The sequence below is a fragment of the Haliotis rufescens genome, unplaced genomic scaffold (genome assembly GCF_023055435.1).
Source record: "Haliotis rufescens isolate VD_foot unplaced genomic scaffold, xgHalRufe1.0.p SCAF_9, whole genome shotgun sequence".
NCBI lineage: Eukaryota > Metazoa > Mollusca > Gastropoda > Lepetellida > Haliotidae > Haliotis > Haliotis rufescens.
The window spans coordinates 35,214,491-35,323,850 of NW_025964383.1; the positions used below are offsets into that span (position 1 = coordinate 35,214,491).

The following is a 109,360-nucleotide window of genomic DNA, read 5'->3' on the forward strand; positions in this document are numbered from 1 at the left end:
GTACCTTCCTGTATACACCCACGTACACCAGGTACCTTCCTGTATACACCCACGTACACCTGGTACCTTCCTGTATACACCCATGTACACCAGGTACCTTCCTGAGAACAGAAATACACATGGACATATCTGTATACACACACGTACACCAGGTACCTCCCTGTATACACCCACGTACACCAGGTACCTTCCTGTATACACCCACATACACCAGGTACCTTCCTGAGAACAGAAATACACATGGACATATCTGTATACACACACGTACACCAGGTACCTTCCTGAGAACAGAAATACACATGGACATATCTGTATACACACACGTACACCAGGTACCTTCCTGAGAACAGAAATACACATGGACATATCTGTATACACACACGTACACCAGGTACCTTCCTGTATACACCCACGTACACCTGGTACCTTCCTGTATACACCCACGTACACCAGGTACCTTCCTGTATACACCCACGTACACCTAGTACCTTCCTGTATACACCCACGTACACCAGGTACCTTCCTGAGAACAGAAATACACATGGACATATCTGTATACACCCACGTACACCAGGTACCTCCCTGTATACACCCACGTACACCAGGTACCTTCCTGAGAACAGAAATACACATGGACATATCTGTATACACCCACATACACCAGGTACCTTCCTGAGAACAGAAATACACATGGACATATCTGTATACACACACGTACACCAGGTACCTTCCTGAGAACAGAAATACACATGGTCATATCTGTATACACACACGTACACCAGGTACCTTCCTGTATACACCCACGTACACCTGGTACCTTCCTGTATACACCCACGTACACCAGGTACCTTCCTGAGAACAGAAATACACATGGACATATCTGTATACACACACGTACACCAGGTACCTTCCTGAGAACAGAAATACACATGGACATATCTGTATACACACACGTACACCAGGTACCTTCCTGAGAACAGAAATACACATGGACATATCTGTATACACACACGTACACCAAGTACCTTCCTGTATACACACACGTACACCAGGTACCTTCCTGAGAACAGAAATACACATGGACATATCTGTATACACACACGTACACCAGGTACCTTCCTGAGAACAGATATACACATGGACATATCTGTATACACACACATACACCAGGTACCTTCCTGAGAACAGAAATACACATGGACATATCTGTATACACACACGTACACCAGGTACCTTCCTGAGAACAGAAATACACATGGACATTTCTGTAGTACCTGTGGCTACAACCCTAACAGCATCGGTTTCATTGAAGTAGTTATGTGTATAGTCACATAGACAGATGATGATGATGATATACCTCAGTTAAATGTGCATGTGTGATGTTCTGAAAGTATTCTGTTTGAATAGAACAAATTTCAAGATTTATGATCTTTTTGACGCAAATATTTGTGTGAAATTGGGAATTTGTCTTTGATTATCAGGAAAATATTTAGATTTTAGACAGTTTATTGGAATGATGAAACAAAATGTAGAGAACATATTTGTGGTTATTGAGTAATGTATTGTTTAAATAAGTTTAATCAAGTAAATACATGGTTAGATTAAAACCATTTTGAACAGATCAGTTCTGTGTTAAAGAGTGCAATTGGATGGGGTTGTACAATTGTATCTTATCTTATTTTGTAGCTTTTGTTTCAACACATTCTAAAAGTTCTGCAAATTATCACACCATTGGATCTTTAATATAGCTTTTAAAGAATATACTAATGTCAACACAAACGTTATTGTCCTGCAAATTATCACACTGAATTCCTGAGTATTTAGTATGACAAAACGATTCTGGTAAAAGTAGTGTGTCCAACTTGGTGAGGATTTCTGTTCTTTCACAACTTCTCAAACTGTTTGATTAAACTGCGGATTAATAACCTGCTTGTTTATTAATCTTGTACATTTTGTCTTAATCAAGTGAATATTATCTGTTGCTTTCTATATATATAAGGGGGCACGGGTGGCCCAGTCGTCTAAGGCGCCGCGATTCGCTGTGCAGAGTCACGTCCCTTGGGCACGCCAGAAACCTATGATTGTGGGTTCCAATCCCGGTTCGCCCCGATTATGTTTCTAGGTTTGTCAGCACCATGCCCGTGCTCGTGGGTTTCACCGAAGTGGTAAAGGTCTTAGACCTGCATCACTTCAGGCTTTCCTCCCACATTAAGCTGACACGCCGAGATATAACTGGAATACTGTTAAAAGCGGCGTTAAAACCAACTCACTCACTCACTCACTATATATATAATGCATTTATACACTGCGTGAACAAACATGGACCCCAGGCTAAGCCTATGGGGATGTAAGCAGGTACTTAGTGCTTTGAACCAAAAATACAGTTGAGAGGAACTTATTTTGTAAATCTTATCAAATCAATGCAGAATTTGAAATGTTTTAAATGTAAACAATGTATTTGTCTTCAAGTGTATATTTTTCCACATCCTTGATTGATGATTTGACAGTCAAATGCTGTGTCCTTTGTGGGCGGAGAGGTGGGGTGGTCTTGCTTAGGCGGATCCAGATGGGGGGGTCAGGACCCCTCCCCCAGAGCTACAGATAAGCTTCGTAAAATACCCCCCAAAACTACTCAAACCAAATTACTTCAATTAACTTGTGTACAGAAATGCATGCACTAAATGAAAAACTCAAATGTATAAAAACAGCATGCGTAAATTCCCAATGAAGCTCTTACAGCCTGCGTACAATGTAGATAATTTCTTAACACAATTATGAGCTGATTAACCCTCCGAGTCAAGCCTATATTTGGAACCATTTTATACTTTTAAAACATTATTTAAGTTTTTTTTAAATCTCAAAATGCTTACTCATTTTGGGAAAAAACAAATAGAGTGATGAATAGATGAGTGAAAAAATATTGGTTACCCAATGAAAAATGTAAAAATCCAATTGCTCAAAAAGTTATCTGGAGCTCATCCCCCCCCCCCCCCCCCCCCTTTTTTTTTAAAACCAAATGATATTTTGGACCCCTACTTTTTAAAAATGCTGGATCCGCCCTTGTCTCGTATGGTGCGAGCATATTTCAAGTTTGTGGACACAGGTGGTAGAGCACCCTGATATGTTGTAGATAATGTACCATACCAAAGAGATTATCAGAGAAGCTTTTGAAATATGCTTATACCATGTTTGGATTGTTTGACGTTGAATGTTTGACTTCACAGTCAGAAACTGAGGTATGTTTAATGTCATATGATGTGTGTGGTGGCATGTCATCACTGTCCATATGACATCATTATGTCTGTGACATCACATCTGTATGACATCACAGTCCATATGACATTAATGTCATGTGATGTGGGGGCGGTCGGGCAGCCTAGTGGTTAAAACATTTGCTCGTCTCGCCGAAGACCCGGGTTTGATTCCCGACATAGGTACAATGTGTGAAGCCCATTTCTGGTGTCCCACGCCGTGATATTGCTGGAATAAAAGCCATGTAAAACCATACTCAGTCAGTCATGTGATGTGACATCACAATCTGTATGATATCACAGTCCACATGACATTAAAGTATGTATAATGTCATGTGATGTGTGACATAATCTCATATCACACTACAGTCGCTATGACATTAGGATAAGTATAATGCCATGTATGACATCAAGGTGATATATACAATATCATGTGATGTATGATATCAGTTGGAATGACATCAAGGTATATGTTGTGATGTGATGTGTGGTATCACGATGACATCAAGGTATGTGTTGTGATGTGATGTGTGGTATCACGTTGACATCAAGGTATATGTTGTGATGTGATGTGTGGTATCACGATGACATCAAGGTATGTCATGTGTCAGGCTATCTCTGCATGACATGAAATTGTACATAATGTCATGTGTGATACTGCTCTGCATTCCATCAAGGTATACACATAATGTCATGGGATGTCACTGTGCATGACATTAACATATATATAATGTCATGTATATATCACTCTGTATGACATCAAGGTATATGTAATTGCATGTGGTGTGTGATATCACTATATGACATCAAGGTATATAATGTCGTGTGCGATATCACTATATGACATTATGGTATATATAATGTCATGTGGTGTGTGATATCACTTTATGACATCAAGGTATATAATGTCGTGTGCGATATCACTATATGACATTAAGGTATATATAATGTCATGTGGTGTGTGATATCACTTTATGACATCAAGGTATATATAATTCATGTGGTGTGTGATATCACTATATGACATTAAGATATATATGTCATGTGGGTGATATCACTATGAGACTTCAAGGTATATATAATGTCATATGAGGGATATCACTATGACATTAATTTATATATAATGTCATGTGTGCGATATCACGCTGTATGACATCAAGGTATATGTAATGTCATGTGTGATGTCATAATCTGTCCATATGACATCAAGGTATCCAGTGATCTTTGAAATCAGTCTTTAGGACATCACAGTCCATATGACATTGTCCATACCTTGATGTCATAATCTGTATGACATCACAAGCCATATGACAGAGCTATGTATAATGTCACATGATGGCATAGTCTATATTTCAACCGGTATGATATCCAACCAGTTTCGACCTCATCTAAATTTTATTATTTTTGTGAAGATAGTAAAATTGGTCAACTATTTGATGACAGTGCACAAATTAAAATCACTACAAGAAACAAGATGTACTACAGCACATATTATTTTTTTTACTAAAGAAAATCTGCATTACAAGTATTTGTTCTAGAAAGTAAACATAATGCTGAAATATTGCCGGTATGGCATTAAATTCAACATACACCCAATACTGTCTGGTGTTCTGTGCTGCAAGAACTTTTTGAATAAACACAAAGGCGAAGTTTTCAAACAATGCCACAGCAGATATTGAGGTTTTTAATTCGATGTTTGATATTATGGGAAATCTGTAAAAAAGATGATGTTCAAATACAGACATTAGTTACAGTATTATTAAATGTGTAATATTCAGTTGCAAGTCTTTTTTGTCAGCACTAAATTTACAGAGCAATTAGGTTTATTCGGGGCCCGGGTGGCCCAGTTGTCTAAGGCGCTGCGATTCGCTGTGCTGAGTCGCTGTTGTTTAATGCTCTGTGCTCAGACTCTTAGGTCCAATTAGTACGCAATTCTTTTTTGTGTTATTGTGTAAAACATTAATTATGGATTTAACATTTCAGCAAATCTAATTCTGTAAAATATTTTGTGGTTCTGCCGAGAGTGAGAATTCCACTGGGATGAGAAAGAGGCTGTGATCACATGCAGGTCATGTGATAATGATCACATGACTATTGTCAACAATCTATAAATGTCTGATGGTAATATTTTAATGATATTTAGATAAGTCATAGACATGTGAAAGTGAATAATATTTACATAATTATGTTTTCATTTTGCATGAGAAGCTTAATAGGAAAAAATACAATTTGTATACCTATGAGAGGTATTTGATCAATTTTTTTGTAATGCTGAATTTGAAATAGGTAGCACCCTTAATGTTGATTCAAAATGAGTTGAGAGAAACAATTGATTAAATCACAAGAATAAAGTTTTTGAGTAACCTGAGTAAGACTAGCTAGTCTCAGCTGTGACCTGCCTGAAAGTGTGTCGTTATGACACAGTGGCATAGTTTGGTGCTCACACCATCACCCACTTGTTCTTCTAGTCCAAAGTACTTCCTGGCTTCTTTCAAGGGCACAGGCAGCAGAGATGCATATGTTATTCAGGCCAGTAGGCTGTGCAGAGTTGCATCCATTAGGTGGCCAGGAACCTGTGATCATGGGTTTGAATCCCGGTTCACACTGATGATGTTTCTCAGTTTGTCAGCGGGGTCACAGGTGGCCCAGTCGTCTAAGGCGCCGCGATTCACTGTGCAGGGTTGCATCCCTTGGGCACGCCAGAAACCTATGATTCTGGGTTCAATCGCAGTTCACCCTGATTATGTTTCTAGGTTTGTCAACACCATACCCGTGCTTGTGGGTTTTCACCGAAGTGGTTAACTTCGTGCTTTCTTCCCACATTAAGCTGGCACGCCGTGATATAACTGGAATACTGTTAAAAGCGGCGTTTAACCTAACTCACTCACTCACTCAGTTTGTCAGCACCATATTTGAAGCAGGATCAATTGATGCTGTTGTGGAAAGACGACATGGAGCCTGGTGACACCTTGTAATGAACCCATCCTCATGTTAGTCGGGTCCGGAGACGGGCATCACACAGTGGGCGTCTATTCTGCCCCAACTCCCACAGGGGTGATAACTAGATATCTCAGCACTATGACTGTCGAGGTATATGTTAAACATGGGAATAACAATGGTCTTTGTACTAAGATCCCATTGTGGTACATGCGAGGAATTTCTCTAAATAGCGTGGTGCTGACTATTTCAAAAATAGTGTTTATGTTTTGAAGAGTTTTGTGTAGACTTTGTTGTAAGGTAGATTTCCATGATTGTCTTGTTACTGAACTTATACATGTATTAACCCAGGGTCTCAACTCTTCAATCAGGTATTTTACTGACTTGTTTCAGGATATCTTATGAGAGTCGATAGTGAAATGTGCTCTAACAAATGTCTTGTGTCATCGAGTGGCGTTCTTGGTTGGGCGCATTAGTTTGCTGTTGGCAATGTAGGTTGCCCTGTGTGCTATATAGTGTAAACTAAGCTATCTGTGCAGTGATATGGGCCATATTGCAGCCTGTTCCTGACTGCATGTAGACAGTTCAGCAGTTTACCCTATATTGGATGACAAATAGTCTATACAGTTATCATTACACTTCAGACTATAGTACAGAGTCTACACCCGACTACATGCTGTATACCATAAAGGTAACATAGCAGAGATTACAGTCGACACGATAGATTCTGTATGCCGCAGACTTCAAAATAATGCCTGACTGCTATATATAGGAGATTCTAGACTGGAATATTGGCTGCCATACAGTGTGTATGGCAGTTATAGCCTACACTATCGGTATTTAAATAAGCTGCCACTTGCCACATATAGGCTGTCATTCGTGACCAACTCGTGTTATTCCGGGACAAGCCGAATAGCAACTCGTGCCCCTCTCATGGCCATTTTTGCGACCGGGTTCCGTCTTAGCGCAAACGGGCATACCTAAAAAAAATTTCAACTCGTAGCGTAATGGTTCACATATATATCCCCATATATTATATATATTTCAGATGCAATTAAGCACATCGGGACATGCAAAATTATACAGCATGATTGAACACATTTAACTGTGTCTTGGGTATATTTTTAGATGCAAGATATATGTAAAATCAAAAATTATTTCTGAGGGATTCTTTGACGAAGAACTTGAAATCACACGCGCATTCTGATAGGTTTGTCGTATATCCGCACATAACATTCATCGATAGGGGGACGAGTCTTCTTGCAGGTTACGGAAAGGGGCGAGTGGTGACGAATGATAGGCTGTATATAGCAGAGATTCAGGACAGAGATGGGGTACTGTTTAGCAGAGACTAGACCACACACACGGCTGTATCAGCACAATAACTGACATGCAGTCACCGATCAGATGAGAATATCTCAGCTTTTTAATAAAAATGAAGAAAATAATCCAGCCACAGTTTGAAATTATCTTTTGATTACAAGAGTATTTCATGTACTGAAAACAGGTTATTTAAAGCAGAAATAACCAGTTTCTGCTTACTGTCATTGAACGCTGACACAAGTTGGGTGATCGATTTCCTTGGCACGAGACATTTGTTGGAGATTTGATGTTGAAAATGTTGTTATACGTGACTTTTAACATGTTGTATTTCCATTGACAACCCGGTGATGATGGTGATGATGTTGATGAGTGACTGTTGCTTGTATCAGAGGTCTATTTTGTTTCATCTCTTTGTGGTAGTAGGAAACGTAGAGGCTATGTACATACTGCCATGTTACTTGGCATGATAAACCATAGAAATAAAGTCATCATACAAACCTACTCGTCATGTTTTGGTTGATGTTCTTCAGATCCTGGAAGGGGCGGTCGGGTAGCCTAGAGGTTAAAGCGTTCGCTCGTCACGCCGAAGACCCGGGTTCAATTCCCGACATGGGTACAATGTGTGAAGCCCATTTCTGGTGTCCATCGCCGTGATATTGCTGGAATATTGCTAAAAGCGGCGTAAAACCATACTCACTCACTCACTCACTCAGATCCTGGAAAATTGTCGTAAGGTTTTGCAGAAATAAGCTGTGGTATTTTCTTGAGTATAGCGCGTACCCAAGTATAATGCTCACACCCCCTCTAGCCGATTCTTTTTGAATATTATGAGAATGTATGTACCCATTCTCTGTCAACTTAAGTCCAATTCAAGGCATCAGTAGCGGTAATCTGACCGTGGTTGCTGTTTATAACGGTAAGTCCGATCGCTTCATTCACGATTTTGCCGAAATTGATTAAAACAATATTAAAAGGAATTTTGATTAAAATTAATGAAATAAGTTACAAACATAAGTCAAAATATACAATGAACACTTTTTATAACCAGACAGTGTACTTACAAGATTACATTGTATACTCCAGTACGGATTTGTTGACACAGTATTTCCGGTGTTACATGCTCACGGTCTTTGAGTTAGGGGAAAAAACATCAAAACTCCATATTGCATGTATAATGCGCACCTCCTTCTAAACAGCTGTGTTTTGGGGGGAAAAAGTGGGCACTATACCCAAGAAAATATGGTAATCATTCAGTGCACATGCTGCATGTTCTCACAATGTGAGTGAAAAGAAAACTTGTTTGGATTCGCCTAGAGAAAACTGAATATCTTGAAGCCCTGACTGAATTCTTCATATGTTAAAGAGTTAAAAGCTTATTGAATTCAATTACGATACATGTAGTGCATAACAATGGATATGAAGATACTCAGCCGAGACAGTAGTCCTGCACCATGACCGTGGAATATAATTATTTTATTAAAAAAAATAATCTAGAAATGCATACAAAAGCAAGTCTAGCCAGCTAAAGGTAGCTCTATTCCATTTTTTAATATTTTTAGAGTCAAGAAGGATATTGTGTAATATATGATTTCAGAGACTAAATGTTAGGTGAGGTGAAATGAGGTTTAACGTCACGTCTAAGATTATTGCACTTATATAGCGACGTGCATGTACGTGTATGTGTTTGTGTGGCTGCTTGTAGTTGTACTAGTCCGGACTGATGCCGATTTATAGTGCTAGCTCACTGAGATACCATGCCGCAGTTTAGCATGAATACCCCACTCAGACACAGTATACTGACTCCGAGCCGACCAGTCCTTGTTTTAGCCCCTTAATGCCGAGCGCCAGACAGGGTAACAACAAGTACCATCTTTTTACGTCTTTTGGTATGACGCGGTCGGGGATAGAACCCCGGACCTTCCGCTCTCCGGGCGGACGCTCTACCACTAGACCACGGAGGCGGTTGACTAAATGTTAGTCTACGGAGACAGAAGTGTGATCCACTAGTCCATGTTCTGGACTGCAAGTTACCCACAATTCCAACTGTAGCTCGTCGTGTCATACGACATACTATTGCAATATGATATACGGAATTGTGGGTACATTTATGTATCATCACTCAACTCAGAGTTTCATAGGAGAAATTTTGTCCATTGTCACATGATCACTGAATGGAGTGGACACTGATTAGTGACCTGTTCATATTCAGTTACCCGACAGGAACTACGGTCAGGAGTACCTAGGCATCAAAACACATCCTTCTGGATTAATACATATTTTTGCCAATAAAAGCCCCATCAAACAGTATATAGTGCATGTTTCTGCGTGTGCTAGCCCACTGAGACACCATGCCACAGGTTTACATGAAGACCATTTGGGACAAAGTGTACCTGTCCTTAATGCCGAGGTCGGGTAACAAGTACCCTCTTTCAAAGTCTTGATATGACTCGGCCAGTGAGCCAACCTTCCGCTCTGGCAGATGCTCTATCTATAAAACTACAGTGAGTGAGTGAGTGAGTATGGTTTTATGCCACTTTTAGAATACTCCAGCAATGTCACGGTGGGGGACACCAGAAATGGGCTTCACACATTGTACCCATGTCGGGAATCGAACCCGGGTCTTCAGTGTAACGAGTGAACACTTTAACCACTAGGCTACAGCCACCGCCCCTGACTAGACTACAGAGGCGGTCACCGTGGGTGAAACCAGTGAGCACTGTTCTGATGTTGGTGAAGGTGAAGTGAATCTGGGATTTGAATCTAAAGCCATGGGGGACAAAAGCAGCTCTCAACACAAACAGCCACCTATGTCCCTTTCAATACCGACAAATCACACAAGAGAACTATATTTTCATGATGACTTTATTCGATCAGACAGCACTTGAATTCAATCAAAAAGGGTACCTTTTAAATTATTACCCTCGGCTATGAAACACAAGAGATGACTGATAACCATACAATGGTATGTGCTATCACAAAACAAAATAGTGTCAATTTGTTGTTTTTTGAAGTTGTGATCGTAATAGCAAACAAGTCATGCAAAAATTTAACTTTGTCCAACAAGATGTCTCAAATCATATGAAAAACATCCACACAAAATAATCCTTTCCACAGTCAGCAAGTGAACCTTATTGACTGAAAATTCAACAATGTTTATACCAAAATGTCAAGATTTTCTTCATGATTTTGAAGTGACATATTTACAGTCAATGTTTATATACAATATTTACAATAATTAATGACGCAACCATTGATCACCATACACGTTATCTCCATTATGATATTCAACAAAGGCAATTGCTTACATGATCATTTTGTTTTGAGAAATTATCAGAATCAAAATGATAATGAAATCATAAAGTTGTTCGACGACACAATGGAAAAAGTTACAGCACATGACAACCAGACTGGTGACCCTGGTTAATGTTACATATTTTGCACTTTCAAATAAAATAAAAATACTCTGCCATGACCAATTCAAGATATTTACAAATAAATACCTATATCATTTTCAAGTATTCCATGAAAAAAGGCATTGTATTACATACAAACATTAGTTGAGGACGACAAAACAATAGCCTCAAATACCTGGTGCAGAATATGAACTGATCATGGACAACAGACTTTTGATATGAGGAAGTAGCATTTAGGACGTGACTTCCTACATTAGTAATGATCGGTTTTATGGAAAGAAATCTGGTAGCAATAATTTATTTGCTATTCTAAGCCACACTGATTTCTGTACCAACAGGAACACTATAAATTTGAGATTTACAGTTTGTACAAAATATATACATTTCCATATAAGGCTTTGAAACTTCTTTTTTTCATTTTCTCTTCAGATTGCTGAAACAGCAACATCCATACATTCTTTCAATGGACATCCCATTTCCAGATAAACAGACAAGAAAGTTTGTAAATAATACATAACTAGATCAACATCTTGTACAAGCATCTCATATTCAGGAAAACAAGAAATTCAATATAAATGTCAGTTTGTATATAATATACACCCAGATCCACATCTTGTCCGCCAGCACTGGCTGTTGCAGGCACATTTGTGAATCCTTCAACACTCTTTGTACAGCAGTCTCTGAATCATTCGAGTGTAACTTTAACAGTCTGATCCAGAACACGGACTCCGTCAGGGTCATCCAGTGCAGAGATCTAGTCTTCATCACTCTCTTCCTCACCTTGGCCTGAGTAACGTGGGCTAGTCGGGGAGTACTTGGGTGTGGTTGGGGTGTATGTGGGGGATGTTGGAGAGTATTTGGGGCTTGTTGGAGTGTACGTGGGTGAGGTTGGGGAGTATCTGGGGCTGGTAGGAGAGTATGTTGGGGAGGTTGGGGTGTATTTCGGACTAGTTGGGGAGTAGGTGGGAGAGGAGGGAGAGTACTGCGGTGAGCTTGGACTGTATTGAGGGGAGGAGGGGCTGTACTCTGGAGACTGGGGGCTGTACTGGGGGGAGGTTGGGGTATAGTTGGGGGACGAGGGGGAATACTTGGGGCTGCTTGGGGAGTAGGAGGGGCTCGTTGGGCTGTATTTGGGGGATGTTGGAGAGTACTGTGGAGAGCTTGGGGAGTAGGAAGGGCTGCTTGGAGAATAAGATGGACTGGTTGGAGTGTATTTGGGTGAGCTTGGCGAATAGCTGGGACTGCTGGGGCTGTAGGAAGGACTAGTAGGAGAGTAGCTTGGGGAGGTTGGGCTGTAGCTTGGACTCGTGGGTGAGTACGAGGGGCTTGTTGGGCTATAGGATGGGCTGGTCGGAGAGTAGGAAGGTGACTGGGGGCTGAAGTTAGGAGAGCTTGGAGAATATGAAGGGCTAGTTGGGCTGTAGCTTGGACTGGTAGGAGAGTAGGATGGGCTTGTGGGGGAATAGGAGGGGCTGGTAGGAGAATAGGAGGGGCTTGTAGGGCTATAGGAGGGTGATGTGGGACTGTAGGATGGAGAGGTCGGGCTGTATGATGGGCTGGTTGGACTGTAGGATGGGCTGGTAGGGGAGTAGGATGGCGATGTGGGACTGTAGCTGGGACTTGTTGGAGAATAGGATGGGCTAGTAGGAGAGTAGGATGGAGAAGTTGGACTGTAGCTTGGACTTGTTGGAGAATAAGATGGAGAAGTCGGACTGTATTTCGGGGAAGTTGGTGAATAACCAGGACTTGATGGCGAGTATGACGGACTTGTTGGTGAGTAGCCAGGACTCTGAGGGGTCATGGCTGGCGAGCTTGGCATGTAGGATGGCGACGCTGGTGAGTAGCTCGGCGACATGGCGCCCCGTGGACTGGGAATGTAGGGACTGACTGGCGAGCCTGGGGAGCCGGGCTGCGGTGACCAGGCAGGGCTGTAGCCGGGACTGAAGCCACTCTCGCTGGCAGCCGACGGAGAGAAGCCTGCCTGACCAGGGGTCATGCCGCTGCCAATCCCAGGGGACCAGGCACTGGCGTAAGCGGGTGTGGCTCCCTGGTTCCAGGGGGTCATCTGTGGAGACATGCCGCTGACAGGACTGCCCACACTGCCGAAGAACATACCAGTTCCTGCACCTGCAAGACAAATGAAATGATGAAAAGTCAGTCCAAACAGATAGCCGAAATAATACACAGAAGTAACAATAAGTTTGTTTGTTGTTTAACGCCACACTCAGCAATATTCCAGCTAAATGACAATAGTCTGTAAATAATAAAATCTGGACCATCATGAGCATCGATATACACAATTGGGATGCGATGACATGCATCAACCAAGTCAGCGAGTCTGACCACATGATCTTGTTAGTCGCCTCTTACGACAAGCATGGGTTGCTGAAGACCGATTCTAACTTGGATCTTCACAGGTAAAGTAACAATAAGCTATACTTTATAGCCGACTCAGCAATATTCCAGCAGCCTATAAAGAATCGAGTCTGGACCAGACAATCCAGAAACTGATATTGTGAACAAAGATCCACACTGGGGAGGCATATAATGGTGAAAACATTCTGATACATTGACTATATATTTTCCACATTCAAGCATAATGAGTAGTTCCTTACCTGACATCATTCCTGAGCCACCAGCTGTTGGGATCTCCATGCCGTATTTACATTTCTCTGCATCCAGGAGCAGGTCGAAGCAGCCAGTGCCGATCTTGGCCAGCTGTCCCAGCATGATGTTCTCAGACACACCTTTCATCGGGTCGTGCTCGCCGTGGGCTGCTGCCTCCATCAAGATGTCCACCTGACAACAACAGGTCATCACAGATCTTTCATGAGCAACTTAGCTTTCATACAATACATACACGTCTTTTCAGGATAAAAATAGTCTTAATGTAGTAGGAAGCAAGCCTCACCAAATGAAAACTGATTACATAAATATTTTGTTTCACTCAGACATTTCTCATGCAAATAGCGTTGATAAAATATCACAAGCAGAATGTTCTAACTGGTCAATTATCTCACCACAAATACAATTATATCTAACAAACTCTTGTGCTTGTTAATTATCACTGAAGGAGGTCATTTTGTAATTATTCATCATAGATTGACCTTCCTCTTTATGTTTAACCAAATTTGTATTATCATATCTGCCTGGTCCATTTACATAAGCACTACAGAACTTTCCTTCTAATTTTATGAATGTCCAAACTTCCTACCGTTTCCTCAAAGGAGCATCTTGCCAGTGCACCAGTCTCCTGCCTGTTAATACCGTGACGTGTGATGGCCATCAAGTGACCCTTGGCTGTCATCACATCACACAGAAGTGCCAAGTGACGGTAGTTCACATAGGAACCATCAAAGGAGATAACGTGGTTCATCTCTTTCTCAATGGCTTTTCGTACAGCCTCAATTCCCAAGGTCTGAAACAAGAAGATTTTCATCATTAATAACAATGATGACCATCATCAACTAAGGGGTGGTTCTCACAGCTCTAAAAGTTGAAGAGTGAAGGGGTCCTAGATTCCAATACTACAGGACCACAAGTCCTCCCCTAATTAACAACTCGGATCCATCTAACAAACATCAAAGACCCACACCAGGCAAGGGAGGTAACAAATATAGTTTCAGCATTATCATCCTGGGGGCACCAAGAAAGACTTTCACTGCAGTCCCAATCAAAATGCATGATTTATATGGAATCCATAGAACTAGTAGAAAATACTCAAATTTGGAAGATCTTTCTATACATTTGGTAGATCTTTCTATAAATTTGGAAGATCTTGCCATAAATTTGGAAGATCTGTAAATAAATTTGGAAGATCTTTCTATTTATATTTTTCTTATGCCGAGTGATTAAAATTATTTAATTTCTGCAACAAAAAACAAAATCACTTGTTTGCCACATTTCAACTCAACATCAGAAATTTCAGACCTGACCACAAAAGATATCTACATTTAAGACATAACCTGATATTACATCTGGGTATCTTTCTAACACAGAAATGTATTCTGACTTGGACTTACAGCAAACACCTCCACAATGTCATTAGTGTATGTCCTGATGGGGTCGATGTCTCGTTCACTCAACACCTTCATCAGGGCGGTACCGTCAGTCTCCAGAATCCACTCAGCAGCAGCCTTGTACTCTCCTTCATCGGTGATGAAGATACGCTTCTTGTCATCAGTGGTTGGCAAATGCATGTACACCTGAGCACAGATTGCACATGCATGAGATAGTGGATACAAACACAGGAAGCATTGAAATGTTGGATCCTGAGGTGAATGAATACCATGGCTTTACTGACCAAAACATTGCATGCAAATAATCTTCACTGCGAATCACGGGTGAGAAAAATGGGTATGGATAATCAAGTCAATAGAACTAGATCAAATTTCAGCATGCACATTCAATTCAGTTGACATTTGTTTTCTGACAAATACAATTAAAGTTCAGAAAATGTAAATCTCCACCTGTAAGTTCAGCATTTATTTTTTTCATGTTTCACGTCGCACAATTCACTGACAGTAACAAATGCATGATGCTACATATTTTAACTTTGGATTTCACAAAGTATAAGGAAGTTAAAGAAACAACCCACCTTGGCAATAGCTTCAATGCCCTGGAGGGTCATGTCAGACAAGAGGTTGGCTTCGATACATCGGAGGAACACATCATCCTCCATCTTGTCTGCCATTTCCTCTTCCTGTAACACAGAAGGGGAGTCCATCGTATGAAAACTGCTTACGTTAAGACATTGTCTTTCATATAGAACTGACAGGACTGCACTCTCAGAGAAAAAAATTAGAGTGATTCAGTTGATTCATCACAGGACATATGAATCCTAATTATCATCATGGAGTGCACAATATCAGGACATTTCTTCCAGATATACATCCTTTATCCGGTCGGAGCTTAAAAACACTTCACTGGTAAGGAAATGAATGTAAATTAGCCTCAAATGTATCAGAGAACAGATTTACAAATAAGTAACCAGTCAACAGAAGATGATTTAATAAAGTTTCTTCCTCATACCTCATTTTTGCTTTCATCAGAGTTCATGATTCGGACTCTCAGAACAAGTTTTTCAGCATTATCATCGTTGAAGATGCAGTTCAGATCATCTCCAAAACCTGGAAAATAGGAATTCAAATTATTGCTACTTTACCTTACATCAGGACACAGCATTGCTCATACAATCACATCAGGACACAGCATTGCTCATACAGTCACATCAGGACACAGCATTGATCATACAGTCACATCAGGACATAGCATTGCTCATACAATCACATCAGGACACAGCATTGCTCATACAATCACATCAGGACATATCAAACTTCCAAAAGATCATAAAGATCAACTATGTTAACACTAGGTGTGTGTGCGCTCTTTGAAGTATTCCAACATTATATGATGGTGGCCTGTAAATGATCAAGTCCAGACCAGACAATCCAGTGATCGATATTATGAGATGGGATCCATGCCAGCCTGACCAACCATTAATTCTTCTATTAAGACCAGTATAGGGACCAGGAATCCCAAGATGCACTGAATTCAGTAGCCTAAAGCAATTCAACACACCTGCAGTGATTTTCTCTGAGATCTGTTCCATGGTGAGTTTCTTGTCTGTCATACGCTTCCTGTCCAACTCGATGCGGAGCAGCCAGGCTGAAATCCTGGAAGCATCGAAGTCGGGCATCTCGTAATACACACTGACCCATTCCTGGTCCTCCACAATCACAGTGTTCATGGGGTCGGGGTCGTAGTAGATGGCTGTGTTAGCCGTCACCTTCCGCAACGTGGTGTGCTCAAGTCGACACAGTACATCCTGTAGAGCAGCAACAATCATTCTATATGAACACGTCCCATCAATGTCTTACAGACGTCATTGTTTTTAATATATATCATTAGTAAAATGATTCTACAATCCATAAATATATGCACATGACAGTGTAGGCACTCTCAGATAAAAAATTAGAGTGATTTACAAATGTATCATCATTGCAAGTATGAACAGAGCTTCATCATTGAGTGCCATACATTCTACCTGTATCTCTGTCTTTCCAACAGAAAATATAGACTATGGATCAAAATATTTTAGTTGAATTAAACTTCAATCTTTTAGCATCAATTGGTGTAAATATTTTGTTTCATGTTGAGATATATATATTATGACTTTACTCCACGAAATGTACTGTATTTTGAAATTTGCGTATCATGCAAGTCCTACCCAGAAAGACAAGACCATGGCATTGCACCATGATGCATCTTCTAGCCTCGTCACTCACCTTGGCCTTCTCTGCATCCCTTGCTGCCTGGTCCAGGAGGTACACAGTCAGGGAGGGGGTCTTGGGCTTCTTGGAGATGTTGATGATTTCCTTCAGACGAGGTACACCCAGGGTTACGTTTTTGGCAGACACACCAGCATAATGGAAAGTGTTCAGTGTCATCTGTGTGGCAGGTTCTCCCAGAGACTGTGCGGCCAGGGCTCCCACCATCTCACCTGCATGGGCCTACAAACATCACACAGAAGAGTTAGCAAATGCCACAAACATTTCTGTTGAGAACAGATCTCTACAGTGGTAGTCAACAGGTCGATTTGGACCAACTGATTATGATTCATAACTATATTTTAGGAAAATACTTCTGATCCTTACAAACCCTATAGATGCTTCCAATAACCTCACTTGTAAGATGATCGCATGAGGGAGTGACAACCAAACAACCATTTCAAAATCAGCTGGACCATTTCTAAAATGTGTTATTTGCACCAAAGTTTGGAGATAAAAGTATTTTTTTAACTAATAACGCACAAAAATAATTAATTCAGAATTAGTCTAAAAACTATCAGTGTCCTCAGAAAAAAATTAGAGTGTCTGACATGTTATCATGAAGGTCATGTCCAAAGTTTTCATCACAGGACACATTTACTGTGGAGTCAATGACAACAAAACATCCATGCACATGCATAGTGGGGGATAAATAGAGATGGACTACCCATTTTCTCCATCTCCTGTTGTGTCACAAACCACCACTCCAACAATCAGCGCTGAGAAACAAATTGCAGGAATCATTCTATAACATACCTGAGCTTGTAAGAATTTTGTCTCAATTTCACCGATGATCCATTCAAATGCTTCTGCAGACAGTCTGAACTCGTTGGCAACACGTTTGGCGCAAAGTGTGGCTCTCACCAAAATCTTCATGAGAATGGTGGCATTGGCGTTAGCCTGGACACTCAGTCTGTCCTCTCCGGCCACCACGATCAGTCGACGGCACAGCTCTCGAACACCTGACAGAAGACGAGGAAACAAACATCCCTTTAGAAATGCTGCAAAGCTAACACTTCAATCGTGCACTGAGACTCAAACAGTACATCATGATTGTGAAAAATGATACTATTTTAGAGACATTGGTAATTTGCAATGTAACAGGATAGCAAGTTACTTCAGCAGATACAGATAGCCATTGTGTCTCCCTTTCGAGGTAGTTTAGACAATGAATACAGGAGTGCTATTTTGTCAAAGATCTCCAGAGATTTTACAATAGATGACCTTAGTGTTGCCAGGACATCGTCATTCAGTCACATGACTCACCTTCTACAACTTTGATCGGGTGTAGATCTGCTGGTTTTCTTGTGTTGATTCGGAAGATTTTCTGAGCATTTGTGATCATTCTCATCAGGTTGCACGGCAACACAATCTTTCCATCCCCGGTGGGGAAAATCTGTCTCAGGGCGTTCCTGTCTTCCCTCAACTGTTCAAATTCACGTTCCAGTTCAGAAATGACAGCTGGGTCACCGATCACATCCTTGATCACCTCCTCTGACAAACACTTCCTCAAATCCCTACAAAAAAAACCCAACATAACTTCATATTATGAAAGTCTGGATGTTTAACTCTTTCAACACCAGTCAACCAAAAGCGTTTGCTGCTAGTTCCCAGTGACTTTGGGGTGATAGATGAAGCTACACTTAACAAAGAAAATATCAGCTTGTAAATATCTTTACTACTGCATGTCATACACCCATTTGAAAGATCTCATCCTACTGTTTATAAATATGATAGTTATTTTTATATTATTTAAATAATTCATTTACAACTTATTTAAGTTCGTTTTTAATAATGACAACACATTTATAATGCCCAGAAAAAGCACAGGAGAGGCGAAAATTGTGGCGATTTTCAGCAAACGTAAGATTTTACAATACCCACTACTCCCCACCTATCCTTTTTTTTATTTACATTGTTCACGAAAAAGGAAAATTTAAATGTTTTTTTTAAAAAATAATATCTATCATCATCTATTTCCAGATAACAGTGGCTTCCGCTAACAACATGAGATAATACTTGAAAATACCTGTTTTCGACACTTAATATGATAAACACGGGTGACAATTCCTTCGATGTTTGGATTCGTTCAAAAGCTCTGAACATCCATTTATTAAAGTAAACCTCATCAGGGTATGTTTATAGATGTAACATGCGTTTTTAATGGATATAACTTGGTTTCTAATGACATTTTTTTCCATAAACTGCCATAAGGATCGTGATGGGTCAAAGACAGCCAATCAAATTACAGCAATGGATACTGTCCTCATGAATTATATTTTACAGATTTAGACTAAAGATTTTGGTTAAATCATGAAAATCTGAACGTTTTAAGCATGAAATCACCAATGTTTATTCAAAATATGGAACTTTGTGAACATATCGTGCTTGAATACAAGACACTTGTTTATGGACAGCAACTTCATAAAGGAGCAATAAGTAGCTCTGAAACGTCGTACAAAGAATAAAAAGAAGTTGCTATCCATAAAAAGTGTCATGTATTCATCATCTTACATAGCCTACAGTTGAGTAAAGGAAGCACAAATTCTTTGAAAATGCATTCCGTCAAAAGAATCTGACTAACGCATCTGTCTTCACATACCTTTCATTTGTTGGTTCGAACTTGAACTTCTTCTCGAAAGCTCTGTTAGATGGTTTGAGTGAAGGCATACTCTGAAACTCGACATGTGTGGCGTCCAGACCGTCCTCTCCATATCTCAACTGGACCAGTTGTTCGACCTGGTTACGTATTGTGCCATCATACTTGACCATCACACTCTCCATAGCCTTGATCAACCGACGCTGGATGTAACCTGAAAGTGATTATGTACGTGAGGCACAATCCAGCAGAAAACTGAGCGAGTTTTACGCAGATTGACCGTTGGTGGCGAGGTGAAACGGGGTTTAACATCTCATTACGGATTATTGCAATATATAGCAACATGTGTGGGTGTGTGTTGTCTGGACTAATACAGATCTTTTAGTGCTAGGCCACTGAGATAACATGAATTCTCTACTCAGACAAAGCAAACTGACTCCGAGCCGACCAGTCCTCGACACAGTGATTTGTCTTAAGGGACAACTCTGCACTGCAATTACCAGAACCGTAGAGAACATAGTCGCCAATTCCCCAAGAAAATCAAGACAGTGGTGTTTACACTTCCAGCTATCATTCCTCTCTGAATGATGGTATATTGTCCTTGTACGGAAACCGGTGCATATAGCTTATGTTTTACCATGTCTATCTCACAGAATAAATGTCACTGCACTCTCAGAGAAAAAAATTAGAGTGGTTCAGTTGATTCATCATAGGATCTCTGATCAAGACTATCATCATTGAGTGCACAATATTTCATTTCAACCTGTACCTGTTTGCTGTTTAAATATGTCAGTAATAGAGGTATCTGCTGCTTATGCTGCTACTGTAAATAGTTCATCACCATCACACTAGAAGTGTTAGAAATTAAGGGAGAGGCCTTGGTATTTTAATCCAATGATGGCAAATCTGAGAAATAGAACATTTCATCCTTACTACTGAACGCAACTGCCTGATCACCCACCAGTTTCTGCAGTTTTTACAGCAGTATCAATGAGACCCTCTCTTCCGCCCATGGCGTGGAAGAAGAACTCAGAAGGAGTCAAACCGGCAAGATAGGAGTTCTCAACAAAGCCTCGAGACTCGGGACCGTAGTCATCCTTGATGAAGTGCGGCAGTGTCCGATGTTTGAAACCGAATGGAATACGTTTACCCTCCACATTCTGCTGTCCCACACAGGCAATAACCTGAAGACAAATAAAGTTCATAAGGACTTAACAAATACAACTATTATCATAACTATTTCTGCATATACGTTCTGCATTTTAGGAGAGTTTGTAAGGGGGATAGTTTGGAAATCTATGTATAGTATATACAGAAATATCGGAAAGAATAAAATCAATATTACAGGACATTCATTTTCTCAGCTCGTATAAATGGATCACTGACACTATCATCTATCAGGTTGTTATTACCTCATTCAGAACACAAGCAGGCCAAACAGTTTCTTCTCAACCTCCCACCCCCCTTCATTCTTACTATGAACCCAGCAGATTGTAAAGAAGAAATGCAACCATATCTAAATACTAGAGGTCATCAGATACATCACCATTTTGAGTATTAAGGAAACTGCCTGTTCTCCAAGTGTACCTGAGAGATGTTGATTTTCGATCCTTTGGATCCAGCCACCACCATAGCCTTGAAGTTGTTGTATTCAGACAGGGACTTCTGAGCCTTACTTCCAGTCTTGTCACGAGCATCGTTCAGGATTCTGTTGACCTGAAGCATGACAGAACATAAAACGAACATCAATAATAATAATAATAATAATAATAATAATAATAAAAATAATGCACCAAATCCACAACCTAAATCATGCTCAAAACCAAGTCAGCAAGCCTGACCACCCGATCCCATTAGTCACCTTTTAAGGCAAGCATGGGTTGCTGAAGACCTATTCTACCCCGGATCTTCATGGTGAATGTTCTCATTTTCAGTTCCCTGGAAAGATTACAACCCCAGCCGCCTCATGAGTTGAATGGGTACCTTTTGAAGCTAAAAACATTACTCCAGTGGTATTCTTACTTATAATAAACATTAAATTCAAATTAATATTGGCCAAATTAATATTAGCCTCTGAGGAAATAAGGATCTCTGTGAATATATATTACAATCAGTTTCATACCTGATTCTCGAAAGTCTGCCTAAGTGTGTTACCGGGCGAAGGCTTCAACTCGTCGTTGTGGGCTTTTTCAATGACCTCTATCACCTCCGTTTTGGCTTTACGGATGGTCTCCTGAATTTCTATGTATGTCTCTGGGTCAGCAATGGTGTCTCCAATTCCTATGCTGTGCCCCTCAATAAGCAGCCAGTTGTTGACACATGTCTGAATGTTACCATACAGTTTTCCTGCTGTGTCAAAGCCAAGTTCCATGAAGACAATATGCAGGAGAGCTCCAGATGTGGCACCAAGAGTCTTCTTACACAAGATTCCACAGATCAACTCACCATCTTCTATCAAGACCTGTGGAACAAACAATTTCAATAACTTTGAATCTCATCAAAGACATGTCACGTCTTTCAGAAATAATGTGTGTTGGCAAGATCATGAAATTATTTTCCCATGACTGGAGGCCAAAGGTCTTCATTCATATCAAATTCCACAGCAACAGTGAGATTGAGTACAATATTACGCTAATTGTATCAATATCTGAGCATTATTGCACCATGGGGTACCATGAACCTATGTTACTGAATAGTAAGTTTTTCTCATTAATTAACCACGAGGCCACTCATTGTCCAAGTGGATGGAAATACATAGGAATACACCTTCATAATTCTTGTTCAATGACTAACAACATTTTAGGCTTATGAATGGCCATTGAAAGCTGTAACCAAAACTGACAATTTTCTTTGTACATGTTCAGGGCTAAGTTGACCGAGTCAGTCAATACCTTGGTGTCTCCGGGAGATATCCATTTGTACGGCCCTTTGTCTTCATCATCTGGATGTGTGCTGTGAGTCCTCGTCACATTCACTCGACCAGGGATGACGATGGAGAAGATTTGCTTCCCTGTCCATAAGGGTCTGGGTTTGAGGATGGCTGGAATCGGCAGTCGGCCGTCCCATGTCGGCATGAACATCAGCAGTTTCATCACGTCACCCTGGACAAAACATGATACCAATATGTGATGGCATGATCAGCAATAGCAAACACATAACCAAACAACGTTTCTCTTCAACTTCAAAGCTCCATCAAGGATTATTTACTAAATACCCAATGAATGTGTAGTCATAATCTTTCTATACCATCATAAACAGTTTAGAGTAGGTTAAAGAAATGACCCTTACTCTGTCTAAAAAGACATCTCTCTTTGTCATTTTCCTGACAGCACACAGCGTGTCCTGCACAATACCCATAACAGGCCTGTTGGCCTGGGGGGTGATGATCATACGAGGGACAGCAGCCAGGTTATGAATCTCAGCCCGGGTTTCAAGTGACTGCGCTAAGTGAAGGTTCATCTCATCACCATCAAAATCCGCATTGTAGGGAGTGGTTACACTAAAAAGAAATGAAAAGATAAGGTCAGCGTTATCAGAAAATTCAACCATTGCTCTATGTACCTGAAAGTCATCAAAAGGAAACTGACATTGCAAACTCATGCCCTCAGAAAAAAATTAGAGTGTCTCACGTATTCTTTCAGGAAATCAAGACGTTAAATGATAGCATCACAGGGCAAGCACATATCCTCCAATCCTTTTCAGATGTTAATGTTTCTGTGAAGAAGATCATGTTAAAATATAATCTTAATTTTCTTGTGGTATGCATTAACAACTCTTGACTTCTCTCCCTTTTGTAACTGATTACATTTAATAAGCTTGTGCATCCTGGTCAGTGAGGTACCCAAGTAGAACCAAACATTCTATATTGTTACTTAAGACAACATACCTGAGATTGAGACGGAAAGTTGACCATGGCAACACTTTGACCCTGTGACACATCATACTCATCTTGTGGAGAGTGGGCTGTCGGTTGAAGATGACCACGTCGTCATCTTGCATGTGTCTCTCCACCTGTAGGACAACAAAAAGCAACATTCACCTTGAGAAATTGATAACAACAAACCAACAATCATTTCTCGTCACTTCTGTTTACCTCCTTCGAGCTACAATGTGCCTAATGCCTCATGATGTTGAGCCCTCAGAAAAAAATTAGAGTGTTTAACGTAACTATCAGATAGTCAAGACGTTAAGTGTTTTACATCACAGGGCATGGCAGTAAACACTGATCAAACAACAGCTCTTGTAGCTTATCATGACTGCGATCAACTAATAATTAAATTAAATGACAAGTTAAAAGCATCATCAAATTGTCAAATTGTATCAAAACATTTCTTATTAACATATTCAAAGATCTCATTCTGATTATTCTTCATCAACAATAGTGATTTTCTGAAATTGGCACAAGGCTACTTTCAACAATTTATCAAGAAACATCATCACAAATGATGGACAAATTGTCTTATATTTTTGCCTCTACAAACCTTGTAGCCAACTTGAAGATGGAGATCTGACGACTTGGGATGAAACCTGAGATCGATCCTCTCTCCATTATCTCGGATGATGTACTTGGCTCCAGGATACTGATTGGCTCCACGACGTACCAGCTCCTGCATTCTGCAATGTACACTCAGTAATATGAGACATAGCTTTAAGCCGAAAAACATGGAATTCATTTATTATGTGAGAGGGCATGGGATGAGAAGAGTGAGTGAGTATGGTTTTACGCTGGTTTTACGCTGGTTTTAGCAATATTCCAGCAATATCACGACGGGGGACACCAGAAATGGGCTTCACACATTGTACCCATGTCGGGAATTGAACCCGGGTCTTCGGTGTGATGAGCGAATGCTTTAACCACTAGGCTACCCATCCACCCCTGGGATGAGAAGAAGCCACAATCCGCATTATTCCAGTTATAAGTCGGCAGTCTGTAAATAGTCGAGTCTAGACCAGACAATCCAGTGGTTGACATCTTGAGCTTTGATCCTCACAATTGTGATACAATGACATGCAATCAACCACGTCAATGACCACTAAATCCACCAGTTGCCTCTTACGACAAGCATGGAGTGCACATGCACCTATTTTCTTACATGGAATCCTGACGTGACGTGACGTGACGTGACGTGACGTGACATGACGTGATTAAATGTGATGTGACATGAGTTGAGCCCTCAGAAAAAAATTAGAGTGTTTAACGTAACTATCAGTTTGTCAAGACGTTAAGTGCTTTACATCATTGGGCTTTCAAATGTCACAATAAAATAAAATCACCTCAAAATATGCAAGTTAAAATTTAGGAAATAAGTAAGAGTGAGTGAGTATGGTTTTACGCCTCTTTCAGCAATATTTCAGCAATGCCACGGCAGGGAACACCAGAAATGGGCTTCACACATTGTACCCATGTGGGGAATCGAACCCGGGTTTTTGGCATGACGAGTGAACACTTTGACCACTAGGCTACTCCACCACCCGAAATAAGTAAGAATATGATTTTATACAATACATTGCAAGCATGCAGAATATTATCAACTTATTTCATGATAGACCGAGCCACTGACCTGTCGATGTTGAATGGTGTGACAAGTTCTGGGAATGTTAGGTTCTGTGCAATGGTTCTGGGAACACCAACTTGGTCCACTCTCAGATTGGGATCTGGCGTAATGACAGTACGTGCAGAGAAGTCCACACGCTTTCCCATCAAGTTTCCTCGAACTCGACCTTCCTTTCCCTTCAATCTTTGTTTTACTGACTTCAGGGGACGGCCTGACTTTTGTACTGCCTGGAAAATTCAACCAATATCTGAGGTGATAAAAGGTAGTAAAGAAGTGGTTTGGTTGAACATCAGTGTCCATCTATGTAACATATTTCCATCTGTATTTGAACTGTCAGTTCTATGTTGTAATAGATATATACCCAGGATTCAAAATTAAGTGCACTGGACAGGCAAAACAATTAGGAATGGGAAAATGGTACTTTGGACCAAATTGAGATTGGGAAGTTTTTATCTTTTATCTAAGAAATATGCTTGACTCAGACCAGCAGTCCAGTGTTAGTGTCGAACACTGAGTAGTCCTTCATGAATTGTATTAGTCTCGGACTTGCGGACATATGTTATTCTCTAACCCTGCGACGAGATATTTGTGTGACTCACCCTGGGCAAACCGGGCAGCTCGTTGTCTACCAGTGTGGCACAGTGGTACTGCAACATTTTTGTGTCTTCAGTTATGATGTGAGCTGCAGCTCCGTTCTGTTCATTACGTCGAAGCTGGTTGTTGGCCTTCACTATGTCAGCCAACTTGTGAGTTAAATCATCCTACCACCAAGAAAGACATTATTTCACTGACCTCATGAAGGATAGAAATTTAACATCATGACAATATTGAGGGAATGCTCAAAGTACATGTCACAGATATAAAACTCAACAAGTTTGATCAATCAGAAGACAAAGATGAAAATTCTTATTCCACTTCAGAGTTAGACATTCGTTATACTACAGTACCAATGGCACAGTTAAAATCATAATGGCACTGCTACCTAGAAATCATACTTTTACACACACGTCTATATATAAACATGATGAAGCCAGTCATCACTGTAGAGAAATTATCCTGGTAAATGAACACATTAAAAAATGGACATAGCATTCATAAAATAATTCTGGGATTCACAAACTGAAAAAGGTATTACTATTATCAATTTCAATGAAAAGGAAGGTGCAAACAATCTCATGGGGAAATGACATTCAACAGGTTCAAAGAAGCATTGTTCTTATTGGCTCCCTTTATTCCCAAAGGGCACTCCTGAACATTGAGTGCCCTGTGGGACAGTTGCAAGACACTACATTTCTATCCCTGCATTTCCATGGATGATGATGCTGGTGACAACTATGCACAAGATACAGGATGAGAGCCCAGGATGGATAATACAATTCCATGGAAGTTCCCTTTATCTAGGTGTTTCTGATGTCATTAGGTCTCTTAAATCTTTAAACTGATCTATGCATGTAGCCCTCAGAAAAAAATTAGAGTGTTTAACGTAACTATCAGCTAGTCAAGACGTTAAAGTGGTTTACATCATTGGGCATTTGCGAATCAATAACACCTGTTTGCACCTTATGTAGATGAAAGTTAAGAAGTAACAGACAACAGCTGGAGTAGACCGATTCAAGGTAAAAGATACTCAAACATCAGAAAAGAGAAAAATATACTCTTTGTAAGTTTGTGCATCTTTTGAACTTAAGGGGGGTCCTGGTGTCATCGATGATCTACCTCCTGTAGTATTTGAATCTTGGAACTCTCTCCATCTCTGGCATTCAACATTATGACAAGGGCCCCTGGACTTTCATGTTGAATGTCGCACAATGACACTCCACTAATATTTCCCATAGAAGGGGTTGCAACGCACCTGATTCCTTGCCGAGCCAAACATGACAACAGCTGGTCTCACAGCCAATGGCGGCACAGGATACACTGTCAGAATCATCCAATCAGGACGAGCATACCTTGGGTCCATTCCAAGAATCATACACTCTTCATCAGAAATTCTTTTGAAGATTTCAAGCACTCTTTCTGCTGACAGAATAAGTTTCTTTTCTTGGGACTCCTCATTCACATTTTTCCATTCTGCAACCACCTCAAGACCAGTTCTCTTCAGTTTGGGTTGATATCTGCCGCACCCACCATGGCCCTGAAATCAGCAGTCCGTACAAATGAGCCACATTACTTCATAGCAAACGGTTAAACACAAGATACAGGTAAGTCATGGGCAAACCAATATGTATCTTGCAATGTCTTGTCACTAAAACTGATGTACTGCTGCCCCAAGACTCTTCTGTTCATGTATTGCTACCCTAGACTACCAATGATACATATCTCCTTTTCTGTTGATGTATTGCTACCCTAGACTACCAATGGTTCATATCTCCTTTTCTGTTGATGTATTGCTACCCTAGACTACCAATGGTTCATATCTCCTTCTCTGTTGATGTATTGCTACCCTAGACTACCAATGGTTCATATCTCCTTTTCTGTTGATGTATTGCTACCCTAGACTACCAATGGTACATATCTCCTTCTCTGTTGATGTATTGCTACCCCAGACTACCAATGATACATATCTTCTTCTATGATGATGTATTGCTACCCCAGACTACCAAAGGTACATTCCTTCTTTTCTGTTGATGTATGGCTACCCTAGACTACCAATGGTACATATCTCCTTTTCTGTTGATGTATGGCTACCCCAGACTACCAGTGGTACATATCTCCTTCTCTGTTGATGTATTGCTACCCTAGACTACCAATGGTACATACCTTCTTTTCTCCTGTTGGATCCTCCTCTTCATTTCGTTTGTCCATTTCATCACCACCTTCACAAATTTTCCGACTCTTGCACAAGTCATACACGTGAGCAAGTCGCTTGCGAGGATGGCCTTTGGATTTGGTGAGAATATCTTTTATTTTGGGACCAGTCTGTCCAAGTAAAATACACAAAAGTTTAAATAACTTGTTTAATCAGCTGATTACCATGTTCACAATTTCATACAACTCATAATGCTTTGCATTGTTCAAAATCATGAGAGGACCTTGGTTCCATGAGGTTTAATTCCATAGTAATAATAGACCCCTTGGGTCCTTCAAAATTATTAGCATTACATTTGTACTTCTTAGGACAAGGACCACTACTCTTTTAACCCTAAACACTACCTCAAGCTTAAAATCAGTGACAAAATATCTCACTGGGATGGTTCCAGGCAACCATCAGGATGCTCAGCCAGAGATTGAAATAAGATATTTGTTTACAAAACTTCAAACTTTGGGAACATGGTGAAAACACAGTGAAAGAAATGTCCCAAAAATCAAATTGTAAATTGGCTGTTTTGTTATTTCCCTTGTCAATTTTTAAAAATTAATTTAACCTTTTACTACTCAAAATGAATGTCATAACTGTGTATCATAACTGTAGTGAAGTATAATCATTAACACAACAATTTTTTTTAACCATTTGTTTTCTTGTTTTGTTTGTTAAACGCCGCACTCAACAATATTCCAGCTATATGATGGTTGTCTGTAAATAATCGAGTCTGGACCAGACAATACAGTGATTGACATCATGAGCATCAACCAAGTCAGCGAGTCTGACCACCTGATTAGTTGCCACTTACATTATCTTATCTTACAACAGGCATTGTCGCCAATAATCATTTGAACCCCCAATATAACATATAAATCTAACCAGAATTAGAAATTGGCAGGGATTTATCTGGGATACAAATAAAATGACCTTGTCAGGTAAACATGGAAACAAATTGTGACCTTGTTCAAAACTGGCTTTTATATGAAAGTCCTTATTTTCGTAAATAATACATCCGAGGAATTTGTTGCAGACTAGAGGTCAAATATCAGCCTCTGAGCAGGTCTAGATAAATCCCTGTACAGGCATTAATTAATTTATGATATAAAGCAAAAGTACAGATGACTGATCTGGCTGACTGATGTCATTATCTCAACACAAGACAAGCTTGTCTGTATGTATGCTGCCTCTTTTCAGGGAATGCTATGCCTTAATAATGTGGAAATGGTGGATAAGTGTTTTAAGCCACTGTCTGCAAATCAAGCCACATCTATGATATCACTTGGGATGTCACGATTAACAGATCAGGGTCATGATATTTATCTCAGGGTTTTACATGATGCGCATAAGTGCATCCAGTACAAATGTAGAGAATGGACGCACAATAATATTCATTGTACCTACAGCAAATCAAGAGCAGTATGGGTGACTGTTTTTTCATCCATCAAACATGACCACTGTCCACCTGATCATTGATTCACATAGGCTAATTATCAAAACGTACAGTACACTACACCATTTCATTACTTTACAGGACCCTCATATTGCTTGCAAGGACCCGTAAGTTAATTATTGGGGTCCCCTTGATCCCCACAATTGTAAGTCACTGCAAAACCCTGCATCTAGACCTGCTCAGGGCAGTGTTTACATTTACCAGTAATTAACAGTAAACATGGTAAAAGAGGTACCGGTAATATAAACTGGTCCAAAATATTGAATGTACAGGTATTTTTAAGTGCTGTTGACATGGTTGGTCCAGTGAACCGGTAAGTTTATAATTGAAACAGAGACAGTAAATTTATAATTGAAACAAATCACTGTCAAAGGCTGATATTTCAACCCAAAGTCTGCAGCCAATGTCAGTACAAATTGCCACACTGGAATTAAAAAAATTCCAATTCCTGTAGTTTTATAGTCATTTCCAATGCCTTATGATAACCATGTTATGGTATTGTGGAGGTGACCTGTAATTCACTGATAACACAACTGATAAGATGATCGAAAAGGCATTAGAATTTGTTTTTACACTTTGGCATTGAATGAAATGTTAAAACACCTACTTATTTGAGAAAATAAGAACATAGTAAGAAAAATGATGAGGTTTTTCCCAGTTTGCCTGCCAAAGGCACTTACATGGGAGTCCCAGATAAATTGCAGCAAAATGCAGATGGATCAATGAATAGTCAAATTACCCCTGAGTATACATGGTATATCTGTGGTACACCTACCTAGTTACACTAGATAGATTCTATTTTTAGTTTTGTATTGATTTACAATAGTATCATTTACCTGTGACAGGCTATCATTTCCTTGGACCCTATCACAAAACAGATTGTCAGATATGATTTGTAAAGGTCACACATTTTAAACAACCCAATCCTCGACATTGTCAGTTGGCTTGTTAGACAAGCATGGGGTACAAGAGCCAATTTTCCTCAGAATAAAAAAAACAAAACACTTACGGAATCCACCAGCATCTTGGAGCAGAAGAAACAGACACATCGCAACACTTTGATTGTTTTCACAAGAAATCCAACATGAAATACTGGTTTGGCAAGCTCAATGTGCCCAAAGTGTCCGGGACATTCTGTCATGTTGCCCGCACAGGTCTGACATCGGGACATTCTGTCTATAACTCCTTGTCGTGGGTCCATCAGGCCGCCGATCTTGGGTCGGCCACCCTCCTGGGTTTCGGAGTATCTGATGCCCCCCTCGGTCACAGACATTCGCTTCTGCAAAACAACAACTCACTTTAGCTATGGAGAACTAAACCTTTAATAAAGCTAAAACATTGTTAATAGGTCTTCAAAGAGATCAACAGGAAGGAGCCAAACATGAATTGTGGGCCCCATACCATAAAGCAATCTTTGCTAAAAAACTGTGATAACTAAGTGAATAGACTAATGAAAAGTAACAATAGTCCTAGAGCCAAGATTGCTTTGTGGAACATGCCCCTGTTAGACACAGACACTTGTCCATTTGTGCAAGACTAGTGAAAATCTGGATAGTTTACTCCCAATATTTTACAAAAACAAGTGTCAGAATTCTTGTATTTACCGAGCGAGAGTAATACATGAATTCTTAGTTTCGCAAAATCAGTACGACACACTTGTGTCATAATTTCTTTATTACCCATTATTTCTTTATCCTTTCAAGCTCCCCTTTCGAAAAATGCACTGATCACAACTGCTGTCCTAAAAAAACCATAATTTATCCCATGACATCAATCTTCAGCTATGATGTCATTTCTAGTGTGACTTCATTCCAACTTTACGTCACAATAATATTCGAATGACGTCAACAATGACTTCCAGATGATGGTACAATACACTGGTGCACAAGAAATGATATTTGCACAAGTTTCGCGATTTTTATTTCTAACCCTATGTGTAAAAAATACAGCATAAAATACACCACACGCTATTTGGGTATGAGACAATATTCCAAAGTCTAACCACCCAATCCCTATATAGGTAGTATAGGTAGGATACTTGGGACCAGTTCGGTTGTTGCCCAGAGTTGAACTACCATATGTTACATAGTGTTAGAAACTCAAGTGGTCTACAAATTTTGACTACATTATTATGTCTTTCCTAGACTCACTGTCTTCAGGCTAGTTGCAAAAGATGCAAGGATGAGGCTGTGCACAATGTTAATGTTAGTCAGCGGGAGAAACTAAATTTCTTAGTCCACTAGTCCTTATAATGATAACATATAGATAAAACCCTTAAATATTACAAATTTAAACTAGTCCTTATGATACCTCAACTATTGGGCACTTTGGCAAGGACTACAGGACGAGTGCCAATTTTTAACGCTGTTAATGCATTGCAGCATTATTCAATGTTTGGACAGTTGTCATATTTCCACCTAAAAACATGGACAATGGACCAACATTAAGCTTATCTGAAGTTTGTGTTATTCATTTTATCCCGAGACACTTTGTATTGTGATATGCATTTTAATGACTTTGTATCGTACTGCTTCATGAGTAAGCATCAGCCTGCAACTCTAGTCACTAGTCCAAAGCCAGACTGTTATGATAAATAGTCCACATGATAAAACAAACTCTACTGAAAATGATGCTTTGAGTCATGTTCGAGCTAGTGGATCACATTTTTTTCAGAGACTACAACCCAGCGTTAGGAATTGGCACTAGTCCTGTAGTCCTTGCCAAACTGCCCAATAGTTAAGGTATCATAAGGACTAGTAGAAATTTGCCCTTTTTAAGGGTTTTGCTATAGGTTATCATTATAAAGACTAGTTGACTAAAAATGTTAGTTTCTAACGCTGCAACCGGTTGGGTATAATGATCCACTCAGGATATTATACAGCAGGCAGAATGTCCACGTCTACATCTTTCAAGGGAGGGGTGAAAGGCAGGCCATTAATATATTATTTATAACATTCTGTCAAAACGTCCTTATCTATATCAAAACTAGCTTATGAGCTGTTTTTCAAAATAGTATTTTATGTTCAATAGTATACACCTTGGTTCTCAGACAAATGGTTGTGTCTAAATCTTTGATAATAACGTATTATTAATTGTAGTGACATCAGCGTTAGAAATTGGCACTCGTTCTGTAGTCCTTGCCACCCTGCCCAATAATTGAGGTATCATAAGGACTAGTAGAAATATGCCATTTTTATTATAATGTTAAGAGTTTTGCTATATAACATGTTATTATAAGGATTAGTGGACTAAAAACATTACTTTCTACTGCTAGACATGTATCAATACAAGATCAATTCATCATACAAGCCATTATTTCACCTATTCCTGACATTCTGAAGTTGTGTTTTTAACAATTAAAAAAAACCTGCAACTGCATGTTTACTTTTGCATTTATATTCACAGACACCTCACGTTACACGGGGTTTTATGAAGCTTTCAACAATGTTGAGTTTAAGTCTTTTAATTTAAGGAAATGTATCTTTGCTATACTGGCCGACAGTGTTGCTGATGTGATGTTACATCTGAAACCCCATGCTTTAGAGGCCCACAAGCAATGTAACAGGCCTAACTTATACAAAGAAAACAATGTTGCAGGGTGTACATGACCACTTGAAAATATATGTGAGCACTTCATCTACATGCAGCCTGTACAAGTCTGCAGTCAACTGCTAAGGAAATGACAAAAGAAACCATAACATGACCATTGTATTTGGAAAGGTGCGGTTTTGTAATCGATTTATTGCATAAACAGATCTAAATAGGCCTACATCCAAAGTGCTCTTTTTAAAAGAAAATAGTGTTGAATGGCATTTTTTCCACATGATTATCGAAGCTGAGATTTCTTATGAGTCAATAATCAATCTGTACAAAAATATTGGAAACACAAACGTACAATCTCATCTGGTCCCAATATTCCGAACTGGACCTTCTTCACCAGCATAACTGGGGCATTCGAGTCTCCCACGAACGCCATTGTGAAAATATGGCGCGGCGATGCGTTCCGGGCGATATGAAGAAATCCTCGTAATTACGAGGAATGGATCAGTCGATAGGACTAGCTATTAGACTAGATAAGAATACAGACACATAAACGTTCCCCTGTCTTGTGTCTAGGGGAACGGAAGCCTTAAATTCGAAGACTTTCCGTTCTTGCTTTCCATCGGCTGAGTGGCCCAATGTCGGACCGATGGCTTCCCCGTCCGGCCCTCTGCGTATTTATACCTTTTGCTGAGCTACGGGTTTAACATTTGTGTAGCATGGGCTTCGTTGTGCAATCGTTCAGTGTCGTCATTTTCCGTCGGCGCGATTTAAACCGAAGTGAAGGTGAAGGTCGCAGGTGCGTCAAAATATAGAAATGATTCGCAATGTGTTTACAAACATGACTGGTTTTCCTGCATTAGCCTAGACCTCTTGCGCTCCTCACCGCAATTCTGCCAGCTATCTGGGGCGAAACAACAGGGCAGGGGACCAGTCTAGTTAACAAATACAAAATTGATGGTTTTACATACACAGAATGGTGCGTTCACACCTGGACCACAATAAATACTCTACGACAGAAACAGAAAATATGCCTATAGTAAAGATAATAACTGAAATTTGTGTCGGAGTTTTGCCTTGAGATGGACAACCGTCCGACGTCTCGCCGAGAAGACTGTCGGGACGCCATGACGGCTGTCTCCAGACTTTGGACAAACAAGCAGAGGCCCTGAATAAAAAGGCTTCCGTTTCCCCTTGAAACAATATACAGAGGAAGATTTATGTTTCTGTCTAACGTAGTTTGTTCTTCCGACCATTTTAAGCGGTCGATCATTATCTCAAAGCTTGGGGGACACAGCAACGGTATGCAAGAAAGGCGTGGCTTCTGTGCTTTTCCTGGAAACATTGACGACAATTGTTTTCATGGAACACCGTGGCGTCACATGATTTCACAATGGCGTACGTGGGAGACTCGAATGCCCCAGTTATGCTGGTGAAGAAGGTCCAGTTCGGAATATTGGGACCAGATGAGATTGTACGTTTGTGTTTCATATCTTTTTGGTACAGATTGATTAGGCATAGCTAATCTTAGAAAGTCTCAGAGCTCTACATTTAGCTAGGCCTATACTGTGCCTTATGTTTGTTGTTTGTTGTCTAACGCCGCACTCAGCATTGTCCCAGCTATATGATGGTGGTCTGTAAATAATCGAGTCTGGACCAGACAATGCAGTGATTGACATCATGAGCATCGATCCACGCAATTGGGATACAATGACATGCATCAACCAAGGCAGCGAGCCTGACCATCTGATCCCGTTAGTTGCCGCTTACGACAAGCATAGTTGCCTTTAATTGCAAGCAATTACTATTACTTCTTGCTCAATCTACCCTTGAAGATCCAGGATAGAATAGGTCTTCAGCAACCCATGCTTGCCTTTGGAGGCGACTAACAGGATCAGGTGGTCAGGCTCGTTGTTTTGATTGATGCGTGTCATCATATCCCAACTGTGTGGATCAATGCTCATGATGTTAATCACTGGATTGTCTTGTCCAGACTTTATTATTTACAGACCGCCGTCATATTGCTGAGTATGACGTTAAACAACAAACAAACTCTAAATGCTGGTCTAAGACTTTAATTAGGATCTGTTTAGATCTGTTCAATACATCAAGTACAAAACTGAACATTTCCAAACGCAATGGTTAAGTCTTATATTGCAATTTCCTTGCAAGAGTTGCGTCCCTTGGGCACGCCAGAAACCTGATTGTGGGTTCGAATCCTGGTTCATTCCAATTATGTTTCTAGGTTTGTCTGCACCATACCCGTGCTCGTGCGTTTCACCGAAGTGGTAAACATCTAAAACCTGCATCACTTGGGGCTTTCCTCCCACGTTAAGCTGACTGCCGCGATATAACTGGAATACTGTTAACAGCAGCATTAAACACAACTCACTCACTCACTACAGCAGATCGCCTTGCTTCACTGGCCAAAGGGCTCAGATAATCAAAGAAGACTTCTTGTGAACAAGTGCAAGTAGTAAGTGTATTTAGAGACTGGTAATGATCTGTTGGGGCACTGGTCTTTGAACTGTATCATCTGTTGCTGATTTTAATATCAGTCTGTAAAACATATCAGTGCTACCTCTTCATTTCACTTTTTTAATTAGTAATTTTGTGGGGGGGTTTCATTATTAGAAAACAAATATTGAAATGATTAAATTAATCCAACAGATCAATAGTCGATTGCACAATCAGGTGAAAATTGTGATGGAATGTTGTTATACTATATAGCCTTATTCTATACACAGTGAGTGAGTGAGTATGGTTTTACGCCGCTTTTAGCAATATTCCAGCAATATCACGGCGGGGGACACCAGAAATTGGCTTCACACATTGTACCCATGTCGGGATTCGAACCCGGGTCTTCGGCGTGACAATCGAACGCTCTAACCATTAGGCTACCCGACCGCCCCCTATACACAGAGGCTAGTTTGTGTTAAATAATCGGCATCCCCAGCGGATTCAGTGAACATGTCCCTCAAATACAGAGACAAATTGCACAGTCAGCTTAAATATGAAAGGCAGTATGTGATGCTGGCATTTTAAAATATAAATATGTATAAAAATTATATTCATGGGGCTATTGTAGCAATGGTCACTAGGTTTGTTTGTGATACTGGCATTTTAAAATATAAATATGTATAAAAAATGATATTCATGGGGCCATTGCTGCCATGGTCACAGGTTTGTATCACGTTACAGAACTGTGTCATTTTTCATGCTCCCTCCCTCATGGCTGTGATAAATATTGACGACCCCCTCCTTTGCTGTCATATCTCCCTACCCCCACTTAATCTCAAGAACCCCACCTCAATAAAAAGGGAACTCCTTTACTTGGGTATTTCTGGTTTCTGTCATCATGTGATATTAGTTGCCCTCCGTCCATTTCCTGTACATCACTTCCAATCCACTTTCGACTGCATTGCCTGTCAAAGTATTTGTAGTAACCGAGCATCCTGAAGATGACAAGACAAGATATAATGCCACAATAGAATCAGTGTTTTATGATTGGAATCATGTTACATTTGGGCTCTTTACTGAGCGCGTTTTTTTTTAATTTAAACATTCAGGATTGAGTATCGAAATCACTTGGCAGCTTGATTAGCTAGGCTGCATAAAATCGAAATTTTACATCTTTCCAAATATTCTGAAGTTTAATACACTACTGTCATCACAAGACCCTATTATCAATATGAATACAGCAAAGTACTTGTTTTATGCCAATGCTGTAAGAACACAAATACTCCAACATGTATAATGTGCAATTATGATAAAACTGCTTTTGTTAAAAAACAAAGAAATGTGTATTATATCTTATACTGTTTGCACCTTAATTGTATTTCGTCTGTACAAAAAGGCCCGTGGCCTACAAGTACTGAAAAATAAAGTAAAGCCTGGCTAATGAGTAAATCTGATTGGCTAATACTTTGCCATGGACGCAGTCAGAAATAATTAAGTGATCACATTGTTTACCTTTATGTGTATGTGCAGTTACCATGTTCTCTTCGATTTGGGGGCGGTCGGGTAGCCTTGTGGTTAAAGCGTTTGCTTTTCAGACGAAGACCCAGGTTTGATTCCTGACAATGGGTACAATGTGTGAAGCCCATTTCTGGTGTCCCCCGCCGTGATATTGCTGGAATATTTCTAAAAGCGGCGTAAATGAGCAAACGCTTTAACCACTAGGCTACCCGACCGCCCCGTATCTTGCTGAACCTTAGAGATTTGGTTTGTTTCTGTCATTGTTATGTGGTCAAATAACACCAATGAAGTTGTGTATTACAACAGTTGCATTATTATTTGTATTTCCGTCTCTCGGTACAATACCTAAAGAGGGAGGCATGAAACCCCCCAAGTGATCCTTCTACAACAGATTTATCTTACCCACATGTTTTTATATGACATTGTAAAATAATTAAAACAAATTTAAAATCGATAGAAAACGATTGAGCCTGACTTGCTCATGGGGTTGGTGGGTTGGTTTGTTGGCCGCACTCAGCAGTATTCCAGCTATATTACAGCGGTCTGTAAATAATCGAGTCTGGACCAGACAATCCAGTGATTAATATCATGAGCATTGATCCACGCAATTGGGATACGATCACGTGCATCAACCAAGTCAGCGAGCCTGACCACAAGCATAGTTGCCTTTTACGGCAAGCATGGGTTGCTGAAGACCTATTCTACCCCGGGTCTTCACGGGTCTGCTCATGGGGGCTCTAAGGGATTATTCACCTGCTTAGAAGTTTATTTCCCTCCAAGGTGGGATCCATCATATTTTATCAAGGTCACCTGAACTAATCAGATCTGATAATTCTGACATGGAAGTATGCTAAAGGTTGGTTTGTTGGTTTGTTGTTTTACGCCGCACTCAGCAATATTCCAGCTATATGACGGCAGTCTGTAAATAATCGAGTCTGGACCAGACAATCCAGGGTCGGTTGGGTAGCCTAGTGGTTAACTGTTCGCTCGTCACGCCGAAGACCCGGGTTCGATCCCCAAGATGGGTACAATGTGTGAAGCCCATTTCTGGTGTCCCCTGCCGTGATATTGCTGGAATAATGCTAAAAGCTGCGTAAAATCAAACTCACTCACTCACTAGATGAAATGATAAATAAACAAAGAAGGAATAAATTCAAAGATGTAATCAGCAATGGGTACAATGTGTGAAGCCCATTTCTGGTGTCCCCTGCAATGTTCTGGCTAATAAACACAGATATATTTACATGAACATCATATATATAGGTAGCTGTCAAATATATACAACAATGGTGAGCATATTGGACCTCTCAGAGCATGTTCCGAGGAAGGTGATAGTAAGTCTGTAGACACTGTTATTGTTGATTTAAGTGTTTAAGAGGTCGCCTTCTGCCTCAGCAATTTCGGCTTACCTGTCCCTCTTTGGGACTCGTGTGTGAGTAGGGTACACATATCTATTGTAAGTTTAAGTAGTGATAAAACTGGTGTGTTGGTATTGATAAGATTTCTATATTGCATACACTGTGTGTGTGTGTGAGTTTGGTTTAACCCCGCTTTTAACAGTATTCCAGTTATATCGCGGCGTGTCAGCTTAATGTAGGAGGAAAGCCCGAAGTGATGCAGGTCTCAGACGTTTACCACTTCGGTGAAACCTACGAGCACGGGTATGGTGCTGACAAACCTAGAAACATAATTGGGGCGAACCGGGATTCGAACCCACAATCATAGGTTTCTGGCGTGCCCAAGGGACGCAACTCTGCACAGCGAATCGTGGCGCCTTAGACGACTGGGCCACCCGTGCCCCCTTGCATACACTGAGAGAGAGAGTTGGTGTTTTTAACATGCGCTTTCCGACATGTGTATTTCGCACACAGGCCCACCAGGCCAATTGGTGGTTTTGCCGAGGACGATACGTCCAAAAAGGAAGGGCAACCTGGGGGACTCTAGGTTTGCTTATTAGTTTTGGGGAAATTTGTATACACTTCTGGACCGATATTTATACTATCTTACATGTATAGGTGTTGTTCTATTGTTTGGGTAACTTAGACCAGGGGCGGTCGGGTAGCCTAGTGGTTAAAGCGTTCATTCGTCACGCCGAAGACCCGGGTACAATGTGTGAAGCCCATTTCTGGTGTCCCCCGCCTTGATATTGCTGGAATATTGCTAAAAGTGGCGTAAAACCATACTCACTCACTCACTCACTTAGACCAACCAGAACAAGGTTAGGTGTAGATGTGTTTTAGAGGGTAAGAATACTCCAACTCTCAGTTGTCTTGCCCGCATCACTTTAATTAGCATCACCTGCAGCCAATTAGCATCAGCGACCTAACAAACTGGGCTTCGGTCAAGGGAAGGGGCAATTGGGGGGACCTGTTGTTTTAGACGACACAATGCTTGGGTTGCTTTTGCTGTTACCAGGGATCCAGAAATTTCTTTAGCCAATCGGACATTTGTATTTTGGTCAAGCCCTCCTCAGTGACAGGTACTGTAGGAGGTTTGTTTGTGTATGAGTAAAAGGATGTGAGTGAGTGAGTATGGTTTTACGCTGCTTTTAGCAATATTCCAGCAATATCACAGCGGGGGACACCAGAAATGGGCTTCACACATTGTACCCATGTCGGGAATCGAACTCTGGTCTTCGGCGTGACGAGCGAAAGCTTTAACCACTAGGCTACCCAACCGCCCCTAGTAAAAGGATGAAATGAAGTGTCACTTTCATGACATATACATGAGTATATGCCCTTAAGCCTTGACCATCAATACACTGTCATTGCCGAGAGCTGTTATTACCCCATCAGAGGGTCTAATCTGGGTGATTCTGATTGTGCTTGAAACCAGGGGTTAAGACTGGCCTCATAGGGCAAGTGGCATGTCTGCCTTACTAAGCTGAGTTAGATTTTGACAGAGTATCACCAGAAGAGGAATTGATTAACTGGCGATAACTTGATGCGTTAACCACGAAAGACTATCCTCCTGCCTTGGACATTTATTCTCTGAGACATTGAGTGTATGCCGAGAACAAGAGGTTCTCATGGACAGATGAGACACCCATTGTACTAATAAGAAAGAAGAGAGACACAGCCAATAATGCTTCACCCATTGTACTGGTGAGATAGAATAGAGACACAGTCAATAATGCTTCACCCATTGTACTAATAAGAAAGAAGAGAGACACAGCGAATAATGCTACACCCATTGTACTGGTGAGAAAGAAGAGAGACACAGCCAATAATGCTTCACCCATTGTACTGGTGAGATAGAAGAGAGACCCAGCAATTATTCTTCACCCATTGTACTAATAAGAAAGAAGAGAGACACAGCCAATAATGCTTCACCCATTGTACTGGTGAGATAGAATAGAGACACAGTCAATAATGCTTCACCCATTGTACTGGTGAGATAGAAGAGAGACACAGTCAATAATGCTTCACCCATTGTACTAATAAGAAAGGAGAGAGACACAGCGAATAATGCTACACCCATTGTACTGGTGAGATAGAAGAGAGGCACAGCTAATAATGCTTCACCAATTGTACTAATAAGAAAGAAGAGAGACACAGCAATTATGCTTCACCCATTGTACTAGTGAGAAAGAAGAGAGACACAGCCAATAATGCTTCACCCATTCTACGAGTGAGAAAGAAGAGAGACACAGCCAATAATGCTTCACCCATTGTACTGGTGAGAAAGAAGAGAGAAGCAGCCAATAATGCTTCAGCCATTGTACTAGTGAGAAAGAAGAGAGACACAGCAATTATGCTTCACCCATTGTACTAGTGAGAAAGAAGGGAGACACAGCCAATAATGCTTCACCCATTGTAGAAGTGAGAAAGAAGAGAGACACAGCCAATAATGCTTCACCCATTGTAGAAGTGAGAAAGAAGAGAGATGCAGCCAATAATGCTTCACCCATTGTAGTAGTGAGATAGAAGAGAGACACAGCCAATAATGCTTCACCCATTGTACTAGTGAGAAAGAAGAGAGATGCAGCCAATAATGCTTCACCCATTGTAGTAGTGAGATAGAAGAGAGACACAGCCAATAATGCTTCACCCATTGTACTAGTGAGAAAGAAGAGAGATGCAGCCAATAATGCTTCAGCCATTGTACTAGTGAGAAAGAAGAGAGACACAGCCAATTATGCTTCACCCATTGTACTAGTGAGAAAGAAGAGAGACACAGCCAATAATGCTTCACCCATTGTACTAGTGAGAAAGAAGAGAGACACAGCCAATTATGCTTCACCCATTGTACTAGTGAGAAAGAAGAGAGACACAGCCAATTATGCTTCACCCATTGTACTAGTGAGAAAGAAGAGAGACACAGCCAATAATGCTTCACCCATTGTACTGGTGAGATAGAAGAGAGACACAGCCAATAATGCTTCACCCATTGTACTAGTGAGAAAGAAGAGAAAAGCAGCCAATAATGCTTCACCCATTGTACTGGTGAGATAGAAGAGAGACACAGCAATTATGCTTCACCCATTGTACTAATAAGAAACAATAGAGACACAGCCAATAATGCTTCACCCATTGTACTAATAAGAAACAATAGAGACACAGCCAATAATGCTTCACCCATTGTACTAATAAGAAAGAAGAGAGACACAGCAATTATGCTTCACCCATTCTACTGGTGAGATAGAAGAGAGACACAGCAATAATGCTTCACCCATTCTACTGGTGAGATAGAAGAGAGACACAGCCAATAATGCTTCAAATGTACTAGTGAGAAAGAAGAGAGACACAGCAATTATGCTTCACCCATTCTACTGGTGAGATAGAAGAGAGACACAGCAATAATGCTTCACCCATTGTACTAATAAGAAACAATAGAGACACAGCCAATAATGCTTCACCCATTGTACTAATAAATAAGAAGAGAGACACAGCAATAATGCTTCACCCATTGTACTAGTGAGAAAGAAGAGAGACACAGCCAATAATGCTTCACCCATTGTACTAATAAGAAACAATAGAGACACAACCAATAATGCTTCACCCATTGTACTGGTGAGATAGAAGAGAGACACAGCCAATTATGCTTCACCCATTGTACTAGTGAGATAGAAGAGAGACACAGGCAATAATGCTTCAGCCATTGTACTGGTGAGATAGAAGAGAGACACAGCCAATAATGCTTCACCCATTGTAGTAGTGGGAAAGAAGAGAGACACAGCCAATAATGCTTCACCCATTGTATTAGTGAGAAAGAAGAGAGACACAGCCAATAATGCTTCACCCATTGTACTGGTGAGATAGAAAAGAGACACAGCCAATAATGCTTCACCCATTGTAGAAGTGAGAAAGAAGAGAGACACAGCCAATAATGCTTCACCCATTGTATTAGTGAGAAAGAAGAACAATACTTTTAGATTTTGTGCGGACTATCGTCACTTGAACTTGAAAATGTTCAAGATGTTTTCCCTCTTCCTCAGATCAAGGAATCTTTCCATTATCTATCTGATGTAAAGTGGTTTAGCACAGTGGATATAGCTAAAGGGTTGCATCAGATTGTTATAGGTTTGTCAGCACCATACCCGTGCTCGTAGGTTTCACCTAAGTGGTAAATGTCTGAGACCTGCATCACTTTGGGCTTTCTTCCCACATTATGCTGACACGCTGTGATTAACTGGAATACTGTTAAAAGCAGTGTTAAACCCAACTCACTCACTACATCAGATTGCCATGGACAAGGCTGACCAATGCAAGACTGCATTTATCACAGCAAAGGGACTGTACGATGCCCTTCAGGATGTGTAATAGGCCTCCTACTTTTCAAAGACTTATTCAGACTGCATTTTTGTACAAAGTGTATGACATGGTTATGGCAGATACTGGTGATGATACCTCCATTATGAACCTCTGATGATGTCACACCACAGAAACAGAAGGTTCCACAAAATGTTGGTAAACTTTCAAGGAAGGCAATATCAACAATGCCCAGGACCTGATGAATACATTTCAATTGTAATGGCTAGGTTTTACAATGAACTTTTTATAAACTTGCCCCTTGTTGTGAACACAATTGTGTTTGATGATTGGTTAAAAGTCACACACAAAATTTTAACATGTAAATTCCACGACATGAATCGAACCTGCAACCTCACATATTGTGTTATGTTTTGTGTTTTCCAACTGAACTACTGTAGCTGGTGATGAGTAGTTGTTCAGTTTATCATGGCATGACTCCAGCTAGTCCATGCTGCACATGTTTTTTCTCTCACTGCTTTGAGCGAATTCCTTTTATACCACTATACACTGTATTGTTTCACTATAAGGTATGTCAATGTTTTCTTATTGTTTCTGGTATTTCTTGCATTTAGACAGTTCGAAAGTCGGATAAAACACGCCTCCTCAGTTTTGGTTGAAAATGTAAAATCTTGAGCTCCAAATTTGGGGACAGGTTCTCCAAATTTTGGTATGGGATCTCCAAATTTTGGTATGGGATCTCCAAATTTGGGTATGGGATTTCCAAATTTGGGTACGGATCTCAAAATTTGGGTATGGTTCAGCCCAAAAAGGTATGAATACTCCGACTTTACTCCAAAACAAGCACGAATCTGACGAGAATTTTAGGTACGGGTTAACCATTTTCGTTGAGTACGAATCTCTGTGGGGATCGTCTGTTATCCATTTCAAGTGGTTGTATTCCTATTGACCCCTTTGAGGACTTTTTTAGGATCGATGTTCTATTTGTTTTTTTAGAGGTTTAGTCCTCCATAGCGAGTTGAGTAAGTTGAGTTGTTGTTTTGCAGAAGCGAATGTCTGTGACCGAGGGGGGCATCAGATACTCCGAAACCCAGGACGGTGGTCGACCCAAGATCGGCGGCCTGATGGACCCACGACAAGGAGTTATGGACAGAAAGTCCCGATGTCAGACCTGTAGGGGCAACATGGCAGAATGTCCCGGACACTTTGGGCACATTGAGCTTGCCAAACCAGTATTTCATGTTGGATTTCTTGTGAAAACAATCAAAGTGTTGCGATGTGTCTGTTTCTTCTGCTCCAAGATGCTGGTGGATTCCGTAAGTGTTGTTTTATATATTCCGAGGAAGTTGGCTCTTGTGTCTTGCTTGTCTAACGAGGCAACTAACAAGGTGGTGACAATGTGTGACCTTGCTCACATGATGGCAGGTTTTGGGTGTTCATGCTGTCAGCCACTGGTTTACTTGATCAAATCAAGTATCTGCCAGCTATTGTGATATGTAATGGTATCACAACATTCCTACCTCATCTATCGAAACATGATTGCTTGAGTTCTAACAACGCATGTCGGTCTGACGTTGATTAATGAATAATTTGCATACTCATATATGCAAGGGGCCGACGTTTGGTTCTCAGTAGGAAGTGACAACTTGGAGTCGATGGCTTGCGGTACATACAGTTTTACTTTATACATGTAGATATATACAAACAAAAGACACTATGTGCCAGGTCAGCACATAGTGGTAGTGGTTGTTGTCTAGGCGCCCCGGAGCACCCAGCCTAACCCTAGCTAGGCTTAGGGTAAGACCTTTCTTTTCTCCTTCCTCTGGACCAAGGCTTATATAGCCAAGGTCACCTGACATTTTGTAAGTAATAAATATAAATGTAAACAGTATTTCATCAGCAGGATGGCAGACGGTCGATGTACACATAAATGGGGATTAACAATTAGGATTAGCATCTTATAAATAACAGCAATTAAGTGTTTCAAGGCATATAGATGTCATGGCTCCAGGGTAATGAGCCTTTGCAATTAAATGTTCATCAGACAATGGGTGTCGTAAATCAGTCGCTATGACAGTTCCTATGCTTAAAGCTGTATTTAATTTGTAACTATTTCAGTGTAAAACTTTTTATGTTCCATGTGGTTTAGCAAGCAAGATTGTTGCTATGAACAAGTTTGTGTTAACTCGAAAGATTGGTTAAGTTTGGCTTGTTCTGATAGTTTTGTTCAGTCAGATATAGCGATCCGTTTTGTGATAGGGGCTTAGGTAATGCCAGCCTGACTAAATTTATCAGGTCAAGAAAAACTTAACTTATGGTAATTAATACTTTTGAAAATTGGTAACTGAAACAGTGATCATTTTCTGCAGATTTTTATGTTATTTTAGACTGTTACTGGCCCAACAGAATTTTAGCAAACTTGGACATTGGTCTTGTGGTTAAAGTTGCAGACAGCTAAAATATGAATTTACAGCACTCCATGTTGCATCCAATGTTGTCAATTAAATTACCATTTGGCAACCTGTATTTATTGCTTGGTTGCCAGTTGCCTCCCAATATGCCCATTAACCGCCTCTGTGGTCTAGCAGTAGAGCATCCGCCTGAAGAGTGGAAGGTCCGGGGTTCGATCCCTGGCCGCGTCATACCAAAAGACGTTAAAAGATGGTACTTGTTGTTACCCTGTCTGGCGCTCGGCATTAAGGGGATAAAACAAGGACTGGTCAGCTCGGAGTCAGAATACTGTGTCTGAGTGGGGTATTCATGTTATACTGCGGCATGGTATCTCAGTGAGCTAGCACTAAAAATCGGCATCAGTCCGGACAAGTACAAGCAGCCACACACGTACATGCACGTCGCTATATAGGGCAATAATCTTGGACGCGACGTTAAACCCAATTTCACCTCACCTCACCCAATATGCCCATTAATAAAATTATCGTGGCGACTACAATATTTCACATAATGAAAGAAACTCAAGCGCAACATTAAAGAATATTTCAAAATGGTTTCAAGAGCCATCTGTAAGCCAACCTGTCCATCCATATTTATTTGTGAAGAGTTTTTTACCTCTTATCAACATCTCCAGTGGTAGCTACTGAGGTCAAATGTTGGCATCAGAGTCTCATTGCAGGCGTTCAGCCCAACCCATTGAAACGTCGGTCATCATGGGGCAGGGCGCTGGTCCTTTAATGACAAGAGGGTCCACATCAACATCTTGGCAGCCATTCTGGCAATATCTCATTTGGCCGAGATCCTCTGTGCGTTGCAACTTATGACAATCTCTCTGTTGTCTGGAATATCAACAAGATGAGCTCCTCCTTCTGTTGAGTTCTTCCGAGTAGTCGACTCCCTGAGTGTTCAAGTCCATGCAAGGTACATTCCCAGGATCCACAATGTCATAGCGGATTCCCTGTCCCGACCAGACCAATCATCCCCAACGGAATGTTGTCTCCATTTCACCATTTTTCAGTGGGACTGCCACCTTTATGCAAGCTTCGACCTCGACCCGGTACAATGCTCAGCTCCCAAGGTTCGTCTTACCCATCCTGGATCCAGTCAGACAATCTCTCTTTCTTCTGAAACATCAACAAGATGGGCTCCTCCAAGTCGGCACCTCATCAGTGCAGTTAACATTAACGTGTACCCTCTTCAGCAGCACAGTACTCCATATCCTGTATCTCAGCATTGTTCATCTTCCCAAGCAACGGAATTAATTGACTCTAAAAGTCCAGTCTCCACCCTTGCCAACTAGGCTGGAATTTCTGGGCTCGATCATACGCCACCAGTGGCTATTACAAGTTATGTCCCCTCTATGTCCCTCCTATTTATCAATCAGATTCCACCTCTTATATCCCATGCATTTGCTTCAAACAAAATGGCGGCGCCCAGTCAAGACGATCTGATCTATGATCAAGATATATATTGTAATAAAACGGATCTTACTTCGAGAAGTGCATCAAATCACTTGAGCACCTTGATAAAAAACATGAAAAGATCTGGAAAATATCTGTCGACGTCCGGTTGACGGTACACATCTTTTGCTAATCCTGCAGTCGACCAAAATCTGCACTTTGAAATCCATGTTGTTAACGAACCAGACGTCGATGTCGTTATGCGATTTTGATTGGACTATGCATAGACTCATTAGTCCAGCCAAAATATAACTCCATAATTGGAGCCTAGTTCGGCAAGGGTGGAAACTGTCAGTTTACTCCCTTGCCTCTGGAAGATGAGTATTGTTTGAAGATCCTCACTTGGATGTCTTGGATCGTTGCCTCTTCTTGTCTTCAATCTCATGGGCGTAATTGATAGCTTTGAAGAAGCGTAAAAAGAGATGCCAAGCAGATCTTACGTCTTGGAGTGTATGTGGAGGTCTGTCTTGTAGAACTAATTGCCTGGAGACCCCTTCCAAAATGGTTATAAGTCATGGTGGAAAGGTACCCTTCTTCAAACCTACGCTTTCATTCTTGAAACGATGTCTTACGTGAAAGCACATAACACAGGTTATACCCGTTTTCATGCTGGTATGTCTGACTGACGTAAAGGGGCTCCGTTACAGTGTATTATACTCACTCACAAGTTCTGTTTCCCACCAGCTTCCTCGTGCACATCCCCCAGTTGTAGTCCTTACAGGCTAGGGTATTTGCGCCTCACTGTCCAACCGTCAGGTACAATGCACAGTGTGAGATAGGATTATTTTTAAAAAATATAAATTTTACAATAAATTGGTTATTTATGTACTTATCCTATCTCACACACTATTCATGGATTTTAAGCTTGAGGTAGTGTTTAGGGTTAAAAGAGTAGTGGTTCTTGTCCAAAGTAGTACAAATGTAATGCTAATAATTTTGAGTGAGTGAGTGAGTGAGTGAGTGAGTGAGTGAGTTGGGTTTAACACCGCTTTTAACATTATTCCAGTTATATCACGGCGTGTCAGCTTAATGTGGGAGGAAAGCCCGAAGTGATGCAGATCTCAGACGTTTACCACTTCGGTGAAACTCACGAGCACAGGTATGGTGCTGACAAACCTAGAAACATAATTGGGGCGAACCGGTATTCGAACCCACAATCAAGGTCCTCTCTTGATTTTGAACAATGCAAAGCATTATGAGTTGTATGAAATTGTGAACATGGTAATCAACTGATGAAACAAGTTATTTAAACCTTTGTGTATTTTACTTTGACAGACTGGTCCCAAAATAAAAGACATTCTCAACAAATCCAAAGGCCATCCTCGCAAGCGATTTGCTCACGTGTATGACTTGTGCAAGAGTCGGAATATTTGTGAAGGTGGTGATGAAATGGACAAACGAAATGAAGAGGAGGATCCAACAGGAGAAAAGAAGGTATGTACCATTGGTAATCTAGGGTAGCAATTCATCAACAGAGAAGGAGATATGTACCATTGGTAGTCTGGAGTAGCAATGCATCAACAGAGAGGGAGATATATACCATTGGTAGTCTAGGGTAGCAATACATCAACAGAAAAGGAAATATGTACCATTGGTAGTCTGGGGTAGCAATACATCAACAGAGAAGGAGATATGTATCATTGATAGTCTAGGGTAGCAATACATCAACAGAGAAGGAGGTATGTATCATTGATAGTCTAGGGTAGCAATACATCAACAGAAAAGGAAATATGTACCATTGGTAGTCTGGGGTAGCAATACATCAACAGAGAAGGAGGTATGTACCATTGGTAGTCTAGGGTAGCAATACATCAACAGAGAAGGAGGTATGTACCATTGGTAGTCTAGGGTAGCAATACATCAACAGAGAAGGAGGTATGTACCATTGGCAGTCTAGGGTAGCAATACATCAACAGAAAAGGAGACATGTACCATTGGTAGTCTAGGGTAGCAATACATCAACAGAAAAGGAAATATGTACCATTGGTAGTCTGAGGTAGCAATACATCAACAGAGAAGGAGGTATGTACCATTGGCAGTCTAGGGTAGCAATACATCAACAGAAAAGGAGATATGTACCATTGGTAGTCTGAGGTAGCAATACATCAACAGAGAAGGAGGTATGTACCATTGGTAGTCTGGGGTAGCAATACATCAACAGAAAAGGAAATATGTACCATTGGTAGTCTGAGGTAGCAATACATCAACAGAGAAGGAGGTATGTACCATTGGTAGTCTGGGGTAGCAATACATCAACAGAAAAGGAAATATGTACCATTGGTAGTCTGAGGTAGCAATACATCAACAGAGAAGGAGGTATGTACCATTGGCAGTCTAGGGTAGCAATACATCAACGTAAAAGGAGATATGTACCATTTGTAGTCTGGGGTAGCAATACATCAACAGAAAAGGAAATATGTACCATTGGTAGTCTGAGGTAGCAATACATCAACAGAGAAGGAGGTATGTACCATTGGCAGTCTAGGGTAGCAATACATCAACAGAAAAGGAGATATGTACCATTGGTAGTCTAGGGTAGCAATACATCAACAGAAAAGGAAATATGTACCATTGGTAGTCTGAGGTAGCAATACATCAACAGAGAAGGAGGTATGTACCATTGGCAGTCTAGGGTAGCAATACATCAACAGAAAAGGAGATATGTACCATTGGTAGTCTAGGGTAGCAATACATCAACAGAGAAGGAGGTATGTACCATTGGCAGTCTAGGGTAGCAATACATCAACAGAGAAGGAGATATGTATCATTGGTTGTCTGGGGTAGCAATACATCAACAGAGAAGGAGATATGTACCATTGGTAGTCTGGGGTAGCCATACATCAACAGAGAAGGAGATATGTACCATTGGTAGTCTAGGGTAGCCATACATCAACAGAGAAGGAGATATGTACCATTGGTAGTCTAGGGTAGCCATACATCAACAGAGAGGGAAGTATGTATCATTGGTTGTCTGGGGTAGCCATACATCAACAGAGAGGGAGATATGTACCATTGGTAGTCTAGGGTAGCAATACATCAACAGAAGAGGAGATATGTACCATTGGTAGTCTGGGGTAGCCATACATCAACAGAGAGGGAGATATGTACCATTGGTTGTCTGGGGTAGCCATACATCAACAGAGAGGGAGATATGTACCATTGGTAGTCTAGGGTAGCAATACATCAACAGAAGAGGAGATATGTACCATTGGTAGTCTAGGGTAGCAATACATCAACAGAGAGGGAGATATGTACCATTGGTAGTCTGGGGTAGCAATACATCAACAGAAAAGGGGGTATGTGCCATTGGTAGTCTGGGGTAGCAATACATCAACAGAAGAGGAGATATGTACCATTGGTAGTCTAGGGTAGCCATACATCAACAGAAGAGGAGATATGTACCATTGGTAGTCTAGGGTAGCAATACATCAACAGAGAAGGAGGTATGTACCACTGGTAGTCTGGGGTAGCAATACATCATCAGAGAAGGAGATATGTATCATTGGTAGTCTGGGGTAGCAATACATCAACAGAGAAGGAAGTATGTACCATTGGTAGTCTAGGGTAGCAATACATCAACAGAGAAGGAAGTATGTACCATTGGTAGTCTAGGGTAGCCATACATCAACAGAGAGGGAGATATGTACCATTGGTAGTCTGGGGTAGCAATACATCAACAGAGAAGGAGGTATGTATCATTGATAGTCTAGGGTAGCAATACATCAACAGAAAAGGAAATATGTACCATTGGTAGTCTGGGGTAGCAATACATCAACAGAGAAGGAAGTATGTACCATTGGTAGTCTAGGGTAGCAATACATCAACAGAGAAGGAGGTATGTACCATTGGCAGTCTAGGGTAGCAATACATCAACAGAAAAGGAGACATGTACCATTGGTAGTCTGAGGTAGCAATACATCAACAGAAAAGGAGATATGTACCATTGGTAGTCTGGGGTAGCAATACATCAACAGAGAAGGAGGTATGTACCATTGGCAGTCTAGGGTAGCAATACATCAACAGAAAAGGAGATATGTACCATTGGTAGTCTGGGGTAGCAATACATCAACAGAAAAGGAAATATGTACCATTGGTAGTCTGAGGTAGCAATACATCAACAGAGAAGGAGGTATGTACCATTGGAAGTCTAGGGTAGCCATATACCAACAGAGAGGGAGATATGTACCATTGGTAGTCTGGGGTAGCCATACATCAACGGAAGAGGAGATAGGTACCATTGGTAGTCTAGGGTAGCCATACATCAACAGAAGAGGAGATATGTACCATTGGTAGTCTAGGGTAGCCATACATCAACGGAAGAGGAGATAGGTACCATTGGTAGTCTAGGGTAGCCATACATCAACAGAAGAGGAGATATGTACCATTGGTAGTCTAGGGTAGCCATACATCAAACGCAGAGGAGATATGTACCATTGGTAGTCTAGGGTAGCAATACATCAACAGAAGAGGAGATATGTACCATTGGTAGTCTAGGGTAGCCATACATCAACAGAAGAGGAGATATGTACCATTGGAAGTCTAGGGTAGCCATACATCAACAGAAAAGAAGGTATGAACCATTGGTAGTCTAGGCTAGCCATACATCAACAGAAGAGGAGATATGTACCATTGGTAGTCAAGGGTAGCCATACATCAACAGAGAAGGTGGTATGTACCATTGGTAGTCTGGGGTAGCAATACATAAAACAGCGAGGGAGATATGTATCACTGGTAGTCTAGGGTAGCAATACATCAACAGAGAGGGAGATATGTACCATTGGTAGTCTAGGGTAGCCATACATCAACAGAGAAGGAGGTATGTACCATTGGTAGTCTGGGGTAGCAATACATAAAACAGCGAGTGAGATATGTATCATTGGTAGTCTAGGGTAGCAATACATCAACAGAGAGGGAGATATGTACCATTGGTAGTCTGGGGTAGCCATACATCAACAGAAAAGGAGATATGTACCATTGGTAGTCTGGGGTAGAAATACATCCACAGAGAAGGAGATATGTATCATTGGTAGTCTAGAGTAGCCATACATCAACGGAGAGGGAGATATGTACCATTGGTAGTCTGGGGTAGCAAAACATCAACATAGAGGGAGATATGTACCCTTGGTAGTCTGGGGTAGCCATACATCAACAGAAAAGAAGGTATGTACCATTGGTAGTCTGGGGTAGCAATACATCAACATAGAAGGTGGTATGTACCATTGGTAGTCCGGGGTAGCAATACATCAACAGAGAAGGAGATATGTACCATTGGTAGTCTGGGGTAGCAATACATCAACAGAAGAGGAGATATGTATCATTGGTAGTCTGGGGTAGCAATACATCAACAGAGAAGGAGATATGTATCATTGGTAGTCTGGGGTAGCAATACATCAACAGAAAAGGAGATATGTAGCATTGGTAGTCTGGGGTAGCAATACATCAATAGAGAAGGAGGTATATACCATTGGTAGTCTAGAGTAGCCATACATCAACGGAGAGGGAGATATGTACCATTCGTAGTCTGGGGTAGCAATACATCAACATAGAGGGAGATATGTACCATTGGTAGTCTGGGGTAGCCATACATCAACAGAAAAGAAGGTATGTACCATTGGTAGTCTGGGGTAGCAATACATCAACATAGAAGGTGGTATGTACCATTGGAAGTCTGGGGTAGCAATACATCAACAGAGAGGGAGATATGTACCATTGGTGGTCTGGGGTAGCAATACATCAACAGAAAAGGAGATATGTATCATTGGTAGTCTAGGGTAGCAATACATCAACAGAGAAGGAGGTATGTATCATTGATAGTCTAGGGTAGCAATACATCAACAGAAAAGGAAATATGTACCATTGGTAGTCTGGGGTAGCAATACATCAACAGAGAAGGAGGTATGTACCATTGGTAGTCTAGGGTAGCAATACATCAACAGAGAAGGAGGTATGTACCATTGGTAGTCTAGGGTAGCAATACATCAACAGAGAAGGAGGTATGTACCATTGGCAGTCTAGGGTAGCAATACATCAACAGAAAAGGAGACATGTACCATTGGTAGTCTAGGGTAGCAATACATCAACAGAAAAGGAAATATGTACCATTGGTAGTCTGAGGTAGCAATACATCAACAGAGAAGGAGGTATGTACCATTGGCAGTCTAGGGTAGCAATACATCAACAGAAAAGGAGATATGTACCATTGGTAGTCTGAGGTAGCAATACATCAACAGAGAAGGAGGTATGTACCATTGGTAGTCTGGGGTAGCAATACATCAACAGAAAAGGAAATATGTACCATTGGTAGTCTGAGGTAGCAATACATCAACAGAGAAGGAGGTATGTACCATTGGTAGTCTGGGGTAGCAATACATCAACAGAAAAGGAAATATGTACCATTGGTAGTCTGAGGTAGCAATACATCAACAGAGAAGGAGGTATGTACCATTGGCAGTCTAGGGTAGCAATACATCAACGTAAAAGGAGATATGTACCATTTGTAGTCTGGGGTAGCAATACATCAACAGAAAAGGAAATATGTACCATTGGTAGTCTGAGGTAGCAATACATCAACAGAGAAGGAGGTATGTACCATTGGCAGTCTAGGGTAGCAATACATCAACAGAAAAGGAGATATGTACCATTGGTAGTCTAGGGTAGCAATACATCAACAGAAAAGGAAATATGTACCATTGGTAGTCTGAGGTAGCAATACATCAACAGAGAAGGAGGTATGTACCATTGGCAGTCTAGGGTAGCAATACATCAACAGAAAAGGAGATATGTACCATTGGTAGTCTAGGGTAGCAATACATCAACAGAGAAGGAGGTATGTACCATTGGCAGTCTAGGGTAGCAATACATCAACAGAGAAGGAGATATGTATCATTGGTTGTCTGGGGTAGCAATACATCAACAGAGAAGGAGATATGTACCATTGGTAGTCTGGGGTAGCCATACATCAACAGAGAAGGAGATATGTACCATTGGTAGTCTAGGGTAGCCATACATCAACAGAGAAGGAGATATGTACCATTGGTAGTCTAGGGTAGCCATACATCAACAGAGAGGGAAGTATGTATCATTGGTTGTCTGGGGTAGCCATACATCAACAGAGAGGGAGATATGTACCATTGGTAGTCTAGGGTAGCAATACATCAACAGAAGAGGAGATATGTACCATTGGTAGTCTGGGGTAGCCATACATCAACAGAGAGGGAGATATGTACCATTGGTTGTCTGGGGTAGCCATACATCAACAGAGAGGGAGATATGTACCATTGGTAGTCTAGGGTAGCAATACATCAACAGAAGAGGAGATATGTACCATTGGTAGTCTAGGGTAGCAATACATCAACAGAGAGGGAGATATGTACCATTGGTAGTCTGGGGTAGCAATACATCAACAGAAAAGGGGGTATGTGCCATTGGTAGTCTGGGGTAGCAATACATCAACAGAAGAGGAGATATGTACCATTGGTAGTCTAGGGTAGCCATACATCAACAGAAGAGGAGATATGTACCATTGGTAGTCTAGGGTAGCAATACATCAACAGAGAAGGAGGTATGTACCACTGGTAGTCTGGGGTAGCAATACATCATCAGAGAAGGAGATATGTATCATTGGTAGTCTGGGGTAGCAATACATCAACAGAGAAGGAAGTATGTACCATTGGTAGTCTAGGGTAGCAATACATCAACAGAGAAGGAAGTATGTACCATTGGTAGTCTAGGGTAGCCATACATCAACAGAGAGGGAGATATGTACCATTGGTAGTCTGGGGTAGCAATACATCAACAGAGAAGGAGGTATGTATCATTGATAGTCTAGGGTAGCAATACATCAACAGAAAAGGAAATATGTACCATTGGTAGTCTGGGGTAGCAATACATCAACAGAGAAGGAAGTATGTACCATTGGTAGTCTAGGGTAGCAATACATCAACAGAGAAGGAGGTATGTACCATTGGCAGTCTAGGGTAGCCATACATCAACAGAAAAGGAGACATGTACCATTGGTAGTCTGAGGTAGCAATACATCAACAGAAAAGGAGATATGTACCATTGGTAGTCTGGGGTAGCAATACATCAACAGAGAAGGAGGTATGTACCATTGGCAGTCTAGGGTAGCAATACATCAACAGAAAAGGAGATATGTACCATTGGTAGTCTGGGGTAGCAATACATCAACAGAAAAGGAAATATGTACCATTGGTAGTCTGAGGTAGCAATACATCAACAGAGAAGGAGGTATGTACCATTGGAAGTCTAGGGTAGCCATATACCAACAGAGAGGGAGATATGTACCATTGGTAGTCTGGGGTAGCCATACATCAACGGAAGAGGAGATAGGTACCATTGGTAGTCTAGGGTAGCCATACATCAACAGAAGAGGAGATATGTACCATTGGTAGTCTAGGGTAGCCATACATCAACGGAAGAGGAGATAGGTACCATTGGTAGTCTAGGGTAGCCATACATCAACAGAAGAGGAGATATGTACCATTGGTAGTCTAGGGTAGCCATACATCAAACGCAGAGGAGATATGTACCATTGGTAGTCTAGGGTAGCAATACATCAACAGAAGAGGAGATATGTACCATTGGTAGTCTAGGGTAGCCATACATCAACAGAAGAGGAGATATGTACCATTGGAAGTCTAGGGTAGCCATACATCAACAGAAAAGAAGGTATGAACCATTGGTAGTCTAGGCTAGCCATACATCAACAGAAGAGGAGATATGTACCATTGGTAGTCAAGGGTAGCCATACATCAACAGAGAAGGTGGTATGTACCATTGGTAGTCTGGGGTAGCAATACATAAAACAGCGAGGGAGATATGTATCACTGGTAGTCTAGGGTAGCAATACATCAACAGAGAGGGAGATATGTACCATTGGTAGTCTAGGGTAGCCATACATCAACAGAGAAGGAGGTATGTACCATTGGTAGTCTGGGGTAGCAATACATAAAACAGCGAGTGAGATATGTATCATTGGTAGTCTAGGGTAGCAATACATCAACAGAGAGGGAGATATGTACCATTGGTAGTCTGGGGTAGCCATACATCAACAGAAAAGGAGATATGTACCATTGGTAGTCTGGGGTAGAAATACATCCACAGAGAAGGAGATATGTATCATTGGTAGTCTAGAGTAGCCATACATCAACGGAGAGGGAGATATGTACCATTGGTAGTCTGGGGTAGCAAAACATCAACATAGAGGGAGATATGTACCCTTGGTAGTCTGGGGTAGCCATACATCAACAGAAAAGAAGGTATGTACCATTGGTAGTCTGGGGTAGCAATACATCAACATAGAAGGTGGTATGTACCATTGGTAGTCCGGGGTAGCAATACATCAACAGAGAAGGAGATATGTACCATTGGTAGTCTGGGGTAGCAATACATCAACAGAAGAGGAGATATGTATCATTGGTAGTCTGGGGTAGCAATACATCAACAGAGAAGGAGATATGTATCATTGGTAGTCTGGGGTAGCAATACATCAACAGAAAAGGAGATATGTAGCATTGGTAGTCTGGGGTAGCAATACATCAATAGAGAAGGAGGTATATACCATTGGTAGTCTAGAGTAGCCATACATCAACGGAGAGGGAGATATGTACCATTCGTAGTCTGGGGTAGCAATACATCAACATAGAGGGAGATATGTACCATTGGTAGTCTGGGGTAGCCATACATCAACAGAAAAGAAGGTATGTACCATTGGTAGTCTGGGGTAGCAATACATCAACATAGAAGGTGGTATGTACCATTGGAAGTCTGGGGTAGCAATACATCAACAGAGAGGGAGATATGTACCATTGGTGGTCTGGGGTAGCAATACATCAACAGAAAAGGAGATATGTATCATTGGTAGTCTAGGGTAGCAATACATCAACAGAGAAGGAGATATGTACCATTGGTAGTCTAGGGTAGCAATACATCAACAGAGAGGGAGGTATGTATCATTGGTAGTCTGGGGTAGCAATACATCAACAGAGAAGGAGATATGTACCATTGGTTGTCTGGGGTAGGCATACATCAACAGAGAGGGAGATATGTACCATTGGTAGTCTAGGGTAGCAATACATCAACAGAAGAGGAGATATGTACCATTGGTAGTCTGGGGTAGCAATACATCAACAGAGAGGGAGATATGTACCATTGGTAGTCTGGGGTAGCAATACATCAACAGAAAAGGGGGTATGTGCCATTGGTAGTCTGGGGTAGCAATACATCAACAGAAGAGGAGATATGTACCATTGGTAGTCTAGGGTAGCCATACATCAACAGAAGAGGAGGTATGTACCACTGGTAGTCTGGGGTAGCAATACATCATCAGAGAAGGAGATATGTATCATTGGTAGTCTGGGGTAGCAATACATCAACAGAAAAGGAGATATGTATCATTGATAGTCTGGGGTAGCAATACATCAACAGCGAAGTAGGTATATACCATTGGTAGTCTAGAGTAGCCATACATCAACGGAGAGGGAGATATGTACCATTCGTAGTCTGGGGTAGCAATACATCAACATAGAGGGAGATATGTACCATTGGTAGTCTGGGGTAGCCATACATCAACAGAAAAGAAGGTATGTACCATTGGTAGTCTGGGGGAGCCATACATCAACATAGAAGGTGGTATGTACCATTGGAAGTCTGGGGTAGCAATACATCAACAGAGAGGGAGATATGTACCATTGGTAGTCTAGGGTAGCCATACATCAACAGAGAAGGAGATATGCACCATTGGTAGTCTAGGCTAGCCATACATCAACAGGAGAGGAGATAGGTACCATTGGTAGTCTAGGGTAGCCATACATCAACAGAAGAGGAGATATGTACCATTGGTAGTCTAGGGTAGCCATACATCAACAGAGAAGGAGGTATGTACCATTGGTAGTCTAGGGTAGCAATACATCAACAGAGAAGGAAATATGTACCATTGGTAGTCTAGGGTAGCAATACATCAACAGAGAAGGAGGTATGTACCATTGGTAGTCTAGGGTAGCAATACATCAACAGAGAAGGAGATATGTACCATTGGCAGTCTGGGGTAGCAATACATCAGCAGAGAAGGAGATATGTACCATTGGCAGTCTAGGGTAGCAATACATCAACAGAGAAGGAAATATGTACCATTGGTAGTCTAGGGTAGCAATACATCAACAGAGAAGGAGGTATGTACCATTGGTAGTCTAGGGTAGCAATACATGAACAGAGAAGAGATATGTACCATTGGCAGTCTGGGGTAGCAATACATCAGCAGAGAAGGAGATATGTACCATTGGCAGTCTAGGGTAGCAATACATCAACAGAGAAGGAAATATGTACCATTGGTAGTCTAGGGTAGCAATACATCAACAGAGAAGGAGGTATGTACCATTGGTAGTCTAGGGTAGCAATACATCAACAGAGAAGGAGATATGTACCACTGGCAGTCTGGGGTAGCAATACATCAGCAGAGAAGGAGATATGTACCATTGGCAGTCTAGGGTAGCAATACATCAACAGAAAAGGAGACATGTACCATTGGTAGTCTGGGGTAGCAATACATCAACAGAAAAGGAAATATGTACCATTGGTAGTCTGAGGTAGCAATACATCAACAGAGAAGGAGGTATGTACCATTGGCAGTCTAGGGTAGCAATACATCAACAGAAAAGGAGATATGTACCATTGGTAGTCTGGGGTAGCAATACATCAACAGAAAAGGAAATATGTACCATTGGTAGTCTGAGGTAGCAATACATCAACAGAGAAGGAGGTATGTACCATTGGCAGTCTAGGGTAGCAATACATCAACAGAAAAGGAGATATGTACCATTGGTAGTCTGGGGTAGCAATACATCAACAGAAAAGGAAATATGTACCATTGGTAGTCTGGGGTAGCAATACATCAACAGAGAAGGAGGTATGTACCATTGGCAGTCTAGGGTAGCAATACATCAACAGAAAAGGAGATATGAACCATTGGTAGTCTAGGGTAGCAATACATCAACAGAGAATGGGGTATGTACCATTGGCAGTCTAGGGTAGCAATACATCAACAGAGAAGGAGATATGTACCATTGGTAGTGTAGGGTAGCCATACATCAACAGAGAGGGAGGTATGTATCATTGGTTGTCTGGGGTAGCAATACATCAACAGAGAAGGAGATATGTACCATTGGTAGTCTGGGGTAGCCATACATCAACAGAGAGGGAGATATGTACCATTGGTAGTCTGGGGTAGCAATACATCAACAGATGAGGAGATATGTACCATTGGCAGTCTAGGGTAGCAATACATCAACAGAGAAGGAGATATGTACCATTGGTAGTCTGGGGTAGCAATACATCAACAGAAAAGGAAATATGTACCATTGGTAGTCTGAGGTAGCAATACATCAACAGAGAAGGAGGTATGTACCATTGGCAGTCTAGGGTAGCAATACATCAACAGAAAATGAGATATGTACCATTGGTAGTCTGGGGTAGCAATACATCAACAGAAAAGGAAATATGTACCATTGGTAGTCTGAGGTAGCAATACATCAACAGAGAAGGAGGTATGTACCATTGGCAGTCTAGGGTAGCAATACATCAACAGAAAAGGAGATATGTACCATTGGTAGTCTAGGGTAGCAATACATCAACAGAAAAGGAAATATGTACCATTGGTAGTCTGAGGTAGCAATACATCAACAGAGAAGGAGGTATGTACCATTGGCAGTCTAGGGTAGCAATACATCAACAGAAAAGGAGATATGTACCATTGGTAGTCTAGGGTAGCAATACATCAACAGAGAAGGAGGTATGTACCATTGGCAGTCTAGGGTAGCAATACATCAACAGAGAAGGAGATATGTACCATTGGTAGTCTGGGGTAGCCATACATCAACAGAGAGGGAGGTATGTATCATTGGTAGTCTGGGTTAGCAATACATCAACAGAGAGGGAAGTATGTATCATTGGTAGTCTGAGGTAGCAATACATCAACAGAGAAGGAGGTATGTACCATTGGCAGTCTAGGGTAGCAATACATCAACAGAAAAGGAGATATGTACCATTGGTAGTGTAGGGTAGCCATACATCAACAGAGAAGGAGATATGTACCATTGGTAGTCTGGGGTAGCAATACATCAACAGAGAAGGAGATATGTACCATTGGTAGTCTGGGGTAGCCATACATCAACAGAGAGGGAGATATGTACCATTGGTAGTCTAGGGTAGCAATACATCAACAGAAGAGGAGATATGTACCATTGGTAGTCTAGGGTAGCAATACATCAACAGAGAGGGAGATATGTACCCTATTAGTCTGGGGTAGCAATACATCAACAGAAAAGGGGGTATGTGCCATTGGTAGTCTGGGGTAGCAATACATCAACAGAGAGGGAGATATGTATCATTGGTAGTCTAGAGTAGCCATAAATCAACGGAGAGGGAGATATGTACCATTGGTAGTCTGGGGTAGCAATACATCAACATAGAGGGAGATATGTACCATTGGTAGTCTGGGGTAGCCATACATCAACAGAAAAGAAGGTATGTACCATTGGTAGTCTGGGGTAGCAATACATCAACATAGAAGGTGGTATGTACCATTGGTAGTCTGGGGTAGCAATACATCAACATAGAAGGAGGTATGTACCATTGGTAGTCTGGGGTAGCCATACATCAACAGAAAAGAAGGTATGTACCATTGGTAGTCTGGGGTAGCAATACATCAACATAGAAGGTGGTATGTACCATTGGTAGTCTGGGGTAGCAATACATCAACAGAGAAGGAGATATGTACCATTGGTAGTCTGGGGTAGCAATACATCAACAGAAAAGGAGATATGTATCATTGGTAGTCTGGGGTAGCAATACATCAACAGAGAAGGAGATATGTATCATTGGTAGTCTGGGGTAGCAATACATCAACAGAAAAGGAGATATGTACCATTGGTAGTTTAGGGTAGCCATACATCAACAGAAGAGGAGATATGTACCATTGGTAGTCTAGGGTAGCCATACATCAACAGAGAAGGAGATATGCACCATTGGTAGTCTAGGGTAGCCATACATCAACAGAAGAGGAGATAGGTACCATTGGTAGTCTAGGGTAGCCATACATCAACAGAAGAGGAGATATGTACCATTGGTAGTCTAGGGTAGCCATACATCAACAGAGAAGGAGATATGTACCATTGGTAGTCTGGGGTAGCCATACATCAACAGAAAAGGAGATATGTACCATTGGTAGTCTAGGGTAGCCATACATCAACAGAAAAGGAGATATGTACCATTGGTAGTCTAGGGTAGCCATACATCAACAGAGAAGGAGATATGTACCATTGGTAGTCTGGGGTAGCAATACATCATCAGAGAAGGAGATATGTATCATTGGTAGTCTGGGGTAGCAATTCATCAACAGAGAAGGAGGTATGTACCATTGGTAGTCTAGGGTAGCAATACATCTACAGAAAAGGAGATATGTACCATTGGTAGTCTAGGGTAGCAATACATGAACAGAAGAGTCTTGGGGCAGCAGTACATCAGTTTTAGTGACAAGACATTGCAAGATACATATTGGTTTGCCCATGACTTACCTGTATCTTGTGTTTAACCGTTTGCTATGAAGTAATGTGGCTCATTTGTACGGACTGCTGATTTCAGGGCCATGGTGGGTGCGGCAGATATCAACCCAAACTGAAGAGAACTGGTCTTGAGGTGGTTGCAAAATGGAAAAATGTGAATGAGGAGTCCCAAGAAAAGAAACTTATTCTGTCAGCAGAAAGAGTGCTTGAAATCTTCAAAAGAATTTCTGATGAAGAGTGTATGATTCTTGGAATGGACCCAAGGTATGCTCGTCCTGATTGGATGATTCTGACAGTGTATCCTGTGCCGCCATTGGCTGTGAGACCAGCTGTTGTCATGTTTGGCTCGGCAAGGAATCAGGTGCGTTGCAATCCCTTCTATGGGAAATATTAGTGGAGTGTCATTGTGCGACATTCAACATGAAAGTCCAGGGGCCCTTGTCATAATGTTGAATGCCAGAGATGGAGAGAGTTCCAAGATTCAAATACTACAGGAGGTAGATCATCCATGACACCAGGACCCCCCTTAAGTTCAAAAGATGCACAAACTTACAAAGAGTATATTTTTCTCTTTTCTGATGTTTGAGTATCTTTTACCTTGATTCGGCCTACTCCAGCAGTTGTCTGTTACTTCTTAACTTTCATCTACATAAGGTGCAACAGCTGTTAGAGAATCGCAAATGCCCAATGATGTAAACCACTTTAACGTCTTGACTAGCTGATAGTTACGTTAAACACTCTAATTTTTTTCTGAGGGCTACATGCATAGATCAGTTGAAAGATTTAAGAGACCTAATGACATCAGAAACACGTAGATAAAGGGAACTTCCATGGAATTGTATTATCCATCCTGGGCTCTCATCCTGTATCTTCTGCATAGTTGTCACCAGCATCATCTTCCATGGAAATGCAGGGATAGAAATGTAGTGTCTTGCAACTGTCCCACAGGGCACTCAATGTTCAGGAGTGCCCTTTGGGAATAAAGGGAGCCAACAAGAACAATGCTTCTTTGAACCTGTTGAATGTCATTTCCCCATGAGATTGTTTGCACCTTCCTTTTCATTGAAATTGATAATAGTAATACCTTTTTCAGTTTGTGAATCCCAGGATTATTTTATGAATGCTATGTCCATGTTAATGTGTTCATTTACCAGGTGAATTTCTCTACAGTGATGACTGGCTTCATCATGTTTATATATAGACGTGTGTGTAAAAGTATGATTTCTAGGTAGCAGTGCCATTATGATTTTAACTGTGCCATTGGTACTGTAGTATAACAAATGTCAAACTCTGAAGTGGAATAAGAATTTTCATCTTTGTCTTCTGATTGATCCAACTTGTTGAGTTTTATATCTGTGACATGTACTTTGAGCATTCCCTCAATATTGTCATGATGTTAAATTTCTATCCTTCATGAGGTCAGTGAAATAATGTCTTTCTTGGTGGTAGGATGATTTAACTCACAAGTTGGCTGACATAGTGAAGGCCAACAACCAGCTTCGACGTAATGAACAGAACGGAGCAGGAGTTCACATCATAACTGAAGACACAAAGTTGTTGCAGTACCACTGTGCCACACTGGTAGACAACGAGCTGCCCGGTTTGCCCAGGGTGAGTCACACAAATATCTCGTAACTAATCCGAAACTAATACAATTCATGAAGGACTAGTCAGTGTTTGACACTAACACTGGTCCGCTGCTCTGAGTCAAGCATATTTCCTTAACATGCTTAAGGACCAGTAAAATTGAATAAATGCTGGTGTTGTGTTATTTGGGGTTCGAACAAAGTAATTTAAGTTGGTTCTAAGCTCAAGCAAACCCAGCACCCTAAACAACACAGTGATTACCTTCTTGGCTGGTTTCTCATTCTAATTGCACAATGAATTAATACCTTTTATTAGTTTTAAAACCTTTTTTGGTCAGGACCATTGTGTCTGGTAGAGATCCAACAAGATTTTTCTATGTGCTGGTCCTTTGGACCACTGACAGATTTTGTGTCAAACACTAATGACTTTTCCTTGAGGACTACCACACTTAACATCAGGTAGGTGGCAAGTCGGAAGCAGATCATGTTTTGGGACTAAATAAATTTAATTTCTACACCTGCATAGTCTCATACACTAGACAAGGCATTCCATCCTTGATCAGCTGACATTCTACTTTCTGTTAAGAGAAATGGACTACATTCAGTTGCCACCATATTTTTTTAGTTTGGGATGTGATGACAATTGCTCTTACACATGAGGGGCGGTCGGGTAGCCTAGTGGTTAAAGCGTTCGCTCGTCACGCCGAACACCCGGGTTCGAATCCCGACATGGGTACAATGTGTGAAGCCCATTTCTGGTGTCCCCCGCCGTGATATTGCTGGAATATTGCTAAAAGCGGCGTAAAACCAAACTCACTCACTCACTCACTCTTACACATGAGTTGGTACACCAAATCAAAATAACTCATTTTCCCCATATTGATGTTACCATGGTTCTAATTAATGTGATGACTTGACAGAGGTTACTTGTATGTTGTGAGGGCAACATTTGTATGGTGGAAGCGATATACCAGGTGTTTTGTTCCTCTGGAACAATATACCCAGGGGAAACTTTCCACATGAACAATATACTCAGGGGAAACTTTTCATAGGAACAATATACCCAGGGGAAACTTTTCATAGGAACAATATACCCAGGGGAAACTTTTCATAGGAACAATATACCCAGGGGAAACTTTCCACAGGAACAATATACCCAGTGGGAACTTTCCTCTGGAACACTTTACCCCGGGGAAACTTTTCATAGGAACAATATACCCAGGGGAAACTTCCCTCAGGAACAATATACCCAGGGGAAACTTTCCTCAGGAACAATATACCCAGGGGGAACTTTCCACAGGAACAATATAAATATACCCAGGGGAAACTTTCCACAGGAACAATATAAATATACCCAGGGGAAACTTTCCACAGGAACAATATACCCAGGGGGAACTTTCCTCAGGAACAATATACCCAGGGGGAACTTTCCTCAGGAACAATATACCCAGGGGGAACTTTCCTCAGGAACAATATACCCAGGGAAAATTTTCCTCAGGAACAATACCCGGTATACCCAGGGGAAACTTTCCACAGGAACAATATGAATATACCCAGGGGGAACTTTCCTCAGGAACAATATAAATATACCCAGGGGAAACTTTCCACAGGAACACTATACCCAGGGGAAACTTTTCATAGGAACAATATACCCAGGGTAAACTTTTCATAGGAACAATATACCCAGGGGAAACTTTCCACAGGAACAATATACCCAGTGGGAACTTTCCTCTGGAACACTATACCCCGGGGAGACTTTTCATAGGAACAATATACCCAGTGGAAACTTCCCTCAGGAACAATATACCCAGGGGAAACTTTCCTCAGGAACAATATACCCAGGGGGAACTTTCCACAGGAACAATATAAATATACCCAGGGGAAACTTTCCACAGGAACAATATAAATATACCCAGGGGAAACTTTCCACAGGAACAATATACCCAGGGGGAACTTTCCTCAGGAACAATATACCCAGGGGGAACTTTCCTCAGGAACAATATACCCAGGGGGAACTTTCCTCAGGAACAATATACCCAGGGGGAACTTTCCACAGGAACAATATACCCAGGGGAAATTTTCCTCAGGAACAATATACCCAGGGGAAACTTTCCACAGGAACAATATGAATATACCCAGGGGGAACTTTCCTCAGGAACAATATAAATATACCCAGGGGAAACTTTCCACAGGAACACTATACCCAGGGGAAACTTCCCTCAGGAACAATATACCCAGGGGAAACTTTCCTCAGGAACAATATAAATATACCCAGGGGAAACTTTCCACAGGAACAATATAAATATACCCAGGGGAAACTTTCCTCAGGAACAATATACCCAGGGGGAACTTCCCTCAGGAACAATATACCCATGGGGAAACTTTCCTCAGGAACAATATACCCAGGGGGAACTTTCCACAGGAACAATATACCTAGGGGAAACTTTCCACAGGAACAATATACCCAGGGGGAACTTTCCACAGGAAGAATATAAATATACCCAGGGGAAACTTTCCACAGGAACACTATACCCAGGGGAAACTTCCCTCAGGAACAATATACCTAGGGGAAACTTTCCTCAGGAACAATATACCCAGAGGGAACTTTCCACAGGAACAATATAAATATACCCAGGGGGAACTTTCCTCAGGAACAATATAAATATACCCAGGGGGAACTTTCCACAGGAACACTATACCCAGGGGAAACTTCCCTCAGGAACAAAAACTCCTGGTGTATCGATTCCACCAACAGATGTTCAGGGGGTACATATTTACGCTCACATGTCATTGACAACAGGAACAGTACTGATGATATAGATTGGGAATAAAAAGTAAAAATTTCCAAACCTCAATTTTGACCATTTTCCCATTCCTAATTGTATTGCCTGTCCTAACATGTCATTGACAACAGGAACAGTACAGATGATATAGATTGGGAATAAAAAATAAAAATTTCCAAACCTCATTTTTGACCATTTTCCCCTTCCTAATTGTATTGCCTGTCCAGGGCACTTAGTTTTGAATCCTGGGTATATATCTATTACAACATAGAACTGACAGTTCAAATACAGATGGAAATATGTTACATAGATGGACACTGACCACAACCATTTCTATACTGCCTGATATCACCTCAGAAATCTGTTGAATTTTCTAGGCGGTACTAAAGTCAGGCCGTCCCCTGAAGTCAGTAAAACAAAGATTGAAGGGAAAGGAAGGTCGAGTTCGAGGAAACTTGATGGGAAAGCGTGTGAACTTCTCTGCACGTACTGTCATTACGCCAGATCCCAATCTGAGAGTGGACCAAGTTGGTGTTCCCAGAACCATTGCACAGAACTTAACATTCCCAGAACTTGTCACACCATTCAACATCGACAGGTCAGTGGCTCGGTCTATCATGAAATAAGTTGATAATATTCTGCATGCTTGCAATGTTCATTGACATTGTATAAAATCATATTCTTACTTATTTCTAAACTTTAACTTGCATATTTTTAAGGTGATTTGGTTTTATTGTTGGGGCTGACCTGTGTCATGTAACATCACATCACGTCAAGTCCTGTCAAGTCTCACATCATAAATACCACATCACATCGCATCACGTCGCATCGCATCGCATTACATTACATTACATTACATCTCATCTCAAATCATAAATATCGCATCACATCCCATCATAAATATCACGTCATAAATATCACATCACATTGCATCACGTCACACATCGCATTGCATCGCATCGCATCGCATTACATTACATTACATTACTTCTCATCTCAAATCATAAATATCGCATCACATCCCATCATAAATATCCCATCATAAATATCACATCACATCGCATCACGTCACACATCACATTGCATCACATTACATTACATCTCATCTCAAATAATAAATATCGCATCACATTACATCATAAATATCACATCGCATCACATCACGTCACACATCGCATCGCATCGCATCACATTAAATTACATCTCATCTCAAATCATAAATATCGCATCACATCACATCATAAATATCACATCATAAATATCACATCACATCGCATCACGTCACACATCGCATCGCATCACATTACAATACATCTCATCTCAAAGCATAAATATCGCATCACATCGCATCACATCACGTCACACATCGCATCGCATCGCATCACATTAAATTACATCTCATCTCAAATCATAAATATTGCATCACATCACATCATAAATATCACATCGCATCACATCACATCACACATCGCATGGCATCACATCGCATGGCATCGCATTGCATCGCATTGCATCGCATCGCATCGCATCGCACCGCATCGCATCGCATCGCATCGCATCTCAAATCATAATTATCTCATCACATCCCTGAGCTCATGGCAAGAGTGGTCAAGCTCGACGTGAGTATATACTAATTCAGTGAAAAGCCTACATCTTAGGTTTCTGAGGGTCCATGGTCCAGTGGTAGAGCTGGAATGGAATTTCGGGGTTCAATCCCTGGACATGTCATACCAAAAGACGTTAACATATGGTACTTGTTGTTACCCTTTCTGGCGCTTTGCATAAAGGGGCAAAAACAAGAACTGTTCAGCTCGGAGTCAGTATACTGTGTCTGAGTGGGGTATTCATGTTAAACTGTGGCATGGTATCTCATCTTAACCCCATTTCACACCACCTCACCTGAGCGTACAGCGTACAGCTGTCTCATGTTAGTGAGTGTATGTTGCAGGATGCAGGAGCTAGTACGTCATCGTCGTCGTCGTGATGCCAATCAGTATCCTGGAGCCAAGTACATCATCCGAGATAATGGAGAGAGGATCGATCTCAGGTTTCAACCCAAGTGGTCAGATCTCCATCTTCAAGTTGGCTACAAGGTTTGTAGAGGCAAAAATAATGAAAGAATATTTAACAATTTGTGTACTGTTTTTATAATTTGTAATGATCTATATACCGTATTCGACATAATAAGCGCCCCGCACTAATAGGCACCAACGGCGATATTTGCTAATATAATGGCTAGTGAAAATCCCAATTAGCACCCCTTCCGATTGATCAATGTACACAAGATTTATTTATTCGTGTATAATACGCACTCGTGTGTTATATGCACCCTTAACTATAGACAATTAGATTCTGGAAAAATATATCTGTCGTGTATTATACGCACAGACTTTTCTTTTGTATCATTTCAGGCTGTCAGCATAAACCACGAAAACTCTGTTTTTTTCACCAAAATAATATTCTAATAAGAGCTCCTTATTTCTAATTTTGAGAGTGCACTGGGCGCTTATTACGTCGAATACAGTATGTTGATATGTTATTCAATGTGGCGTTATGCCCATCTCAGAAGATCTCTATTGTTGATGAAGATTAGTCGGAATGAGATCTTTGAATATGTTGATAAGAAATGTTTTTTTTACAATTTGACAGTTTGATGATGCTTTTTGATAGCAGTCATGATAAGCTACAAGAGCTGTGTGATTGGTTTGTTTGATCAGTGTTTACTGCCATGCCCTATGATGTAAAACACTTAACGTCTTGACTATCTGATAGTTACGTTAAACACTCTAATTTTTTTCTGAGGGCTCAACATCATGAGCCATTAAGCACATTGTAGCTCGAAGGAGGTAAACAGAAGTGACGAGAAATGATTGTTGGTTTGCTGTTATCAATTTCTCATAGTGAATGTTGCTTTTTGTTGCCCTACAGGTGGAGAGACACATGCAAGATGACGACGTGGTCACCATCAACCGACAGCCCACTCTCCACAAGACGAGTATGATGTGTCACAGGGTCAAAGTGTTGCTGTGGTCAACTTTCCGTCTCAATCTCAGGTATGTTGTCTAAAGAACAATATAGAATGTTTGGTTCTCCTTGGGAACCTAGTCACGATATGGCTGAAATATTGCCGATGTGACGTTAAACTTAACTCACTCACTCACTTGAGAACCTCAATAACCTAGATGCACTAGCTTATTAAGTGTAAACATTAACAAAAGGGAGAGAAGTCAGTCATGAGTCGTTAATGCATACCAAAAGAAAGTTAACTTTATATTTTAACATACTGTTTCTCCACAGAAATATTAACAAGTTTAAATGGTTGTAGCAGATTCTCAGATCTATGGTAGGACTCTCATCTGTAGCAGATTCCCAGATCTATGGCAGATTCCACAAATAGGGCGGGTATTGGCACATACTCAGATTATCATTAATAATTGGCAATTTCTATAGGACTAAACATCGTGTAGATTCATATATTGCGGCAGATTTACGATGATCGATGTTGAGATTTCTCTGGATTATTTTTATCAATTCCCCATTGGAACAGCATCGTCGGTGCAGGGATTGCATATCAGTACTTTTCTTAAAAACATTCCCCAAAGTTTCATCATGGAAATAATTTTCTACAACCATCCGCACCATCCTCTCATTTGCGGGAGTTTAATATTTTCACGCGTCCCTACTTTGGGATTCAGAGCCGAAAAGGCCGTAAAGGCTCTGAATCCCAAAGTAGGGATGCGTGAAAATATACACCTTAATCATTTGAATGTAATTCGGCTTTAGGGTCTTTTGATACAGGTTTCTTCCCTCTGCCGGCATGAATCCCCTATGAGAAATCCTTCATTTTCTATGGTGTCCGGCTCCACTGTTTTCGACTGATCGCTGTGTCTATCGCTAATAGATGTTAAACTTACATGACGTCATCCCAGACAAGGAGTCATGACATCATCTCAAGCATGACATCATGTAACAATTGAACTGATAAGACATCATTCCAAACACGACATCAATAATGATGGAATCTTCCACGGATCTCAGAATATGCCACAGATTAGAGTCCCGCCATAGATCTGAGTCCTACATTTATCATCCAAAACTGGCTCCCACAGGAGATATCGCATGGGGGAGATCAAGCGATATCTACATTGTGGATATCGCTGTGATGAAATTACATCACAATGCTTTGCAGACCATTGTGACGTCATTGGTTACCATGATGTCACAATCAAATGACATCACTTATGGCTCTAGTACTGAAGCTGTTAGCAGTACTTTTTACACTTAAGACACTGCTTATTACTGTCTCCAGCTGAAAAAGTTGGAAGAATGATGTTGGCTGATAAATAAAATCTCAGCCGAGTGTCTTTTGATATCAAATATATCAACACTCGTTGATAAAAGTGGAAAAACTCCTCAGCAAGCCTTTTCCCACTTTTATCAACTCATGTTGATATATTTGACATCAAAAGACACTCGGGTGAGATTCTCTATATATGTCTGCCGTGTGATGATAAATGTTACATCCCCCGGACGGTGTAACCTTCGATAGGTATTTATTACCTGAAAGAATTTAAAATGAAGAATTCGATCTCGGACGACTGTTTATTCAGAACAGTAATGGCGTCACATGTGAGATGACAAATCAAAAGGATAATTTACAATTAACAATAAAATTGAAATTCAGTACAATACTTAGACTTACACCTAGCATTAAGCAGATAAAGGTTATGCAACCTTTGAGCAATAGTGAATGCATAGTTATCTCCCTTGGATTCAGTGGAAAATTCACTAAGTTACTATCATGACAATATTGCATTAAACTTTGACAGAATACTTCTAAATGCATTTTACAATGTGAAATTATTGATAATAAAGTAATAAAACATTAATTTAGCCTTTTGTTATATTTTGACATGAAATATACAAAGTTGGGACAATTGTATAATAATGTGTGAAATAATAAATTGAAAATATATAAAAAAAACTTGAAAATAGTTTTGACAGTAATTGGAAAATATTTGTAAAACAATACTAATAATTGTCCTTAACAAATATATTGACTACACTATAAACTCAGCTGACTAGATTTGTTTGCATTAAAAGTTACAAAATATTAATATATTTTTGCAAAGAAATCTAAAGCGAATTACAGTAATGCTGATTAACAGAAATTCAAACCAGTACTAACTGTTACAGCAAAGTTATGGCTATATACTTGCAACACGCAAATGTAACCAATACATCGATCGACAACCTCGAATTAGAATTACCTCCCTTAGACTATAAGCGGAAGTGGCGCTTTGACCACGTGTAATTCTAGAAAGTTCTTACAGAATTGTCTCCCTTTCATTAACTTGCACTTTCACTAATCTCTGCATTTACAGAATTTGTAGTGATTAAAAACTAACAGATTTACAAGGAATATTCTCTTAAGAATGTAATTTGAAACACGACATAATCACAAATTACAGCTAATCACGAAACTAACGCTACAGCGTGTTGCTGTTCATAGAGCGACGTTCATTGATACGACTTTTCAATCAAATATAGAAAATATACATAAGCACATATGCAAAAACCTATGTAAATATGTTCTATGTGTTGGGGGAAAGGTGGGGGTTCTGATTTGGATTTGATTACAACCCTGCAAGAATTCAAAATGAAGAATTCGATCTCGGACGACTTAATTCTGTTTATTCAGAACAGTAATGGCGTCACATGTGAGATGACCTCATATTACCCATACGGCTATCAATAGACAATGACGATACAGAAGCGTCTGTTGATTCTTTTCAAATACTATTAAGATGAATTTGATGAATTTTGATCTGAAATAAACCAAATTTTTTATATGGGGCCCCCCAAAAGTAGCCAAAATATTACATTTACTTATATGCCTTTTGGAGCGTCTAACATAATATTCAACGTTTTGATTTCCTGAAGGGATAACATGGACATTACTTCCTACTTTCAGGTACAAGAGCAATGGTTGAAGTTATGATAACGCTGACCTTATCTTATCTTTTCTATTTAGTGTAACCACCCCCTACAATGCTGGTTGTGATGGTGATGAGATGAACCTTCACTTAGCGCAGTCACTTGAAACCCGGGCTGAGATTCATAATCTGGCTGCTGTCCCTCGTATGATCATCACCCCCCAGGCCAACAGGCCTGTTATGGGTATTGTGCAGGACACGCTGTGTGCTGTCAGGAAAATGACAAAGAGAGATGTCTTTTTAGACAGAGTAAGGGTCATTTCTTTAACCTACTCTAAACTGTTTATGATGGTATAGAAAGATTATGACTACGCATTCATTGGGTATTTAGTAATAATCCTTGGTGGAGCTTTGAAGTTGAAGAGAAACGTTGTTTGGTTATGTGTTTGCTATTGCTGATCATGCCATCACATACTGGTATCATGTTTTGTCCAGGGTGACGTGATGAAACTGCTGATGTTCATGCCGACATGGGACGGCCGACTGCCGATTCCAGCCATCCTCAAACCCAGACCCTTATGGACAGGGAAGCAAATCTTCTCCATCGTCATCCCTGGTCGAGTGAATGTGACGAGGACTCACAGCACACATCCAGATGATGAAGACAAAGGGCCGTACAAATGGATATCTCCCGGAGACACCAAGGTATTGACTGACTGGGTCAACTTAGCCCTGAACATGTACGAAGAAAATTGTCAGTTTTGGTTACAGCTTTCAATGGCCATTCATAAGCCTAAAATGTTGTTAGTCATTGAACAAGAATTATGAAGGTGTATTCCTATGTATTTCCATCCACTTGGACAATGAGTGGCCTCGTGGTTAAACAATGAGAAAAACTTACTATTCAGTAACATAGGTTCATGGTACCCCATGGTGCAATAATGCTCAGATATTGATACAATTAGCATAATATTGTACTCAATCTCACTGTTGCTGTGGAATTTGATATGAATGAAGACCTTTGGCCTCCAGTCATGGGAAAATAATTTCATGATCTTGCCAACACACGTTATTTCTGAAAGACATGTGACATGTCTTTGATGAGATTCAAAGTTATTGAAATTGTTTGTTCCACAGGTCTTGATAGAAGATGGTGAGTTGATCTGTGGAATCTTGTGTAAGAAGACTCTTGGTGCCACATCTGGAGCTCTCCTGCATATTGTCTTCATGGAACTTGGCTTTGACACAGCAGGAAAACTGTATGGTAACATTCAGACATGTGTCAACAACTGGCTGCTTATTGAGGGGCACAGCATAGGAATTGGAGACACCATTGCTGACCCAGAGACATACATAGAAATTCAGGAGACCATCCGTAAAGCCAAAACGGAGGTGATAGAGGTCATTGAAAAAGCCCACAACGATGAGTTGAAGCCTTCGCCCGGTAACACACTGAGACAGACTTTCGAGAATCAGGTATGAAACAGATCTCTGTCTGTCTGTTTGGTGTATGTTTCTGCGTGTGTGTGTGTGTGTGTGTGTGTGTGTATACTGTTGTACATCATTGCACTGCTTGTGTTATGTTGTACATCAGTGCACTACTTGTGTTATGTTGTACATCATTGCACTGTTAGTATTATGTTGTACATCATTGCACTGCTAGTATTATGTTGTACATCATTGCACTGCTAGTATTATGTTGTACATCATTGCACTGCTAGTATTATGTTGTACATCATTGCACTGTTAGTATTATGTTGTACATCATTGCACTGCTAGTATTATGTTGTACATCATTGCACTGCTAGTATTATGTTGTACATCATTGCACTGCTAGTATTATGTTGTACAAGATTGCACTGCTAGTATTATGTTGTACATCATTGCACTGCTAGTATTATGTTGTACATCATTGCACTGCTAGTATTATGTTGTACATCATTGCACTGTTAGTATTATGTTGTACATCATTGCACTGCTAGTATTATGTTGTACATCATTGCACTGTTAGTATTATGTTGTACATCATTGCACTGCTAGTATTATGTTGTACATCATTGCACTGTTAGTATTATGTTGTACATCATTGCACTGTTAGTATTATGTTGTACATCATTGCACTGCTAGTATTATGTTGTACATCATTGCACTGCTAGTATTATGTTGTACATCATTGCACTGCTAGTATTATGTTGTACAAGATTGCACTGCTAGTATTATGTTGTACATCATTGCACTGCTAGTATTATGTTGTACATCATTGCACTGTTAGTATTATGTTGTACATCATTGCACTGCTAGTATTATGTTGTACATCATTGCACTGCTAGTATTATGCTGTACATCATTGCACTGCTAGTATTATGTTGTACATCATTGCACTGTTAGTATTATGTTGTACATCATTGCACTGCTAGTATTATGTTGTACATCATTGCACTGCTAGTATTATGTTGTACATCATTGCACTGCTAGTATTATGTTGTACATCATTCCACTGCTAGTATTATGTTGTACATCATTGCACTGCTAGTATTATGTTGTACATCATTGCACTGCTAGTATTATGTTGTACATCATTGCACTGATAGTATTATGTTGTACATCATTGCACTGTTAGTATTATGTTGTACATCATTGCACTGCTAGTATTATGTTGTACATCATTGCACTGCTAGTATTATGCTGTACATCATTGCACTGCTAGTATTATGTTGTACATCATTGCACTGTTAGTATTATGTTGTACATCATTGCACTGCTAGTATTATGTTGTACATCATTGCACTGCTAGTATTATGTTGTACATCATTGCACTGCTAGTATTATGTTGTACATCATTGCACTGCTAGTATTATGTTGTACAAGATTGCACTGTTAGTATTATGTTGTACATCATTGCACTGCTAGTATTATGTTGTACATCATTGCACTGCTAGTGTTATGTTTTACATCATTGCGCTGTTTGGTTTATGTTGTACATCATTGCACTGCTTGTATTATGTTGTACAATATTGCACTGCTTTTATTATGTTGTACATCACTGCACTGCTAGTGTTAAGTTGTACAATATTGTACTGCTTGTAACTTACATCTGTAAAGATTGATGAAATTTCACTTAATAAGTCTCATTGTATGTAAAAATAAATGCCATCAACATTTGGTGTCCCCCGCTGTGATATTGCTGGAATATTGCTAAAAGCGGCGTAAAACCATACTCACTCACTCACTTCTCTTGTTTAAGTGAAATGTTCTGAATAGGTCGTTATTCAGTGAACTACATGACATTTTCATCCAAAGAGCAAATAGAGCATCAAGCCAGAAGGTAGTGGTGGTTCGATCCCCAGCCGTGTCGTACCAAAATGCATTAAAAGAATATTAATATTCTTATCCTGCCCTTGGCGTTGAGGAGATAAAACTGACTGACTAACTCAGAGTCAGTATACTGTGTCTGAGTGAGGTATCCATGTTAAACTGCGGCATGGTATCTCAGTGGGCTAAAACAAGGACTGGTCGGCTCGGAGTCAGTACACTGTGTCTGAGTGGGGCATCCATGTTAAACTGTGGCATGGTATCTCAGTGGGCTAGCACTATAAACTAGTGTACACACGAACACATGCATGTTCATGCATGCACACGCACACATGAACACTATGTAAGTTAAATAATCTTTAATGTAACCGGGGGGGGGGTTGGGGGGGCACGGGGGGCCCAGTCGTCTAAGGCGCCGCGATTCACTGTGCAGGGTTGCGTCCCTTGGGGGCACGCCAGAAACCTATGATTGTGGGTTCGAATCCCAGTTCGCCCCGATTATGTTTCTAGGTTTGTCAGCACCATACCCGTTCTCGTGGGTTTCACCGAAGTGGTAAACGTCTGTGACCTGCATCACTTCGGGCTTTCCTCCCACATTGAGCTGACACACCGCGATATAACTTGAATACTGTTAAAAGCGGCGTTAAACCAAACTCACTCACTCACTCACTTTAATGTAACTGTAAACTTAATTTATGACTCTTACACATCCTGTTTGGGTTATATCTCAAAATAATGTTCCCCGGGGCTAAAGTGTATTGTTTTGAGGATAATGCCTTAGGGTGTGGATTTGGCACATTATTATTGGTATTATTATTATAACACAATACCTTTTAGAAAGTTGTCAAATGTAAGAAATGTTATATTTCAGATAAATCTTTCTTAGTAAAGTACAGACCTGGGAAGATTCGGGATAGAATAAGTCTTTAGCAACCCATGCTTGCTGTTGAAGGCTACTTTGCTTGTCTTAAGAGGCAACTTATGGGATCGGGGGATCAGGCTCTCTGACTTGGTTGATACATGTCATCGTATCGCAATTGCGTGGATCAGTGCTGATGATATAAATCACTGGATTGTCTGGTCCAGACTGGTTTATTTACAAACCACCGTCATATAGTTGGAATGCTGCTGAGTGCGGCATTAAACAACAAACAAATAAAAAAAATAATGTATCGCTTTGAGCATGCTTTAGGTTGTGAATTTGGTGCATTAGAAATATTATTATTATTATTATTATTATTATTATTATTATTGACGTTATTATGTTCTGTCATGCTTCAGGTCAAAATAATCCTGAACGATGCTCGTGACAAGACTGGAAGTAAGGCTCAGAAGTCCCTGTCTGAATACAACAACTTCAAGGCTATGGTGGTGGCTGGATCCAAAGGATCGAAAATCAACATCTCCCAGGTACACATGGAGAACAGGCAGTTTCAAACAGTTCAAAACTGTGCTGCCAGGCTTGTTACTAAATCCAAAAAGTTTGACCATATCACACCGATTCTACGGAACCTCCACTGGCTCAAAATCAATGAGAGAATCCAGTATAAAGTGATGCTGATTGTGTTCAATGCGAGACACAATCAAAAACCAACTTATATCAGCGAGCTTCTTGAAGTGTACGTGCCTGGGAGATCTCTCAGATCAAGCTCCCAGTCCCCACTCTCTGTGCCTTGTGTTAGAACGGCGACTTTTGGAGGTCGGAGTTTCGCCAAAGTTGCCCCTGAGCTATGGAATAGGCTGCCATTGGATATTAGGAACATTGACAGTCCTACTTTGTTCCGATCAAGACTCAAAACCTTTTCACCAAATCTTTCTTAGAGTATTGAGGCTTTGTGTTTTCCTAGCTGTGTAATGTCTCTTTTTTTTTTGTCCCCCGCCGCGCGAAAGCGCGAAGCGGGGGATATAGTATTCACGACAGTCCGTCCGTACGTCCGTACGTCCGTACGTCTCACCTGTTTGTTGCCGGGATATCTCAAGAACTAAACACTGGATTGTCTTCATATTTGGGACTATGGTGTATATACAAATTCCGCAGACACCAGTCAGTTTTGGTGACCTTGACCCCATTTTCAAGGTCACAGCAGGCAAATCTGCTTTTGGAGTTGGAAAACGGTGTTGCCGCGATATCTCAAGAACTAAACACTGGATTGTCTTCATATTTGGAACTATGGTGTATATACAGACTCCGCAGACACCAGTCAGTTTTGGTGACCTTGATCCCATTTTCAAGGTCACAGCAGGCAAATCTGCTTTTGGAGTTGGAAAACGGTGTTGCCACGATATCTCAAGTACTAAACACTGGATTGTCTTCATATTTGGAACTATGGTGTATATACAGACACCGCAGACACCAGTCGGTTTTGGTGACCTTGACCCTATTTTCAAGGTCACAGCAGGCAAATCTGCTTTTGGAGTTAGAAAACGGTGTTGCCGCGATATCTCAAGAACTAATCGCTTGATTGTCTTCATATTTGGAACTATGGTATATATACAGACATCGCATACACCAGTCGGTTTTGGTGACCTTGACCTAATTTTCAAGGTCACAGCAGGCAAATCTGTTTTGGTGTTAGAAAACGGTGTTGCCGCGATATCTCAAGAACTAAACACTGGATTGTCTTCATATTTGGAACTATGGTGTATATACTGACACCGCAGACACCAGTCGGTTTTGGTGACCTTGACCCCATTTTGAAGGTCACAGCAGGCAAATCTGCTTTTGGAGTTGGAAAACGGTGTTGCCGCGATATCTCAAGAACTAAACACTGGATTGTTTTCATATTTGGAACTATGGTGTATATACAGACACCGCAGACACCAGTCGGTTTTGGTGACCTTGACCCCATTTTCAAGGTCACAGCAGGCAAATCTGCTTTTGTAGTTAAAAAAACGGTGTTGCCGCGATATCTCAAGAACTAAACACTGGATTGTCTTCATATTTGGAACTATGGTGTATATACAGACATCGCATACACCAGGCGGTTTTGGTGACCTTGACCCCATTTTCAAGGTCACAGCAGGCAAATCTGTTTTTGGAGTTGGAAAACGGTGTTGCCACGATATCTCAAGAACTAATCGCTGGATTGTCTTCGAATTTGGTACTATGGTGTATATACAGGCGGGGGACATTTTGTCACTTTGTGACAAATACTTGTTGTAGACTCAAATGAGCTTTTGAGCAGTTCTTCAAACAGGATACCAGCGCTTTATAAATCTGTAGTTATTATTATTAATGGTAGAGTGTCCGACCAGAGAGCGGAAGGTCTGGGGTTCGATCCCCAGCCGCGTCATACAAAATGAGGTTAAAAGATGGTACTTGTTGTTACCCTGTCTGGTGCTCGGCATTAAGGGGCTAAAACAAGGACTGGTCGGCTCGGAGTCAGTATACTGTGTCTGAGTGGGGTATTCATGTTAAACTGCGGCATGGTATCTCCGTGGGCTAGCACTATAAATCGGCATCAGTCCGGACTAGTACAAGCAGCCACACACATACCTGTGCATTCACGTTGCTATATAAGTGCAATAATCTTAGACGCGACGTTAAACCCCATTTCACCTCACCTCATAGGAATGAGGTCACGCTTCCAAGTTGATATATAACCTTGATACCAGCAAGACAACTCTGACAGCCAGTGTCAGCCATGACGGCAAGGAAAGCTGATTTTGGTTTAAATGTGAAGATGTGTCCGAAGTCCAGTTGTTCATAGTCTTCCCCAAGAACTTTTGCAGTGAGATGAGTGAAAGGCTGGGGTCGAGAGGCTTGTTTTATCCATGTGTCAGACAGTTGGTCATACAGGTGGTGGGCAAGGGTGATGGCTCTTTTACCACGATGCCAGCCAAGGTTTGTGTATCAAAGATTGCACCTTCATATTCCTCTGGTGTTTTACTGGGTTTCTCCAATTTTTGCTTGTTTCTGCTGCGGCACACAGAATCAAAGTGATTGGATCGACTGCACAGGGTGCAAGTACATGTATGACCATAGGCTGGGGATTCTTTCTTTCTGATTTTGGGGGCTGCAGTCTATCCGTGCCCCTTCTTGCCACAGTAGTTGCATACTTCAGATTTATCAAACTTTCTAGTTTCGCTGTGAGATGCATTCCTGTTGCGTCGGTAAGTGCTGTCGACTGCTTCAGCACCTTGAGAGTCAAGAAGTCGTGATGTGGAACGCATACCAGCTTCTTTGGATTCTACAAACTGGAAAGCCTGCTCAAGAGTCATGTCTTAGTTTTGGTCACCAAGGAGGTCTAACTGGATTTCGGGGTCATTCAGGCCACGTGTAAGCACATCCCGCAAAATAGCCTCAGTGTAGTTTACCTCATCATGATAGACTGGGCATGGAATGACAAACTTGCACACTCCAGCTTAACCCCGAAGCCTGATTCTTTCATATTAAAATAGTTAATCTCTCATGCCATGACAGATTAACATTACCAATATGAAAGAATCGGATGATCCTTAACTTCTTTTGAGTAGTATAATTAGCCTGCTTGTGTTCTGAATGAGGTAATAACGACCTGATAGATGATAGTGTCAGTGGTCCATTAATACGAGCTGAGAAAACGAATGTCCTGTAATATTGATTTAATACTTTATGTATATTCTGTAGATACTATCTGAAGATTTTCATGATGAATGTCCCCTTGTAAGGTCTAACAAATTATCCTGAAATCCTGAAAGTATTTGCAGAAATAGTTATAATAATAGTTGTATTTGTTAAGTCCTTATTAACTTTATTTTTCTTCAGGTTATTGCCTGTGTGGGACAGCAGAATGTGGAGGGTAAACGTATTCCATTCGGTTTCAAACATCGGACACTGCCTCACTTCACCAAAGATGACTATGGTCCCGAGTCTCGAGGCTTTGTTGAGAACTCATTTCTTACCGGTCTCACTCCTTCAGAATTCTTCTTCCACGCTATGGGTGGACGAGAGGGTCTCATTGATACTGCTGTAAAAACTGTAGAAACTGGTGGGTGATCAGGCAGTTGCGTTCAGTAGTAAGGATGTGAAGTCTGGAGGTCCTTGTTGTGCCGCTGATGTTAATATTACTCAGACTTGCCATCATTGGATTAAAATACAAAAGCCTCTCCCTTAATTTCTAACACTGCTAGTGTGATGGTGATGAATTATTTACAGTAGCAGCATCAGCAGCAGATACCTCTATTACTGACACATTTAATCAGCAAACAGGTACAGGTTGAAATGAAATATTGTGCACTCAATGATGATAATCTTGATCAGAGATCCTATGATGAATCAACTGAATCACTCTAAAAATTTTTCTCTGAGAGTGCAGTGACATCCCAAATTTACCCTGATTATGTTACTTGACATTTGTAAATGTCTAGAACCTGCCTTTCTCCGAAATGCCTCGATATCATTGAAATACTGTTCAAAGCAGTGTAAAACCAAACTCACTCACTCACTCTGTTTTCTGCTGGATAGTGGCTCACGTACATAATCACTTTCAGGTTACATCCAGCGTCGGTTGATCAAGGCTATGGAGAGTGTGATGGTCAAGTATGATGGCACAGTACGTAACCAGGTCGAACAACTGGTCCAGTTGAGATATGGAGAGGATGGTATGGACGCCACACATGTCGAGTTCCAGAATATGCCTCCACTCAACCAATCAAACAGAGCTTTCGAGAAGAAGTTCAAGTTCAAACCAACAAATGAAAGGTATTTTTAGATTAACCATATTTTTGCTTCCTTAAGCCACCTGTAGGCTTGGTTTGTGGTATATAAGGTGACTTTTAATATTGTATTTCAGCAAAATTACAACAAATATGTTTCTTTGAAAACATTTGAGATTATCTGGAGACTTTAATAGATATTATTCCTTTCTTACAGAGAAGACACTTCTGTAGACAAAAATAAGGATGATCCATATGAAATTTGAAATATATTTTTTGAATTTGTAGGGATTTGAGGAAGTGTTTGTCAGAGGAGGTGATCAAGGATGTGATCGGTGACCCAGCTGTCATTTCTGAGCTGGAACGTGAATTTGAACAGTTGAGGGAAGACAGGAATGCCCTGAGACAGATTTTCCCCACCGGGGATGGAAAGATTGTGTTGCCGTGCAACCTGATGAGAATGATCACAAATGCTCAGAAAATCTTCCGAATCAACACAAGAAAACCAGCAGATCTACACCCGATCAAAGTTGTAGAAGGTGAGTCATGTGACTGAATGACGATGTCCTGGCAACACCAAGGTCATCTATTGTAAAATCTCTGGAGATCTTTGACAAAATAGCACACCCGTATTCATTGTCTAAACTACCTTGGAAGGGAGACACAATGGCTATCTGTATCTGCTGAAGTAACTTGCTATCCTGTTACATTGCAAATTACCAATGTCTCTAAAATAGTATCATTTTTCACAATCATGATGTACTGTTTGAGTCTCAGTGCACGATTGAAGTGTTAGCTTTGCAGCATTTCTAAAGGGATGTTTGTTTCCTCCTTATCTGTCAGGTGTGCGAGAGCTGTGCCGTCGACTGATCGTGGTGGCCGGAGAGGACAGACTGAGTGTCCAGGCTAACGCCAATGCCACCATTCTCATGAAGATTTGGGTGAGAGCCACACTTTGCGCCAAACGTGTTGCCAACGAGTTCAGACTGTCTGCAGAAGCATTTGAATGGATCATTGGTGAAATTGAGACAAAATTCTTACATGCTCAGGTATGTTATACAATGATTGCTGCAATTTGTTTGCCTGCGCTGATTATGTTGGGTGTGTGTTTGTTTGTGACACAACAGGAGGTGGGGAAAATGTCTAATCCATTACTATTTATCCCCGACCATCAAGTGGGAGGGAATATTATAGGTTGTTCTCCGTCTGTTATGTTTCCGGAGCATTACTCAAGGACTGTTCAATATTTCTTGATCTAACTTTTCACAGAAATCGGTCTAGCCATGAACTGGTGATTGTGATTAAGTAATTTGTGAAAGTTATATTTTCCCTTATATCCATGACACCAAATTGGACTTGGGCACCTGGTGGCTTCTGTGAGAAGTGGCTTGAGTCTTACATACAATAAAATATACCACTGATGGGGAATATGAGTAATTCATGCTTGTTTCATCCGTCTGAGGTCCATCAGTATTGTGTCCCTGAGGGTTTTGAAACTGTTTTGCAAAGTTATTTTAGTTCCTATTTCTTAGTGCGTTGAAGTGTTGTCATTGGTGACTACACAGTATATGTTTCCAGTGATGACAACTTTGGACATGACCTTTTTTATCATGTGTCAGACACTCTTATTATTTTCTACGGACACTGATAGTTTTTAGACTAATCCTGAATTAGTTATTTTTGTTCGTTATTTGTCTCCAAATTTTGCGATAATGCATTTAAGAAATGGTGCAGCTCATTTTGAAATGGTTGTTTGGTTGTCACCCCCTCGCACGATCATCTTAACAAGTGAGGTTGTTGGGAGCATCTTCAGGGTTTGTAAGTATCAGTATTTTTTTTCCAAAAATGTAGTTATGAATCATAATCAATTTGTTCAAATTGACCTGTTTACTCCCTCTGTAGAGATCTGTTTGTGGCATTTGCTAACGTTTGTGTGATGTTTGTAGGCCCATGCAGGTGAAATGGTGGGAGCCCTGGCCGCACAGTCTCTTGGAGAACCTACCACACAGATGACACTGAACGCTTTCCATTATGCTGGTGTGTCTGCTAAAAACGTAACCCTGGGTGTACCTCGTCTGAAGGAAATCATCAACATCTCCAAGAAGCCCAAGACCCCCTCCCTGACTGTGTACCTCCTGGACCAGGCAGCAAGGGACGCAGAGAAGGCCAAGGTGAGTGACAAGACCAATAGATGCAATCGCTGTACAGCACCATGAAAGTCCTGTGGATCCTTGGTCGGGCTTGGATGATACATTTTGTGGAGTGAGGTCATGATACATGTGTTATCATGACACAGAAATTTAACACAAGCCGATGCTGAAAGATTTATGTTTAATTTTACGGAAAATATTTCGATCCTATGGAAGTGTATTAGTGCCACAGTCTAAAAAGCATCATCTACGTATATCAAAGTATCATCTAAATATCTGAAAGTATCATCTACCTATATCGTTTACGTAGATGTCAGTATCACCATGTCACAAATTATCATCTGAGTATATGTCAGTATCATCTACATACTTCAAAGGATCATCTACGAATATGTAAGTATCACCTACGAATATCAAAGTATAATCTACGTATATGTAAGTATCACCTACGTCTATGAAAGTATCATCTACGTATATCAATGTATCATCTACGTATATCAATGTATCATCTACGAATATCAAAGTACCATCTATGTATATCAAAGTATCATCTACGTATATCAAAGTATCATCTACGTATATCAAAGTATCATCTACGTATATCAATGTATCATCTTATATATCAATGTATCATCTACGAATATCAAAGTACCATCTATGTATATCAAAGTATCATCTACGTATATCAATATACCATCTATTTAATCAATGTATCATCTGCAAATATCAAAGTACCATCTATGTATATCAAAGTATCATCTACGTATATCAATGTATCATCTACGTATATCAAAGTATCATCTATGTATATCAAAGTATCATCTACGTATATCAAAGTTTCATCTACGTATATCAAAGTATCATCTACGTATATCAATGTACCATCTATGTATATCAATGTATCATCAACGTATATCAATGTATCATCTACGAATATCAAAGTATCATCTATGTATATCAAAGTATCATCTACGTATATCAATGTACCATCTATGTATATCAAAGTATCATCTACGTATATCAAAGTATCATCTACGTATATCAAAGTATCATCTACGTATATCAATGTATCATCTACGAATATCAAAGTATCATCTACGTATATCAAAGTATCATCTACGTATATCAAAGTTTCATCTACGTATATCAAAGTATCATCTACGTATATCAATGTACCATCTATGTATATCAAAGTATCATCTAAGTATATTTAAGTATCATTTATGACATGAAAGTATAATCTATGTATATGTAGGTATCATCTGCATCTATGAAAGTATCATCTATGTATATCAATGTATCATCTACGTATATCAAAGTATCATCTACAAATATCAATGTATCATCTAAGTTTATTTAAGTATCATTTATGACATGTAAGTATAATCTGCATCTATGAAAGTATCATCTACGTATATCAATGTATCATCTACGTATATCAAAGTATCATCTACGAATATCAATGTACCATCTATGTATATCAAAGTATCATCTACGTATATCAAAGTATCATCTACTTATATCAATGTATCATCTAAGTTTATTTAAGTATCATTTATGACACGTAAGTATAATCTACGTATATGTAGGTATCATCTACATAGATGATATTATTTTTAGACTGTGGCACTAATATGCTTCGATAGGATCCAGTGTGCAGTATGTTTCATAGAGTGAGGTTATGATACGTATCGTATTATGACACAAAAAAATAACACAAACTGATGCGGAAAGATTAAAGTTTAATTTAACTAAAAAATATTCTGATCCAGAATCCACATTTTCTGTTAGGAATTCAACAGTCATTTTGTCAAAATGTCAAACACTGTTTTAATGAGTGATTGTTGCTGCTCGACAGGATGTACTATGTCGACTTGAGCACACCACGTTGCGGAAGGTGACGGCTAACACAGCCATCTACTACGACCCCGACCCCATGAACACTGTGATTGTGGAGGACCAGGAATGGGTCAGTGTGTATTACGAGATGCCCGACTTCGACGCGTCCAGGATTTCAGTCTGGCTGCTCCGCATCGAGTTGGACAGGAAGGGTATTAGGGACAGGAAACTCACCATGGAACAGATCTCGGAGAAAATCACTGCAGGTGTGTTGGCCAGTAGACCAGTGCATCCCATTTCTAGTGTGACTAAATTGGGAATCCGTGAGTATCCGGATTAGAATCGGCCCCTAGCAACCAATGCTGGTCGTAAGAGGTGACTATAAACGGATCAGGTGACCAGGCTTGCTGACTTGGTTGCTGGTCTGTCAACTTACCCTGGCAGAATGGCTGGTACAGAACATAGGCTGAGTGTAACACACACATTAACATGGACGCACCTGTTGTAGCTCCATGTTGAAGTGCCGTATTGGGATTTCAAGGTCTCAATGATGAAGCTTAATATTGCTAACTTTGGTGGAGAACATTCACTCATCCATATTAACATATTGATATGTCCTGATGTGATTGTATGATCAGTGCTGTGTCCTGATGTGATTGTATGATCAGTGCTATGTCCTGATGTGATTGTATGAGCAATGATGTGTCCTGATATGATTGTATGATCAATGCTGTGTCTTGATGTGATTGTATGAGCAATGATGTGTCCTGATATGATTGTATGATCAATGCTGTGTCCTGATGTGACTGTATGAGCAATGATATGTCCTGATGTGATTGTATGATCAATGATGTGTCCTGATATGATTGTATGAGCAATGATATGTCCTGATGTGATTGTATGATCAATGCTATGTCCTGATGTGATTGTATGATCAGTGCTATGTCCTGATGTGATTGTATGAGCAATGATGTGTCCTGATATGATTGTATGATCAATGCTGTGTCCTGATGTGATTGTATGAGCAATGATGTGTCCTGATGTGATTGTATGAGCAATGATGTGTCCTGATGTGACTGTATGAGCAATGATGTGTCCTGATGTGATTGTATGAGCAATGATATGTCCTGATGTGATTGTATGATCAATCATGTGTCCTGATGTGATTGTATGAGCAATGATGTGTCCTGATGTGATTGTATGAGCAATGATGTGTCCTGATATGATTGTATGAGCAATGATGTGTCCTGATGTGATTGTATGAGCAATGATGTGTCCTGATGTGACTGTATGAGCAATGATGTGTCCTGATGTGATTGTATGAGCAATGCTATGTCCTGATGTGATTGTATGAGCAATGATATGTCCTGATGTGATTGTATGAGCAATGATGTGTCCTGATGTGACTGTATGAGCAATGATATGTCCTGATGTGATTGTATGAGCAATGATGCGTCCTGATGTGATTGTATGAGCAATGATATGTCCTGATGTGATTGTATGAGCAATGCTGTGTCCTGATGTGATTGTATGAGCAATGATGTGTCCTGATATGATTGTATGATCAATGCTGTGTCCTGATGTGATTGTATGAGCAATAATGTGTCCTGATGTGATTGTATGAGCAATGATCTGTCCTGATGTGATTGTATGATCAATGATGTGTCCTGATGTGATTGTATGAGCAATGATGTGTCCTGATATGATTGTATGATCAATGCTGTGTCCTGATGTGACTGTATGAGCAATGATATGTCCTGATGTGATTGTATGAGCAATGATGTGTCCTGGTGTGATTGTATGATCAATGCTGTGTCCTGATGTGACTGTATGAGCAATGATGTGTCCTGATGTGACTGTATGAGCAATGATATGTCCTGATGTGATTGTATGAGCAATGATGTGTCCTGATGTGATTGTATGAGCAATGATGTGTCCTGATGTGATTGTATGAGCAATGATATGTCCTGATGTGATTGTATGACCAATGCTGTGTCCTGATGTGATTGTATGAGCAATGATGTGTCCTGATATGATTGTATGATCAATGCTGTGTCCTGATGTGATTGTATGAGCAATAATGTGTCCTGATGTGATTGTATGAGCAATGATCTGTCCTGATGTGATTGTATGATCAATGATGTGTCCTGATGTGATTGTATGAGCAATGATGTGTCCTGATATGATTGTATGATCAATGCTGTGTCCTGATGTGACTGTATGAGCAATGATATGTCCTGATGTGATTGTATGAGCAATGCTATGTCCTGGTGTGATTGTATGATCAATGCTGTGTCCTGATGTGACTGTATGAGCAATGATGTGTCCTGATGTGACTGTATGAGCAATGATATGTCCTGATGTGATTGTATGAGCAATGATGTGTCCTGATGTGATTGTATGAGCAATGATGTGTCCTGATATGATTGTATGATCAATGCTGTGTCCTGTTGTGACTGTATGAGCAATGATATGTCCTGATGTGATTGTATGAGCAATGATGTGTCTTGATGTGATTGTATGAGCAATGATGTGTCCTGATATGATTGTATGATCAATGCTGTGTCCTGATGTGACTGTATGAGCAATGATATGTCCTGATGTGATTGTATGAGCAATGATGTGTCCTGATGTGATTGTATGAGCAATGATATGTCCTGATGTGATTGTATGATCAATGCTGTGTCCTGATGTGATTGTATGAGCAATGATGTGTCCTGACATGATTGTATGATCAATGCTGTGTCCTGATGTGATTGTATGAGCAATGATGTGTCCTGATGTGATTGTATGAGCAATGATATGTCCTGATGTGATTGTATGATCAATGATGTGTCCTTATGTAAGGTAAAGTAGCAATAATTTGAATTTCCATTTTCCAGGTTTTGGAGATGATCTCAACTGCATATTCAATGATGATAATGCCGAAAAACTCGTCCTGAGAATCCGAATCATGAACTCCGATGAAAGCAAAAATGAGGTTTGAGGAGGCAACTTTATTTAATCATCTTCTGTTGACTCGTTACTTATTTGTAAATCTGTTCTCTGATACAATTGAGGCTAATTTACATTCATTTCCTTACCAGTGAAGTGTTTTTAAACTCAGACCAGCTAATGGATGTATATCTAGAAGAAATGTCCTGCTATTGTGCACTCCATGATGATAATTAGGATTCATATGTCCTGTGATGAATCAACTGAATCACTCTAATTTTTTTCTCTGAGAGTGCAGTCCTGTCAGATCTATATGAAAGACAATGTCTTAACGTAAGCAGTTTTCATACGATGGACTCCCCTTCTGTGTTACAGGAAGAGGAAATGGCAGACAAGATGGAGGATGATGTGTTCCTCCGGTGTATCGAAGCCAAGCTCTTGTCTGACATGACCCTCCAGGGCATTGAAGCTATTGCCAAGGTGGGTTGTTTCTTTAACTTCCTTTTATTTTGTGAAATCAAGAGTTAAAATATGTAGCATCATGCATTTGTTACTGTCAGTGAATTGTGTGACGTGAAACCTATGGATACATAAATATAGAATACCAAACAAGCTCCCGTGTAATATCAATTTTATGAAACGAGTGAATAGATACCACAACTATTCACGAGTTTCATAAAATTGGTTTTACACAGGAGCTCATTTAGTATTTTATTTATTACTTGCCATTTATAACGTTTTTAGAATTATACTGTTGAGTGTGAATAGGCTGACAGCTACACGATCCACTGCATAGTCCAATTGAGTTTAACACAATAATACTTCAAACACGTCAAAAGTTGAAACGTGTAAGGTGATTATGATGATACCTACAATGGACTCATGTTAGTGAATCATGAAGATGATTTTGGGTTTTGTTTAAAATCAAGTGTCCAAAATGTGTAGAAATGTGAAGGAGAATCTACACAAGTGGACCAGTGCTGATTGACTGAGCGTCCGATTAATCAACAAACAATGGGCAGCCCAAGCAGAGTCAGTGAAGCATTGAGCAGCTCGGTCAGCGAGGAAGATGACCTTCGATACGCTACACAAAGTGTGGATGATATAGACAATGACATTTTCAATGAAATACACAGACGCCTTGGACAACTAGATCGAATTTCGTTTGAAACTGAACTTCTGGACATATACAATGATGATGAAGAAAAACTAAACGAAGTGAGACAAAGTCTTTATGACGTAGCCAAGGATACTCGACACGATACCCCAAATGGATATCTACCAAAACGTGTACAAAGAGAACATTCCAGGAAGTCTGTAATTGAGAAATATGCGTCTGATGTATATTGCCTATATGGTTTTATTACACAGACAATCCCCTCTCATATACTGGAAAAACAAGTACTCAGCAAAGGCAAATCAAACGCACGTCCCACCAACGTACCAGGAGATAGTTTACTGGATACACAAAGAGGTAATGATCTTTTGACCCTAATCTATGCAAAAATGATGGAAATGCGGGATTCTGCGAGCGAACATAATGCCAGTCTGGACAGAAGAATTGAAGAACTACACAACAAATTCGACACTGAACTCAGGAATATGAAGCGGACCATCGAAGAGAAGAACAGCGACCTAATAACAGCGTCAAGGGAGATAGAAAGGTCTAAAAACGTAGAGCTCAAGCTACGTGGAGACGTACGTATACTAGTCTCTCAACTACGTGAGAAAGATTCACGGATACACCACCTTGAAAGTGATCTGAAAGACAATATTAGTAACCTAACGCAAAAAACCAATGCTATAGACGGCAAAATAGACATAGTAAACACTCGCAACAAGCTTATGTACTCTGAGGCAGTTAGAAGCCCCCCGCTGCTCAGAACTGTGAGCTCCAGCGCACAACCAGGACATGAGGCTGACAGTGTTCTGACCAGAACAGCAGAGACCAACAAAACAAAAACTCCAAGTGTTGTGGACATTACTATTAACCACGAGAGGAATACTATTGGAGACAACACCGAGAACGACGAGGGCGGCGACAGTGACACTTTATGTACAAGTCCTACTCAACATGACAGAGTCAGCGATGACCATATCAGGGATGTTGGATATGATGACGTTAGCCATAAACAACACGAAGACAATGCTCAGAGATCTGTGAGATTCGACAGTGAATGGTCCAGAGCTTTTAGAGGTGTTTCACCAAAATTTAAAACAAAAAGGTTTGTGCTATCGTATGTAAGAGCGGGTAAACCACTAAAGACAGTGCAAGATGCCATATGTGAATATGCTAAACAACGTGGCGTCCATGTGAGTTACGTTCGTTTGCTGAGGCACTGGGAAGGCTACAATCCCACCTACACACTGAGAGTGAACATTGACAGCAGGACAGCAGAACAAGTTAGTGAGAATGAAGATTTCTGGCCGCCAAATGTAAGATGTCGGGAATGGATACCACAGTCACACAGAAACAGCAATGGTGCACGCTAACTCGTCTAACATGATAGCATTGAACACTTGCCTAATACTTATTACCATGCTAAGTATAGGAACATGGAATGTAAGAGGTGTACTGTATTGTCGACAGTACTTAGAGAAACTAGCGAGTGACTGTGATGCCCTTGCAGTGTGTGAACACTGGTTGAACGATAGAACGCAGAGCTGGTTTGACTGTCTAAATGATAAGTTTGACGTCGCAGCTAAGGTTAAGGCTAACCAGCGAGGATGTAGAGGGGAAGGCGGTGTGGCAATTTTAGTTAAGAAAAATATATACAGGTACACTGATATATGTGAATGTGAGTATGATAGTGTTGTGGCTGTGAGACTCTCCCGTCCCCAGTGTGCTGATATGTATGTAGTGTGTGCTCTGCTCCCCTCCACTAATCACAACACAGCAGTGTATGAGGAGAGTGTCAAGGAAGTGTTCGACGTGGTTGATGAGCTATCAGAAAGCAGTTATGTTGTTCTTTGTGGAGATTTTAATACAGATCTTGTAAATTACCCAGCATCCCCTCGCTCCACTGTACTGCAGTCATACTTGGATACAAGAAACATGATACCATCATACAATTGTGGTGTCACTCTAGGTCATCTCAAGACATGGTGCAACAAGGCTGGAACACAGTCATCTCTGATTGATTATATTTTCTTGCCAGATGCTCTTCAATCTTCTGTGCTGACGACCTCTGTCAATAACAACATCGATTTCGAGATATCGGATCATTCACCAGTAGTGGTATCATTCCTTAGCGATGCGTTCTTAACAGAGCAAAAGCTATGGACTCCCCCAACTTACAAATGGCAGAAGGCGAATGGCCTTGAACTGAAGATGTACTCATCTGAAGTTAACAAAATACTTGGTGACACCCTTCCAGACGTGACACATGCTGACAGCGATATGGTGGAATATTACTTTGATGCTATAGTGAGCTCTCTCCACACGTCAACAGCAATGTACATCCCAACAGGACACTACAGACCATACCTTCGACCCTATTGGAGAGGATCTAGTCTAGACTACTACCACTACCATATGCGTCATGCTAGACGACAATGGATATCTCAAGGTAAACCTAGAGGAGATGCACATGGCTCTTATAAACAGTATAAAGCAGCTAAATGCAACTTCCGCCGACAGAAAAGAAAAGCCGAACGGCAATGGGACAGACACAAGTATACAGAGCTGAACTCTGCCTGTGAAGTGGACATTGGTGAATTTTATAGAACTGTCAGGAAACAGAGGAAGACTAATGTAACATGTACATCTCTACAGTATAAAGACAAGACGGCCAGCACACCCGAGGACATCTGCAATATGTGGACTGATTACTACGGAGATCTGCTGTCTCCTCTCGGTAGGCCTGAGTTTGAAACGGACTTTTACGAGGAAACAAAATCAAAGGTTTGTGATATAACAAACAGTAACATATCCGAGAACGATCCAATCCTGGCCACAAGTATTACATCTAATGAAGTGAAATCAACCATTAAGAGGCTGAAAAAGAATAAGTCTCCTGGACCAGACTGTATTACTGTGGAACACCTCTGTAATGCTGACAATCTTCTGTTTAAACATCTGGCACACCTCTACAATATGATGATCAGTACTTGTTACACGCCTGTCATGATGAGAACTGGAACTATTATTCCCATCTACAAAGGGAATAATAAAGATAAATGCAACCCAGCTAATTATCGCGGTATCACTCTAACATCCGTGATTGGGAAGGTATTTGAGAGGCTGTTGCTAGACAGACTGGAGTCCTACATCAAATCTATTAATCCTGATTTCCCACATCGTCTCCAGTGCGGCTTCCGGAAAGAGCATGGCGCCAGTGTTGCTACATATGTGTTAAAAGAGGCTATTTCCTATTATCAAGATAGACACTCAAATATATATGTTGCCTTTCTGGATAACGAAAAGGCCTTCGACAGGATATGGCATGAGGGGCTGCTACTGAAACTATACAATCTTGGTGTGAAAGGCCGTGCATGGCACATTATCCGTCAATCTTACCAAGAAGCAAGTGCTTGTGTTAAATACAATGGGAGCACAGGTGATTTGTTTAATGTTCAACAAGGAGTAGGACAAGGTCGTGTACTCTCAGCATGGATGTTTCTAGTCTATATTAATGACCTGATAGCTCAGCTTGATAATCTACAATGTGGACTAATTGTTGGTAAGGAGCACATCCCAACGGTAGTACTGGCTGATGACACTACTGTTGTGAGTACGAGTGTACATGGACTGAATATGTCTCTTGATACTATCCACCAGTATGCTCGGCGCTGGAGACTGACATATAACGCCAATAAGAGCTGTGTCTTGTCTTTTTGCAATAACAGAAGACATTGTAATAGACCTGTCTTCAGAATTGGAGATGTGACAATGAAGATCCAAAACAGTACGATTTATGCCGGCTCTCTGATACACACGGAAAAAGCAAGTGAACGAACTACTAGGGCTTGTGCTAAGGCGCGACAGACAATCAACTCCTTAAGAAATGTTGGTCTTAGAGCTGGAGGATTGAGCCCAGTATCTTCATCGAATATCTGGCAACGAGTGATCTTCCCAACTGCCTTCTATGCATGTGAGCTCTGGCCTAATATCAACAACCGTGAGATCAGTGAGATGGAAACCCTACAGCGCTACTTTGCACGAAGAGTCCAAAACCTTCACAGGAGATCCTCTACAGCTGCTACAACCCAGGTTCTAGGATTGTGGTCAATGCTGGGCAAGGTGGAGAAAATGAAGCTTCTCTTTCTGGGACGACTCTGTAGAGCAGCAGGCACAACCATTATGAAGCCGATTTTCTATCTCAGACTATCCCAGTATGTCACCACGATCTCCAACAGTGCCAGATCCATAACACATGATCTACTGAATGTGGCTCAAAAGTATGGATTCTCAGGCGTCTTAGATAAACTAATCAACTCTGGGGAATTTCCATCTAAGAGTGTATGGAAGAGCATGGTACAACGAGCTATCAGTGAGTCTGAAAATATGAATTGGAGAAATACTTTGCAACAACGTCCAGACATGCATAGGTTTAGTGCTATCCACACCCGCCTTGCCCCACATCGTCTCTGGTCTCTGTGTGTATGGTATGATATTGCTTCCCCCCCTGTATATGCTCTTGTAAAGCTCGGCATATTACCTGTAACGTCTGGACTGTGTCTTATCTGTAACTGTGAATGTGATGACATTGTTAAGCACCAATTGCTTTACTGTGATGGCCTAATGAAACAGAGAAATGTGCTTAGTGAGTCTCTATTTGACAATGTTAGCCTTGAAACATATCTCAGACTTGAGGACACGTCTAGTGATGCCGTCAAGATTCTGACATACCTCGGTGCTATTACAGATGTGGTCCAAGACATGACACTTGAGAGCTGGGCAGCATTCATGAGTATCGTGGCTAAACATGTCAGCTCATGGAACTTAACATCCATATTGTATTTGTGAAGCTATGTCACACATCATGTAATATAGTTTCACGCATCACTTCATTACTGCTTACCCAGCTCAATCTGTTGTACGTACATGTATTTTGTCATTGCCGTTGTCAAATAATGTAATGTAATTGTATGTACTACTCTCCAAATCATTGGGGGAAATAAAGAGTATTCATTCATTCATTCATAAATATAGAATACCAAACAAGCTCCCGTGTAATATCAATTTTATGAAACGAGTGAATTGGTTTTACACAGGAGCTCATTTAGTATTTTATTTATTACTTGCCATTTATAACGTTTTTAGAATTATACTGTTGAGTGTGAATAGGCTGACAGCTACACGATCCACTGCATAGTCCAATTGAGTTTAACACAATAATACTTCAAACACGTCAAAAGTTGAAACGTCCGAATTTAATACCATACAACAGTCCACCTTTAGAATTCAGGTGTCCGTTTCACAAAGTTATCGTAGCGCTAAGGTTATTGCAACTCACATACTTTAACAGAAACTTACGACTGTCGCTGCGCTACAGTGCGATCGCCTTGTGGAACGATCACAACGACGTAATTTGTGGAATTTTGTTGCAAGATCCATCGGCGAAACAATACCATGTGACGTCAGCCTAGCAACAAGGTTGCTGAGGTCATCGAATGTGCATAAGCTCCTCTCAGTGATCTATCATCTTCACATGCAATGTCGTTGAATAAGCCAAGGGATGTTGAGAGCTTTCAATATTTGTTCGTGAAACTTGTTCCGAGAGTACATAACCACGCGTTTTGGTATTACACAATGTGTAATACAGCTGTATGTTTATTAAACGGGAGATCTCTTCACGGGCAAGTAATAGATGCTGAACTTACAGGTGGAGATTTACTTTTCCTAAACTTTGATTGTTTTTGTCAGAATAGAAATGTCAACTGAATCAGTATTTTTCATTTTCTTATCTATGTTTATTCTAGAGCTGGAACGAGTCCAAATTCACTACCCGTGTACCCATCCCACTATTACCCGACCATACCCAGGTACCCACTGTAGGTCTCAAAAGATAGGAACAAATTGTCCGATTGGAATTTTTTTTACCATAGCCCTGGCAAAACGTATTTATATACGTGTATCAAACAATCTGGTCATGCATACACTGAAGTTGACTCAAGTTATATCTTAATTCAACAATAGTCAGAAAGAATGGGTGCATCGTCAAAAAGAAATGCGAACATCAGTGCCTTGTAGTGTAGCCATAGAGTTCCAGATGTTTTTTGTCAATAAACAATATATCACGTAACTAACCACGGGTCTGGGTAGTCCTGTGGTTACCCGGGTCTTACTCAGGAACAAACTGACCCGGGTAGCCCGTCCCAGCCCTAGTTTATTCACTAGCCCCTGTTACAGTATAGAGATCCAGGCCCAGGGTAAATATGAACCTCCATTAACGAAATTATTCAAAATAATTTCAAACAATGGTCTTGTGCTGTTTTATGAAATAAAAAAGGACATACACATCGCATCCATACACCATTCACACAGAAGAATGTATACATATTTGTACCGGGTCAAGTACATTGGAATAAATATATGGTTCTCAAAAAGACAATGACTGCATCAGTTGTGATTAAAACTTTCTCTGAGTACTTTAATTAAAATGAATACATTTTTCAAAACCTAAACAAAAGTGTTATTCCCGTTTGAAATAGTTTAAGTTCAGAAAAATATCCTTCACCTTGCATTTATAAATGAAATAGTTGGCAAATAATATAATGAAGTTAAAGACTTTGTCAATGTAAACAGTATTTTTAACAACTACATGACATAAACTCTGGGTCATGTATGTTAAGCTCATATATGTATATATCTGTCAACCAATCCATTTCCAAAAATATTTTTACTTTTCCACATTCACAGAACAAATGTACAAGTGATTTGGACCGTGAAGATTCCGGGGTAGAATAGGTCTTCAGCAACCCATGCTTGCCGTAAATGGCTACTACGCTTGTCGTAAGAGGCGACTAACGGGATCGGGTGGTCAGGCTCGCTGACTTTGGTGATGTATGTCATCGTATCCCAATCGCGTGGATCGATGCTCATGACTTGATTATTTACAGACCGCCGTCATATAGCTGGAATATTGCTGAGTGCGGCGTTACACAACAAACAAATAAACAAACACAGATCATTTGATCACATTTTAATTTTACAAAGAAATGAGTTGGTTGTAAGGATTCTATGAATAATTTTGTGTTAAAACCATCTCAGCCTTGTATCTCTAGTTGTTAAAGAAGGCTTCAAATATATCTGTTCCCAATCGAGAGATTTATCTAAATATTTTATTCCATATTTTTTTGCGAATTTGGAGTATTTTCTTTGAACATCAGTGTAAAATAATAAACTTGGGAACTTTTTTTCACACTTAAAATGTTTCATACATATTTATTGGCATCAAGTTTGAAAAGTTTTCAACTTTTGAAACAGATTAAGATTTCAAATATTTCTTAACAGTCCCTGAAAATGACAAATTGGCTGAAGTGAATGTAGATAATAAAGGGAAAAGTCTGTTCTACTGTCTTTGGAAAGTTATAGCTGGAAAGATAAAAAATATAACTTTGGAAAGACTGTTTAGTGTCATTTGTTAAGCCTTCTCAAGGCCGTAGTTAACTTTTTTTGACAGCTGGGGCAAATATTTGTACAAGTATCAAGTTCAAGTTACTTTCACAAGGAAAAATGTTTTCTGTAAAAAATCCAGAGGGGGCAGTCCCCCCGGCTGGCTATGGCACTGCTTCTCTCTTTATTATCATCCTAATGCTAAAGTTGGCATCTTTCTTCAGTTCCCACTGGTTGACAAAGGTGTCAGTCAAATCATGGACGTTTTGTAAAAACAAAGAGATTATCTCCCCTTAGCTGATTTTAAAGCAAGGTTTGGTATTGATACTTTACAGTTCTATGGAGTTATACAAGCTGTTAAGAAATGTCTGCTGAATATAATGTCCATGCTGAATTGAATTAGTTCTGATGATTCAATGTCCATACTGTTTTGCCTCACAGGTGCTTCGTAGTTAAGATGGGGGTCACGGGTGGCCCAGTCGTCTAAGGAGCCACGATTCGCTGTGCAGAGTTGCGTCCCTTGGGCACGCCAGAAACCTATGATTGTGGGTTCGAATCCTGGTTCGCCCTGATTATGTTTCTAGGTTTGTCAGCACCATACCCATGCTCGTGGGTTTCACCGAAGTGGTAAACGTCTGAGACCTGCATCACTTTGGGCTTTCCTCCCACATTAAGCTGACACGCCGAGATATAACTGGAATACTGTTAAAAGCGGCGTTAAACCCAACTCACTCACTCATGTAGTGACGATGGTTTGCATCCATTGTTGATGTGTTGGATGCATCGTTGCATTCACCTCACCTCACCTCACCTCAGGATCCCCCATTTCAATTATTTCTGTATTTGTAGCCACTATCTCATGCATATACAATCCACCCTCAGGTGTACATGCATTTGCCAACCACAGATGACGAGAAGCGTATCTTCATCACCGATGAAGGAGAGTACAAGGCTGCTGCTGAGTGGATTCTGCAGACTGACGGTACCGCCCTGATGAAGGTGTTGAGTGAACGAGACATCGACCCCATCAGGACATACACTAATGACATTGTGGAGGTGTTTGCTGTAAGTCCAAGTCAGAATACATTTCTTTGTAAGAAATATACCCAGATGAAATATCAGGTTGTGTCTTAAATGTAGATTCCTTTTGTGGCAGATCTGAGATTTCTGATAATTGATATGTGGCATATGAGTTATCTTTATACGAAACCTAAATAAATTTAATCACTGAACTTTATGATAATACAGGAAGGAAAATCTTTTTGAATATTTACAACTATTTCTGTGAATACCATACAAAATGCATTTTGAATGGGACTTGTGTTGATATGAATCGTTGGAATTTCAGGAAATCAGATTCATTAAGTGAATTGTGTGGGATGAAATATCAGGTTGTGTCTTAAATGTAGATTCCTTTTGTGGTCAGGTCTGAAATTTCTGATGTTGAGTTGAAATGTGGCAAACAAGTGATTTTGTTTTTTGTGGCAGAAATTAAATAATTTTAATCACTCGGCATAAGAAAAATATAGATAGAAAGATCTTCTAAATTTATAGAAAGATCTTCCAAATTTGGGTATTTTCTACTAGTTCTATGGATTCCATATAAATCATGCATTTTGATTGGGACTTAGGTTTTCACTGCAGATGATGCAATGGAATCAACATTTCTTGGTGCCCCCAGAATGATAATGCTGAAACTTATTTGTTACATACCTTGTCTGATGTGGGTCTGTGATGTTTGTTAGATGGATCTGAGTTCAAAATTAGGGGAGGACTTGTAGTATTAGGACCCCTTCAACCTTCAACTTTTAGAGCTGTGAGTACCACCCCTTATTTGATGATGGTCATCATTGTTATTAATGATGAAAATATTCTTGTTTCAGACCTTGGGAATTGAGGCTGTACGAAAAGCCATTGAGAAAGAGATGAACCACGTTATCTCCTTTGATGGTTCCTATGTGAACTACCGTCACTTGGCACTTCTGTGTGATGTGATGACAGCCAAGGGTCACTTGATGGCCATCACGCGTCACGGTATTAACAGGCAGGAGACAGGTGCACTGGCAAGATGCTCCTTCGAGGAAACGGTAGGAAGTTTGGACATTCATAAGATTAGAAGGAAAGTTCTGTAGTGCTTATGTAAATGGACCAGGCAGATATGATAATACAAGTTTGGTTATACATAAAGAGCAAGGTCAATCTATGATGAATAATTACAAAATGACCTTCTTCAGTGATAATGAACAAGCACAAGAGTTTGTCAGATATAATTGTATTTGTGGTGAGATAATTGACCAGTTAGAACATTCTGCTTGTGATATTTTATCAATGCTATTTGCATGAGAAATGTCTGAATGAAACTTAATATTAATGTAATCAGTTTTCATTTGGTGAGGCTTGCTTCCTACTACATTAAGACTATTTTTATCCTGAAAAGACATGTATGTATTGTATGAAAGCTAAGTTGCTCATGAAAGATCTGTGATGACCTGTTGTTGTCAGGTGGACATCTTGATGGAGGCAGCAGCCCACGGCGAGCACGACCCGATGAAAGGTGTGTCTGAGAGGATCATGCTGGGACAGCTGGCCAAGATCGGCACTGGCTGCTTCGACCTGCTCCTGGATGCAGAGAAATGTAAATACGGCATGGAGATCCCAACAGCTGGTGGCTCAGGAATGATGTCAGGTAAGGAACTACTCATTATGCTTGAATGTGCCAAAAATATAGTCAATGTATCAGAAAGTTTTCACCGATATATGCCCCCCATTGTGGATCATTGTTTACAATATCAGTTTCTGGATTGTCTGGTCCAGACTCGATTCTTTATAGGCTGCTGGAATATTGCTGAGTCGGCTATAAAGTATAGCTTATTGTTACTTTACCTGTGAAGATCCAAGTTAGAATTGGTCTTCAGCAACCCATGCTTGTCGTAAGAGGCGACTAACAAGATCATGTGGTCAGACTCGCTGACTTGGTTGATGCATGTCCACGCATCCCAATTGTGTAGATCGATGCTCATGATGTCAATCACTGGATAATCTGGTCCAGACTTTATTATTTACAGACTGACGTCATTTAGCTGGAGTGCGGCGTTAAACAACAAACAAACAAACTTATTGTTACTTCTGTGTATTATTATGTTTGGACTGACTTTTAATCATTTCATTTGTCTTGCAGGTGCGGGAACTGGTATGTTCTTCGGCAGTGTGGGCAGTCGTGTCAGCGGCATGTCTCTTCAGATGACGCCCTGGAACCAGGGAGCCACACCCACTTACGCCAGTGCCTGGTCCCCTGGGATTGGCAGCGGCATGACCCCTGGTCAGGCAGGCTTCTCTCGGTCGGCTGCCAGCGAGAGTGGCTTCAGTCCCAGCTACAGCCCTGCCTGGTCACCGCAACCCGGCTCCCCAGGGTTGCGGTGGTTTCTGAGTACTAGCTACTCACCAACAAGTCTGTCATACTCACCATCAAGTCCTGGTTATTATTCACCAACTTCCCCAAAATACAGTCTGACTTCTCCATCCTATTCTCCAACAAGTCCAAGCTGCAGCCCAACAAGCCCCTCGTATTCTCCAAGCTCTCCTAACTTCAGCCCCCAGTCACCTTCCTACTCTCCGACCAGCCCATCCTATACCCCAACCTCCCCCCAGTACAGCCCCCAGTCTCCAGAGTACAGCCCCTCCTCCCCTCAATACAGTCCAAGCTCACCGCAGTACTCTCCCTCCTCTCCCACCTACTCCCCAACTAGTCCGAAATACACCCCAACCTCCCCAACATACTCTCCTACCAGCCCCAGATACTCCCCAACCTCACCCACGTACACTCCAACAAGCCCCAAATACTCTCCAACATCCCCCACATACACCCCAACCTCCCCAACATACTCTCCTACCAGCCCCAGATACTCCCCAACCTCACCCACCTACACTCCAACAAGCCCCAAATACTCTCCAACATCCCCCACATACACCTCAACCACACCCAATTACTCCCCAACTAGCCCCAGATACTCCCCAACCTCACCCACGTACACTCCAACAAGCCCCAAATACTCTCCAACATCCCCCCCATACACCCCAACCACACCCAAGTACTCCCCGACTAGCCGCAGATACTCCCCAACCTCACCCACGTACACTCCAAAAAGCCCCAAATACTCTCCAACATCCCCCCCATACACCCAAACCACACCCAATTACTCCCCAACTAGCCCCAGATACTCCCCAACCTCACCCACGTACACTCCAAAAAGCCCCAAATACTCTCCAACATCCCCCCCATACACCCCAACCACACCCAATTACTCCCCAACTAGCCCCAGATACTCCCCAACCTCACCCACGTACACTCCAAAAAGCCCCAAATACTCTCCAACATCCCCCACATACACCCCAACCACACCCAAGTACTCCCCGACTAGCCGCAGATACTCCCCAACCTCACCCACGTACACTCCAAAAAGCCCCAAATACTCTCCAACATCCCCCACATACACCCCAACCACACCCAAGTACTCCCCGACTAGCCGCAGATACTCCCCAACCTCACCCACGTACACTCCAACAAGCCCCAAATACTCTCCAACATCCCCCACATACACCCCAACCACACCCAAGTACTCCCCGACTAGCCGCAGATACTCCCCAACCTCACCCACGTACACTCCAACAAGCCCCAAATACTCTCCAACATCCCCCACATACACCCCAACCACACCCAAGTACTCCCCGACTAGCCGCAGATACTCCCCAACCTCACCCACGTACACTCAAAAAAGCCCCAAATACTCTCCAATATCCCCCACATACACCCCAACCACACCCAAGTACTCCCCGACTAGCCGCAGATACTCCCCAAACTCACCCACATACACTCCAACAAGCCCCAAATACTCTCCAACATCCCCCACATACACCCCAACCACACCCAAGTACTCTCCTACCAGCCCCAGATACTCCCCAACCTCACCCACGTACACTCCAACAAGCCCCAAATACTCTCCAACATCCCCCACATACACCCCAACCACACCCAATTACTCCCCAACTAGCCCCAGATACTCCCCAACCTCACCCACGTACACTCCAACAAGCCCCAAATACTCTCCAACATCCCCCACATACACCCCAACCACACCCAATTACTCCCCGACTAGCCGCAGATAATCCCCAACCTCACCCACGTACACTCCAACAAGCCCCAAATACTCTCCAAGATCCCCCACATACACCCCAACCACACCCAATTACTCCCCAACTAGCCCCAGATACTCCCCAACCTCACCCACGTACACTCCAAAAAGCCCCAAATACTCTCCAACATCCCCCCCATACACCCCAACCACACCCAATTACTCCCCAACTAGCCGCAGATACTCCCCAACCTCACCCACGTACACTCCAAAAAGCCCCAAATACTCTCCAACATCCCCCACATACACCCCAACCACACCCAAGTACTCCCCGACTAGCCGCAGATACTCCCCAACCTCACCCACGTACACTCCAACAAGCCCCAAATACTCTCCAACATCCCCCACATACACCCCAACCACACCCAAGTACTCCCCGACTAGCCGCAGATACTCCCCAACCTCACCCACGTACACTCCAACAAGCCCCAAATACTCTCCAACATCCCCCACATACACCCCAACCACACCCAAGTACTCCCCGACTAGCCGCAGATACTCCCCAACCTCACCCACGTACACTCAAAAAAGCCCCAAATACTCTCCAATATCCCCCACATACACCCCAACCACACCCAAGTACTCCCCGACTAGCCGCAGATACTCCCCAAACTCACCCACATACACTCCAACAAGCCCCAAATACTCTCCAACATCCCCCACATACACCCCAACCACACCCAAGTACTCTCCTACCAGCCCCAGATACTCCCCAACCTCACCCACGTACACTCCAACAAGCCCCAAATACTCTCCAACATCCCCCACATACACCCCAACCACACCCAAGTACTCCCCGACTAGCCGCAGATACTCCCCAACCTCACCCACGTACACTCCAACAAGCCCCAAATACTCTCCAACATCCCCCACATACACCCCAACCACACCCAAGTACTCCCCGACTAGCCGCAGATACTCCCCAACCTCACCCACGTACACTCCAAAAAGCCCCAAATACTCTCCAATATCCCCCACATACACCCCAACCACACCCAAGTACTCCCCGACTAGCCGCAGATACTCCCCAAACTCACCCACGTACACTCCAACAAGCCCCAAATACTCTCCAACATCCCCCACATACACCCCAACCACACCCAGGTACTCCCCGACTAGCCGCAGATACTCCCCAACCTCACCCACGTACACTCCAACAAGCCCCAAATACTCTCCAAGATCCCCCACATACACCCCAACCACACCCAGGTACTCCCCGACTAGCCGCAGATAATCCCCAACCTCACCCACGTACACTCCAACAAGCCCCAAATACTCTCCAAGATCCCCCACATACACCCCAACCACACCCAGGTACTCCCCGACTAGCCGCAGATAATCCCCAACCTCACCCACGTACACTCCAACAAGCCCCAAATACTCTCCAAGATCCCCCACATACACCCCAACCTCCCCAACATACTCTCCTACCAGCCCCAGATACTCCCCAACCTCACCCACAGACACTCCAACAAGCCCCAAATACTCTCCAACATCCCCCACATACACCCCAACCACACCCAAGTACTCCCCGACTAGCCCACGTTACTCAGGCCAAGGTGAGGAAGAGAGTGATGAAGACTAGATCTCTGCACTGGATGACCCTGACGGAGTCCGTGTTCTGGATCAGACTGTTAAAGTTACACTTGAATGATTCAGAGACTGCTGTACAAAGAGTGTTGAAGGATTCACAAATGTGCCTGCAACAGCCAGTGCTGGCGGACAAGATGTGGATCTGGGTGTATATTATACAAACTGACATTTATATTGAATTTCTTGTTTTCCTGAATATGAGATGCTTGTACAAGATGTGGATCTAGTTATGTATTATTTACAAACTTTCTTGTCTGTTTATCTGGAAATGGGATGTCCATTGAAAGAATGTATGGATGTTGCTGTTTCAGCAATCTGAAGAGAAAATGAAAAAAAGAAGTTTCAAAGCCTTATATGGAAATGTATATATTTTGTACAAACTGTAAATCTCAAATTTATAGTGATCCTGTTGGCACAGAAATCAGTGTGGCTTAGAATAGCAAATAAATTATTGCTACCAGATTTCTTTCCATAAAACCGATCATTACTAATGTAGGAAGTCACGTCCTAAATGCTACTTCCTCATATCAAAAGTCTGTTGTCCACGATCAGTTCATATTCTGCACCAGGTATTTGAGGCTATTGTTTTGTCGTCCTCAACTAATGTTTGTAACGGGGCAGTGTCATTTCTAAAATTTATCTGTATATATATGGTATTGGTTTTAGACAGTGTAATTGGTGTATTTTATTAGATTATGTACCGTACAAGTTTCCAGCCTGATTGCTCCAAGCTGAACTTGGGCTGGTAAGTTCTTTTGTTTATTGTGAGGGTCGAGAGTATTCTTTTGTCTTGCTTTTAGAGGGCAAGCTTCTATACTAACACAAGCACTAAGTCAGTCTACTATATTCAGCTTTCTCTGGACAGTCACGACACGAGACTCATATTTTGACATGTATTGTGACAAGGACTTTCACAGCTTCATCTTCACTATACATCTCCAAAGGTTAGTTTTAATACTAGATTATAAACATTATGTAGGATGTAATATTTGTTTTAGTACAGCATGTATAATGTAAACATTATTTTAGTGTAGATATACTTGTGTGATTTGAGTGTATGAATGTAATTTATGTCATAAGTACAGTAACGATAATAAACACATGATGTAATGTACTATAATATGTTTTTATGATAAAGGCGACAGATATAAGTATTTGTGTCCGCCATATTGTTTGCCATGAGAAATGTGTGTTGTGTATAATTATGAGCATATTACAGCACAGGTAATGTGTATATTTATGTAGGTTTATCTATGACATTCTATTTGAGATTATGTTGGCAGTAGATTACTATGTATATTATTTTATATTTTATATTTTATATTTTATGTTTTATATTTTATATTTTATATTTTATATATTTAAGTTAGAATGACATATGTACATGTATGTTATTTATAGATGGATCTGAGTGACAAGTGATTTGGCCTACTATCACCTGAGTGCCATACATTCGGTAGGCATAGGAATTTAGTTATTTAATGTTTATATTTCATGTATGTATAATATACATCTTGTATATTAAAGTGCATTCATGCAGTTGAAGTATTATGGAAAACATCATATAATAATGTGGTGAATGCATTTTAATTATTATATCAATAACGGTGATAAGTGCAATGTTTTAATGTGTATAACTATTTATTTATTATTTGTTCAGTTATGTTCCCGGGTAAATATTGGTATGGAAAATAAACTTGTGGCTTCTTGGTCACCACTCACCCCCAGCAGGCATTGGTCTTACTTGTGAGATTTGCACCACCCTAACCTGCTACAAATGTAATACAATGCCTTTTTTCATGGAATACTTGAAAATGATATAGGTATTTATTTGTAAATATCTTGAATTGGTCATGGCAGAGTATTTTTATTTTATTTGAAAGTGCAAAATATGTAACATTAACCAGGGTCACCAGTCTGGTTGTCATGCGCTGTAACTTCTTCCATTGTGTCGTCGAACAACTTTATGACTGCATGATCATTTTGATTCTGATAATTTCTCAAAAAAAAATGATCATGTAAGCAATTGCCTTTGTTGAATATCATAATGTACGAATTCTTGTTGCTGGAAGTACCTGCCTTAGTTTTGGAATTTACCTTGTTGCCTTTCTGTTGTGGAAGTGATTGATCAGTTTCTTGATAAGTTGAGCTTGTCGACTGGGAAATGGTGCTGTCAGGCTGTGAATCATTGACTGGTTCCTCATTGTCATCCATGACTTCTGAATCTATGTTACTTGTGTCATTGAGGTATGGTTCTGGAGGATACTGTGGACGATCAACAGGATCAAAATATGGCTTCAGGCGGTTGGCATGGACCAGTGGTTTGTGTATTTTGTCGTCAGAACTTCAGCGTAGTTTGTAGGTATAATTTGGACCTGTGTGGATGATATAATAGCTACCATACCACTTTTTGGTTTATTTGTTGGAAAGCCCTTTTTCAACTTTTTGACAATCAAGCCAAACTCTTTGATCTGGGGCGAATTCTGGTTCTTTAGCCTTTCGATTATATTGTTCTGAGTACACCCCCTTAGCCCGAGCAGTGTTTTCAGCTGCGATTGTTCTAGTGATTTCCAGCTCCTCAAGTAAATTTGAAAGATAACTTTTGTTATTGTGGCCTAAATTTTCTTTTTGAATTAATGCTACATCTTGTGGAGCTCTCATTTCTCGGCCAAAAAGCATAATGTACGGGGATTTTTGCGTTGATGAATTTGGGGCCATCCGATAGGCTATCATGATGCCAGGAATAAAACGGGGCCAATCATTTTAGACTTGTTACAATAGGCTCTTAGTGATTGATTGATATAAGAATTGAGCCTTTCTACACAGCTGTTTATTTGAGGATGGTATGGACTGGTATGGGTAAATTTAATTGCCCAAAGTTCACAAATTGCTTTGATAAGTTTGGACATGAAGTTCTGACCTCTGTCTGAAATTAAGGTCCTTGGAGCGCCATACCGACAAAATATTTCTATGACGAGAACATCTGCTACTTCTTTAGCTTCTTGGGTCCGAAGTGGAAAGGCTTCACACCATCTGGATGATCATCTGTGATGACCAGAATGTATTTGTACTTGTCTGGTGTTGTTGGCAGGGGACCGAGAATGTCAGCGTGCCATCGGGTGAAGACTTCTTCTACAGGAAGTGGACGAAGTGGCGCCTTCTTGCCGTGGTAGTGCCTCTTGGTCTGTTGACATACCTCACATGTTTGGACATAAGTAATAACATCGCTGTACATTTTGGGCCAGTAGTACTTAGGTCTCATGGTGTTGTGCATCCTTTCTTTCCCATGGTGGCAACCGCCAAACTCTGAGTCATGGTAGGATTGGAGGACTTGATTCCTGAGGGTTCTTGGGACTGCCAGCTGTTTAATGAACTTGTCCGCATGGCCTTTCTGTCTTTGTGGAACGAATCTGTATAGGATGCCTTCATCAATTTCAAAAGTATTGGCTTCGATAAGAATCTTTTGGCAATCCATTTCATTTTGTGGAAGGACATCCTCCTCTTTGTAGTCAAAGATTTGGACGAAATCTGGACAAATCCTTTGTAGGTGACGTAAATTTGGATGTTCTTTTATACTTACTTCAACCAATGTGTCTTGAGTAACATCAGCATTTGTAGTATGTAATGCTGCAATAACATTAACTGGTACTGACTGATAATCCTCTTCATATTCAAAGGTGACTGACCAATGTGTTGTCTGTGTGTCTGATTCTAAGTGATTGACAATAGGTGTGCAAATATCCTCAGACTGAGTTGTCTGTGTGATGAATGGGTGTTTGGCAAGATTGTGGTACTGTTAGTTGATTTGCTTTGCTGAGTTGAAGTTAACTGAGAAGACTGTTTACTCAGCATCTTCTTCTGTCTGATCATTACAGTTAATATTTTCCTCATATTCCCTACGTGAGAGAGCATCGGCATTCCCATTGGCTTTGCCGCTGCGGTGAACAATGTCAAAAGTGTAGGTAGAAAGTTCCAAAGACCATCGTCCTAACCTACCTGTGGCATCCTTGATGGATTTCAGCCATTTCAAAGCTATATGATCAGTGTGGACTGTGAATTTGGAATTTGCAAGGTATGGACGAAATGATCTGATGGCTTCAACCAGAGCTAAGCCTTCCTTTTCTGTAATGCTCCAGTTCTTTTCGCTGCCATGAAGAGCTCTAACACCAAAACCTATTGGATGTTCATTATTTTTCTCATCTTTTTGACTCAAAACAAAACCTATGCTCATATCACTGGCATCAGTTGCGAGAAGAAATTCTTTGTCAAACTTTGGATAAGCCAGAACAGGTGTATTACTCATAGCATGTTTGAGTGTGTTGAATGCCTGATCACACTCAAGTGACCATTGGAACTTTGGTTTCTTTCCTATTTCTGACTGATTGCTTCTTTAGCAAAGCATTCAGTGGAAGCACTATGTGAGCATAATTTTTCATATACTTCCTGTAGAAGTTTGTGAGGCCTAAGAAGGAGCGAATCTGCTTTTGTGATTTGGGCACTGGAAAGGTTCTAATTGCTTCAATCTTTTTGTCAACAACTTGAACACCTCCACATGATAAAACATGACCCAGAAAAGAAACTTTGTCTGTTGCAAAATTGCATTTGGATGGCTTTAGTGTTAATTTTGCCTGTTTCAGATAGTAAAATACTTGCTCCAAATGTTGGAGATGCTCTTCAAAGTTTTTGCTGTAAATTATCAAATCATCAATGTAAATCAGCGCAACCTTAAAAAGCAATTTTCTTAGCACTTTGCTCATGAGCTGTTGAAAACAAAGTGGAGAATTTGTCAAACCTTGGGGCAAACGTTTGAATTGATAAAGGCCTTGATGGGTGACGAAAACAGTCTTATGCTTTGAATCTTCATGTAATGGCACTTGGAAGAAGCCATTAGCAAGATCTAAAGTTGAGAAGATCTTAGCTTGTGCATTGGCGATGGGATCAACAACATCATCAAAAACAGGAAGAGGCCATGACATTGATAAAGTGACAGAATTCAACTATCTGTAGACTCTTCGATCAAATCATACTTCAGAAAATCATCTATAAGTTCTTCAGTGAATTTTAGGAGATGAGGAGATTGGCGATATGGTCTACACTTAACAGGTGGGTTGTTGCCAGTGTCAATGATATGTTGGTGCATGTCAGTCTTTCCTAAATCTGCAAGACTAATTGAAAACATGTCTCTATTTTGTCCCAAAAATCTAAGTAGTCTGTGTCGTTGGTCTGGAGTCAGTTGTGTATTTGTCAAATCCTAATTCTTGTGCAATTTTAACATAGTCCCTGGTGTTATTGTCTCTCTTCTCATTGTGAGGGTTAACAGTATTTATTGATGGTTGGTCAGAGTCGATTTCAAAAACAGAGTCTTTATCAATGTAACTAAATTTGCCTACAACTGTACCCTTGTCTAGAAGCTTTTCTTCTTGGGAAGGATTCATAAGTCTAAATGTAGCAGTTTTGCTTTTTGCTTTAGAAAGAGTTCTACCACCTGCTACTTCAGAATGAGCAGTGAGGGAAGCAATGGGTTCAATGAGGATGAGAAAATCCTCTTTGGCCTCTGATAGTCTAACCTTGAAATGAATTTCACTCTGAGGGGGGATGTAAATCTGATCTATTGTTTTTGCTAATCCACTAATCTCTTGCACTGAATTGGCTATGAAATTGATATATTGCCTAACTGAGGTGCTGTTAAGTATCAAGGAATGACAGCTATAATCTAAGACTGCATCATTGTCATCAAGGAAGTTCTCAGTATCGGTAGCCTTCAGTAATGTAGGCAGTACATAGAATCTTTGAGAAAATTCCTGATCCTCAATGACAAAATCTAACACAACTGAACCTAACACTTCCGCCGCCAACACCTTTAACCTGTGGAAAGGGTGAGTTTCCAAGAGTAAGGTTTTCAAAAGCTGTGCTCAGAAAAGCAGACGAAATACAACAAATGTATGCCCCCGTATCTACTAAACAATTTGTTGTTGTGTCAAATTTTGCCTGAATTACACTTTTGGCAAGGGGCGTAACTAAAGACACTGTTGGAATTTCACTTTCAAGGTTACTTTCCATACCAGACTCCATATTTACCATGACACCTATTAGTATGTACTGTACTAAATTAAAGAAAGACAAGTAATCAACAATGTAATGCTGTACTTACAATATTTGAAGACTTTTTCTTCCTTTGTTGGTGTCTTTGGAGGAGTTGGTTGTCTTTAATCCAGTGTTGAGGTCAGAGGTGGATCAGCTTGCTTGTTATTCCATCAGATGATCAAGGTTGAACATGTCCTCAAAATTAGAACAATAAAATGAATTATGATTGGTTTATACACGATGGGCTGTGCCTTATGGTTAATGAATGGCTAGACAGAGGGGAATACTTAATCCTGTTGGACTTGCACTAATCTTGTTGACATATTTACTGGATGCTTTAAAAGAGATTATGACATCACTATAGACGAGCTTTTATGGGGG

The 109,360-nt window shown here is 40.8% G+C and overlaps 2 protein-coding genes and 1 long non-coding RNA gene across 6 annotated transcripts in view; 2 read left to right on the forward strand and 1 right to left on the reverse strand.

Moving 5' to 3' along the window:
* Positions 1-2,112, forward strand: part of LOC125377450 — a 3,345-nt gene extending 1,233 nt beyond the window's left edge. The window contains exons 1-4 of one of the 4 annotated variants that reach the window (XR_007219648.1): positions 1-152; positions 215-453; positions 516-723; positions 783-2,112. The exon at positions 1-152 is cut by the window's left edge and continues 1,233 nt beyond it. This is a non-coding gene — a long non-coding RNA (uncharacterized LOC125377450). Of the gene's footprint in view, positions 153-214; positions 724-782 lie in introns of all 4 variants that reach the window. The other 3 variants (XR_007219646.1, XR_007219645.1, XR_007219647.1) reach the window with 3 other exon arrangements.
* An 8,243-nt stretch (positions 2,113-10,355) lies between these two features.
* On the reverse strand, positions 10,356-33,872 carry LOC124147808 (DNA-directed RNA polymerase II subunit RPB1-like). Its single transcript, XM_046518592.2, has 24 exons — positions 33,556-33,872; positions 30,670-30,939; positions 28,168-28,326; positions 27,260-27,541; positions 26,007-26,168; positions 25,414-25,634; positions 24,334-24,466; positions 23,739-23,863; positions 23,141-23,351; positions 22,744-22,953; positions 21,975-22,313; positions 21,440-21,568; positions 20,814-21,036; positions 19,856-20,066; positions 18,520-18,770; positions 18,010-18,215; positions 17,212-17,436; positions 16,505-16,751; positions 15,956-16,053; positions 15,522-15,626; positions 14,947-15,129; positions 14,139-14,342; positions 13,540-13,723; positions 10,356-13,051 (listed from the first exon to the last, which is right to left on the reverse strand). Exons 1-24 carry the CDS (start codon positions 33,634-33,636, stop codon positions 11,679-11,681), a joined length of 5,832 nt encoding a protein of 1,943 aa, XP_046374548.1. The 5' UTR covers positions 33,637-33,872; the 3' UTR covers positions 10,356-11,678.
* Positions 33,873-34,406: 534 nt separating this feature from the next.
* LOC124147810 (DNA-directed RNA polymerase II subunit RPB1-like) lies at positions 34,407-103,222 on the forward strand. Its single transcript, XM_048390594.1, has 24 exons — positions 34,407-34,674; positions 43,936-44,205; positions 48,076-48,234; positions 61,456-61,737; positions 62,826-62,987; positions 66,123-66,343; positions 67,694-67,838; positions 68,674-68,798; positions 71,780-71,990; positions 72,177-72,386; positions 72,819-73,157; positions 76,275-76,403; positions 79,741-79,963; positions 80,466-80,676; positions 80,919-81,169; positions 81,474-81,679; positions 82,577-82,801; positions 84,639-84,885; positions 87,502-87,599; positions 87,929-88,033; positions 96,996-97,178; positions 97,997-98,200; positions 98,616-98,799; positions 99,292-103,222. The coding sequence occupies exons 1-24, from the start codon at positions 34,594-34,596 to the stop codon at positions 101,274-101,276; spliced, it is 6,456 nt and encodes a 2,151-aa protein (XP_048246551.1). The 5' UTR covers positions 34,407-34,593; the 3' UTR covers positions 101,277-103,222.
* Positions 103,223-109,360: the final 6,138 nt, after the last annotated feature.

What these genes read in the sequence shown, in the direction of transcription:
- LOC124147808 (XM_046518592.2), bottom strand. Translation starts at nt 33,636, where the DNA reads ATGGCGTTCGTGGGAGACTCGAATGCCCCAGTTATGCTGGTGAAGAAG. An exon ending in ATCCAACAGGAGAAAAGAAG is followed by an intron (nt 27,542 to 28,167) that starts GTATGTACCATT and finishes TGCTGATTTCAG; the next exon opens with GGCCATGGTGGGTGCGGCAG. An exon ending in TGTAAAAACTGCAGAAACTG is followed by an intron (nt 20,067 to 20,813) that starts GTGGGTGATCAG and finishes AATCACTTTCAG; the next exon opens with GTTACATCCAGCGTCGGTTG.
- LOC124147810 (XM_048390594.1), top strand. Translation starts at nt 34,594, where the DNA reads ATGGCGTACGTGGGAGACTCGAATGCCCCAGTTATGCTGGTGAAGAAG. An exon ending in CCAAGATGCTGGTGGATTCC is followed by an intron (nt 44,206 to 48,075) that starts GTAAGTGTTGTT and finishes TTACTTTGACAG; the next exon opens with ACTGGTCCCAAAATAAAAGA. An exon ending in ACATTGTGGAGGTGTTTGCT is followed by an intron (nt 97,179 to 97,996) that starts GTAAGTCCAAGT and finishes TTCTTGTTTCAG; the next exon opens with ACCTTGGGAATTGAGGCTGT.